Source organism: Botrytis deweyae (genome assembly GCF_014898535.1).
Source record: "Botrytis deweyae strain B1 chromosome Unknown BDEW_061, whole genome shotgun sequence".
NCBI classification, from domain to species: Eukaryota; Fungi; Ascomycota; class Leotiomycetes; order Helotiales; family Sclerotiniaceae; genus Botrytis; species Botrytis deweyae.
In genome coordinates, this window is record NW_024066268.1 from 1 (window position 1) to 139,951 (window position 139,951).

General features: G+C 38.4%; 34 protein-coding genes across 34 annotated transcripts in view; 17 read left to right on the top strand and 17 right to left on the bottom strand.

Annotated features, from left to right (window-relative positions):
* Window positions 1-3,830: 3,830 nt before the first annotated feature.
* On the bottom strand, window positions 3,831-5,259 carry EAE98_012203 (uncharacterized protein; the record flags this gene model as incomplete). The annotated part of the gene is made up of 6 exons (XM_038959828.1): window positions 3,831-4,181; window positions 4,251-4,442; window positions 4,538-4,618; window positions 4,670-4,820; window positions 4,874-5,124; window positions 5,179-5,259. The coding sequence occupies 6 exons, from the start codon at window positions 5,257-5,259 to the stop codon at window positions 3,831-3,833; spliced, it is 1,107 nt and encodes a 368-aa protein (XP_038803768.1).
* A 1,305-nt stretch (window positions 5,260-6,564) lies between these two features.
* Window positions 6,565-8,068, top strand: EAE98_012204 (uncharacterized protein). Its single transcript, XM_038959829.1, has 4 exons — window positions 6,565-7,172; window positions 7,226-7,284; window positions 7,335-7,453; window positions 7,597-8,068. Exons 1-4 carry the CDS (start codon window positions 7,022-7,024, stop codon window positions 7,889-7,891), a joined length of 624 nt encoding a protein of 207 aa, XP_038803769.1. The 5' UTR covers window positions 6,565-7,021; the 3' UTR covers window positions 7,892-8,068.
* Window positions 8,069-8,471: 403 nt separating this feature from the next.
* Window positions 8,472-9,551, bottom strand: EAE98_012205 (uncharacterized protein; the record flags this gene model as incomplete). Its single annotated transcript, XM_038959830.1, has 1 exon — window positions 8,472-9,551. One exon carries the CDS (start codon window positions 9,549-9,551, stop codon window positions 8,472-8,474), a length of 1,080 nt encoding a protein of 359 aa, XP_038803770.1.
* A 959-nt stretch (window positions 9,552-10,510) lies between these two features.
* EAE98_012206 (uncharacterized protein) lies at window positions 10,511-12,165 on the bottom strand (the record flags this gene model as incomplete). Its single annotated transcript, XM_038959831.1, has 6 exons — window positions 10,511-10,861; window positions 10,922-11,345; window positions 11,400-11,529; window positions 11,579-11,762; window positions 11,835-11,958; window positions 12,086-12,165. The coding sequence occupies 6 exons, from the start codon at window positions 12,163-12,165 to the stop codon at window positions 10,511-10,513; spliced, it is 1,293 nt and encodes a 430-aa protein (XP_038803771.1).
* Window positions 12,166-12,511: 346 nt separating this feature from the next.
* EAE98_012207 (uncharacterized protein) lies at window positions 12,512-13,420 on the bottom strand (the record flags this gene model as incomplete). The annotated part of the gene is made up of 2 exons (XM_038959832.1): window positions 12,512-12,737; window positions 12,792-13,420. 2 exons carry the CDS (start codon window positions 13,418-13,420, stop codon window positions 12,512-12,514), a joined length of 855 nt encoding a protein of 284 aa, XP_038803772.1.
* A 551-nt stretch (window positions 13,421-13,971) lies between these two features.
* Window positions 13,972-15,944, top strand: EAE98_012208 (uncharacterized protein; the record flags this gene model as incomplete). Its single annotated transcript, XM_038959833.1, has 3 exons — window positions 13,972-14,530; window positions 14,589-15,814; window positions 15,867-15,944. 3 exons carry the CDS (start codon window positions 13,972-13,974, stop codon window positions 15,942-15,944), a joined length of 1,863 nt encoding a protein of 620 aa, XP_038803773.1.
* Window positions 15,945-16,383: 439 nt separating this feature from the next.
* EAE98_012209 (uncharacterized protein) lies at window positions 16,384-18,415 on the bottom strand. The gene is made up of 4 exons (XM_038959834.1): window positions 18,199-18,415; window positions 18,045-18,147; window positions 17,938-17,991; window positions 16,384-17,889 (listed from the first exon to the last, which is right to left on the bottom strand). Exons 1-4 carry the CDS (start codon window positions 18,260-18,262, stop codon window positions 16,905-16,907), a joined length of 1,206 nt encoding a protein of 401 aa, XP_038803774.1. The 5' UTR covers window positions 18,263-18,415; the 3' UTR covers window positions 16,384-16,904.
* A 1,136-nt stretch (window positions 18,416-19,551) lies between these two features.
* EAE98_012210 (uncharacterized protein) lies at window positions 19,552-21,324 on the top strand (the record flags this gene model as incomplete). Its single annotated transcript, XM_038959835.1, has 2 exons — window positions 19,552-20,397; window positions 20,562-21,324. Exons 1-2 carry the CDS (start codon window positions 19,802-19,804, stop codon window positions 21,322-21,324), a joined length of 1,359 nt encoding a protein of 452 aa, XP_038803775.1. The 5' UTR covers window positions 19,552-19,801.
* A 60-nt stretch (window positions 21,325-21,384) lies between these two features.
* On the top strand, window positions 21,385-21,963 carry EAE98_012211 (uncharacterized protein; the record flags this gene model as incomplete). Its single annotated transcript, XM_038959836.1, has 1 exon — window positions 21,385-21,963. One exon carries the CDS (start codon window positions 21,385-21,387, stop codon window positions 21,961-21,963), a length of 579 nt encoding a protein of 192 aa, XP_038803776.1.
* Window positions 21,964-23,444: 1,481 nt separating this feature from the next.
* EAE98_012212 (uncharacterized protein) lies at window positions 23,445-24,606 on the top strand (the record flags this gene model as incomplete). The annotated part of the gene is made up of 2 exons (XM_038959837.1): window positions 23,445-24,151; window positions 24,201-24,606. The coding sequence occupies 2 exons, from the start codon at window positions 23,445-23,447 to the stop codon at window positions 24,604-24,606; spliced, it is 1,113 nt and encodes a 370-aa protein (XP_038803777.1).
* Window positions 24,607-25,571: 965 nt separating this feature from the next.
* EAE98_012213 (uncharacterized protein) lies at window positions 25,572-30,550 on the bottom strand (the record flags this gene model as incomplete). The annotated part of the gene is made up of 11 exons (XM_038959838.1): window positions 25,572-26,635; window positions 26,695-27,786; window positions 27,832-28,156; window positions 28,286-28,741; window positions 28,795-28,835; window positions 28,971-29,077; window positions 29,124-29,188; window positions 29,239-29,410; window positions 29,462-29,553; window positions 29,603-29,778; window positions 29,833-30,550. The coding sequence occupies 11 exons, from the start codon at window positions 30,548-30,550 to the stop codon at window positions 25,572-25,574; spliced, it is 4,308 nt and encodes a 1,435-aa protein (XP_038803778.1).
* A 952-nt stretch (window positions 30,551-31,502) lies between these two features.
* On the top strand, window positions 31,503-36,091 carry EAE98_012214 (uncharacterized protein; the record flags this gene model as incomplete). The annotated part of the gene is made up of 11 exons (XM_038959839.1): window positions 31,503-31,704; window positions 31,756-31,873; window positions 31,928-32,029; window positions 32,093-32,646; window positions 32,726-32,785; window positions 32,835-34,076; window positions 34,148-34,486; window positions 34,550-35,143; window positions 35,206-35,501; window positions 35,559-35,663; window positions 35,714-36,091. 11 exons carry the CDS (start codon window positions 31,503-31,505, stop codon window positions 36,089-36,091), a joined length of 3,990 nt encoding a protein of 1,329 aa, XP_038803779.1.
* A 1,838-nt stretch (window positions 36,092-37,929) lies between these two features.
* Window positions 37,930-39,317, bottom strand: EAE98_012215 (uncharacterized protein; the record flags this gene model as incomplete). The annotated part of the gene is made up of 5 exons (XM_038959840.1): window positions 37,930-37,998; window positions 38,063-38,577; window positions 38,640-38,754; window positions 38,827-39,090; window positions 39,147-39,317. The coding sequence occupies 5 exons, from the start codon at window positions 39,315-39,317 to the stop codon at window positions 37,930-37,932; spliced, it is 1,134 nt and encodes a 377-aa protein (XP_038803780.1).
* Window positions 39,318-40,248: 931 nt separating this feature from the next.
* On the bottom strand, window positions 40,249-41,744 carry EAE98_012216 (uncharacterized protein; the record flags this gene model as incomplete). The annotated part of the gene is made up of 5 exons (XM_038959841.1): window positions 40,249-40,356; window positions 40,418-40,887; window positions 40,936-41,050; window positions 41,115-41,473; window positions 41,663-41,744. 5 exons carry the CDS (start codon window positions 41,742-41,744, stop codon window positions 40,249-40,251), a joined length of 1,134 nt encoding a protein of 377 aa, XP_038803781.1.
* A 680-nt stretch (window positions 41,745-42,424) lies between these two features.
* Window positions 42,425-47,692, top strand: EAE98_012217 (uncharacterized protein; the record flags this gene model as incomplete). The annotated part of the gene is made up of 15 exons (XM_038959842.1): window positions 42,425-42,524; window positions 42,591-43,166; window positions 43,218-43,415; window positions 43,473-43,925; window positions 43,975-44,098; window positions 44,147-44,303; window positions 44,354-44,417; window positions 44,470-44,746; window positions 44,801-44,889; window positions 44,944-45,041; window positions 45,094-45,990; window positions 46,047-46,440; window positions 46,487-46,525; window positions 46,577-46,936; window positions 46,989-47,692. 15 exons carry the CDS (start codon window positions 42,425-42,427, stop codon window positions 47,690-47,692), a joined length of 4,530 nt encoding a protein of 1,509 aa, XP_038803782.1.
* A 905-nt stretch (window positions 47,693-48,597) lies between these two features.
* On the top strand, window positions 48,598-53,143 carry EAE98_012218 (uncharacterized protein; the record flags this gene model as incomplete). The annotated part of the gene is made up of 3 exons (XM_038959843.1): window positions 48,598-49,008; window positions 49,108-51,050; window positions 51,169-53,143. The coding sequence occupies 3 exons, from the start codon at window positions 48,598-48,600 to the stop codon at window positions 53,141-53,143; spliced, it is 4,329 nt and encodes a 1,442-aa protein (XP_038803783.1).
* On the bottom strand, window positions 52,820-56,154 carry EAE98_012219 (uncharacterized protein). Its single transcript, XM_038959844.1, has 2 exons — window positions 54,766-56,154; window positions 52,820-54,718 (listed from the first exon to the last, which is right to left on the bottom strand). Exons 1-2 carry the CDS (start codon window positions 55,126-55,128, stop codon window positions 53,657-53,659), a joined length of 1,425 nt encoding a protein of 474 aa, XP_038803784.1. The 5' UTR covers window positions 55,129-56,154; the 3' UTR covers window positions 52,820-53,656.
* Window positions 56,155-56,412: 258 nt separating this feature from the next.
* Window positions 56,413-57,709, top strand: EAE98_012220 (uncharacterized protein; the record flags this gene model as incomplete). Its single annotated transcript, XM_038959845.1, has 4 exons — window positions 56,413-56,481; window positions 56,577-56,694; window positions 56,799-57,589; window positions 57,662-57,709. 4 exons carry the CDS (start codon window positions 56,413-56,415, stop codon window positions 57,707-57,709), a joined length of 1,026 nt encoding a protein of 341 aa, XP_038803785.1.
* Window positions 57,710-59,411: 1,702 nt separating this feature from the next.
* EAE98_012221 (uncharacterized protein) lies at window positions 59,412-60,827 on the bottom strand (the record flags this gene model as incomplete). Its single annotated transcript, XM_038959846.1, has 2 exons — window positions 59,412-60,369; window positions 60,424-60,827. 2 exons carry the CDS (start codon window positions 60,825-60,827, stop codon window positions 59,412-59,414), a joined length of 1,362 nt encoding a protein of 453 aa, XP_038803786.1.
* A 609-nt stretch (window positions 60,828-61,436) lies between these two features.
* Window positions 61,437-63,192, bottom strand: EAE98_012222 (uncharacterized protein; the record flags this gene model as incomplete). The annotated part of the gene is made up of 4 exons (XM_038959847.1): window positions 61,437-62,036; window positions 62,086-62,425; window positions 62,475-62,916; window positions 62,976-63,192. The coding sequence occupies 4 exons, from the start codon at window positions 63,190-63,192 to the stop codon at window positions 61,437-61,439; spliced, it is 1,599 nt and encodes a 532-aa protein (XP_038803787.1).
* A 1,096-nt stretch (window positions 63,193-64,288) lies between these two features.
* EAE98_012223 (uncharacterized protein) lies at window positions 64,289-65,716 on the top strand (the record flags this gene model as incomplete). Its single annotated transcript, XM_038959848.1, has 4 exons — window positions 64,289-64,465; window positions 64,625-65,000; window positions 65,058-65,175; window positions 65,257-65,716. The coding sequence occupies 4 exons, from the start codon at window positions 64,289-64,291 to the stop codon at window positions 65,714-65,716; spliced, it is 1,131 nt and encodes a 376-aa protein (XP_038803788.1).
* A 3,663-nt stretch (window positions 65,717-69,379) lies between these two features.
* Window positions 69,380-70,617, top strand: EAE98_012224 (uncharacterized protein; the record flags this gene model as incomplete). The annotated part of the gene is made up of 3 exons (XM_038959849.1): window positions 69,380-69,675; window positions 69,786-69,862; window positions 69,938-70,617. 3 exons carry the CDS (start codon window positions 69,380-69,382, stop codon window positions 70,615-70,617), a joined length of 1,053 nt encoding a protein of 350 aa, XP_038803789.1.
* Window positions 70,618-70,867: 250 nt separating this feature from the next.
* Window positions 70,868-73,646, top strand: EAE98_012225 (uncharacterized protein). The gene is made up of 7 exons (XM_038959850.1): window positions 70,868-71,562; window positions 71,628-71,761; window positions 71,877-72,000; window positions 72,050-72,256; window positions 72,320-72,673; window positions 72,758-73,122; window positions 73,191-73,646. Exons 1-7 carry the CDS (start codon window positions 71,372-71,374, stop codon window positions 73,535-73,537), a joined length of 1,722 nt encoding a protein of 573 aa, XP_038803790.1. The 5' UTR covers window positions 70,868-71,371; the 3' UTR covers window positions 73,538-73,646.
* A 3,280-nt stretch (window positions 73,647-76,926) lies between these two features.
* On the bottom strand, window positions 76,927-80,096 carry EAE98_012226 (uncharacterized protein; the record flags this gene model as incomplete). The annotated part of the gene is made up of 5 exons (XM_038959851.1): window positions 76,927-77,085; window positions 77,165-78,525; window positions 78,576-79,077; window positions 79,125-79,646; window positions 79,701-80,096. 5 exons carry the CDS (start codon window positions 80,094-80,096, stop codon window positions 76,927-76,929), a joined length of 2,940 nt encoding a protein of 979 aa, XP_038803791.1.
* Window positions 80,097-106,325: 26,229 nt separating this feature from the next.
* EAE98_012227 (uncharacterized protein) lies at window positions 106,326-107,624 on the top strand. The gene is made up of 3 exons (XM_038959852.1): window positions 106,326-106,813; window positions 106,863-107,337; window positions 107,391-107,624. Exons 1-3 carry the CDS (start codon window positions 106,404-106,406, stop codon window positions 107,421-107,423), a joined length of 918 nt encoding a protein of 305 aa, XP_038803792.1. The 5' UTR covers window positions 106,326-106,403; the 3' UTR covers window positions 107,424-107,624.
* A 304-nt stretch (window positions 107,625-107,928) lies between these two features.
* Window positions 107,929-111,513, bottom strand: EAE98_012228 (uncharacterized protein; the record flags this gene model as incomplete). Its single annotated transcript, XM_038959853.1, has 5 exons — window positions 107,929-108,917; window positions 109,028-110,450; window positions 110,685-110,718; window positions 110,771-111,138; window positions 111,199-111,513. 5 exons carry the CDS (start codon window positions 111,511-111,513, stop codon window positions 107,929-107,931), a joined length of 3,129 nt encoding a protein of 1,042 aa, XP_038803793.1.
* Window positions 111,514-113,900: 2,387 nt separating this feature from the next.
* Window positions 113,901-116,159, bottom strand: EAE98_012229 (uncharacterized protein; the record flags this gene model as incomplete). Its single annotated transcript, XM_038959854.1, has 7 exons — window positions 113,901-114,062; window positions 114,141-114,334; window positions 114,496-115,124; window positions 115,180-115,312; window positions 115,375-115,479; window positions 115,538-115,957; window positions 115,997-116,159. The coding sequence occupies 7 exons, from the start codon at window positions 116,157-116,159 to the stop codon at window positions 113,964-113,966; spliced, it is 1,743 nt and encodes a 580-aa protein (XP_038803794.1). The 3' UTR covers window positions 113,901-113,963.
* A 558-nt stretch (window positions 116,160-116,717) lies between these two features.
* EAE98_012230 (uncharacterized protein) lies at window positions 116,718-118,590 on the top strand (the record flags this gene model as incomplete). The annotated part of the gene is made up of 2 exons (XM_038959855.1): window positions 116,718-116,930; window positions 116,986-118,590. 2 exons carry the CDS (start codon window positions 116,718-116,720, stop codon window positions 118,588-118,590), a joined length of 1,818 nt encoding a protein of 605 aa, XP_038803795.1.
* A 516-nt stretch (window positions 118,591-119,106) lies between these two features.
* EAE98_012231 (uncharacterized protein) lies at window positions 119,107-120,587 on the top strand (the record flags this gene model as incomplete). Its single annotated transcript, XM_038959856.1, has 3 exons — window positions 119,107-119,221; window positions 119,340-119,835; window positions 119,945-120,587. 3 exons carry the CDS (start codon window positions 119,107-119,109, stop codon window positions 120,585-120,587), a joined length of 1,254 nt encoding a protein of 417 aa, XP_038803796.1.
* Window positions 120,588-121,010: 423 nt separating this feature from the next.
* EAE98_012232 (uncharacterized protein) lies at window positions 121,011-124,565 on the bottom strand (the record flags this gene model as incomplete). Its single annotated transcript, XM_038959857.1, has 2 exons — window positions 121,011-124,090; window positions 124,148-124,565. 2 exons carry the CDS (start codon window positions 124,563-124,565, stop codon window positions 121,011-121,013), a joined length of 3,498 nt encoding a protein of 1,165 aa, XP_038803797.1.
* A 750-nt stretch (window positions 124,566-125,315) lies between these two features.
* Window positions 125,316-128,010, bottom strand: EAE98_012233 (uncharacterized protein; the record flags this gene model as incomplete). The annotated part of the gene is made up of 2 exons (XM_038959858.1): window positions 125,316-127,891; window positions 127,941-128,010. 2 exons carry the CDS (start codon window positions 128,008-128,010, stop codon window positions 125,316-125,318), a joined length of 2,646 nt encoding a protein of 881 aa, XP_038803798.1.
* Window positions 128,011-130,139: 2,129 nt separating this feature from the next.
* EAE98_012234 (uncharacterized protein) lies at window positions 130,140-133,542 on the top strand (the record flags this gene model as incomplete). The annotated part of the gene is made up of 4 exons (XM_038959859.1): window positions 130,140-130,258; window positions 130,310-130,440; window positions 131,185-131,544; window positions 131,600-133,542. 4 exons carry the CDS (start codon window positions 130,140-130,142, stop codon window positions 133,540-133,542), a joined length of 2,553 nt encoding a protein of 850 aa, XP_038803799.1.
* Window positions 133,543-136,241: 2,699 nt separating this feature from the next.
* On the top strand, window positions 136,242-137,020 carry EAE98_012235 (uncharacterized protein; the record flags this gene model as incomplete). Its single annotated transcript, XM_038959860.1, has 3 exons — window positions 136,242-136,263; window positions 136,329-136,559; window positions 136,800-137,020. The coding sequence occupies 3 exons, from the start codon at window positions 136,242-136,244 to the stop codon at window positions 137,018-137,020; spliced, it is 474 nt and encodes a 157-aa protein (XP_038803800.1).
* A 410-nt stretch (window positions 137,021-137,430) lies between these two features.
* The window catches only part of EAE98_012236 (uncharacterized protein), a gene marked incomplete at both ends in the record, with an annotated part of 2,636 nt that continues 115 nt past the window's right edge, over window positions 137,431-139,951 (bottom strand). Inside the window, 2 exons of the mRNA XM_038959861.1 lie at window positions 137,431-139,674; window positions 139,727-139,897. Of these exons, the coding sequence (XP_038803801.1) occupies window positions 137,431-139,674; window positions 139,727-139,897 (2,415 nt within the window). The remainder of the gene's footprint in view (window positions 139,675-139,726; window positions 139,898-139,951) is intronic.

The following is a 139,951-nucleotide window of genomic DNA, read 5'->3' on the forward strand; positions in this document are numbered from 1 at the left end:
AAACAATTTATTTTATTAAAAATAGAAAAGATTATATTTCTTTTTATATTATTAATAAAACGCTTCTTATTATATTAATTATTATAATTAAAAATAAAATATAATCTATTTTAAAATAACTTAAAATTAAATATAATAAAGTACTTATTTCCAAAAAATGTATTAGTATGAGAATTATCAAAACTCAAATAATAATAATATACTATTTTTAATTTTATAAAAATGATTAATAATGCTTTAATCTTAGTTTTATATAAAATTATTTTTATTTATATTATTCTCTTTTTTTTATATGAAATCAAAATGTAATTAAATATTAAGATATAATTATTTTGTATCTAGAATTTTATTTCTAACTTTATTATTTCTTTTAAATAGATCAAAATATCAATCTGTTTAAATAAATACTTATTCTAATATTCAAAAATACATTCCTTATTTAAAAAGTTATTCTAATAATTTTTTTCAAAAAAATATAAATACTTTGTTTATTAATATTACATTAAATGAAACTCTACTTTATTTTATAATATATGTTTAATTAATAAACTCATTTTATCCTATAATTTATTGAATTATATCTCTATTATTATTAAAAATAGAAATACTAATTAATAATAAAAATCTAAAACCAAAAGCTAATATTTAAAAATGAATCTTTTTAGTATTATATATCCTTTATTATAGGTTTCATACTTCTTTTTAAAATATTTAATAAATCTAATAAAGAATATTAATAAAGAAATTATAGCTATTAGATTTAAAAATTAATAATCTCATTTTTCTTTTAATAAGATCTTAATCTTTTTAAATAATTTTAAATGAATTATTCAAAAAAAAGAACCTCATTGAAAATAAATATATAATATATAATATATCAAAACGAAAAGTAAATAATTATTCGTATAAGTTTGGTTGGTGATGTATTAATGATCTAATATTTATATAATAATATATCTAATTTCTTTTACTAGATTTTTTATATTTGTTAAAATATTATATAAATTTTTGATATTAGGATTTACTAATTCTTTAAATATGTGAATATTAAAAGAAATAAGATTATTAATAAATTTATTAATCTTAAAACCTCTAAATCTATTTCAATATTTATTATTACCTAATAGAGTGAAAATTGTTGTTAAAAAGCTCTATAATTGAATAAAACGATTTTAATAATTTTTTTTAAATATGTATAATAGATAAAACATTATTTATAAAATACAATTTCCTTCAGAATTAGATTTACTAAGAATAATATTATATTATATTCTAATTATGTATATAGAATATAGAGATTTAATATAATATTGTAAAAAGTTCTAGTATTAAAATACTAATTTAGAATATTTCTATAACTATCAAAAGATTTTTAAATATCTAATACGAGCTTGCGTAGCTTTTTTATAAAAATCAAAATCAAAATAATGATAATAATAATACTAACAATAATACTAATAATAATACTAACAATAATACTGATAATAATACTAATAATAATAATAATACTAATAATAATACTAATAATAATACTAATAATAATACTAACAATAATACTGATAATAATACTAATAATAATTTTACTCATAATTTTACTCATAATTTTACTCATAATTTTACTCATAATTTTACTCATAATTTTACTCATAATTTTACTCATAATTTTACTTATAATTTTACTCATAATTTTACTCATAATTTTACTCATAATTTTACTCATAATTTTACTTACAATTTTACTCATAATTTTACTCTTATATAATATAATATATATAGGGGCTAGTACTCAAGCCCTTGATTACTCACTATACTCGAGTTCAACTTTATATATTAAGTCTATAAATTAAATTCATATTAGCTTTCGATTAGATTTCTTAGATTCCTTAGATTTTTTAGATTTTTCAGATTTTTAAGATTTTTTAGATTTTTTAGATTTTTTAGATTTTTAGATTTTTTAGATTTTTTAGATTTTTTAGATTTTTAGATTTTTTAGATTTTTTAGATTTTTTAGATTTTTTAGATTTCTTAAATTTTTTAAATTTCTTAAATTTTTTATATTTAAAAATATTTTTAATATTCTTATGTAAATTAAAAACAAAAAATTAATAAAATTATTTTATTATTATTATTATTAAAAATAAATCTTAAACTTATATTTATTTAATAAAAATTAATAATAATATTAAGATTTTTTAAAAACCTTTTATTATTATAAAATCTTAAATTTCTTTTTTTTTAAAAAAATTAAAATTTTCTAAAATTTTAGAAAGTTTTAGATTTTTTTAAATATCTTTTTTAAAAAATTTACATTCTTTAAAATTTTAAATGTTTCTTAAAAATTTTAAATTTTTCAAATATTCTATTTTTTTATATTTCTCAAATCTTTTTCAAATTTTTTTTAAATCTTTCTTAGATTTTTCTTAGATTTTTTTTTAGATTTTTTTTACATTTTTCTTCAATTTTTTTTAGATTTTTTTTAGATTTTATTTTAGATTTTATTTCAGATTTTATTATTATTTTATTATATTTTCAAACTTTGATTTTTTAATAAATAATAAATCAACAAATGAAAGCCTCTATTATTTGATTATATCTCTATTTCATTTCTTAAGAACCTTTAACTATCTAAATAATCTTCAAAAGCTATACAACATAATTTTAATTGAACTAAAAATAAGCTTTTTATTATATATAGATACATATGTATGTGTTTAATTAAACATTCCTATTTTCATATTTACTGATTTATTAGTAACTACTTTTAACTTTATATCTCAATGGTCTCAATTATAGAAATTTTCTAGAGATAATAATCAAAATTCATAAAATAGATTTATTAATATATATTCCATTCAATATTAGTAATTTATTTTATTAATTATACTATTAATATTTATTTCATCAAGATTGATTCATGATAATAGTTATTTGTAAAAGTTCATTAATGTTTATAATAGAAACAAAATAATAGAAATCGTTCTATTAGAGATAATATTTATAAAGATTTTTAACACTTTAATGATTACTAATATAATAGTATTATGTATAATTACGAAAACCGTTCACACAATAGCAAAAACAATTGATTTAAAAAGTATAGATAAAGATCCTTTATAGATAGAAGTTTACATTTATTGATTGAACTCAAAGTAGACGATTGAATTGATTGATAGAGTGTTCCTTCCCTTGGTATCTAGCTGCGAGAGCCTCTTATGGATACTTTGCTAATTACTTCGAGAGTCTTATCAGACACCTTTCTTTGATTTGTCCTCATACCAATTGTTCATCTTTCTTCTAAGATTTCTCAACTGGAGGTTTGAGCATCTCTGGATTTGATTTTTACCTTGGCCGTAGCAGCATATGTCTTGTGAAAACTTCAATTCTAGGCCTGTCTCATCGACGCGGGGATAGTTGATGAGCTACCCGGAACCAGTAATTTAATTGAGCTTTGTTGAACGGATTCCTGCATTAGGTTTGTGGGCACAGTTGCTGTCAATCTGCAAGGTCCATGAATTGCGCGCTGTTTGACATCTATTATCACGCATTCATGGAATTCATAGCTGTCATCATTATGATGACAAATTAACGAAGACCTCAGAAATTGCTTCGAGGCAAGCTAAGTATTCAAAGAAAAAATGGCTGGGTATAGTTTTAGAGAGTTTCATTAACAATGTGTACATTTCAATTTGCTAAGGAATGTGTTGCCATCAATATGTTATAGATATAGCTTTAAGGTTGTACAACACGCTTTCGAAATCCAAAAATGTATTTGGGATAGGTCGAGCAAATCAAAAGTTCTCGTAATGGTTCAAATGTTCAGAATTCTGTTGTCAGTGAGCAGCTTGAGAGCCCCATTTCTGCTCCAGCTCAAGCAATGACTTCACTGAGCCAACAATGGATTCTTCCAAATTTTTGAAGTTCCAATCTTGGCCTTTGACCTGTCGAATTATCTCTAAACTCCTGGCGTTGTTCAATTGGGTGGGGCGCAGGCCTTTTGGGAAAACTTCCTTTTCATCACCGCCTTTCGGTAACCTTCCTTCCAGTTCCGGGAAATTCTTCCGAATAACATTCACAACCAACTGGGGCGAGAGAGGACCCGAGGAGATAATGTGACGTTTATTAGCCATACGAGGGGAGGTGAGTGCGATGACATGTAAAAGAGCCACATCGCGAACATCAACCTTTGCATTTATTAGTTTGATGAACAGCAAGAGGAAGCAGTATGTATAGCCGAGGAAGAAAGAACTTACAAAATCCCAAAAGCCAAACATGGCATCACCAACGGTCTCATGGGTGCCATTAATGAAAGCATAGCAAGCGAACTCGTTCGTTTCGTTGACATTTTTCGGACTGGGGACAGGCTGGAGTATGGGGCCGAGGACTACATCAGGATTGATCACAACAAGTTCAAAAGCCGGTTTCTTTTCTTTCATGAAGCACCACTGCCATAAAACGTGTTAGCAACGTTAAAGAAGGATCACCGAGTCAATGTGAAAATGTGTGTTCTAGCCTGGCGGTGGAAAGGGGGCTTGCTTACAGCCGCTAGTTCGGCATTTTTTTTGCCAACATTGTATCCGATGAGAGGGCTTTGAGACGATACTGCATCATTCTCAGTCGCCTGAAAGTAATATTAGCCACGATGCTATATTGTGAGAGCAAGAAATCTGACAGGGTTCCAATCATCTTCGGTATAAGGTCTCCCTTCAGGAGCATTCAAATCTTCGAATGAATCAAGAACGGACACAGCACTACCAAGTAAAACAAAACGCTTCACCTGCTTGCCTCCTAGTTCGTGAGCAGCTTTGAGAATTTCGGTAGTGCTTTCGTGAATGTTAGAGATTGACCATAAGAGTGTGCAGGCTTGTTTAATTACCCGTGAACAGCCGGGTCGATCAGGTCTTTCTTCACGTCCTTCACAGCAAATGTTACTGGAGACGCGGTATGAATGATGTAATCAAAGCCGCCTTTTTTAGCTTGATCTTTGAGAACATGGTCAAAAGCTCCAGGTGTTGTGATTTCAGGCACAAATACAAACTTGACCTTTCCCACCCATTCTGGATGAAGTTCGAGAATTTGATTGGCTTTCGTAGGGGACCGGACACTGGCAACAGGTTTGTACCCATTCTGTGAACTCCGTTAGATACCCTTCGAATTACATAATAACAAATGGAAGCATACCTCAATCAGAAGGGAAAGGATGTGAGAAGCTATGAAGCCACTGCCTCCAGTCAAGAAGACGGATTTTCCTTCAGTAGACATGATGTATATTGTAGTTCGATTTGATGTTTAGAAGTTTGAGAACTGAAACGGAGGGATGAGGACAAGATATACTTTAATCATGCAGAGCTGATAGCCTTTACCTTTCTTAAGTTTAATGTTGCTTTGTCACAAAATTGAGCATTGGGATGTTTACTAATCGCGTTTTGCAGAAATGTCCATCTCCAGGAATGTCGATGTAAGCTTTGCACATAGGGAGGCTTTGTCACCTATCCAATGATCAATACTACTACCCCAGCTTGGTAGTATCGACCACCTGAAAACGACAGATAAATGCTGGAACCGGAAATGATAGCAAATCAAATCGCCGAAAAAGCCAATCATAACGATTGAGGCGTCATAATAATACATGGATGATAATGCATCAAGATACCAAGGACACGAATGACAAGGAGCTATGGATCACTCATCATTTCGCCGATAAGAATTTTGAAAATTTCACCATGTCTCGAGAATTGATCGCTTATCATTGAAGCCGAATATATGTACACCTCACAACTTGTGAAATAGCTCCTCATGTTGATGATTTATTCACGAGGTAGTTGACGGAAAAACATCATGTAGTTGCCTTGCATTCCAGCTTGCATCAGCAGTCATCTGGTCGATTGGTTCTGCAAAGTATAGATTGTAGAATTTGAATGACCTTCAGACATTGGAATCCCTTCTGATGTTGAAATATGTTTAGACATTGAAATGTATTCCAATATCAGATAAGTTTCAATATGATTCTATTGAAATAATGGCTTTGTAAATCTACAATAAAATCATAAGTATTTTGATGGAAACCGAAGTTTGATACCGATAGCCATGTCAAGTGAACTCTTGCATCTTCTCTCCCTTCTACAGAAGGAATATTTTGCATTGTGAGGCGAAAGAGAGCTGTATGTTATTTCAACTCCTTCTTTCATTCTCTCTTATATCTTGACTGAACTACAAGGTCATCCCTTGAATCTTCATCACATCTTGGCACGAATACTTGTTTGAAGGGCTCGCCGTCGTCGCTTTACTTGACTTCCTGCCCACTTGCAAATCAATAAACGATGGGATGAGTCAGGTCTATATCATTTTCACGACGGCATTCGTGGGTTTCACTAGAAACAACACAAGAGTCTGACATGATGAAACACCTTGGAGAAATAAGAAATCAGTTCGCATTTGCGATATTGACTTCTCCCACGTCGCAAGAAGATGAAGATCTGGATTCGAAGATGTGGTTCTATGCATTGAACCACTCCATAGAAATAAATAACACTAAAACAGAAAAGGCAAAGTAACCAGCAATCTGTACGTACTCAGGGACTGGAACCATGGGAACGATGGATCTTATGGAGCTTTCTAGATTGAATCCACATCATCGTCTGCACGAAATAATATATCTTCATTGAGATCCTCTCGAGATCCTTCAGTCCTTCGATGTGATTGCCCAAGTTTCACACTGCCGCGACTTTGAATCCTCCTTGACCGCCGTTCTCACCTCGCACGGAAACTTCCAACACTCAACCCCCGCTTTCCCTTTGCCCCACCAATTCCACCCAACACCCAAACATCCGACTCCATCTATTCGATTCATGCCACGAGTTTCATAGAAAGGGTTCCTCTTAAAGCTCTCACATATCTGTTCTTCTCCTGAAAGCTCTCATTCACAATTTCTCATTATCAATCTTTCTCAATTTTTGAACATCTCCGATTTGCATCTCTACACTCGTCTTCTCCAATCAATCAAATCACATAAACTCATTCAAAAATGGCAACCGTTAAGACAATTCCCCCTGGACAAACCTTCATCGATACTCTCGATAAATCATTCGTCGATGTCCCCGTCAACAAGGAGAAGGACAATGCGATTGCAACCACAGAGTTTCTTCAAGCTGCCGAATCCCTCACCACTCTTTTCGGTATGGGCCCCTTCCTGTCTCTCCTTGAGAAGTAACGAGTTAATGAATTGTAGATGTTATGGGATCTGTAGCATTCAACCCAGTCAAGAATGATATGGCTGGTAACATCAAGGTACGATTGGCTCCTGCCGATTGAATACAAATATGCTAACAATTTGGCAGAAAATCCGCGAGAGACAACTTGCTGCACCAGCAGAGTCAGAGACTCTTCAAGAATTGGTCGTCAATGAGCTCAAGACAAAGAAGCACACCGCTACTGAAGGTTTAGTTTGGTTGGTTCGGTATGTCATTTTCATACAATTCTATAAACTATTCTTGCCATCATTATCTGCCGACGTGATGGCATACATTGGCACAATGCTCCCAACCCCTCTATCCATTCTTGCAAACTTAGAAATTCGAAGCTAACAGCCCGCCCCCACAGTGGTCTAGACTTCACCTGCATTGCTCTCTCACAAAACCTTGCCGCCCCCGCGGACGAACTCTCCGTATCCTTCCGTGCTGCCTACGGCGAGACACTAAAACCCCACCACTCCTTCATGGTGAAGCCCATATTCAGCGCCGCCATGTCTGCCTGCCCATACAGAAAAGATTTCTACGTTAAGCTTGGAGATGACAACTCCAAGGTTGAGGCTGCTTTAAGAGTGTGGTTGAGTGCATTGGAGAACCTGATCGCCATCTTGAAGGGATTTTTGGACAGAAAGGAGGCTAAGTGGTAGATTTGGGGGGAGACACTAGAGATGGGAAGGCCATCAATTCTGGCATGAGTGAGCGAGCAAGCGATTAATTTTGAACGACTTGATATGATGAAGCGTTATGTTTTGGGAGAATAGCAAATCAACAGGAGCAGAATATGAACTACGTATGCATGATGATAAAAAAGTAAAATGTAACCCAGCAAGCTTTTATTTCCTAGGTGAATGCTAATCGGCATTGACTTTACTAATCCCTATACTGTCAACACATGCCATTTCCCGATTATTGCGTATAAGCCTGGCACATCTTCAAATGACCTGTAAGTCCTATCGACCCTTTACCTGTCCTATTTGCAAACTTCGAAGTTTCGTCGCCATTCCACACTTCCAAGGTGATGACTAATTATTTTGAACACTGGTCCAGTATCCTGCCACGATATTGATGTTTCTTATGATCAAACAACATTTGAGGAATATCGAGGTGCAAGACACTTGGTCGGCCGAAAAACCACCAAGCATTGTACGCTCGTTACTCTCCATCATAAGATCGAGGTATTTTGCTGAAGCAAAAGCTTGACCATTGAGCTTGATCCACCAACCCTCCCTATCTCCCTCTTCCGAGTATTCTTCTGCGTGCAGCTCTCAGTAATTGTATAGCTCCTACATAGGAGTAAACGAAGTCTTGTTTCAGACCCACGTAGAACCTATCTCTCTTAACTTTGCACATCGTTAATTCCGGCCTCCTATTATCCTCCCCTTGTTCTTCTTGAATGTCTTCCTCATCATCGTCCACCTCAGTGACGGTAACGCTCGCCGCTAGGTTTGTTGTTGAACTCGCTCCAGTATTACTGTCAATGCCGAAATCCTTTTCAAAATATACGCCAATCTCATCACTTCCTTCCACGTCATCTAAACCTACAGTAACTAGCTCCGTCGCATGTCCTGGCCTTAAACTCGCCCTTAATCTTCTTCTGGCACTATTTCTACTGTCAACCGCAATACTCAAATTCTCTAAATCTGGGAATAATTCTCGGATCCTATGTTGTGGTGTGGGTAGGTCGCTCGCAACCACTGCCACAAATCGCATGTGTAAACTATCCAATGCTACATTCTTCCATTTTTTCATCGGCGCTATTGATTTTGGTGTTTCGTCAAGCAAAAACCACCTCACATCGAGAAATATTGATGCCACACAATTGAGGAATAGGGTATCAATGGCAGGGTTGAAGTAAAACGGTGTGATCCCAGCAACAGCCTCGCGGGGCTCCGTCACCGGCGGTGGATCGTATGCCATTAGACAGTAATGTTTTAAAGCCACTTCTCTTGATTCATGACTTGCATGCAAAAGTGTAGGAATTCGTCGCCTGTTTGATCGAAGTTTGGTTTTGAAGTTATAAGGTGAGCTGGTCGGACAGCTGGGGTATAATTCGTGAACGAGAGGATCGGGTAATGCATATTCCCAAACAATTAGTCGTAGTTCAGTGGGTAGATCAGGGAAGTGGGTGAATCGTTGAGTGAATTTTGCTGTAATAACGCTAGATAATTGACTTAACGCCCTCTTTTTCATTTTGGGAGGAGAGATGAAAGAGATTGAGGGGTGGTTGGGCGATGTATTGTCGCCATCGTCTGCTCTTGCTGAATGCGAAATGCTATTCTTGAATCTCGTGGTTATCGTGGTTGTCATGATTGTGGATTCAGGCCTGGTCTAGAAGCGTAGATCCAATATGAGCAGACGTTTGTAATACAGTCAAGAGTAGACTATCGTACAGATATCGAGGAATGATGTAATTTTAAGGCTGAAATCAATGCCTCGGACGTCACCGTTTTAAGTGGTAATGTGATGGCGACTTTTCCAAGTATAAAGAACTGACCGATGAATGGGTGGGTGTAGTGAATCAGAAGAAAGGTGATAGATGAATGAATATCTATCAATCAATACTACAACAACATCGATTGGTATTCGGGAGAATCAAGTAACAGAAAAACATCGCAAGACTAATAAAAAGACAACAAACATGAGATTGAATTAAAACGAGTACTGCGCACAGAAGTGAAAGAAATGCTTTTTCCAGAAATTTGCTATCATCGATAATGATTTGGGTGGTTTGGAGAAGAGAGAAGGAAGCGGGGGAAAGGGAAAATAAGTGCACGCACGCTACGAGTATGGTAAGGTTACATACACAAATACAGTACGTACTAGTCTACTAGTCTACTAAATCACTACTGACTAATAATCCCAACGCTCAGCCTTGTCGTGTTTTTGAAATGTTTCAAATTAATAAAATCACAAGTTTCTTTGGCAACTACTTCATTTATGCTGATGGCCCGTTTCGTCTGTAAAACCTATGGAGTAGAACTACCAATTCAACCCTCTTCAACCCTCTTCAACCCTCTTCAACCCTCTTCAACCCTCTTCAACCCTCTTCATCCCATTTCACTTCACAAATGAAGAAACAATTGATCATATCCATATGTTTGCGCCCTGCTTGCCGAATCGAGCCCTCGCAAGATCAACGTTTATGGAATCCTTCTATCTAGATTGAGTCATTTTGTATCTGGCCTTGTATCTTTTGTATCTCGTCACAGTTATCGTGTAGCTCCCCGGATCGGCAAAAAGCGACCGGGAGGTCCAATACGCTGACATCACATGTCTTGTAACTTTCTTTTTATCATGCCACAGAAGCTTTCAAATAAAACACTGTCATGACCTTTCAACCATCGAATAACAACTTTCGTTCCGGGAGATTCTTCTTCGTGGTCCCCAAATGATATTTTAAACCCAAAAGCCATATCTTCAGGCAAACCTTTCGAGGTAATACTTGACTTCTCATCATTAGGTCCACTTAGATGCCGGCGTGTCGCTCGAGACCAAACGGCTTTGTCGCAGAAGCCTGTACCAATGAATGTCGCTGACTCCCAGTTCCATAGCGTAATGATTTTTGATAGCATATCGTGTAGCTGTGTAGCGATGACAGCTTTGTCGGGTATGCTAACCTAGGGACCACTTAATACTCAAAATACTGTAGTGCATGAATATTGACCAACTGGACCTACCCTAATCGTCTGCTCTGCTGGGAATGGCAGTAGACTCTTCTGTAAACTTTTACAACCACGAGATACTGCAATACACGGTCTTCTGTCATTGAAGCTCCATGCTACTGCCCACCTTCTGGTCCTACTGCCCTGTATGAATTCTGTCACGGCATAGTTGTCGATTTTGTGCATTTTCAGCTGCTCAATGACTTTCGATACACTTGAGAACTTTCCCAACATCGAAGTATACCATTGAACCCCATTTCGTAATTGCAAGGATTCAACTATCATCCGTGAGACAAAAGATACTTCACCGCCTTCACAGACCATTTCCGTTGCGGAACCGGTGCAAGCTGTAAATGGAGGTCGTTGTTTAAGAGATGCTGAAGAAACTAGGTCTTCTGTTGAAGTATAGAATGGTGGATTGCAAAGTGTAAAGTCTAAGCTTGGAGTCATCAACAAAACCTCCTTTTGGTCTAAGGGGATAACAAATAAGTACCTGTGACAACCTATCTCATCAAGAGGAATCAAAGGACCTTTTGATTTGGTCTGGATGAGCTGAATGCGGGTTTGCAGTTCATTACTTTGGACATTAGTTCTAGCAAAAGCAATACTCCTTTCATCGATATCTAAATATAATCAATGATTGTCCTTGATCGAGAAACGCAGGGGACAGACCTGTTCCAGTAAATCTCCATGAAGCCCGTTGAGCACAACCCAAAAGCGGATATATACAACTTGCTCCAGTACCAATATCAAGCCCATGAACTTGTCGATTAGAGTTGTAAGAGTCGGTATAGATATCACTTGATGTATCAATAAGTTCTTGCAACCAAAGGATGTAGTTCAACCTATTAGGTACCTTGATCCATTCAGCTTCAAGCAACAAATATCACATATAATTGAATACAGTTGGAGCTTAGACTAGACTTACCGGTGGGCAGAGTCGGTCGTCTGGAAGTGTCAAATTTAGACCAAAGTCCCGTTTCAATAGCGATTTTGTGAGCTGCTGGACCGATTTTGGATCGCTAAAATCCAATTGGCCATTTGACTTCAAACTGAGACATGTTCAGCAAGTGCAGAAGAAGTATAGAACAAATCGCAGGCACGATAGTAAACTGTATAAATGATCTCTCGTCGGTGAAGTCAAGAACGTGGAAAACATTCCCCTGGTTAAGAACCTACAGTTTACCGAAATCTGGGTCTTCATTTCCTAGAGCCACAAAGTCGATCTCCTCCTTGTAGATATTTGCAGCTGCCGACATCTTCGAACTTGATCAATGAAATTCGACGAATCAGAAACCTAGGTAATGACTATAGAGAAATCATCGAGGTCGTGTTTGTAATTTGATACCAGGGGTTTTCAGATGGCCAAATCTGGAGATCTAACGAAGAGAGAGGTGAATACTTGTGTTGATTAATAAGCACAAAAAGGCGGGGCACAAGAGAGAGTTCAAGGAGGGGTAGCTTTTGGGAATAACTTCGCGTGGTTTACGAGTAGGTAACATTTAAATTCTGACATGATGAGCTATGATATTTCATAAATCTAGCTAAGCAGTGTCGAAAACCATTATTCCAGAAGTATCATTAATCGTAATTTCTCATAAATCATCACAAGTTCTTATCATCGCTAGACTTCTGCTTCTTTGCAGCAGGTCCTTCATCCTCGATTGGCTCCTTAGTTGGAACTTCTGGAAGCTCAACCTTGCTCGCTTCTGAACCATCCTTGGCTGAACCAGTGCCCTTTGCTAACACAGCTCCATTCTCAGCAGATTCAACTTCGTCGACTTCCTCCCAATCATCGTCGGCGTTAGATTCGGTCGTCGGGAAGATACGTCTGTAAATCTAATGTTAACCCCAATCAATAATCAAAAAAACTGAAGGAACTTACGGAATCCATTCGTTGTAAGCAGCAACATCCTTGGGAACGAAGGTGCAAAAAATAATCTTCTCCATCTTCGAACCCTTCTTACTTTCAAGGAATCTTCTGACAGTCATAAGTGCGACGGGAGCAGCTTCATCACTGGGATAACCATAAACTCCGGTGCTCAAGGCGCTGAACGCGATAGTCTTGCATCCATTCTCGACCGCTAAATCCAGACTCGTACTGTAGCATCCTTCGAGATTTTGTTCAGAGACTTCAGGCTTATAGCTATTGTAGACCGGCCCGACAGCGTGGATGACTTTCTTACAAGGAAGTTCATAGGCATCGGTGATCTTTGCTGACCCAGTCCTACAACCGTTCAGAGTTCGACATTCTCTCAACAAATCGGGTCCAGCAGCGCGATGAATAGCTCCGTCAACACCTCCTCCACCCAGCAAAGAGTTGTTGGCGGCATTAACAATTGCGTCGACTTCGAGATGGGTGATATCACCACGAATCAAGCCGATGCGATCATTGAAGAATTGATTTGGAGTTGGAGGGACTTCGTCTGCATCAGTTTCTTTGTAGGGGGTCAACTTCTTCAAGTGATAGAGAAGTGATACAGTCGGTATCTCGGTAGCTGATATAATAGACATGATTGTTTTGCTCCTAATCATCTACAAGATGTTGTAGATGTAAGATTTAGTTTGGAGAAAAAAGGTCCGTTGAAAAGGAAGAAAGAGAGTAATGCGGTTAATGAAGTCAAGGCTACCAAACAATTAAATATTACATTGTACGATAGATATACCTACTACCTACCTAGGTATATACTAGGTAGGTCTAGCAGATACTACGTAACACAAGGCTACAGCTATTAGGTAGCTATTAAACTTTTGAGTGTGCACGGACTCCCGTATTGTGCTCCAGCCACTGGCAGGGCAGCTAAGTAGCTGAGCCACTAAGCCACTAAGCCACTCTCGTCTTGCTGTTCGTATCCCTGTAAAGATATCGGGATGTCGGTGCTTTCAGCCCTCTGCTTCAAAACGATTTTGACTCATGGTTGAACCCCTCCATATCAGCTTAACCAACAAAACAATCAGTGCAAAATCTTAACCACCTCTGAAGCTCCTGGACCTCGAGAAATTCTCAAAGAACCGAGAGCATTCAACTATACCAGAATCTAAACGGTTTGATCTTATCGTTCAATATGGCGGACGCAATTACCGAAGGAACGGCCAAGCTCCAGCTTGATGAGGAGACTGGTGAGATGGTCTCGAAGGCCGAACTTAAGAAAAGATTGGCAAAACGCGCGAAGAAAGCAGCACAAGCAAAAGCAAAATCAGCAGCACCACCCAAGGAAGCTTCTGCAACTAAACCTAAGAAGCCAGAAGAGACCAAAGCAGCAGAGCCATCAAATGTATTCGCCCAAGGATTTCTCTCAGAAGTGTACAAGGAGCGTCCTGTCAAACCAGTCTTTACTCGATTTCCACCTGAACCTAATGGATACTTGCATATCGGTCATGCAAAAGCTATTGCTGTCAATTTCGGATTCGCTAAGTATCATGGTGGCCAGTGTTATCTGAGATTTGATGACACCAATCCCGAAGCAGAGGAAGAGAAATATTTCACAGCGATAAAGGAAATGGTTTCGTGGTTGGGTTTCACACCTTACAAGATTACACATTCCAGCGATAATTTCGATAAACTTTACGAGAAAGCAGAGGAACTTGTCAACTTAGGGGGGGCTTATGTTTGCCATTGCGGTGGTAAGAACTACTTTGCGTATACTTTTGGCACTGGCAAATACTAATGGATTTGATTTAGACGCTGAAATCAAAGCTCAGAGAGGAGGTGAGGCACGGGGTCCGAGATTTAGATGCGAGCATGCGGACCAATCGATTGAAGAAAATTTGAGAAAGTTCAGAGCCATGCGAGATGGCGAATACAAACCTAGAGAGGCATTCTTGCGCATGAAGCAGAACATTGAAGACGGAAACCCTCAAATGTGGGACTTGGCAGCATACCGAGTCTTGGATGCCAAACATCATCTAACAGGAGATAAATGGAAGATTTATCCAACGTACGACTTCACCCATTGTCTTTGCGATAGTTTTGAGAACATCACACACTCGCTTTGCACGACCGAGTTCATTCTATCAAGAGTATCGTACGAATGGTTGAATAGTACACTGAAAGTATACGAACCCATGCAGAGAGAATATGGTCGCCTAAGCATTACGGGCACTGTGCTTTCCAAGCGAAAGCTCAAGAAACTTGTGGATGATAACTATGTGAGAGGATGGGATGATCCAAGACTATATACATTGATTGGAATCAAAAGACGCGGTGTCCCTCCTGGAGCCATCCTTGAGTTCATTAACGAACTAGGAGTAACCACTGCTCCTACCAATATTCAACTCGCTCGTTTCGATCAGACTGTTCGTAAATACTTGGAACTCACAGTCCCCAGACTTATGTTGGTTTTGGATCCTGTACCTGTCATCATCGAGGATGCTGAAGAGCTGGAACTCGACATCCCATTTTCACCCAAAGTACCTGCAATGGGCAGCCACAAGGTCACGTTGACTAAAACTGTTTACATTGAGAGAAGTGATTTCAGAGAAGTTGACAGCAAAGATTACTTCCGTCTCGCCCCTGGAAAATCCGTCGGTCTATTACATATTCCATACCCAGTCAAGGCAGTCTCATTCTCTAAAGATGGAGACAAGGTCACAGAGATTCGAGCCGTCTACGATAAAGAGGGCAAGAAGCCAAAGACTTATATTCATTGGGTTGCAGAAGGTTCAAAGAATGTCGAAGTTAGAATCTTCAATAGTCTCTTCAAGAGCGAAAAGCCAGATGATGCTGAAGGTGGCTTCTTGAATGACATCAACCCTGATAGCGAAGAAGTTTGGCCTAATGCTGTTATTGAGTCTGGATTTGATGAGGTACGAAAACGAGCTCCATGGCCAGAAGCTGCTGGAGAATCGGAGCTCGGAAAGGGAGGTCCCGAATCTGTCAGGTTCCAGGCAATGCGTGTAGCATATATGGTGAGTCATTTCCTGGATCTTTATACTTTTAAACTGTTCTAATTATCTCTAGGCAATGGATTCGGATTCAACGGATGATAAGATTATATTGAATCGTATTGTCAGTTTGAAGGAGGATGCTGGAAAGTAGGGAATTAGGGGCCATCACGCGAGGATACAAAAGAGCTTATCAATTGAGAGGTGCATGGGATACCATAAGTGAAAGATAGTTGCAGAGAAAGTTACTTGTCATTAAGAATATACTAGCATTGAGAGACGGGCAACAATTGAAGGGATTATCGAGTGAAAAGAGAATCATGAAGAATCCAAGAGATTCACTTCAATATTCCTTCATCTCAGTGATCAGTTCTCTCTAGCCAAAAAGTTTTGTTGCACATTTGGAAAACAGAATGATCGAGAGACAATTGGTTGATTGATTTTCATCAATTCAGAGGACTTGCAACGTTTGCCACAGTACACTTCACAATTGCTACCAGAAGATGAGAGAATACTCCGATCACTTAATTTTTCTTTTCAAATATGGTATATAATAAGCATATACTGTACAATGTAAAAAGCTATGTGCGATGTGGCTTGGAAATAGCAAGAAATTCAAAAGTACTTGCCCAGAAAACATCCATAGATCCCGTCACTTCTTTCCCACCAACATGGTGCTACCCCACATCAAAGTATAAACATTTCATATATGTTCTATCGTTATAGATTCATATTATCCTTACACACCATCCTCTGTGGTTCGGGGTGCCTCTCTCGCAAAAGTTGCCTCCTTCATAAAAGGACTTCTCTTTCTAATCTCCTCCCCCTTGACCAATAACAACACCGGAGCTAGACTTAACACTAATGCTACGAATCCTAGTAAAGAGCTTCCCCATTGGAACCCTAAGTTTGTGTAAAGTGCTGGACTTGCTAGTGGTAAGAAAGCCCCGAACGTATTTCTCCCCAATGACGCTGCCGAGAGCGCGGATGCGTTGTATTTTTCGTAGGAATCGGTCAGATAATTTACTACAGCTAGGTAGATGGAATATATTCCAAAGCCGACACAACCAATACCGAGCGTGGGGACAATCCAGTGAAGAGAAGGATAGGAGGATCAACCGTACCAGAAGAGACCTGCTGTAAATAAAAGAGAACCGGGAATGGAGGAATAGAGACGGGCTTCTGGGATGGGTGTTCCTGTCTTGGAACGTTTTGCGGATTGCAGATATAGGTGGTCTTGAATCGGATTTACGAAAGTGGCAATAATGGCACCAACGCTAAGAGAGAGTTGAATGAGGGAGGTCTGAAAGGTGTTATAGTTGCAATTTGTGGAGAAGGTTTGAGTGACGGAGGATTGAAAGAGGAATAGTAGACCCCACGCGAATGATACCCAAAGAGTTTGCGAAAATACAACCCATTCAGTACAAAGCATCTTGATGGGACGCTTGAAGGAGACCTTAAGCCGAGTAGCTACAGATGGCATATCAATCTCAGCTTCCGCATAACGTGGCTCTTCGTCTGGATTGTTTTTGCGCCATTTCTTAGCTTCTCTGGCTAGAATTATATCCCCTCGAGTTTCCACCAAGAGGAACCAGAAAACAGGAAGAAGTCCGCCGGTAATAATGAGCAGAACCCAGTATATCCATCGAAAAGAGAGATATGTGGAAGTGATAGCACCGCCAACAAAGGGACCGAGCGCAATTCCGATGACACTCGTCGTTCCAAATAAGGACAGTGGCAAGCTTCGTTGTTGGGGACCTTTCCAGACGTCTGAAATAGTACCACCGACAATATTGATAGCCACTGAAGAAGCTCCTCCTCCAAAAAATCGACACACTACCATAGTTTCGAAATTTTGTGCTACTCCACATGGTATCAAGAAGATTAGGAACACGATATATGCACCAAAGTATCCAGGCATACGACCTGAAGTTTCCGTCAACGGTACAAATAATAAGGGAACTATTGCAGCCCCAATATTCCAGGAAGTTGTAGCGAAGAATAAGTAGGGAAAGCCGGAGTTGCTGACGTTGAATAGAGCACTCATCTCATCGTTTCCCGCACCGTATGCACCCGCTGGGAGGCCGAAAAGAATGGACCTGCACAGAGCCCGTTAGAGGAGGCATCAATTATCAATGGTTACTCACACAATAAGGACAGCTACAGTTAGCCTCCATTTGAGTAATTTAGACCAATTGAATCTGTCCTATTTAGTATCTTTCTTTGCGGTGCATTTGCAGGGTGGCCCATTTACGGATTTCTTGGATCATTCTCGCCGTCCCAGTCATAAAGCAAAGTCCCATCTGTATTTCGTTCCTCCTGACGACTTTTTTCTATAGTTAATCTAGTGCTGTCATCTATATCTTGTTGTCAACATAAGAAGTAGCAAGGAACTCTGAGAGACCCACTGCTTCTCCCATCCTCATAAGGTGTACTTGCGTGGCCGTAGGTACCAGTTTGAGTATCAGCCATTGCGTTCGTAGGAGTTAGAATTTTAGCGGATTTTCATTCAGTTTCTTCTTGGTAGTTGTAGGAAGTGCTTGATGTTCTCAAAACATCAATCAATATGTCATTCAATACATAAGTCATTGCGAACCGATGGGTATGGGAAATTTCTTATATTTATCAAATGGAGATCTGAAGCTTCGAATGCCAGCATTGTGGCTATCTTTGCCAATGTCTTAATTACACTTTCTTACGTGCTACACGTAGGATTGTGGCCAATCTGGTTCTCCATGGTGATCAATGGCAGTTAAAGTTTTATACGATGACAGCTACCCCGCTTTGCGCAGCTCTTCTACTAAGCTGTGATGTCATTTTAGAGTTTGACGAAATCACGAGTCGGGTTAAGATCGGAATCGCCCTTTCCTTTTCCAGCAGAGTATCTTGATCGAACACGGATGTAGTTACAAATATTCCAGATTGACATCAAAGTTTGTTCCCGCACTGGGATAATCCTAGATTCGTCATTTGATCGTATAACGGGAGAGCTGAGCTCATCCGAATTTCCCCTGAATCTGTTCCCATTCACTTTTAGTAAGCGAAAATGTTGAAGCAACCCAGAGATATCGGTGAACACTCGAGTACGTTATCTCAATAAAAGTATCTTAAAACTGCTGGAGCTCCCTTTCAATCAAGCTAGTTCTATTTTCTTGGTTCATATGACTACTACTACTATATGACAATGAGTGCGGTCCCTTCAAGTAAAGTCAACGGTGTACAAGAAGCTGGAAGGGAAAGGGCCACTGATCCGGCAGAAGTGGTATAATCGCTCGAATTTACCGTCATTTGCTGTCTGACACCAATGAGAACGGAGTTTCGAATTAGAAGAACAACTATATAATGACATTTTCTGTTTTTCCGAATGCCTGGCCCAGAATATCTATGGTCAGATAAAGTTCCGAATTTAAAAGAGCCAAATACAGATTTGAGTACAAAAAAAAAAGGAAGCAGATTCTGAAACGGGTATATTGTCAAGATGAATCATTGAAGGGGAGCATGCATGGCAATATCCATTTGTCTGATAACTAGGCGATGGGCTACAGCAATGAAAAGAAGAGATCACTCGAGTTTGAAAGATGCTGAAGAATATGAATCAAAACGATGCCAAATTAAACTGGATTGTATACGAACTAAATTGAGGCTTGAATAATGTTGATATTTGAATTATCAAGTAATCACGTGAGCACACAGAATCGTTTCTTACGGATTTGCTACTTCTAGAAGCAGGACATAAGCTGATCTATGAATAGCGGGATGTATTTCAGCTTTTCTAACTCCGAAACATAATTTTGTCTTGTATTATAATAGGCTGCAGAAAATGTAACACCAAACACTTACCTGTAAGTTATTATTGGCTCCCACCAAACGCCACGCTGAAAATCGATGCCAAACATGACATACCGCTCTCGGAGACGAAGTTACTAAGTGCTACCTCAATTTCGACTGCCAATTAAATAAATACCTAGAGCATCGCGAACTCGAAGTTAGAATTATCACAAACTACTCATCATGACGCTGTATACACCTCTGGACTCAGATCTGTGCCAGATTCGGCGTCTGATCCTTCAACCAGCTGCCAACTTCGATGATCCTCTCTACAGTCATCTCGATATCGTTTCTCTGGAGTCGAAACCAGATTTTGAAGCTCTTTCATATGTTTGGGGCTCAACCACACCAGCCAAAACCATCAACCTCGGTGACCGCCTGGTTGCCATTGGCCCAAATCTCGACAATGCTTTGCGAAACCTCCGTCTTCTTGCCGCACCTCGTATTCTCTGGGTTGATGCTTTATGTATAAATCAGGATGATCTTGATGAACGTGCATCACAGGTTGCACTTATGAGACGAGTCTATTCCGACGCAACCACTGTGTTGATATGGCTCGGACCGGAGGCAGAGGGCAGCGAACAAGCAATGCGGAGTGTTGAAAGATTTGACAAAGCATATTGGCAAACTTATGATTTTCAAGCCCAATTTATGGAGATCTTGTTTCGACCCTGGTTTACACGGATTTGGACGGTGCAGGAGTTCGTCATGGCAAAGCATAGCGTCGTGGATGGAAGAATGAAAAATCCTCTATTTGGATGCGGAAATGTTTGGGTTGAGTGAGTCAATAGCAATTCATTATCCCCAAAACATCAAATGAGAGTCTGAATGTTTATGAAGATTTGTAATATGGAGCACTTGTTTGACAAATTTGCCACAGACTTCTAGATCTCTGAGAAAGTCATGAGTACTAGCTGAGCGACTGCTGATATATTTATTCTAGATGGTTGCCATTCATAACAGCATGGGCACATTTCTCAGACGATAGGAACATCATTGAAGATAAATACAAGAGAGCGTATCGCGACGCGGTGGTAGAGACTTTTCGACTTGAATGGATTCGGACTGCTAATACAAGACCAGTGGGCACAGAACAGACTTCTCTAGAAGGTGTAATCACAGGGCTGAGGAGTGCTTTTGGCGAAAACTTTCTGCAGGATTTACCGTACTGTACCGTACTAGAGATAGCCGAAGATATCAATCTCGATCCAGTAGTATGGAGAGCCAGATACACGGTCATGAGACATTTTCAATATGATTCTGTCGAAGCGAAAGCATTTTGGAGAAGAATGGAGCATATGAAACGCGTTCCAATTACCTATCACGGATTTCTCATGCACTCTCGTGGCTCTATCCACATACGAAAAGAATCTCTCAGCCTTGAAACTGTCTTGAAAGGTACAATGAACTTGCGCTCTACCGATCCGCGCGACAAGATATATGGTATCCTAGGCTTGCTCAGCGAGGAGGCCAGAGCCGCAATTCCCATTGACTACCACAAGCAGCCAGAATGGACATTTGTACCGACGATGACTTACATCATCCAGCACGAGCCAGAGGGACTAGCATTGCTTGGTCTTCTTTGGCGAACACGCCATTTCAAAACCCCCCTTCCCTCATGGGTCCCAGACTTCACCATCTCGGCTGATTTTAACGACGAACACAATCCAGTTTTTCTGCGTGGGAGTTGTGCAAACCACGATTAGGAATGGCCCGAAGATGTCAGAGCTACTGTTTCCTCGGACAGAACTACGCTTTGCGCCCACATGGCCTATTTTGGTCGCGTCACTCATATTGTTTCTTTCATTGATGGAGACCGTGATTACTATATCTCACGATTCAAGGAGATTGAGACCCTTCTAACTGTCCAAGCACCTAGAAGTGAGCCTCTTTGGCGCACACTTATTGGTATTCGCAATACCGATCATAAATTAATAGTAACGTACCCCAGAACCTTTGAAGTATTGATGGGGCGTACTCCGGAGCAGGATGGTGAGGCACAGAAGATGTTTCAAGATGCAATTTTGCCTATTGTTCGGAGGCGCAAGTTCTTTGTCACAGATAAAGGTTTTGCAGGTGTAGCTACACCGATGATTCGGGATGGCGATACAATTGCCATTATAGCGGGAATGGGTAGGGCGACAGTACTCAGAGACACTGATTTTAAGGAATTAGAAACTGAGAGGAGGTTAGACGAAGGGAAGGAATCTAAGCGGATCACGGGTTTTGCATATGTGGGATGCCATGACAGAGATGGATTTGAGTCTCTAGCTAAGGAGAGAATGGGAGATCTGGGAAGACATAGTTGCATTGCGAGTGATCTAGAGCAGTGTCATATTATCTAAAGTCGAGTCCGAGTCGAGCTCCTGATTAAAGAATGGGTATTGAAGCAACAATGCTTAGAACAGATAAGAGATATTCAAGTATCAGTATCCGGTTCAAATATAGACAATTATGTGATATCATGCCGAAAGACTTCAAGAGATCTCGTCTTTTGTTTACTTCCGGGTGATATGTTGAATGATCGATCCTCCCACACGGCTGGCTCGGCCAGGTCTTTGCGCTGGCCACGATATTCAGTACATCAGCGAGCCTTTTGATGAAGAAGTCTCGCGATGAGATATTGTTTGCATGAGAAGTAGTATTCGCCGGGTTGAATAGTACCTTGAATGTGATTTCAGAGCTAAAGTCACATATATACACATATCCTAATTGTGTAATGTTCTTAATGGGGGAACGCGATCGGACGATGAACATATTAAAAAACATAGAGATAAATTATGTTTTGAGATCAAAATATGAATATACATATACATAATCGTACTCATTAACCTCAAGATCACTTTAATTTAGCCCTTGACGTTTTATGGTTGGGATTCAACAAGCGCAAGCAATGTGTGCAAGAAGAGCTGCGTGACATGATTTTTTTCAACCTAACCTTACCCCACTAAAAAATTGTTCGCTTCATTCACTTTATACTCGATTTAATAACTCGTTTCCAAAAAAAGAAGCGAATTTCTATACCTCATTAATTTTATCCAAATAAAAAAATTCAATTTCAATTACTTCTAATTAAATCAATATATCTTCAGATTCAATAAACTCTTTAGAATAATTAATATTTCAATTGAAAAAAATTAATATACTAATTTTTAATTAATTCAAAATAATAATTGTTAAATTGAAAATAGATAAATCAAAAACTCGATCTTGAAATTAAAAATTAATGTATTTCCAAATTATTTTCAATTATTTTCGAATTTTCGCCCCAAAATTTTCAATTTAATTAATAATGATTGGAAATAATCAAAAATTATATAAATCATACAATTCATTATTCTTTATTATTTAATTAAATTTTCAATTGAATTAGATTATAATTAATAAAGATATTATAGATTGAAATTGGAAAATCTAATATTTAAATGTTTTTGATAAAGTACTGAAATTTAAGGTTTTGGAAACACGTTATTAAATTGAGTATAGAGTATTATGCGTCCTTGGAAGCTGGTGTATAGTATAAAGAATAACAGTGAATCAAAACACCAGCCACCATTTGTTAGTACTGGATTTCTGAAGTTGACTAATTTTTTAGTATCCTAAATACCTAGCTGGGTAATTCATATCAATCACTTTTTCAACAACTTCTTTGCGTCTCTGTCAATTTTGGCCAAACCGCCATTTCATTTCCCACTCGAAACCTCCATCTCAGTCTAAACTCAAGCAAAAGGTTAGCTCATACACGTTAGTGGAGAAACAAACAAGTCTCTAACTTCACTACATAGAATTTTGGAAAGTTTGAAGCTCACGCACGCTCGCTTTCATCATGATTTTACCAACAGAACGGGATAGACAGCTGTGGCAAAAAGCGATTCAGACTCCGGAGCAAATCACGGAAGAGGAAAGACGCAATATCCTTGGACTTGTTGATCCCACAACTCAGATTTCGAACTGTCTTGAGATTACTGGAATGTCTCCCGATGAATTTGAGAAGAAGGTCCTTCAGAATCCAGAGTCTTTGACGATGGATGAATGTCGATTGATTCAATATGGATATCATATTTGGGATAATTCGGAGGCTCTGGCCGCAAGCAAAATGACCTGGCCACTTGAAGATCAATTGGCTAATATCGATGCTGAAGTTGCAGTTTTGACGCCACATGAAGACGCTATTCTGACAGCTGCGTGTCTTCGGGCTAGCTCTTTGGGGAAGCTGCGGAACGACGCTATGAAAGCTTCAATACAAAAAGCCGCAGACGATGGTGGGAAGCCATGCGCATGGGTAGAGAGATTGATTGACCGATCAGTGCCTCTTACTGCTATCGATTTACAGCCTTCTTGGGGATTTGTGGTCTTTAGAGATGCAAGAACTAATTGTAGTAAGGAAGCTTGGGAAAATTTTCTCAAAAGCTTTGAAAATGCATTGAGTGCCGGTATTTCATTGCTAGTAGGTGGCGAGCAGATAAGACAGACGAGTAAATTGATTTGGCAAGATCAATTCGTTGTTGAAAATGATAGTGAAAGTATTTACAGGTATGAATTCAGGAACCAAAACTTGACCCCTTTTGTTAACAAATTATAGAGCTTTTCAAGACGTGGTTAAAGCGAGGACCGAATCCGATCAGCAAATTCTACAAAACACATTCCTTCTCGTCACGCCAGAGGTAATCGCTTCATTCAACGGTAGCTCAAATACTCCATGGATATGGGCATACGACACGACTTTTGATCCTACAGTTTCATTTGAAACAGATACAAGCACAGTATTTAATGGCAGATTAAAAGTTGCAGCTACTTCAGCATTCACCTGGTTTTATGCTGCGCGCAAGGAAGAAATTTATTGCATGAAGCGATTTTGGGAATATGCACAGAAAAAACCCGACCAGATCTGGGACGTTGCGACTGAGATGGGAAGATACCATGGCCCTTTGGTTCTATTGAAGAAAGGCACTCACTGGCCATTCAACACCTATGAGTTTCGCAGTTGATAGTTGATGGGAGGGGTCATATGGTGTAAAGCGGTTCTAATAAATGTTACTTTCTTCAAATCTCCGGGAACTTATCATAATACCGCCAATTCAATTTCTCTGAAAGAAATATAAAATATTTCAACCAAATGCTTGTCGTGTTGCAAGTGACTTTACTTGGCCCAAAGCAACAATACACTCCACAATTTAAAGTTCGGACTTGGATATGCTGTTAGGCATCATATTAGACGTTAGAATCCAGGACATCTATCTACTTGAACTAATTGCAAATGATGAAGTTGAAAATCGAGAGAAACCAAAACTTTGAAGATTCACAGGGAAGTAACCGGTCCTGGATTATTAACACTAGAAATGTATATATTGTTGAGTTCTTCGATCTGCTAGATATTCTGAAAGTGAAATCAGTCATTTAATGAATCTAATGATATACAATATAATGGCACATATATATATACGACTAAATAGTTTAAATTTGCAGCACGCTTTGACCTCGCTTCATAGCTAAACAAAAACCACTTAAACGTGATAATAGGTGTTCACGGGTTTCAATTATAAAGAACTGATCACTAAGATTATTGGGAGTAGTTTTGGAGTAATTTCATCACAGAATATCCTCACATGGATCACGCGAAATTCGAACAACTGTTACATAGTCGAAACCCATTGGACTTCTAAGTTAGGACTGAAATATCGCGAGGGAGATAAGGTTTATTAGAGCTGTTAGCCACAAAGTAAGTATTGTTTGTAGATATGCATGTGATGAGGAGCTCTGAGTGGAAGAGGTACTTTGGATTTAATGCTTTATTACATTGCGTCAGCTTCCGGTGATAAAGTTAATATCGACACGCAGATTTCTGAAGGGGTTCCCAATATGAATCACTATGAATCTGGAAAAATGACACGAACTTGCCAGCGATTTTATTCTCATTCCAAATCACAAGCTTTTGCTCTACTGTTATCTAGCTCTACATTGAAGTCGTCGCATCGCTAGAACTTAAAGTGACTGTAACATTTTGAATTTGGGAGCTCGTTGGTGCAGAACTCTCCACGGTGGTCTGAACTGCACTTTGAGCTGCAGACCAAGAAGCTAACCAAGAAACAGAGGCTGCAGCAGAGGCCTCAGCGTATGCCGCTGCATCCATAGTGTCAGATTCTATTGGTGTCGTATCCCAGGCCCATATAGGAGATATACAATATGTAATGTTGGCCATAATACCATAGCTGCAGTTTTGACTTGGTAATGAAGGGTTGATTTGCATCAGTAGTCCCGCGGTGAGACCGAAGAAGATACTGAGAATCGGGCAATCGTCACCAGGGGCTGCTGTGTACCATACGCCGCAATTGAGGGTAGTTCCATTGGCGATAGTAGAATTCACAGGGGGATCTTGACGGGAAGTAGAGTACGGATCGTTGTTAAATGGATTGGTGTTGTGCCCGCTGGTTACTGTTGATGGATTATAAGTTCCACCTGGTGGCGAAAGACAGAGAATGGTACCGTATACTGTGGAGCTCTGCTGGAGTCCAGTACAATCAAAAGTTATCCAGGGATTGAAGCCGCGGAGACCAAATGGTCCAAGATTATAGGTAGATTCCAGAGATCCGCATGTATCGTTGGGCTGGAGGGCGTATGTGCGTTGACATTGTATGGGAAGACATAAATTCGTTGCAGGGATGATATTGGCGCAATTTGTGATGGCTGCATTTCCAATGAAAAGAGACGCAGAGGATACATTATGAGCTAGTGAGATTGTGTCGCATGTGTCTCCAGCGCTTGTTGTATAGTAATTTCCCGATACGCAAGGAGAAGCCTGAGATGGTGTTTCCTCGATCAGGGGAGGCAAGATATCTGTTGAAGATCCTAAGCTGCAAGCTTCGGCAACATAAGCTAGGATTGATGAATATGTTCCGGCGTAAGCTGAATATTGAGATGACTGCATTATTTTGAGGCGCTGTGTGTAGCATGTTGAGCACATTTCATCCCGAGGCATTTCAGAAACATCGGAAACCAGCGTGAAGTCTAGAATCAAGTCTGTGGCAATTTGTTATTGTCGATAAAAAGTGGTAAATGGGGGTCAGAGTGACTCTTACCATTGCAATAATGTCCACTCGCGGGATCTTTCAAGCAAGTCTCGTTGTAACCTTGCCAAATAAATCCACCTAGCATCGCTGGAGGGGCACCTGTAATATTGTAGCCCGCACATGAAGAACTAACTGTGTTGAAGTAGAAAGCAAGAGAGGAACCACATCCAGGATCACAAACAGAGTCAGTGAGCGTATCATTCTCTAAAGAGCCGGCCCATTGCGGTGTTGTGTAAGTAGCTAAGAGACTGTTACAGTGGATGCTAGCTGTCAAAGCTGTAACGCAAATATTAGGAAGTTCCAAAGCAGAAACAAAGTCTTCTTTGTAGAGTTGAAACCCGGTGAAGGTTCGAATCCCGATAGTTTGATCTGCCCCCTCAAGCCAAGCTAGTAGTGAAGCTACGGTGCCACCTTGATTGGGCAAGGAGAACGTGGCCACTCCATTGACTGGACTGACCATTTCAGTTGAGCCCTTTGTGACTAGATTGTAAACCCAGATCTCTGTACTCTGCTCTACACTAAAGATTCGGTCTTGGCAACTTTCGGTAGCAAGACAGGTTTGTTCATATTGCTGAAACCAACTGTACAAGCCCGCACCCAAGACATAAATACTGACAGAGTCAATTATTCTAATAGCCCATGACACTGCACAGCTCAGAGAATCTGGCTTGCAGTCACTAAACGTTGGGTCATTGGCGAAGAGACCCAGACCTGAAGTAAAAGGATTTGGTGCAGCGGGGGCGACTTGAAAATATGGTGATTCTGTTTGAATTACACCCATCAATATGTCCTTTGCCCCGGAAACCTGATATTGATATAAAATGTTATGTTCAGCTGCAGTGCCGTATAGCCAGGTTGGTCCTTGACTTTCGATTAAAAGTCCACGACCTGAATAGACATCGATCAGATCCTGGGTAACGACATCCATATCGTGATCTGCAACCCACATCCACGAGTTCTCGATATACCCAGATGACTTTGGTGTCATATGAAACAGAAGTGATGCCGCCACGCATTGAGAATTGATCTCTCCTGATAGCTTTGGACAATCTGCTAGTTGGAGATCACTGCCAATTGCACCGCCAACGCGAATGTGAGTATCTGGAGAAGTTAGTATAAAAATGATAACATAGTAGACACACGTACCCCACATGCCCACAGATCCCTGGATAATCTCATGAAAATTCCATTCAACCAATATCGCACCGGCAGTTGGACCGGAAACGGTGAACATCATGTCTTGAATTTCTATGACACCTATATCTCCGGAATTTCCTACTTGTACAGCAACTCTTGGATTATTGATGTCTTGAAACTTGTCTCCTGTGGCCATTATTTGACTCCAAGCCTGCCCAACAATTCTCGACCCGACTGGTATATGCACTGTGTCGAAGATCTTGTACACTCCGAAAGGTATGAAAACTATCGAGGACATGTTGGCCGCTAAGGCAAAAATAGAGTTTAAGGCAGCCTAGGAAGAAGAACGTCAGTCATATTCATGGGAATATTGGGGCAAATAAACCTCGTATTAACCACAAATATGTGACTAGAGGAGCGTAAAAGTCGCCCGCCCGAAAGAATTGAAAAATCGAACACGTACTGTATCGTCTGTTTGTCCATCTCCTACTGCCCCATAAGTTGTCACATCGATAATTTGACTGAAACCTATATTAGTATAGACTGGTCTGCGCCTTGTGAAGAACTTTGGCGATGGGGTGGTTTGATTTCCACTTTGGTCAACCAATGATGCCGACCGAGACATCTGTGATATCTTCTGAGCACTAGCAAAATTCTCAACACCAGAAGCATTGGTCATCATACCAAATCCCCAAGAATCAATGGTAGTGACGTCGGAGCTGCCAGCTAGTAATGTGTGGGCATTTTGATTGTTTGTGACGACCTTTGAGACATTGTTAAGATAGGCATTCTCTATCAACAATGAGGTTGAATTCGTGGAAAAGAGAGAGGTCTCGATTCCAATTGGTGTGTTCTCAATGACAAGATCTAGTAAGGTCAAAGATCCAACATTTTTGGATGTTCCTAGAGAGCCTCCAGCCTATTTGATCACTCAATAAAATATTCAGAATGGTAACGGATAAGTAAACATACCTCTCCAACGATATTAATTCCCGTTCCACAGTTTTTGATATCTTATAAATCCTGAGATTAGCATAAATTCTCAGTCAAGAGATCAGGAGCTGTCATAGTTGATAATGATGACTATTTTAGTTTGGTACTCTGTGGGGTAACAGATAAGCGAGCCAAATCAGGGGATCAAAACTTACTTATTCCTTGCATGGTCCAGGCCCAGTCCCATGAGATCTGTAAAGCAGTCTTGCAGCCATCAAAAGCCAGATTTCGCGATGTAAATTGTTGGTTACCAAAGTATGCACTGAATTGGTCAGATAATTGTAAATACTGTGCAGTTGATCACTTACCCGAACATGCCACCGACAAATGTTAAATCAGATAGCCAGCCTCCAGAACCATTTTCCATATATATCTGTGGGATCTTGTTAATCTTATTGGCTAAACAGGAATGAATTATCTTACTCCTTGCTGAGTCGAACCCTCCTCCGATGACATGACAAAATGAATGTTTTCCAGTGATGTTCCCTGGGCAACCTGCCAATGTATAGCGCAGACCTGAGCATTCAGTTGAGTACGAGTTATATCCATTATGAAGTTCTTGATACTTCTGAAGAAGTTATTTGTATTTAGATACCTTGGAGCTAGGTCAGTAGAGTTTTCAGAGACGTTAGAAACGCTAACTTACCAGCCTTCCGTAGTTCCAATGTAGACGTCAGACGTAATAACACCAAGTCCAACAAAACTTGATGCAGCAATAATCATTGGCAGGTCGGTAGGCTAAAGATGATTAGCAATTAATTTCACTTATAAGAAAACATCACCTTACATCTCCCAGTATCTCGGTGTTGTAGTATTGAATAATTGGAGAGCTGACAAGATAAACGCCAGGTGGAAAGAAAACAGTGGCAGGATAAATTGTGCTAGACCCACAATCGATACCGCATCTTCCACCATATGATATTGCTGCATTGATAGCTTCGGTATCGTCTGTCAAACCATCACCTATGAAATTAATTAGTGAAATGAGGCAGCATAAAGCCCAAGACTTTCACATACCTGCAGCACCATAATCCATAACATTTCTCCAAACTTGATAGCCCGTCGGGGCAAATGGACTTTGGCCATTTTGCTCGATGCTTCTCATCCAGAAAGTTGAGCTTTCTCGTTTGATATTTGTGTGTTTTGCAGGTTTCTGTGCATTGTAGAGTGAGGGAAGTCTGCTCGGGGCCCATCCGTGTAAGCCATCAGGATACGCTAATGCCTGAGCCATGACGTTTGTATCATTAGTTCCAGATGTTGACATCAAGCTGGTTGGTAACTGCGGTATAGATGCTTGTTGTGGATTCAATTCCGCCATGACACGAGCAGCTGTCACAAGTTCCTTGGGGAGAGTGTATGCATAGCTTCCCTTTGGAGAATCCGCAGTCTTGTGATCACTTGATGAACTTTCGTCCAAATTCCGACTGTTGTTTGAAAATTTGTTATCCTTTCCGTAAGATAGTGGTGGTGCTTTTTCACGACTGCCCAGAATTTCAGATGCATTTCTGAATTCGTACCTATTTCTTTGAGGATTTTGTAGTCTAAGTCGATTTGCAAGCACAATGGCCTTCATACCCTCGAATAGGGTGGTTTCTGCATTAGCTAGACCTGCAAGTTCATCGATGCTGTCATCGCGATTAACAATTCTCAGGTGATGTCTCTCATGATGAGAATGAGAGAGTGGTTCATTCCGAGACAATGCTGTTGCTGAATAGACGCCAATTATGTTGATCATAATGAGTATGAGGAGACTCATAAAGAAAATGCTTTGCATGTTAAATCCTTTAGTTATCATTAATGCCATTATGTGGATGTCTGGAGGCAGTAAATTGAATGAAAAAAAGGGTTGTAAAACGAGCAGAAAAAGAGAGCGTTCACCAAGGTTATGGGGTTAAAATCTTTATCTAAAAGCTGGAGAGATAATGAATCAACAAAGATATGATCAAATGTGCAGATTTTCAGTTACCCTAGTAACTAACTCTCCCAGTAGCTTGAAGTCAATCAAAGTGTCGAAATTTATTTCAAGATGATTCCAGAGTTTCACCGCTATTGTATAGCTATCAAAAGCAATTTACACCTCTCCAGGTACACAAATATACTATATTAAGATTAGAGATGTCCCAAACATTGGCCAATATGTGTTCGTCTGATATACTGTCGCAGAATAATGGACAGCCATAGGACTAAGACCTCCAAGTACCTACCTACCTAGTGAAAATTTGCACTACCGAGATTGCTCGCATATTGGAAATTGTGAAATTAGAATGAAGCTTGGACAAAATTTGCACCTCGAGTATGTTTTTATCAGAAAGTGAATCAACATGAATCAGATTTTACACATGCTCATATCACTTGAAGTTCCTCTCATAGTCACTTCTGGCTTCTCTGGATACCTTTCATCAACACTAACTAAAACCTTGCACAAACTTCTATTGATGGCCTTTTGACCTAGAACGATAGATGCACAAAAGATATATACTGTTTCTCCAATTGTTCAGATATTTTTGTCCAGCTTTCAAAAATCCTCAAAATTTGGGCCTTTATCGATATTTATGCAGAGAGACTGCCAGTGGCCTGTACCTTCTCTCAGTGCGGTGCTCAGTATGGAGTTACCTCTTATCCAAGTCAATCGAAAGAAATGGCAATTGATCATTATTGCACTCTTGGCGCTGTTAATTTCGACAGCAATGGCGCAAGAATGCAGTGCTACAAGTCTCTGTGCTACTGGATGTTGTAGCGAGTTCGGTTTTTGTGGTACTGGCGATGATCATTGTGGAAAAGATTGCTTGTCTACATGCGACTATAAGCTTGGCTGTGATGTTAACAATCCTTGCCCTTCTGGGAAGGGATGTTGTTCAAAATTTGGATTTTGTGGTCTTGGTCCAAACTGTAAGTCAAGTTTTGATTCTCATCTGTTTGCTTTACTGATGTTTTCAATAGATTGTGCTCCTGAGGTCTGTGTGGCGAATTGTGATCGAAAGTCCGAATGCGATCCTGGCTATGGTGCTTTTGGGTATTCTGAAATCGAAAAATGCCCATTAAATGTCTGCTGTAGCAAGTAAGATCTTTAGCTTGAGGTGTATTGTATTTTCAGCTCGCTAACATGTTGTAGATGGGGATTTTGCGGACTCACGGAAGAGTTTTGCGGCAACAAAACCATTACACGTCCATCATGCAGCTCTTCTGGCTCCACTACTCGGCGTACTGTCGGCTAGTATGTATTAAATCATTTCAGTCCTCAAACTGTAAAAAGCGAACTTGTCTAACGTATATATAGTTACGAGGGATGGGCAAATCGAAAAGTCTGTCAACCGTTTCCACCAGACATGATACCAGTTGGGACTTACACACACATCAACTTTGCATTTGCATCCATTGACCCTATTACGTTCAGTATCGTTCCTGGAGACCCTAGCGACGTTGAACTATATGAGCAGGTCACGATGCACAAGCTGCTGCAGCCTGACCTGCAAGTGTTCATAGTTATTGGAGGATGGACTTTTAACGACGCTGGGTTGACAGCCACCACGTTCAGTGATCTAGCAGCATCTTTGGAAAATCAAAAGAAGTTTTTTACATCTTTGACATCTTTCATGTCAACATACAACTTTGATGGGGTGGAAATCGACTGGGAGTACCCCGTAGCGGATGATAGGAATGGAAGACCTGCGGATTTTCACAACTTTCCCTCTTTCATCGCAAATCTAAAAAGCCACCTCACTCCTATGGGTAGGGGCGGTGTTTCGATTACATTACCTGCATCATATTGGTATCTGCAATATTTTGACCTTGAAAAGCTACAGAAGAGTGTAGACTTCTTCAACATCATGAGTACGTACCATTTTTGCGCTGATAACTACATGACTACATGACCACAGGCTTGATCTAAAGTGCTGACATTGAGTTAAAGCCTACGATATGCATGGACTATGGGATAAGAAGAGTAAATGGGCTGGAAATTTTCTCAACGGTAAGATTTCAAATATTCTGTGCATTCATCAACTTACGCAGCAAAATAGCACACACAAACCTCACAGAAATTACCACTGCCCTCGACTTGCTTTGGAGAAATCATATCAACCCCAGTAAGGTCAATTTCGGGCTTGCTTTTTATGCAAGATCATTTGCAATGCTAGATCCGACTTGCTCTGCACCAGGCTGTCGTTTCTCATCTGGTGGAAATGCAGGCCGATGCACCAATTCGATCGGAACACTTTCAAATGCGGAAATCGCAGACCGGATTAAAGAGAATGGGTTGACACCAATACACTACGTTGATGCGGCCGTCAAAATAATTACATGGGATGATCAATGGGTGGCATATGATGATGCAGAAACCTATCAACAAAAACTAGATTTTGCACGAAGCCAATGTCTCGGCGGAATCATGGTTTGGGCATTGAGTCAAGATTCTGCGGATCTCAATTCCTCCAAAGCCATTTTTATAGCCACGAATAGTAGCTCACGTACTTCTTACTCGCTTAAATCAGTTGCGAGCACAGCTGAAGATGCGGATCAGCCATCAACAACTTTAATAACAAATGTGCCATATCGACAGTGCCGATGGTCAGATTGCGGATCTGGATGCGAATCCCTTGGCGACAATTTCCTTCCCATTAAACGCGCGATTGGCGAGGGAGATGGCAAATTCGGGCACCCAGAAGGCGAAGACATACAAGACTCGAGTTACTGTGGCTCAGCATCCTTACTCCGTAAATTCTGCTGCCCCACAGAACTGTCCATGCCTACATGTGCACATTTTTTTTTCAACAACGGGAAATGTAATGCTGATAATACCAACAGCTGTACCGATATGGATAAAGGTTATGTTGAGGTTGGCAGCATTAACAGCTTCTGCAACACTCGAAAGAAAGGTGGCTACGAGCAGATTTGCTGCACAACTGATACACCGTCTATGAAACTGTATAGTCAAAGTATATGGAATGGAAAGCCTGGACAGTGTGATACCAAATCAAGAGGTCCTTTAGATTTTAACGGTTGTCCTACCGACAACTATAATGTCAGGGTTGCAGATTCAATTAAAGGAAGTGGTGGTACTTACTGTGGACTTGAACCAGTTCCGTTCAGATTGCAAGATGCACCTTTGATATATCAAAGTCGTGTTTATTGTAGTAATACTGGGACTGGAAACGGTAGCTGGGGCGAATGCAACGTTTATAAAAATCATGGCCCAACACCACCAGGGCGATCTCGTGGATGGTGTCAATCTGGTTGCCCTATCGGCCAGATTAGAGTGGCAAGTTAGTCAAAATATGCTTTCCCTTGAATTTTCCCATTGATTTGGATACATGCTGATAGCTTCGTTTTCTAGTGGAAGATCCGTCCCCATGTCAGGATAATGGAGGAGCCATAGTGACGTGTTGTGAGGGGGACTACTCTTATGAAAAATCACAGGTAGTGATCAGTGAGCTACTGAAGAAATATCAAGACGCAGCAAAGGATTTCGTAGAATCCTATCAGGAAGAATGTTCTGCATTCCTTGCTTCAAATGCAAATGGAGATGGCTTGAACCTTGGATCCTCTGCGTTTAACCTTGATTCAAGAAGCAAAAAAGGTTTCAGCTCAGTGGAGACAATGGTTTTACTCCTTTACACACTCCTCAATGATCCTATAGATGGGAATACTATGCTTAGGGCCGAACGTGAACTCTGTAAGTTACATCCATTTATTCTGACGATTCAAAGCCATGCAAATTAATGCTCACATATCTTAGGGGAACTCACCATGCAATCCTTAGGGCTGCAAAATCTTGGTCTCACACCACTCAGAAATTTTCTCCTCGCCGATAGAGGATTCAGACGAATTTCCAAACTCCTACAAGCCGAGCAGGTCCCATGCAACGCAGAAAAGATCAACGACGTGATTGGTGCTGCCTCGAACAATGGTAGCGGATTGTTGACTGAAGAATGTGCTATTTTCACTATTCCATGCTTAGACCCAGATTTCTTCTACACCGATCCAAACTCAAAGTACGATTACGTTGCTTCTCAAGCAAGCGGGAATCCGATAGATTCCTGTGAGCCTAGTAGGAAAAACCCTAATTTCTCAGGAAATGATGAAACACTCCATCAATTAGGGAAACGAGATGGGGCTCCAAGAGAGTATTCCATAAATCTTGGGACTGATGCGCGTGGAAATCCGCGGATAATTTTCATCTGGTCCTTTTCATATCCAAGTGGCCAGAACGGTCAGACTTTCGTCGAAATCACTCGCAATATAGACAGATATAGCTTAAACAATCCTGAAGATTGCACTGACGCATCTTATGCCCCAACTGCTGACCCTGAAGACACACCAGCTTGGGTTGGTAAGTTAAAATACACTCCTTGCTTATCGTCATGAAGAAAAAACTGACAGATTTAATTTTAGTTGAGCATATTTTTGAATTGCAAACACCATCTAGATTGCTAGAATTTATGGTCCATGGAATCTTACCTCAAGTTGTCACCGGAGGCGTCACCGTACCTGAATATAGGACCCAGAGAACCCTCATGGATCCCGATATATTGGAAAAATATTTCCAAAAACCATATCAAACTTGGGATAGGGTAACTGAGGGCTTAAAGGGTCGACCTGATGCGAATCTCATGCACTGCTTGGGGGCAAAAGATAACACGAAGAATATCCGTTTGATGGATGCTGCTGGAAATGCAATAAAATCAAGGGTAATTTTAAACTCTCAGTTCTTTATAATCGCGCTGACAAATATGAATGAGTTCTAGTTATGGAGTCTAAAATCCCCCATTGCTGATGCAACATGGGAAGAGAAGGGATATGACATCGCAACCCAAAAAAACGGTAACGCTGCGCTCTCGGCTATTCGTGATGTATTAAATCTGTTCCTCGATGCAGAAACACTAAACTAATATTTTTTCAGGTGCTTGCAGTCATGAGCTATTTCAGACAACCAGCAATTGATAAGAGTATCCGTTCTATAGTTACTGATATGCACGACGCGTTTCTTGAATTTCAGGACGCATTGAACACTAGTCTAGCCCCTCAATATTTGGAGATTGTAACCCTCTGGGATGAAGGAGTTCAACAATGGGCCATGCGTATGAATCAATTTACTCGGGACTGGCTTCGCATCAAGATATCAAAGCTGCGAAGCTTGTGGGAATCCTTTACTACTACAAGTAGTCCCACAGACCCCTTGAGAGCATATGCGCGGCGGATGCTTAGAACCTTGAATGAATTGGAATTGCAAGTAGATCTACCAACCGCACAGGTGGATCTTACCGCTTTCGCACCTTAGCGGATTGCCTGTAATTAAATTAGGATTACCATCAACGGCAAGATGCAATGCATGAGTACAATATAACATTCATCTTCTTTGGGCCTTCTTTTGTGTCTATATCTGTCGCAATGACGTGACTTTTGAACCTAGTACCGCGAATTATAGATTGCTCGAGATCTCCTGTCACAACTGTGAAACTGATCCCATCAAGATTGAACGGCCATTGGATCAATGGTCAGTGTTATTGGGGCTTGAACAAGAACCAGATTTATTTTAATCTAGCATCTTGCTAAAAATAGCTACCAGAGATTACGATACATGATCTAAACAAGTGTGAGATATCGAGGCACTGGTTTAATTGATTTATGGGGCAGGAGTAAACGGAAATATCATGAATGAAAAATAAAGTCTTCACCAGCACACTCGCCTTTGAAATTTTTCTTAAATGGTCGAGGATTATGTGGTTTACATATATGACACAGAGCACATTACCTGAAATTGGAAGATGCCTGATACAATATGTAGCCTAGCGAGGCTGTGAATCGAGGAGATGAGGTGTCATGTATATTTCTAAGTGACCTATTAACATTGCAAGAGCTCATGTATCAGATGTAAATCGGTCGTCAATCTGTAACCCGAGCGTCTGAGCTGGTGTCGATATTGGTTCTTCCACTTGAAATATTATCCGACCAATAAATCGACCATTTTTATGAATGAAGAGCAAGGCTTATGCCACAGAACCAAATTAGCGAGCCCCACAGTCGTATTGTCGAGAAAGAATATGTTTCGAAGCAAGGTTGAAAAAGTAGCAGATAAAGTGGAATTAGTACAAACGAACGAACTCGCGATCAGAAACTCGCTATTATTTCAAGAATTCAGGTGTGCCAGAAGACAGAAATCTACAAAAGGACGCGAACAAAAAAACTAATTAGAGAAACCTGAGCAGGATCTTCATGGTGAATAAGTCTTCATCGATCTAGAGAAGAATCTGGACTCAAATCATGCATCAGCCTGTAAGGGATGATGGAATCTCAAAAAATCACGACGTCTAAAATAAATTTATCAGCCCGGAGAAGACTTTTCTCCGAACATTACATATCTACGAAGAGATACATATTATCGAATAATACGCTGCGTTTTTTGGACGAGATCAAACGAATTTTAGAAATCATACCACTAAGCCGCATAAACAACTGTTGCCTAGATTATCTAATAATCCGTCGTGCAGCAACTAGCACTGCAATGAACGCCACGCATGACTCACTCTAGGCAGCCCCGGAAGGGTGGTCCATTCTAAATGGTGCAGGTGCATTACAAGACCTTTTGTACCACCACCAAATGCGTGCCGAGCCATGATCTGCTGGTAACCGTACAGTGTGCGCTTATTGATAGGCCTTTAAAAACCTCGCTTAACCGAGCAGTTTCAAGCGCCTTGCAATTACAGATCACCACGAGACGTATAGGCAAAGATGTGTAAGCGGGCCACTGGCGACCAAGAGTGTTCAAATGTGAGTTGGAAATCGACTACTCAGTGTTCGAGATGTTCAGAAGTGAATTGAAAGTGAAAAGTAAATGCCCACAGCCGAAATAGACATTAAAAGAATTTTGAGCATGACTGTGAAGTTGAAGAATAGTGGTATTTGCCAAATAAAACTGATTCGGAAACGAGGAATAAAAGAGATTCAAGCAGGAACTTCAACGATCTTCGCGTTTAAATATGGACAAATCAGCCAGTAAATGAATCATTACCTTATGAAAGTCTACCGATACAGATTATGATGCTCCAAGCCATCAGGCATCTAAGAAATATCTTCAATAGATCGAGCATGCCAGTCATCCAAGTCAACAAATCCTTCTCATCTTCTAACTCCTCTGTTTAAAACATAACGGGTACCGCCAAGATATTTTGTCTTGAATTCTGAGTACTAAACAGATGATCAGTCAGTAAAAATTTCCATTCTCCCAAAGACTACAAGTAGCGTGACCCACCTCCAGTTTCCAATCCCAGCGAAACCAATTTCTTTTTCCATCCTCCTCCCGACCATTTGCGGGATCATCAGGCTGGTAAAATTCCTTGAACAAGTGCAGACCATCTTGTTTTGGTTGCCAATCCTGCTTGCTAGCCCAGTACATGTACCCGTTCCCATTGAAAGGCTGGGATTCGGCGAAAGTACATCCAGTTTGTTTCCTCTGATATTCGAGTCTCCACGCGTGGAGTTTCCCTTCTTGTATCTTGATCTTCTCACTCGTATGTTGGATAACTTGTACCAAGTCTATGCCCGCTTCGTCACAGAGGCGGATTACCTCGCACGGCCATCCGATCTCGTAACCTAGCTCTTCCCATTCTTTCAAAAATCTGAAGATAAGCAGCAAGATGACGGGGATATTCTTCACCGTAGAATTCGCAGCGAAAAGATTGTGCTCGGAAAGCATTTCGAGAGATGTTAGAAGCATAGTCCCAAACTCGTTAACTATAGCTTCGATACGAGAGCTGTCGTCGCACACTGACGATTTATTAGTTATACCAAGGCGCAAAGGATAGCTGGGGATAGAGATTAAAGCATACTAGCCCAATTAATCAACTCTCCAAAAGTCAAGAAGGACGCAAGCCCTTCAATATATGCCCATTTGTTGTATGGACTAACGGTTTTCTGGAAAATATCCCGATCAAAATCCCTCATCTACAAGAAAGGCTAACATCAGATTTTGCTTAATGAACTATTGCGGAAGGGCTGATGGGAGTTCTCATATACCATATTCAGCATAATTTCAGAAATGCCGCTTCCAGACCAGTCATCATCATCAACTTGTTCTCGTTTTTGTTGTTCTTTGAGCAGGTGCTCTGCGAGTTTAATTCCATTCTTAGAAACAAGGAATCCAGAAGTGGAAACCATGCCACCACTTGTGGAGGCTAGTTGTGCTCTTTGATTTCCAGTGCTAGGTTCAGAGTCGAGTCGAAATTTCGTTGTCCGGCCTTGGCTCCAACTAAGGGTATGATAATTCGGTTTCTTGGATAACTGGAAAGGGTACTTTTTGTTAGTCACAAACTTCCACCGAATGAGAAGAAACTTACCGTTTCAGGATTTGAGTACTTGAAGTCTCTCATCTGAAGATTGCTGAATGGCTTTGAAGCTGGTAGTTCCGTGAGAGACAACTTGTTGTCTGCATTTCTAGAACTGCCAGTTGTGACATCGGTATCTGAGTCACTGGATATGTCGATCACGATCTTATCTTTGGGAGGCATCTGAATTTTTAGTGTTGTAGTTTTGAAGTGGAAGTTCTTGATCATCCAGAGAAAAACAAGCTTATCTACATCTCTGACACTAGCAACCAGTGTTGCCTGGTAAAAAGAAAGGCCACTTCTCACCCATATTAAGTGTAGTATTTTGAACACTGCCAGCCAATGGCCAACCAAACTATTTGAATATGCAAGGGTATCGTAGAATTCTAATTGCCTGCGAAGAAGGTAAGTTGAAGAAAGACCCCATTCGCTCGCGGCTTTGGCCGTATGCAGGCCATCAAGCATTGCCTAGGCTATTTCCTGACGAGGTTCTCATCGATGCGTTATTTCCTGAAAATCCGTTCGACTTAGAAATTCCTTAACATCCATGGATGTTTTCTTTTTCAACTAGCCGGCGAAATGCCCAATCCTGACCGATTTGTAATCCATGCCGATATGCATGATGAATTGACTTCAATAGACAATTACCTATGTGAGAGATCACGGGAAAGATAGAAACTGTGTCCACAACTTGGCTTGTAGTATGAAATATAGGCGCCATATCGATCTTAGATGGTGAAAATCTTGAAATTACTTGCCCAAACGTCCATAACTACCCTCTCTTTGACTACGAGTCGGTGGCTAATCATTTTATCTCTTATATTTGAACATTTGAGTGTGCTCTTGGTAGTCCACGATAGGGGCCTCACAGAGAGCTGTGAATAGCTCTCCATCCCTTACATCGTCTTCAACTCTCATGACACTTATCTAATTTTACTTTGCCGCCTTCCGTCTCTTTTCTCCTCACCAAGATCCTCACCATGATCTCCGCCTCAATTTTTCTTCTTCATCTCTTCTTTTAATCTTTTCAATCTTCAAGACATGAGACTAATTCTTTGGCCCAATATAGTCTAAAATCTTGGATACACTAATCGCATTTGTGACTCGTAAAATACTAAGCAAGAGGATGAAACCTAGGGTTATGGAATGTTAGTTGAGACTTGGGCACCTTCGACAAATCGTATTTGTTCCCGCCTTTGAGATTGGCTTTTGCGAATTGATACTGTAACATTGTATCAGCATCGACGATGACGAGTAAGGGAAGGAGTAAACATTGCAATTACCTCTGTTTTCCAATCCCATCTATACCAATTTTTCGTGGGGAAAATCCATCGTGAGTCAGGTTCTTTTTCTTTCATATCATCCTCAGGACGCCAATCACTCTTTTCGGCCCAAAACTTATACCCGTCTCCATCTTCTGCCCCTTCGAAATTTTCTTTCTTTTCCTTGTATTCCTCTCTCCAAGCCGTTAACTTTTCCTCATCTATATCTACTTGTTTTCTGATAGACTTGCTGAGATCTATCCCTGCTTGGTCGCATAATCGAACGACCTCACATTGCCAACTTGAGCCATCGAAAAGATCTGTGGTATATGAATCGAGGAATTCGAGAATGATGAGGCAAATGATAGGAATGTTCTTGATCTCTGAATCCGCACTGAAAAGTTTGTGCTCTGAGAGCATTTCAAATGAAGTGAGTACCATAATTCCGATCATACCGACTTCTTCTCTTAGTCCATCAGGATTATCCTGCACTAAAAATATTGTCAGTTTGTTGATAAAGAGGACATAATACTGCGTACTCAACCATTCTGCAGGGTCTCCAGCTTTGAAGAAAACTGCTAGTGCTTCAACATAAGCCCATTTCTTGTATGGACTGATAGTCTTCTTGTAGATATCACGATTGAAATCTTTAAGCTATATAGACACCGGGGTCAGCGTTGAGCCACTATCAGTTCTTGACATCAACGCGGAGACTCACAAAATTTTGTATGGCCTCAGAACTTCCATAGCCATTGAAGTCGTTGTAAATATGTGTATCATAATGATCTTGGTTTCTCTTGTCACGTTCTTTGTCCAGTTTCTGGGCAAGCTCTACACCATCTTGGGATAGCGGGAATCCCATATCAGATACCCTACTACACCATTCTTCGCCAAGCGTCTCTCCTGGGTTTGGGAGATCTAAATCTTTACCCCTCCCCTTGTCGTTTTGATCCTTCTTGCCATTTCCATCATTCTTGGCAGCATCTTCATCTTCGTCTTCGTCTTCATCTTTATCGTCATCTTCATCTTCATCGTCCTCTTCATCGTCATCGTCATCTTCATCTTCATCGTCGTAATCTGTGGACTTCCAATCAAGAACGATGTAAGAGGGTTTTTTAGACAGTTAGAAGGATAATTCATGTCAGATTGAGTTCAGGGTCTTGGGTTTTAGTGCCGCGTTGCAAGATATTATCTGCTAAGAAATCATAGGGAGTCTCACAGTATTTGCGTTGGAAAACTTTATATCTCCACCCGCGATATCCGTACTTGAGGTAGGGGTGGCGTTGGCAGCTGCTTTGGCAACCTTCGAGGAACTGTTGCTGCTAGCTGCTTTCCTCTTTGGTGGCATGCTGGATGATCGAGTTTATGGTTGACACTGGGAGAGATTTGGATTCTTAAACAAGGTGAAACGACTAGGTATGTCTCTCAGTGATCGAGAATTGTTAACGATCTTTTCTCACAGTACCTCGAATATCAACGCGTTTGATATCGCGTGCTCAGCTGATTCTTTAGTTGCAAGATAAAGCCGATGGAGGCGGGATTATATGAGGAGGTGTCCGAGAACTACTAAATGCGTGAAGCCGAGGTAGTAAAGGACTGCAGAACAAACGCGGCGCAAGGGATGAAGTCGTGTTTGTTTGTATCACGTGATTACGCAATCAATAATCCTTGTTAGTTTCTTCCGCTTGCCCCTCATCTGACGCGTTCACGTCACGTCGCGTAAACCTTATCATGACAAAGTCTCAACAGAACAAACTCACAAGACTTGGACTGCGATTGGGACTCATACTCAATTTAATTCTTTCTCAATTATACTCCTCATCAAACTCAGAATTGAACTCATCTTCACTCACTCCTAGATTTTATTGCTTACGGATCGGTTTCCACGTTGGTATGAAAGGTTAAGCGCAATCTCGCATCGATTGATCCATCCTCATCGACCTAACCCCAGCTACCCCCGCAACGTAAGACAAGACATTGTCAAAAGTTCATTGAACCACACTACCCCGCCATCAAAAACTTCTCACAATGGAGGAGCATGGGCTCGCGTTACATCACGCGTTCCATGAAAAAGCTTTGGCAGTGGCACCTAAAGCTGGCAGAGAACCGGGCGAATTTTGGGCAGCTGGTATGTTGCTACTGATATCGCTTTTTGTTGAATGTCTAAGTTGCTGATTGATCCCTTTGTACTCAGTACTTGAGCCTGATAAGAATGTCTCACATTTGGATTCGGAAAATTTGCATTGGTTCAAGGTTAAAGGCAAACACACTGTTGCGAAAGTCCAAAAAGCATTTCACAAGAAATGCGGGCTTATGGTTTTACTTCATCAAGGTCATCACATCGTGTCGTTGACAAGTCAGATGCAACAAATCAACCATTTTAATGATGATGTTATCATTTTTTGGAGTACAAAAGCTGCCTCGGGAGACAATGTCTCTGACACCAGACGAAAGCCATTACAATCCATCGATGATGCAACACAAAATCGCATGCACTCTGCATCTGAAACACCGACAAAGTTCAAGCCCGACCCTGAACCGACGCTGGCTACGGTGAAGACAGAATCAGCTGTCTCAAGTATCTCTCCAAGCCCCTTCAACACGCCTGTCATCTCCCGCTCGATGCCTGAAGTTGGACAGTTTCCAACCCCTAGACCTTTAGGATCAGGATCAACTCAACTAAGTATTCCTACGCCAGAACTTATCTCTGGTTATAAATTATTCGCTGACGCTCATCGTAAAAACTACTGGGAATCTAAAGGTACACCTGGTAGGTTATAGTCTGATAAAATCTGTATATTTCTAAGCTAATCGAGAACAGCTTCAATCGAGGCTGCTCTGAAGAAGTCATGGGTTGTTCTACCGCCCGCGTCGCGCCAATTCTGGGAATCGAAAGTTCCGAAAAATGCCAGCAGTACACCCTCACCGGGTAGTTCTTCTGCGTCGAATCATCTCCTAGGTTTCGAGTCCTTTGCTGAAATACATCGTGGGAACTACACAAGCTCAAGCGCAACACCTGGTAACTTCTGCTCTGAATTTAAATGTCCCATACCAGCTTATACTAACTACAAAGTAGCTGAAATCGACTCCTCCTTGCGCAGGACCTGGGATAAAATGCCAACTCAAACCCGTGAGTACTATTCAACAAAGGATGCCCAAAAGTCGAATCTTCCTATATCAAATCATGGCCCTCCCTCGCCTGAACATGCCGTTGATACCAAACCCCTTCCAAAAAGTCCCAGTCTCTCAGCCAATGGCCCTCGAGCCTCCATAACCGAAGATCAAACCTCGATGGACCCCGCAGACTATGACTTGGCGGCCGAAGGTGAAAATGGAAGCCCAGAGCCAGAACCACAAACTGTCGAACTCGCAAAGCTTAGACTTCAGAAGCTCATGGATGATAGTTCACCAGAAGTTTTGGAAGAAGAGGTGAAGAAAACAAACGATTTCCTCAATGGTTTAAAGAAGCACCTTCAAGTACCGGAAGCTCAGGGAAACCAAGACACTAGCCATTGGCTGCAACAAATCGGTAAGTGGTGCCAGTATATAGCTTTCTTCCATCCTAATCATGTTCGCAGAAACTTTACAAGCTCAAGTTGTTGATACACCAACAATTATCGGCGTCGTTGGAAACACGGGTGCAGGCAAGAGTAGTATAATCAATGCTATGCTTGATGAAGAACGCCTAGTGCCTACCAATTGGTATGTTTCCTGTTCTGTTGAGGAACTGAGATGCTCATAAATCTCTAGTATGCGCGCTTGTACCGCCGTTGTTACAGAAATGTCATGGAACTCTATTGATGACCCGAACAAAAAATATCGAGCAGAGATTGAGTTCATCCAAGAATCTGACTGGGAGAAAGACCTTGAACTTTCTCTGAATGAGTTGATTGATGTTTCTGGCAATGTAAGGAATGGATTGAATGTAACTAAATGATATCCCTAACTTCTTCTCAGGTTTCACGAGATTGTTCGAATGCAGAAACCGAAGCTGGAATTGCATATGCTAAGATCAAGGCGGGTAAGTAAAAATAACCCATCCTATATAATTTGCTTTCTAAACTGTACATTAGTCTACCCGAACAAAACCCATGAAATGCTAGCAAAATCCACCGTTGAAGAGCTTCTAGCCGAATTCGATGTTCGCAAAGTTCTCGGAACTACCAAGACCATTGAGAAGTCGTCTCCAGAATTCTTCTACAAGGAACTTCAACGTTACGTTGATAGCAAAGAAAAGTCTACCAAAGAGAAAGGCAAAACTAGCGAGAAGAAGAAAGAGAAGACGACTATGGAATTTTGGCCCTTGATCAAAGTTGTGAGAATCTTTGTAAAAGCCGATGCTCTCTCTACGTGAGTACCTGAACCTTGATTGTGCGTTCTTTCAGAAAGCTTATTGATTATTAGCGGAGCTGTTATTGTCGACTTGCCTGGTGTTCACGACTCAAACGCAGCTCGCGCCGCTGTGGCAGCTGGCTACATGAAACAATGTACCGGTATTACTACAATTTCTTTGCTTCCTTTGTAACTATTGTCTAATAAGATAACAGGTCTATGGGTTTGTGCGCCTATTAATCGTGCAGTTGACGATAAAGCTGCGAAGTCTCTCTTAGGAGAATCATTTAAACGCCAACTCAAGTATGATGGGGTAAGCGAATATGACAGACATGCCTGACTCGCAGTTGCTAATCAACAAGTAGCAATTCTCGAGGATTACGTTTATATGCTCCAAGACTGATGATATCTCTGTTCTTGAAGCGTCAGATTCTTTGGGTCTTGAAGACGTTATGACAGAAGATTACGCAAAGATTGACCAAATTGACAAGGAAGTTGATAAACTTAACGCAAAAATTGCAGAATTAAAAGAGAGCATGGCCGTGTATAATGACATCTATCACGATGCAGACGAGAGCTTAGATATTTGGGATGATCTGAGACGAGATTTAGATGCGGGTAAGACCGTTTACGCTCCCAAAGCCGAGCTTGAGAAATCTCCCAAGCGAAAGCGATCTTCTTCACCAAAGAAGTCGCGTAAGAAGTCGAAGAAATCCGAATCCGAAGATGATGACGATGATTTCATTGATGATGATGAGGATGACGACCGGGAAGTACAAGATGAAGTTTCTGATAATGAGACCGAGGTTGAGGAAGAAGACCCCGACAGAGGCGAACCTTTAACAGTCGAAGATATTGAACAAAAGATTGACGAGCTCAAGGACACCAAAAAGAAAGCCCGTAAAGAAAAGGTTGCGATTGAACTTGCAATCAAAGATGTCAAAAATCAATCGAAAGGGTTCGATGCGGAAAGAAAAGAAATTGACACCAGAATGAGAGCCATCTGTATTGATGGTCGCAACAATTATTCAAAGACCGCTATTCAGCAAGACTTTGCGACTGGTATCAAGGAACTCGACATGGAAAATGCTGAAGAGGAAGATGCCGAAAATTTCAACCCGGATGAGGACATCAGAGATTATGACGCCGTGGCTCGCAGTCTTCCAGTATTTTGCGTTAGTAGCAGAGCCTATCAACAGTTGAATGGAAGATTGAAAAAGGACGCCAGAATACCGGGCTTCCGTAATGTCCAGGAAACCGAGGTATTTTGACTTGGTAACCCTCAATTCCATGAACAGCTGATAATTGATTCTTTTAGATCCCACAACTTCAAGCGCACTGCAAGAAACTCACCGAAGCTGGTCGAAGTGCTGCTTGCCGTAGATTTCTGAATTCTCTTCTTCAGCTCGTGTTGTCCTTGTCTTTATGGTCCAACAATGATGGAACCAATATTAACCTCTCAGATTCGCAAAAGGCCACCGAGGCGCGCTGGCTTCAAAAAAACGTTAAGGATTTAGAGGAAAGCCTCGATAAGGCCGTGGGAAAGTGTATTTTGGAAATGAAAGACGCCCTGACCGAGAATATTTTCGAAAAGTTCAGCGAAGTAATACCTTTGGCTGCGGACCAAGCCCCTGGAATTGTTGCGAAATGGGGCTCCCCTGTCAACAAAATAGATCGTGCAGCTGGCGGTTTGCATTTCCAGACATACAAGGGTAATTTCTCTTCAGACGAATACTATTACCACGCTAACGATACTAGCTGTTACTCGTAGAGATGGTGTTTATGGAAACAAGAGTGGTAAGACCCTATCTTATGGTTTTCAAAATAATGCAAAACTAACGGCCCAAGGTACATATGATTTTAATAGCGACTTGACAGAGCCAATCATGAAATATCTGGCAAGCCATTGGGAGAAGAATTTTTCCCGTCGACTTCCCTCTGTATTGCGTAGTTTCACTACAAACGCCAATCTGATCCTGAAGAAGTTTCATCAGGCAGTTGAGAGTAGAAGCCGCAGAAATGGTTCTGGAATTGCTGGCTTGTCCATGCTGTCTCAACAACTCCGAACTTACGAAGCAACTTTCTCGATCTTAACCACGGAAATGGTCGAAGCTATTAACAATCTTCAACGTGATGCCAATCGAGAATTTGTGCCTGTAATTGCTAGGAACTTGGCACCTTCTTATCAATACTGTGCTAGTGAAAGAGGTATGTTAAAATCTTGCTTTCCCATTAATTTTGGTGCTAATGTCATTTCAAGGAGCTGGCATGTATATGCGCATGAAAGACCATATGCGCGATTCTATTGATCAAAAACGCAACTCTATGTTCAAAGAAAGTTGCGATGAAGTCAAAAGGAGTCTCGATAAGATGTGTAGACGAGTTGAGGAGAGTATGAACAACAAGACCGACGAAGTTTATTTGCTTATGCGCAGAGATTACTTGCAGGTCCTCAATGGTGCTCAAGTTGGTGGTGAAGTAATGCCAAAATGGGAACGTCATATGAGATTGCAAGTTGCTCGTGCATTGGAGACCTACGAAAAAGATGAAGCGGAGAAAGTTCTCAGCAGCGTTAAGGATGAAGAGTCTGAAGAGACTGGATCTCTGAAAGAAGATGAGGTCATGAAGGATGTCAAAGCTGAAGAATTGAGTGGTGAAAAGGACGATGGACTTACCGAAGGCAGTGCAGCTCAGGATGACGAACTCAACGTTGGTGCCGAAAGAGATGATGCTGCAGAGGAAATTGCTGTCAAGAATGAGCGTCCCGCGGATACAGAGACTAGCAATGACGAGGAGTCTGGAACGCATCAAGAAGCTCCTGAGATGGAATCTTCTAAAATGGATGTTGATGCTCCAGCTGCCGAAATTTCTTCTGCTATTCTTCCTCCTGCCGAAGTTACCCCAACAGAAGCTGTCTTTACCGAAGCTACTTCGACCGAAACTTCTGTGCTTCCTTCCGCTTAGACACCTATATGTTTAGCCTTGCTGCTCATAAGCCACTATCTACATTTTATTTTTGTAAGATTTTCGTTTCATTCTCTTTCTGCTAGGGTGGCGTTTACGGATATGACAAAATTTTCATAATAATGGTGTTCCACGACGCGCGGACGGTCTTTGATTTTTGCTTCTTGCTATGGCTTTGTTTAGGAGTATCTGGGCAAAAAAACTAGCGAATGATAGGATGCGATGACTGGGATTTAGCCCAACTAAGATGGGTTTAAAAACAAATGTTGGGGATTGTTACTTCAAAGGGTCGTTATGATGGGTATTTGCCTAAAATTATCTAGGTATGATGATGTCTGCTGGTTATAAGCTAGTGTATGAGGTAAAAATCAATATTTGCAAGTTCTGATAGCTGTGATGTGTTTCAGTGATCCATTATGAAGACCAAAAAGGAACAGTCCATCGTATATGCTTACACTGAGCTCAAGTCGCCTTGGGGATTTGACAGCAAGGTGAGCGTACGGGTGCCTCTATTACTCCGCATTCGCATATTTGGATTGATGGCAACCGTACAAGTTCTGTAATCATATGACAGATCTTTCATGATGTTCTTATACTGACATCACACTCTAGGAATCGTTTGTTAAGAAGATCTCTGGATTACGAAGGAGCGAAGGTATGATTTCTTCCAGGTTTTCATCACTACTTGAGCGACAACTAGGGTAAGAACGAACGGCGAAAAGAGGTAGATTTCTCATGTTGATACTGCAAAGCACAAACCTGTTCATTATCAATGTCATTCACATAATCATTACGCTCGTTCAATATCCACGAGCATTTGTTTACTTTGCATACCTAGAAAGCTACTTTATTATCACTGTCGTTATCAAAAAACATTATAGCAAAGATTAGAATATTCATTCAATATGGTTTTTCGACCCGACCCAGCCCTATCAACCGTTCGTGCTTTATTGGCGGAACCCAAATTATCAGAGATCATTATCCATCTTACATTCGCCTCCTCGTCCATTTCGAGAGAAATTCATGCTCTAAGGAAGACAATAAGCCATAACAAGCTCTCTAATGTCAAAATCCAGCAATCTATATCCAACAATCTTAAGATAGTGCTAAGAAAACACAAACTTCATCCTTGGAAATTCATCAATATTGAGCTAAATTTTGAAGGGGCAGAATATATACCATTAATTGACGAAACACTGAAGGATATTTTGAGAGATTTTGCCTGTAGTTTGGGGCATTTCGAAGGTTGTCCTGTTTCGGTGGGTACGTCTCGGTTCCTACCAGATAGTGGCTCTTATGTTCGTGGATTGGTGAATGTAAGTGTTTTTTTGTCCAGATTTTGTCTCAGCTGAAGTCAAATTTGATGAAATGATCCATTACTTAGCTTAGGATACTCACTGATACCGTATCGATAGCACGATGAACTACTCCACTACATTCCTCGCCCTCGGATATTCAATGGATATTCGACTCGACAATTACAACGTAGGGAAACTTCAAATGCCAATTCAACTCCCTGTAGCAAAGCTGATGCAAAAATTGCGCAATACACTTCAATCGGACTTCGACTAAGTGGTATTAAGCTACGTGGAGATTGTCATGAACCCTCAACATCTGCGCAAGAATCCAGTTCGGATTCGACATCAAAGGATGGCTCTGGGGAAGAGCCTCATGTGAAAACAGCCCTCTCCGAACTATCCGAAGAGCTCAATAAGCAATCTCAACAACAAACGCAGCAACCACTGATACCTCAAAGCATCGGAGCTACTACTAAAGGACAGCCAAAAACTGATGTTCAAACGATGCAGTATCACCAAATGAAGAAGATGCAGATGCTGGCCAATGCTAAGCATTTCAACTACCAAATACCTACACACATGACAACCACTATGAAAGATGAGCCTATAGAAGCCACTAACTCCTCTAATGATTCAGATGAAGGGGGAGTTTCTATATATATAAAAACAACCCCGAATTGCTTTGAGGTGGTGAAAGACTGGGTAGAACAAGTTGAAATGGAACGACAAGATACCAAGAAAAAGTCGTGTTTCCACCCTTTGCAAAATGAAAACTCTGGTACAATTCTTGAATGGCCATGGGTTCAAACCGAGCTACATGGAGCTTTGCAACAGCTTGCTGTGGCGGAAACCCCTACCCTAGAAGTTGACTCTGGGCCGGACAGTGAAGAAGCAACTTCTTTCATTTCAGAAAGCATTCCATCCCAAGTAACCTCAGAACAATTAGCTTCAACCGGCTTTGGAAGCGTAACAAGTTTCGAGACTCCTTGTAATACTCCACTCGCAGCAGATGTCAAAGAATCAACTTCACCTATTTCAGAATGCCTTCCTCATCTTCGTGGAGGAGATGCTTCAAACAGAAACAACTTTAAACAGTACTTCAAGCGGATCACCGAGAGAATTTCCTATCACAACTTTCAGCATGATATAGATCTTGGTTATGGTGGTTCTAACTTTGCTGCGGAACCATTTCCTGAGTATGATCCAACAATAGACTTGAGGATTGATACAAGACGCGGCATTCGAGGTAATGATTCTGTTGAATCTATCGCCAAGCCCAATCCTGAAATTTTCACTGAAGGCAATCAGCCTTATAGCTCAAGCGTTGAATCTAAATCAAAATGCCATTACGACTTCACGAAAAATCTCAACAGCAGCAGTGATTCTACACATTCGTACACTGGCCTTGAAGTGAATGATATGCGACTTAGGGGAGGGATCATAAATACGGCTGGGAGTCTTTCTATTGATAGTCCATCAAAATCGTCAAAGGCTACCCATAAACGCGATAAGTTACGTGTTATGGTTACAATTCCTCTGAGATCTATCAAAGAGAAGTTCTTTTGCGAGAGATACAAGAAACAACCCCGGAAGAAAGAGGTTGAAGATAGTGATGAGTACGAAGGCAGCGAAAGAATTAGCGATGAATCCAAGAGGCGATTAGAAACTACGGAAGGCGAGGAAGAAAGGGAATCTTCGGAAGACAAATTTGAACAATATGAGCGGTACCCTGCACTTGCCGGAGCGAGCGAAGGTTCACACTTGAGCAATGTATACCAGTATCCACGGCTGGAAATCAACACCGAAGTCGAACTTGCGGCAAATGTAAGAGGGTTGGAAACGGATTCACCGGAGCATCACTCCAGCAGTCGTGCCAAAGAACCGGAACCGACAGATATCCATGAGTTGGGATTTAAAGCTAAAATTCAAAAGAAAGAGAACAGACTCGGTGTAAAGAAAAACTATCGGCTGATAACTAATTTTATTCTGGGAGCTTGTACAAAGTTTGCCAAGGGAATAACTCAAAGGAGAAGGAATTTGGCAAGAACTGCTCAAAGCAAGTTATTTCGTGATTCATCGCTTAAATCCACGCCCTACAATGATGTACTTGACGAATAAAACTCAGCTACGAGGAGGGAGTGGGAATGAGAATGAGACCAGATTTTTTACAAGAAACAGGTTGAGGTTTGCGCGATTGTTAAGAAACCGTTCAGAAAGTGAAGGGGCAATAATAGGACCTGATCTACCAGCGACGGAAAATGACATGCCTGGCACAGAAGATAGACTGCAAAGACATCATCGAGATGACAGTGGTGTTTCGGGGATGGGGGATGGGCAAAATCGAGATAAAGATGAATCTGTAGAAAATGAAACTCCTCGACAAGTTGTCAACCTTTCAGAACAGGGAGCTGAAACTGTTGAAACGGTTAGAGAGGTTGATTCGGATACTTCGGAGGAAAGAGAAAATGCAGCACAGGTTGAAAATGTTGAGCATGTTGAAGATACTGAGTCTCCGAAGCCTTCAGAGCCTGACCGGGCTTCAAGACAACGACCCGAAAGCCAACAAGAAGAAAATGAGACGGAAAATGAGACACAGCGGCGTTTTAGAAACGAGCTTTTAGATATCTTATGGAAGTTTCTTTCTCTCAAGGAGGAAATCTGGTTCAAGCGCAATGCTATCATACATGGCGCCCCTAGTTCTAAGCACAACTTCGAAACACAGCTTACCGACGATGAGGTAGATGACATCCGCCAATATGTACAGAACAGTTGCGAAATGGTAGATCTGAGCAACGAACCGCGGGATGCCGTTACCTTTCCCAACTTAGTTACACGCGCAAACAATCACTTATTAAGGGCACGTCGTGTGCGGGAAATCTTTGACAATTGGTATACAAGAGAAGGCCAACAACACAGACAAGATGGTTCTTCCTCTAACGCGCGCGAAGCATCTTCAGACACTGGCAAGGCCGGTCCGGTTACGGCAAAGGGTGCGGGAGTCTTGGATGATTGGCCTTGTGCAGCAGCCCCAAGTGAGAATTTCAGGCGTGATAGAAATGCTAGCGAGGCGGGTGCAGATATCTCAAGAAATTCTTCTGATACTCAATTATTTCGTAGACGGTCTTCACTAATCTTAGCTCCGCTTCCGGATCTGTTCCCAGCGGCTGACCCCGGTCAAGCATTTCGGGGTGAAACACGTGGGGAATCTTCGAGGAGCGGCGCTGGTGGAAAGGGGGGTAGTATCTCTGAGAAGATAGACGTGTTGAGGGTCAAAAACAACATTGCTTCCAAAGGTTCTCAACACGAATCCAGTATCAGCACCACTGGTGGTAACGAAGCTACGCAAGGCGGCATGCCCAACTGTCGAGAGCAAAACGAGGATCATGTATACCAGGAGCCCATTCCTGCAGAAATGATGCAGAGACTTGGAGATTTGGGAGCGTCGCGTGTTGAAGCTGTTAATCTTCTCAACGCTACTGCTGGGAATGTTGATCGTGCGGCTGAAGTGCTGCAAGATGAAAATCCTCTCGGACAGGAAGATATGAGGAATATGCTTGTGGATCCGGAGAATGATCTGCATCAGGTGGTGGTGGTAACGGGTGTTCCGCCCCGGAGAGCCTTTTTAGCTTTGCTTGTTAGTGAGAGTGATGTTGGTGGGGCGATTGATCTTTTAACGGGTGAGGCGATTGGTGCGACGATGAATGATGAGACGCCAATTGATGAGGTTATTAGCGAAGAGGATAGTGGGAATGGATCGAGTGGTAATGAGATGAAGAAAGATGGAGAAGGAGAGGAGCGTGAGAAGAGTAGTAGTGAGGAGTCGGATGTGGAGGTTGCGGAAACAAGCGAGGGATGCGAGCCTCTTGCTAGCGAGACAGAAGATAATGAGGGGGGAGTTGAGTCTAGGGAGGGCAATAGTGCAGGAACGAATGTTGATGCTGCTGAATCGGATGAGGAATACCAGCCCCTTATTGGCAAGACGGATAACAATGATGAGGATAATGTACATGGAGAACATAACATGGATAATGATGGTCATGCTGACACAGATGACAATGATAATAACGGGGCAGGCGAGGCTTCCACTATTGAGCTGGAGACGGTATTTACTTCTCGTAAAGGAAAAGAAAGAGCAGAGGGGTACGATCTCTAAAACGGGCAGATTTTCCCAGGGGCTGGGCTGGGCTTGGCGAATAACTGTATGTCTTTATTTCTTGTTCTTTGAGAAAAGATCAGCGGATTGTATATAACTAGCGGGGGTTTGAGGATGATTGGAACAGTTCAAGCGTATAATAGACATTTTTTTAACGGTCGATTGTGGGCATGAAAGATGATTGATTATGTTCCAATTTTATAAAGAAATGGCAGGATCGCCAACTTCACAGGTGTTCGTGTAGTAAGGCAGTCTCATCGCTTTTATTACATATACCTCACATCAACTTTGAAGCTCTGTCTACACCTTAGTGGACGGTGGAGAAGCAGAGGAGTTGGAGTGGTAAAGGTGGAAGCGCTAGCTTTTGATTCCTCCTCGATTGGTAAATTTGAGGTTTAGGAAAGCGAGCTTCACTTTTGAAACAAGCGATATATCACAACTGTAGAAAAGCAGTCAAAATGAATACGGGGCCAGCCTACTGTATGGCCGACAGCACTATATCACAAAATTTCTTCACTCTCCCTCAGCTCTTCTCCTCACTTGCGCAAAATCACTCAACACCTTATTCAATCCCTCTCTGCGCATGCAGTTCTCAAATTTCCAACTTCCCGCCAAAGCATCCAATTCATTTTCATCCAGCCCTCTAAAAAGCTCCGCAAACTCATCCGAAAAACTTTTCACTGCGTATGTTTGTACTACTCCTCTCAAAATCTGTCTTTGAATGCCCCATGTTGTCGGATATTCTTCTTTGGCCTTTGGAGCATTTTCTTCGATCCACTTTACGAGCGGATCTAATGCTTTATCTAACGATTCGGAAGCAGGGGGCCCCCATAGATCGAGCTGGAGAGCGCGTTTCTTTTCAACGAAGGAGGATATGAGGGAGTTATATGGGGAGGAGGGAGATGTGGTTACCATGCCTTGGAGTCCGAGATCTTTGTAGAGCCAGATACTCCAGGGGATTTGGTATTTATCGTAGATTTGTAGTTGGGCGCCCAGGAGAGAGTAGCGCTGGGCGTTTATTTCCGAGGCGTTGGGCTCGAGAGATGGGTCGGCGTAGACGGGACCGAATTCGCCGTTCCAGCTGGGAACGGAGTGGGTATGCATGAATTTGCATTTACGTAGGAAACTCGATTCGAGTTGCTCGATTTGGGCGGGGGAATTGGTGAAGGGGGTGCCGGTCGGGAAACCCATGGATGAGTAGTCGTGTAGTGAGTAGGCGCAGTTGGGAAGGATGGTGGTGAAGTGTTTCCATTCCATGGCGAAGGTATTTCCGTCTAGCCAGAGAATGTGGTTGGGGTCTATTTGGCGAATTTCGGATTCGAAACGGGTGTAGAATTCTGGGAGACGATGATGTTGGGGATCGCAGGGCTCGTTGATGGGGTTATAACCTGCTACCCATGGGTTATCGCGGTAGCGGGCGGCGATTTGCGACCACAACCATATTGTACGATCTTGATGATCTTTATGGTCCCAGAAAGAGGCATAGTTTGATGGATTATCGGAATGCCATTCTGGGTTTTGCGAGCCAGGGACAGTATGCATGTCGAGGATTGTATAGATTTTATGTTTGGCGCACTATTTGTGTTAATATATGTAGACATAGAGGTTCGAGATATACTTACAAGATCAACAACACGATCCAGATGTTTGAACCCACTTTCTTTCAAAACTCTAGGATTCATGTCATCTTCGAAATGACGATAATTGAATGGCAAACGTAGACAATTCAAACCCAGGCTAGCAAAAAATTTGGCATCTTCTTCCATGAAGAAATACTCTAGGAATTTATCAAAGAAGAACTCGTATTTCTCCTTGCCCAGGACTTTTAACATGGCAGCTCGATGCTGATGTTCTTGGGCTGGAAAACCGGTGATGAAGTTCTCCATGTTCATCCATCCTCCTAGACCCGCCCCACGAAGGATGACTGATTTACCAGAGTTGTCGACGATTTGGTCGCCTTTGACGCGAAGGATGCCGTTAGACATGTTGTAAATGGGAGAGAAGCAGCTTGGTAACTTGTACGACTATAATAAGAGTGCCAACAAAAAGTTCCCTACTGCAAGAACTTTCAGTCATAAGAATAAAGAGAAAGTTCGCACGTCTCGAAGCTCAAATTTATATGGTTATACGTTTTATGTAATTGAAGACAAGATCTTTGCATTTAGGCTGATATTCAAAGTTGTAGATATTGCTATTCCTGTATAACCCCACCTATGTTCCCCCACGTTTCTTCCATTTTATCCGAACCAAGAGTAGAATTAGATCAACGACACAACGTTTCAAGCGTGCCAATCAGACCACTAGATCTTGAAATTGAAGCACTTGCTCAAAGTAAAGAATTGTTGCTGGGTCAAGTGGTGAGGTGGGATATATATTTCGGGTGAGCGGTTGTAGGCTCGGGTATACATGGAATTCGGAAGGACTTCAGGACGCAATAGATTAATATCTAAAGCTTGCCGAGAGATTCCCTGGCTCGCCTGGATTGTGTTTGAGCACCTGGGTATTGTAATCTAGATGAAACCTGAACTTTCGTGATGATACCATGTCATCCACCTTGGAGATTTGGTCTGATTATAGAGAAAGTAAGCTCATTCCCAACTATGGGAAGTATGTGACTCTGTAGAAGACAGAGGATGTGATGAGTTTGTAAGTTAGAAGGCCAAGCCTCTTGACCTAGCCACTCTCAATGAATGAATGCTTTTCGAGTAGCAAAACATCATTAACCTGCACACAAAGATAAAACTATGCTCTGAATCCAGGTCCAACACAACGCACCTGTGCGTATAATATCAGAACGCATATGTAATCATGTTGAAAATAGTCTGCCTCCACGGCAGTGGCCCCCGGAGGGCCAGCGGAGCGTCATCTCAATCGATTGATGATGACGACAAGCTCTCAAGCTCTCAAAGTCTCATAGCTCTCTACTCTGTATATCCAAAGACATTGCTTCCTTGTACACATTCTCTTGCGATTCTCCGAAAATAACCCAACATCTTTCAAATGCCGACCTCGGTCCACTATCCACACGTGACACATCAAAATCATGCGGCCTTTCCTATCTAGGTTTAGTTTCAACGATCGGGAACCAGCCGGAAACCTTGGTCAACACAAACAACAGCTTGTATGAAATAACCTATTACCGGCACACGAAAAGATTCCTCTCCACCGAAAGTCTTTTTTGTCCCTCATCAAATATTTAATCCACACCAACATTCTTTCTTCCTTTCTCCTTTCCCACCCCCTCATCAAATAATAATATATTTCACATCATGTTCGCCGCAAGAAGAGCATTGACTGGAGCAGTCCAAACCAGAGCTTTCTCTGCTTCTGCTAGAGATGTAAGATCATGTTTTCTCGTCTGATGTTTTTGGTTGAACTCATTGGTTTGGCTTCGTCATTTTGTGAATCCCAACTAATTTTATATACAATACAGCTCTCCAAGGTTACCGTCCTCGGTGCTGCTGGAGGAATTGGACAACCATTGTCCCTTCTCCTCAAGTTGAACCCCCGCGTCACTGATTTGGCTTTGTACGATATCCGTGGAGGTCCAGGTTCGTCGAAATTTCTTGAATATATATTGTCAAGGAGATAAAGTCAAGAAGAAGGGAATTTGGATGTACGGTTACGCTAACAGGATGTTCAATTGGATAAATAGGTGTCGCAGCTGATATTTCCCACATCAACACCAAGTCCAAGGTTACCGGATATGAGCCAACACCATCTGGTCTCGCCTCTGCTCTCAAAGATGCCGAAATCGTCTTGATCCCAGCTGGTGTTCCACGTAAACCTGGTATGACTCGTGATGATCTCTTCAACACCAACGCATCCATTGTTCGCGATCTCGCAAAGGCTGCTGCTGAGTCTGCACCAAACGCCAACATCCTCGTTATCTCCAACCCAGTTAACTCTACTGTCCCAATTGTTGCCGAGATCTTCAAGGCCAAGGGAGTTTACAACCCAAAGAGACTTTTCGGTGTTACCACTTTGGATGTTGTTAGAGCTAGCAGATTCGTTAGTGAGATCAAGAAGTCCGACCCAGCCGATGAAAACATTGTCGTTGTTGGTGGACACTCTGGTGTTACCATTGTTCCTCTTTTCTCTCAATCTTCCCACCCAGATCTCGTCGGTAACGAGAACCTTCTCAAGCGTGTTCAATTCGGTGGTGATGAAGTTGTTCAAGCTAAGGACGGTGCTGGATCCGCTACCCTCTCCATGGCTATGGCTGGTGCCCGTATGGCCGAATCTTTGTTGAAGGCTTCCCAAGGAGAGACTGGTGTTGTTGAGCCAACTTTCGTTGACAGCCCATTGTACAAGGATCAAGGTGTTGATTTCTTCGCCAGCAAGGTTGAGTTGGGACCAGATGGTGTTCAAAAGATCTTGGAAGTCGGAAAGGTTGACGCTGCTGAGGAGAAGTTGTTGGAGGCATGCTTGGCCGATTTGAAGAAGGTTCGTTTTCCTATGATATTGAGGTTTATCTCTATTCAATTTAGATTTAATACTAACACATCTTTCTCACAGAACATCGCAAAGGGTGTTGAATTTGTCGCCAAGAACCCAGGAAACTAAACTCAAAAAATCTCTCTCAAAATCCCTATGATCAAATAGTCCGAAAATACCCACCTTTCAACAGACCTCAATTCCTGAAATGAATTTTACAATGAATCTTTGAGATCCTCAATTCCAATGCAATACTAGCGCTTTATTTTCGCATGTATGTATACATCTGATGAAATGAAGGAATATAGATAAGATTTCAATTTTTTTGATGAATTCGATGGAGATATGTTTGGTCATGATTCTAGCTATTTGATTTCAGGCAATGTATTATGCAAGCGATGTAAAATTATAATGAAATGACTCCTCTATTATTGATATGTTTGTTGGTTTTTGTATTTGGATGTGAGTTTCTGATCAAAAGAGAGTATGCTATTATGTTCTCTACGATCTCGATCCATTCCATTCCATCCCGTCCATCCACCCGTTCCGAATCCCGCCTTAACCGACTTCTTCTCTTCCACTGCTTCCCTCCCCTCCATCCACCCATTCTCCATTCTCCATTCTCCACTGTCCATCCATACCATACCTTTTAGCATCATGGTGGGTGGGTAGGTGGGGTCAAAAGGGGGGGAAGACCACGGGAAAGAGGGGGCGAGGGAAATTGATTGTGGATGTTTTTGGTGGGGTTGGTTACTGAGCTGAGCTGAGCTGAGTCTAGATGAGGGAGTGAGTGAGTGAGTGAGTGAGTGAGGTGGAGGGAGGGATGGAGGGGAGCGAATGAAGATTGAAGATTGAAAATTGAAGAAGGAAGGAAGCACAATGGCTGCGACTGATGAACGATATGGATTTTAAGATAAGATTTAGAAATTGGTAATTCGAATTGGAATAGGAATGGGAGTGGGTATTGGAGTGGGATTTGGAATGAAATGAGTTTCCTAGATCGAGGAGGATGATAAATTGAAAAGATAGATAGATAGATATATATGATTAGTTATTCAGATGGTTTATATACATATATTATTTATATCTTTATATATACTATAAGTTTATTTACTTCATACTTTATATATAGTTAGATAGAATTAGTTAGTTATCTCTACCTAGGTATACAAGCGAAAAAAACAGACGAAAATTGATCTTTTTAAACCTATCGTCAAATGATACAAATTGGTCTCGATAGATATCGAAGTCTGAAAAGGATGTATGGGTTATTCGGAGAACAATGCTACTTGACAATCACTAGAAGATATTTTATACCTTCGAAATACGATTAACGAATATTAGAAGGAAAGATCTAAAAAAACCAAGCCTACAAAGACGAAAATTACAAGTGCATAGCTTATTCGGAAAAACCAGAGGAGCGGCGAGGTTACTAAAGGATTGGATGAAGATACTGATATAGGAAAGTGATGCGATTTGACCTTCGTGCCTTGCATAGAAGCTCGGCCTAAAGAAGAGGGGATATACTCTCACGAAATCAATGTATAAACGTTCCCCATGGTGTATGCGAAGAACAAATAATATTAAATATTCGACGATATATTAGTTTGTTGTGCTTACCTTCCGACACCGCATTCCCGCTAGCACATACTTGTATTTAGATTCCCAGATCCTTATAATCCTCTTGCATCTTTGCGAATAACTTATTAAATATAAGTTCTATTACCGCAGTATTGTAGTTCCCTGGCATTAAGCCACATTATTGTATTCCCAATATCCTAATTTCAGAATTCTACCATCATCAAAGCTTTCAAGAGCTCGCTATAACATATCATATCATAGCCTTACACTTTAAAGACTTCGACCCGCCTGTCCAGATAGGTCGTTCTGAATTGGCCTTCCGCATACGTCTCCTCACTTCCTCGAAGGAAAGGGGTGAGATATCAGCAATTTCGCCCAGGTTCTCGACTTCCGCACAATCAGGCATCTTGAATCTAAGCGCTTGTGACTTCCTGGTCTTTTCTGCAGCAAACTCCTTACACACCTTGGACCATTCCTCAAAACAATGTTTTGATTGTGGAAGAGCGCCTAAAATGATCATAAACTCATGTGGCATATTCTCATATTCAATCCATTGCACATCAACTCCACATCGTGCTGCCTGACTAGCTACAACTCTGTTACCATCGATACCTCGCTCACGAGAACCCAGTGCAAACCACATTGGTGGAGCTCCAGTCCAGTCGCGCACCGCAGCAGGAGATACGAGTTCGTGATCTAGCGTTGCAGCAAAGCAGTAAAGATGTTCTCGTGGTGGATTTGAAGGCCAAATCTTATCGGTAGGATGACCTTGTAAAAGTGCAGGTTGCAGAATACCGAGTATATCATCCGCGTTCGGGTCTCGCCATGAAGGCATGACATCGCATGGATCAGCCCATCCACTGCACATTGCTAAGCCGGCGGGCAGTGGTAAAGCTATTTCGCGTCCATGAAATAAGAGTGTTTTCTTCCAAGGATTATTTCCGTACTCGAGAAGGAATTTGGTTAATGCCAGACAAAGATTTGCACCGGCACTGTTGCCAGCGAGAACGATACGATTTGCTGGAACAGCAGAATGTGTTGATCCTGGTGGTGGATACAAAAGGCTTACATATCCAGTCAAGATGTCAAGAAGAGGACCAGGAAATGTGCTCTGGGGGGTAAGTCGGTAGGCAAAGGATGCGACTCGCGCTTTGGTTAATCGAGCAAGACGACTGGTGGCGGAACGATATTCGGCAGGGCAGCTGAAGCTGTTGAAGAGAACATGTGAGTATATAAACTGTATTGAGTTTCGAATTACTAACTATAGACCCCCTCCATGTACAAACAGAATCGTAAAATCATTCTCGCATTCATTCTCCAGCGCCTTCAATTTGTCCACTTCGGGTATATCAGGCTCTGCAGCTTTGGCATCCGCACCAGCACGATTTCCAACAAATTCAAGGCGAACATCAAGTAGAGGAGTTTCGATGGCAGGAGTGATATTGTGATAAGGCTCCTTAAGATGTTCGCAGATATGATATAGGGCATCGCGCAAGTCGTTTTCGGGAGGAGAGGGGAAGACGGCTCGACTGATCCAAACCGCTCTCCTTGCTGGAGGATCGCGTGAACTTGCCTTCTGCATCTGAGACAATGGGATCCATGGTAAAGAGCGGTATTTCTTACAGGTAGCATCGACAATCTTGCATTGTTCTTCGATGGTTGTCATGATGTGATGTTGACTTGGTGGGGTGACGTGGAATGTTTTGTGATTTGATTCTGAATTTAAAGAGTGGTAGAAGAAAACGACTGATAGAGCAAACGAGTACGGTATAGATAGTACAGTATGGATACAGAACCTTTTGGTAAGACTTACATACGGTTATTCATATTCACTGCATGTGCCGAGATGACCAAAGACATCTGGAAGCTTGTGCAAACAGTTGCATACCGAGGTTGTAGGTGGCACAACAGCCAAGGATGATATTGTAGTGGTGTTACATTAACAACGAGAATTCAATTCGAAGATATAAAATATACCTACGAGTATCATCTTGTGCCTGATGAGGTAGCGGGGGTTTTACACTACTTTAAAAAGCGGGGTTCACCGGGTGGTTCCAAGGTTAGTGCAACCACTCTAGCCACTTTTAAGCCACACCCTTTTAGCCACACACACCAATTCCGTGGACCTCGCATCTTATTATCACCTGACGCCAACGAACGCCATTGTTCATTCTTCTCTTTTACATGAAAATACTCTACCACCAGATACAGATACTCCAAGTCAATCTTGATTTCGCCTTCCTCTCGCCGCCTCCTTCTTTTCCTGTGCCTCCCTCTACATGTAAGCTTCGGAAATCTCTATCAATATTTGAATACCACGGATCATTACGCGACAGGCCGCCCTTTTCATCGATCTTTTCTCTTTAAAATTCTCCTTTGGAGAATCTTCAGCACTATCTGACAGAAGGGCACATCTTCCTGCCTCGGCGATCTTTAAAAGTTTTTCAGCTGCGTCCATACCTGCTCTACACCCGTCTTCATGAAAACCATGACCCATCCACGCCCCAGCGAAACTAACTGTCGAAACACCATTGATCAGATGCATACCCTTCAAAGCAAGCACACTGTTCGATGTGAATAGTGGGTGATAGTAAACGAATGATGCTCTTACACCTCGAGGTGTGTGAATTGGGTTCATGCTCACCAAAGCCCGCCCTGGACTACCAGATTCACCAGGCATGGGGATTCCTTGCAACCTGTTCATATCGAACGTGATTGAAATTTTTTCGATTCTTTCATCTCTGATCTTCTTTACCATCGAGAGTTCTTTTGAAAAAAGTCTCATTTTTTCAGTTACTCTTTTCAACGGTTTATAAGATGAGCTTTTCATAAGAACATTCCAGGATGCGTATGCAGTTTCTCGACGAGGCATTAACTAGACTTTGAATCAAATAATGTTCATTTCAGAAGTATCTGGATCTTACTGTCTCATCAGAATGAAGATAACAAATGTTTCTGGTGGTCTTGAAATGCCTCAGAATTTCCTTCTCGTTTGGAGTCGCGCCGTCGCCAAGGATCTGCAGTGCCTGATTTGCATGAACAGCCAGAACGACCTGGTCGAAAATTTTAGTAGACCCGTCCTTTGTAAGCAGAGTGACTTTATCATTCATATCGCGCTTTATGCTTGTAACTGGCATTTCCAAGTGAATATGTTGATTAGGCTTCAAAGTTTTTAAAAATGCGTCAATATAGGTTTTGGAACCATTCTTAAAAGCACGCCAGCGACATGTTTTGGAAATGGTATCGAGAAGTTCATGCTCGTCCCTATAAAATTTCAGTGTTTGAATAGAGCATTTCTCTTGGAATCGCTTACATGAAGCGAATGAATGTGGTCGCTGGGAAGTCCCTCTCAAATTCGCTTGGGTCAATACATCTTGGGGCAGCGCCCATCGGTATCAAGTAGTACTTTTTGAATTGTTCAGAGTACGATTTGCGATCAAGATATTGGCCGATGGACTCGAGGTTTTGGCTGTGTGTGCATTTTGCGTCGTGCTTTTGACGCAGGCAAGTTACTTTCATACATTGTTGGGCAACTGATTGTTCGTGAAATATATCCGTCGCACAGTAGTGGAATCGAATTATGTCGAATATAAGTCGCCAAAACCAAAGACTGAAGATATTATAAAAACTACCGAGGAAGCCCATGAATGAGACACTTGTCCATTCGAATGAACCCCCATCGGCAGATACTCCGAACGACATGTCAGTTGGCACTGTTTCAACATTCAGCGCCTTCAAGAAAGCATTAAACTTTGCTGGGAAATTGTTAGCCTCACACAACATGAATATATGCAGCACCTCATGATCAACTCACGATAGAATCCCTCATGCATCACAACAAATCCAGTATCTACTGACGCCGAATACCCATTTCCTTCGAATTTGGATGAATTGGCATGCCCTCCTAGTCTGGAATCGGCATCATATAGATGAACGTCCCAATCTGTATCTCTCAATTTCCACATGCAGGACATGCCAGAGATGCCACCGCCAACTATAGCTATTCTCTTCTTCCCAGAGTGCTCCGTCATTGTACCAGAAATTCAGATTTAAGTTCAAGTTCAAAAAAGGATTTGCCACTCAAAGGCAACGTGAAGACAGCGTGTGACATTTGTTCACTTCATTAATTTGAAAGAAGAGAAAAAACATGAACGAGAGATTTCTTCACAGAAGAACAAACGAATTCATGATGGAAGAGAGAGAAAGTTAAAATTATAATCACCGAACCAACATTCACCGATTTGCTCCTTGGACATCGCCCAGCAATAGAGATTCTTCACTATTGTGGCACATTATATATTGGCAGAATCCTATTCGATCAAATAAGAATTATGATTGGATCAGATCATTTATGAAGTACAAAACCTATTATTCTGAATATCGATTTGTTTCTTGAATACTATTAACTAATACGCATTCTTCATTAATATAATATATAACAAATTCTTATATTGACAAATACCCTATTCAGTCAGATACGAATGATCATCCTCGGACATCACCAATAGATATTCTTCACTACTGCAGCATATAACCGATTCTTACTTCGATGTATCTGAATGTAAGCTGACTCCACAATAATTCTGTATGCACGTTGAAGTTTCTATCACTTTTCTTATTCAAATCCCTACCATAGGCCAATTTACTGCTTACAGTGTACGACATGGATTCTTACTACATCAATGTCCGGTAGTGTCACCCGCCTTGTATCATCATCCCCATTAACTTCCGGCAGTGAGATCCACCTTGTACCATCAGGTATGCCACATCTACGAGATTCAACCCTACTCTCCGACCTTACAACCCATACAATCCCCCGCTTCCTTCAGAACACCAATACCTTTCACAACGGGCTGACATGTATGATGGGTGTAGTATTCAGCAAGGAAACTACCCCTTTCTATTAATGCATGAACTAACAATATGTCGTCAGCTCAAGGCTTGAGAAATACAATGTCGCTCAGCTCTTATCCCAGCCTGCCCGCAAACAAGCCCATTTTACAACGCCTCTCTCAGCCCTGTCATATTCTTTCTCTTTTTTTCTCTAGTCTTTGGGCTGACTTGACTTCGCAATCTGACAAGATATCTCTTTTCCAACTACCGTCCTTACTAAAATTTAACCTCACAATGTCGGAACTCAAATTCGACCCCAGCATCCCCAACGAGAGCCGCAGTGGTGAATTGTATGCGGTGATTATCGTCGTCACGATACTCTTGATCATAACGACGACGGCAAGAGTAATCACGAAATGGAAGCATGGATTGAAATATACTTGGGATGACTATTTGATTGTTCTTGGGACAGTAAATAACCCCGACCCAAACCCACTTCCTCACACCACCAAAATGATATTGATGTACAATAAATTGTCCTCCATTACTTTCATTGTTCATCCCAACACCAAACAATATAGATATGAAACAGTACGGATGTACAAGCAACTAACATTTCAATCCTCACAGCTCCTCAATCTCGTAGGCAACGCCTTCGACCTTGTAGCCATAAAGTCTGGTTTCGGTCGTCACGAACAATATCTTCACCCCCTCGCCCTCATTACCTGCGCAAAATACTCTCAACTCGCCGTTTGTATCGCCGGTCTGGCTATCTGCGCTATCAAATGCAGTGTTTGTTTCTTTCTACTCAATATCATCAAAGACACACATCGTCGATTTACAATAAGTATCTATATCTTACTAGCCTTTACAGTGGTATCTAGTTTTATAAGTCTGTTGCTTTGGGGACTTCAAGCTACTCCGATCGAAAAGCTTTGGGATCCGAGAGTCAAGGGAACGAAGGTTTCAGGGAAGAGGTTTTTGGCTGTGGTTTATATTTTCTATGGTATGCTTCCTTCCTACCTTGACAATGAGGAAGTAACTAACTAACTGATGGGAATAGCGTTCGGTGTGTTTACGGATGTTGTCTATTCGTTATCACCCATCTATTTCCTCTGGAACATCAAGATCGATCTCCAAAGAAAACTCACCATCCTCGCTCTTACAGGCTCGGGTCTCCTGTAACTTTCCCCCTCTTCTCATCCCCCCCACTTTCATCACCTTCTCTCCATTTCTCCTCAGTAAATGCTGACAAACCAAAGTCTAACAATAGTAGCTTTTCTTAATATTCACTACGCGCCCGCTTTCCTTGCTCCAGACGCTACATGGGCTCTCGTTAATGAATTCATCTGTGATATCATTGAACGCAATATGTCAGGTGTTATTGTTAATTTACCAGCGCTGTGGCATTTGGTGCATAGGAATAAACCGGTGGTGTCGAGTTTTGAGGGGTCGGTGGGGTATTATGGGAGGAGTGGTGGGTTGGGTAATAGTGGGATTGGTAGCGGACTAGGTATGGGAATTGGGGGGAAGAGGGAAAGGGAAATGCTTGGGAGTATGGATGAGGAGAGAGAGATAATTTGGAAGAATGCGGATGGTGAGAGGGTGGTGGTGAAGGAGGATAGGAGGTTTGGGAATGGGAATGGGAATGGGGACGGGGAGAGTGGGAATAGTGTTCCTCTTAGAACGAGGACCGATATACCTATTAGGGAGGGGGTGTAAGGATGGGATAGGATTTGTTTGGGTTTGGGTTTGGGTTTGGGTTTGAGGTTAAGTGGATTGTTTGCTCGGCGGGATATGGATTACGTATTGGGAATAGGAAGTAAGGAAGCTTAAATAGTAGGCCTGGAACGGAAAATTTGGTTTATTGGTGTACTATGGGATAGGAATACGGTTTTCGTAGGACCGCAAAGGAAATCTGGAAATTGATGAAAAGTAAAAGTATCTGCGCAAAATAGCTTCTTTGGATTGTGGTTTGGTGGAGAAATATTCTCTCGTCCCATCTTTAGCCATTTATATGTTTTTGTTGCATATCTTCACATGGGCAGCTTTGATTTTTACAATGTATATGTGACAATGATGGTTGTTGTATTTGGGATGGGATGGAAATAGTGAGGTCTGGGCATTAGAAAGCTGCAAGAATGTAATTTAATCCGCAAAGAAATTAGAAGATCATACAGTACATGTTTCTTCTATCTAACCCCATAAGCTCCAAGCCCCCATCCCCCACCCCCTCCCACAACAAAAACCCCTATCACAAGTAAACCGACAAATTTTAATAATCCCTCGTCACCATCCGCAAATATCTTCGCAAGCAGAAACGTTAATTCAGCTTTTCTATATTCCTTCTGCTCTCTTTCTGAGAGATGGGAGGATACAAATAAGGATAAGAAACTCTCTCCTTCCCATTCTTCTTTTTTCTCTTCCCTTTCCTCATCTTTCCCTATCGATGTATGAGGAGTAGATATTCCCGAAGTTTGAGAAATGGGATAGTTAGGATTGGGATACCATCCTTTTCCTTTATCTACTTTTTTTCTCAAGTGTTTGTTAACACCCTCTAGACTCCACCATTTTTCCTTTCTGTTCCTCTCACCCTTTTCACCACACGCAAATTTATTCAGAACCCCATAAACCCTCTTCCCATCTTTCGACTTTATCAATCGATTCTCTTCTCGTTCTGGAAATAGACTTTCTTTGAGAGCGAGTTGGAGAGATGGGTAAAATAGGAGGGTGGAATAAAAGGAGGGCGTTAGGATATGAAGATCTAGGGTTTGAGGAGGAGTGGATGGAGAAGAGGTGGGGAATTGGGAAGGGGGAGGGCAATGGATGGGGAGGATGTGTGTGGAGAGTTGAGTGGTGAGGGATGTGTAGTGGAGTGTGAGAGAGGGGAAAGATGGGGAGGGGTTGGTGTTGTGGGGTGAAAGGTTGGGAGGGGAGATGATGTGGAGGAGGTAATGGTGGAAGGTTTTGGCGAAGATACTGGGATGTTGTTAGTGGGGAGAGGAAAAGGGGGAAGGGGGAATTGATGGGGACAAACATTTCCGAAGAAGTAGCATGACGAGCAACATTTGAAGAGCGTGGCTCGGGTCGGTACCAAATACTTAGATTTTTTTGATAGGCTAGTTTTATTGCTTGGTGCAGGATACGTGGATCTACATATTCAAATTATTGTTCGAATTCCGAGTATGCGGGTAGGAAGGGAAGTGGGAGGGAGTGAATAATGGAGAGAGAGGATGGGCGGATAGCGGGAAGAAAGATGAAACACAAAAAGAAGATAAACGTACAAGTACACCAACCCACCCACCACCATCTACACATAAACCCCCAAAAGGAGAAGAAGGATTGTTTTGAAGGATCGAGGGGTATTCCAGTTGAGTGAAGATGAGCAAAGAGCTTTGGATGGTTAGAGGAGGAAGATAGCGTTACTTTTATGTCGATTGAGTGTGGATTAAGTGACGCGTTTTTGAAGATTTGGTTGGGTGTTTGAGAGGGGTGAAAAGAGGGAGAATGTGATTCTACGGTATAGGTACCGCGTCGAGATGAGAAGGGGGAGACGTGCATATCTTTTTTGAAGATGTGTTTGAGTAACTCGGTCTGTGGTTGAGGAGAATCGGCATTCGAGCCATGGGAGGAGGGGGTGGAGGAGGAATAGGATGTATGGGGAAGAAAATACATAATTCGCTCATCAAAAGTGTTATTCACTTCGGCAACCATAGCTTTCAACACCATTAACGAATCGTACAAGTACCAAAAAGAAGACGGATTGAACATATGGCCTAGAATTCTCGGTGTGGTAACCAAATACACAAACGGATAATCGTTTGGATTTTTGCCCTATCGTTACATATACATCAGACTTCATTCGCTCTCTCTCTCTCTCTCTCTCTCTCTCTTTCAAAAGCAAAAAATGGAAGTTTAGAGCGGAAGTACCTCGGATTCCAACCACAGATCGAATTTCCTTCTGAGACCAATATCGTTGTGTCCTCGCTGTAGATGATCTCGAGATTCTACGCTCAACCATCCTCTTTTGCGAATTCCGCAAATGTCGACGGATAATATCCAATGTGGTTGGGGTGTATATAGCATGGGTGTGCCGAGGAGAAGAAAACTGTAGCTGAAGGAGTGGTGGACGGGGGTAAGACGGGTGTGGGATATGAGGGCGGGGAATATGAGGGGTTTTTGGAGGAGTGAATTTGGGTTTTGGGGGGATGAAATTGCGTATGCAGAAGTGGCTTTTGGAAGCTGGGGAATGAGGTAGGTGAATATGAAGAGGAGGAAGACGAGGGAGAATAGCGAAATTGCAAAGAGGGAAATGAGTTCCATGATAGCCGTTTCGGTGTAAAGGTTTTTGGTGAAGTGGAGTGAAGTGAAGTGGAGGAAAGAAGATAAAAAGTATAAGTTGAGGTTCTGTGGCTTCCAAACAAAATCTCTTCTTGAGAGTAAGATTTAGATTCCAACAAAAATCTATAGAAAGCTCATGTGTATAATACTTTCTTCTTCTACAATGAATTTCTAATGCTACATCCACTTCTTAGCCTTGCTAGAGTGTATAAACATGTCCCTCAATCCCCAAAATGTATCTATATATCCATGTGAGATCTTGCTTCTTTCATCTTTTCCTCGCAATAGACGAAAACTCTTTCTCGTCTAAATCCTATCACGTGCCGAAAACATAACGTCGTAAGTCTAATACTCGCTGACTGCATACATACATACATACTTGCATCAACTTCCTGTACGTCCCGAATTCCCCGCCTCTTCCTCGTAATTCGCAATCCCCCCTGCAAGAAGCCGCACCATGCATGGCCCGTAGCTGTGCCGCAAAAACCAGCTTGTTTGACAGAAAGAAGTACCACTACGGCGTTCTGATTATTTGTGAGACGCTACTTCGCCTGATGAAAGCCCAAGCCTACCAATAGGAAGAACTTTCAAGAAGGGTAACACGCTGTAACACCTCGCATCAAAGAACCCCCAAAGTGATTCTTCCTGTCTTACTGCATATATTTTGAAACACACCGTTTACGCAGCCGCCGGCTTTCGGGCGTAAGTTGGGGTAGAACTCCTTAAGCCCACCAACTCAATCTGTCGGTGATGATGTTTTTCTTTCTGGTTCCCTCGACGCCCCTAAAGCACCTAAAGCATGCATGTACTTTTGCCCCTTACAATGCCAAATTCCTACCAATAACTCTCATCCTGCGCCCATTCCAACCCAAAAATACCATTACCAATAAACCTAAAGCTAAAGCTCACCTAACCTATTAAATTTTGGGAGGACTGCGCCACAAATCTCTTTCCTTATTTGACCTACTTGTAATTGAGTTTGCTTTCAGCTGGGCATCAACATTGAAACATAATCATTACACAATCTAGCAACGAGAAAGAAAGATGGCATCTCAAAAGCTTTTCGATTCGTATCCTGCTTTTCCAAATCATGTTCCGATTGCAGACGTGGAGAAGATCTCTTTGGCCAAATTGACGGCTGGAGACCCAACGGAGGTTTCGCGTATGTTTAGCGCATGCACGGAACTGGGATTCTTATTGCTCGATTTGAAGAACGATGAGGTAGGAATGAGTTTGCAGAAAGATGTTGATGTCATGTTGGGTCTTGCGAAGGAGGTTTTTGATCTGCCTTACGAGGAGAAAACTGTGTACAATCAAGTTCCTCCTCAAAAGCTTGTTGGGTGCGTTCCTCATTTCTTCCAGCTCTTTTCTTGAAGCCTCCTAGATGAAAAGATTACGAGGTGAATATGGGGTAGATTCGATGTGCATATGTGCTAAAGTGTGGAAATAGTTACAAGGCAGCAGGTGTGATGAAGACGGAAACGGGACAACCTGATCAATGCGAATTCTTTAGTATCAGTCGAGATGGTGCGTATACCTACAGTGCAAGCTTTTCATACCTCGAATATATGGTAGATGCTAACAGTGCATCTTGTAATACAGAAATGCTAGGCACCGAGCCCATGGGCGAAAACCCACGAGTCATCCACGAAAACCGCACCCACATAATCTCGTATCTCAACCACATAAACAGCATCGCACAGATTCTACTTGCGTCTATCGACTCGCAGCTCGGTCTACCTGATGGCACATTGTCATCCCTGCAGAAAATCAATATGCCATCCGGTACAGTAATTCGTATGATTCGATATGCTTCACAAGATCCCTCCGCTCGTCGCACCGCTCTACTTCCCCACACAGACTACGGTTCCATCACTCTACTCACCAGCATTCTGGGGGGTCTCCAAATCCTCCCTCGCGACAGCGACGAACACGACTGGCGCTACATCAAGCCGGAACCCGGCTGTCTAATCGTAAACTTGGGCGACGCAATGGTCGAATGGACGGGCGGAGTCTTACGCTCGAATCTTCATCGCGTAACGTATGCACCTGGCGCCCAAGCAGAATGTACAAGACATAGTATAGCGTATTTAGTTAGACCCGAACGTGATGTATCGATGAAGAGAATTGTGGGCGGAAGAATTCCTGAGGTAAGACATGATGAAGAGGAATTGGATATTACGGCTATGGAGTGGGAAATGAAAAAGGCAATGGCGTTAAAGGCTGGGGCTGATATTGCTAAGACTCGGGGCGGAAGGCCTATGAAACCTTTGTCTGTGTAATGCAAAACGGTCGCTATTTAGGCGTGTAAGACTCAAAGGAAAATCTCTGCTTTAGTAAGTCAGCATAGTTACATGAATATATTCTAAACAACAAGTCTTTTTTCATGTGCTTGTATTTGCATCAGGCAAACAATAAAAGAAATGATAATGTAAAGAGATTTTAATTCAAATGGGCGATCTCGACCAAAAATGCCACTTAACCTTATGTTGATCTTCGGCTAATCATTGCAGCTACAATACCAGGCTCCTTCGGTTGATGCAAGTCACCAGCGCATGAGTGAGGCACATAATGTTCTTATGAACAAGATGCATGCATAATATTACACAACAAGGAGCTCGTGTCAGCAGGTACCATGAATGGAAGCCTGATTTTACCTTTGCGATATAGATTTTGAGCCTCATAAATGAGCTGATTCGATCATCGTTCGTTTTTGGACGATATCACCTTGGTGGAACTCAAATGGGCAATAGAATGTATGATAAGGCGTATAAAGATACTATGGAGGATTCAACAGGACAAGACAGTGGGAATGGATTACAGCACCGCCGTTCATATGCAGATATGATGTCTTGGCTGGGTTGTTAAATAGGGCGCCTTGCCAGAGTTGGTGAAGCGACGATGGTGTAGGTATCCACAAAGGGGCGTAGTATGTGTATATATTCCATTTGCTTTCCCGTGACCAGCATACTGGCATCTTTTTGAAGTATCGTACTTCGACATCTACATACAAACGAAACGTTAAACTTCCTTATAATGTCGCAGGGTGAGCAAATCAAAGATTCAGACCATGTCGCTGTCGCTACCAGCGACAAACAAGCCTCATCTGACGCCCTGGAATCTTCAGATGTAGAGAAGAAAGCTTCCTTCACAACTCCAGATGGCATCGTTGAAGATACGTCTTTTGTATACATGACAGGATGGAGACTCCACTTGATGCGACTATGGTAAGTCAACTTATACAATGGGAGTTTGAGAACGATGAATGCTAATGTGGGCGACCCGACTGTAGTTGTGCAATCTCCATGTTTCTCGTTAATATGGAAGTCTCCATCATTGGCACATCCCTAATATCTATCACCAATGATCTGCGAGGTTTCAGCCAAATGGGCTGGGTTGTAACGGGCTATCTTATTACCTATACCGGTATTTTCATCTTCCTTCCTTTCTTTCCATGATCCCACTTGCAAATTCCTCGTTTTCAATATCGACGAGACGCAGTGATCCAAACGCAAACGTACTAACGGTGCAAACAAAAAAGGCTTACTCATAATCTGGGCCAAGATTAGCGACATCTACGGGCGCAAGCCCGCGATGATAATCTCCATGCTTATATTTACCGTCTTCTCCGGCGGATGTGGCGCTGCTCACACCATGATGCAATTGTAAGCTAGCCGCCGGCCACCTTTCCATGCCAGGTCTGACAAAGTATAGGATTGTATGCCGAGTATTCCAGGGTGTGGGAGCCGCTGGTGCGGTATCGTTAGCGCTAGTAGCCGCGTATGAAATGGTTCCGAAAGATAAATATCCGTCGCAAGCGGCTCTTATAGGGTCTGCAATTGCATTGGGGAGTCTAGTGGGGCCGTTGATTGGGGGAGGCGTCAGTGAACATTCGACTTGGAGATGGGTGTTTTTGATCAAGTGGGTACCTTTCTTTCCCAAATGCATCCTACAACACAGAAAATTAACTGACAAATCCATTAGTGTTCCTGTCGGTGTGGTATGCGCGGCTCTACTTTATATCTCTGTTCCTTCCAATTTTCCCTACCATGGTCGTCCTGTCCTTCCTCATCCTATCACAAATTCTCTCTCTCGTCTCGATATTTCGGGGGCATCTCTTCTCCTGGGCGCCACCGTCTTACTCGTAACAGTCCTTCTTGAAGCCGGTATAGAATTTGCCTGGAAATCCGGTACTGCGATTGCATTAATAATCTTATCTGGAATAATGTTCGTCGCATTCATGCTGAACGAAAAGGTAATGAGTAAGGAAAAAAGAACTCAGGAACCTGTATTTCCTTTCAGATTTTTATCGAATCGGCCTTGGATGGGGACCTTGCTGTACGTTATTTCCGTCTCTCTACCTCACCCTTCAGTAATCCAGAGACCCAAAAGTAGAAAGAAAAACGCTAACGAAAGCCACAGAATGTCATTCCTCTCCGGAGTCCCCTACAACATAATCGTAATCGACATACCCCAACGCTTCCAAGCCATCGATTCCATCTCGCCCTTCACATCCGGACTCCGACTCATCCCCTTCAATTTCTCCATCTCCCTCTCCTCCATTCTCGTCAACATCATTGCCAAACAACGTGTACCGCCCATCATCCTTCTCTTCATTGGTTCCATCATTCAACTTGTCGGCATGTCGCTCTTCTCCACCCTTCCCGAGAACGGTACGCTACCGAACACCATTTATGGGTGGGAAGTACTGACCGGTTTTGGTATGGGTTGGGTCATGGGCATTTGTTTGTTGTTGCCACCAGCGGTGGTCGAAGGTAGAGATCTGGGTACGTCATTACATCTTCCTCCCTTTCTCCCTTCACTCTTCTTCCATAACCTAATATGTGAAAATTAGCTATAAGCGGCGGATCTCTTCTCCAATTTCGCGTTCTAGGCGGCGTCCTCGGTCTCGCCATCTCCACGGCCATAATGAATAACCATCTCACCTCTCATCTCACCCCCTTACTCGGCGCCGAGCAACTCTCTTTACTACTACAATCTACACGCGAAATTGAAAACTTGTCGGAAGAGTTGAGGATAGAGACAGTGAAAGCGTTTGCATATGGATATAATATTCAGATGAAAGTTAATGTTGCGTTTTCGGTGGTGCAGGTTTTGATTGTGGGGGTGATATGGACGAGAAATGGAAAAGGTTGGAGGGGGCAGATTGAGGTGGTTGAGAAACAGATCCTGAAGGAATAATGTTGTTCTAACTCCTATATACCTGATATTAACGATTTATCTGATATCAACTCTAAATTAGGGTTTTCAGGGGTTTAATCATAATCAATTACATTTTTAGAATCTATAAAAAGTTTCCAACAAATAGCGTTTTTACTTTTGTAACGGAAATGATATTATATACTACGTGTATAGACTAAGTCGGGTACCCTACTTTCGGGCCACCCCCCTTTTGGGCCACTTTTTATACCTAAAATACACTAAAAATGGAATTTATAACTTTCTTATTTATGGATAGAATTTAATGAAAATTTGTACATATATAATTTAGATCGATTTAAGCTTAGTCTGAAATTTTCAGATTTTTAGGATTTTTTTGTATTGAGATCTAGAGCTTCAAAATATCGATTTTCAAATTTATATGAGAATCACATACAAATTAAAACTTTTTATAAAATCTTTAATAACTTTTTAACAACATTAATTAAAAGAAAACTATATATATTTTTGAGATATTTAAGCTTGAATCTATATAGAAATTCAAAAAAAAATTCAAAAAAATTAACAGATATAGAGATATAGTATACGGTGAGTTTAGAGTAGTATAAATAATCCCTGTCATTTTGAGGGTACCCTTATAAATATTTATTCATAAGAAATTTTTTATTTTTTCTGAATCTCTTATATTGAATATATTATAAATTTATAGTAAAATTTTATAGTTTATTTTTAGCAATTTTTATTAGAAAGTTATTAAAGATTTAATAAAAAACTTAAATTTGTATGTTATTCCCATACAAATTTAAAAATCGATATTTTGAAGCTCTAACTCTCAATACAGAAAAATCCTAAAAATCTAAAATTTTTAGAATAAGTTTAAATCGATCTAAATTATATATGTACAAATTTTCATTGAATCATATTGAATATTGATAGAGATATTAATAAGCCTAAAAAGTGATTTTTGGTGTAAAAGGGTGGCCCAAAAGGGGGGTGGCCCGAAAGTAGGGTACCCGACTTATATAATAATTAGAGATATTAAGATATAAAATATCTAACTCCGGAGCGAATTAATAAGAATAGGATCGATTATAGGATTAATCTTTGCTTTTATAATCGAAACCCGAAGATTACTTAATATATAATTCTATTTCTTTTTTATAAGAAAAGAGGAGTTTTATATACAATTTTATATATATCTCTATTATATTATTATGATTTAATTATTCTATTTTATTGTAATATGCTATCCTTCTATAAAATAACTTTTTTACTAGTATACTTTCTTATAAAGTTTTATTTTTAGAAATCTGTCTAATATTAATCAATATCTCGTTTAATCTTAATACTAGTTTATTAAAAATAATTTTTTAAGGGGTTTAAAGAAAATAAGATTAATTAGTATATCTTTTATCTAAATCGAACTTGATTTGTATTTGATATAAAAAAATTCGATTTTCTTAAGATTGTAAAACTAATCTTATATTGAAATTAAGACTATACTACTTAAAGATATCGGTTATACAAGTTATATAAACTACGCTACTAATATACTCAATTTAATAATATATTTTTAAAATCTTAAATTCTTTTATTAAAAACATTTAAATATTATATTTTCTAATTTCAATCTATAATAACTTTATCGAATAAAATCTCATTTAATTAAAAGTTCAATTAAATAATAATAAATGATTGATTATACTATTGATATAAATTTTAGATAATTCAAGCTCTTTTTAATTAAATTGAACATTTCAAAACGAAAATTCAAAAATAAAAGAAAATAGCTTAGAAATATGTTAATTTTCAGCCTTAAATATTCTATCTACCTCTAACTCTATAACTATTACTTTAGATTATTTATAAAATTAATATACTAATTCTTTTAATTGAAATATCAATTATTCTAGAAAGTTTTTTCAATTTAAAGATATGTTAATAAATCCAGAAAAAATTGAAGTTGAATCTCATTTTAATAAAATTGATAAGGTATAAAATTTAGCTTTTTTTTTTTTTTTTTTTTTGAAAACGAGTTATTAAATCGAGTATATGTACGAGTAGTCTATACGCTGTAGTCTATATCCGTAGGAGAAAAAACAGGCCGGAATTGACCACTGCTCTCTACGCGTTGTTTTGGCGGGGGTGTACATACCATTCCGCAACGGTCAGTTCCGGCCTGTTTGTTCTCCTACGAATAGCCACCCTACACAAAATGCAAAACACAAATAAATTCATTTTCATTTTGCAATTAATTAATCAATCAATCAATCAATCACTCTTTACTCCCCCCCTCCCTCTCTCCTTCCTTCCTCTCTCCTTCCTTCTTTCCTGTCTATCTATCTATCTATCTATCCCCCATCCCCACCCATCCTATTCCCTCCCATCACTTCCTCCCAAAACTCCATCTCCTCACCCAAGCCACTCACCCACGCACCCACCAACCAAAAACCCCTCCCCCTCCCCCTCCCCCCAAAAAAAACCAAAAAAAACACAAAAAACTGGAGATGCCCGGGATCGAACCGGGGACCTTTCACAAACACACACAATATAAGCCAACTCACAATACATCACAGCAAGAAAACCATGAGGACACGAGAAGAAAATGCGAAGCGAACATAATACCACTATACTACATCCCCTGATGTATATTATATTGTTGGAGTGGTGGTGGGGGTTTGGAGGCATATATATCATGTGTGTGATGTGCGTGATGTGATATATTTGATGGGGTGAGGTGGGACTTGGTGGGACTTGGTGGAATTTGGATGGGGAGGTGGGTATGATGAATATGATGAATATGTTGGTAAGTACCTCCATACATGGATGGATAAGACTCAGAATATTTATGGAAGAAAAAAAGATAAATATAAACGTTAAATGCATTGCGATTTGTAATTGGCTAAGCCATAGGACTGCTATGCTATGCTACGCTATGTATGTAAGTATGTGTGAAAAAAATCTCGCTCATGACACATTTCATCTCATCCCATCCCTTCATATCCCTCCTAACCTAAACTATCCAATATCCTCATCCCCATTTGATCATAAAATATGGAATGCTCGTTACCATGTGTAAGCTTCCACATGCATCATTTTCCTATACTCATCCCAAATCCCCTTCCGTACTCTCCATTGTTTCTCCACCCGCACACCTCAATTGTTGATAACCGGAAATCCCCTCCAAAAAAAAAAAATGAAATCAATCCATGAAAAGCACACCAGAGTAGGAACATTCTCAATACCCAAGATTATCAGCACCCCCAACATTTCCCAACCAACCCCTCACCCCATAATTAAAGTAAAAGAGACCATTGAAAATTTCCTTTTATTTATGCCCAAAGAAATCCCGTTGCCTTTCCCCAACCCTCTCTCCTCCTAACCATTGCCAGGAATAGAGATAGAAAAATTTAAAAGTATCCTCTCATAGCATCCTCAAATCCCGTTCCTCCTTTCAAGTCCCTATCGAAAGCATTCGAGACATCCAAGACGCGTTTGATATGTTCCATCGAAAGAGGTTCTTTATTATTGACAGCGAGAGCTTGAGCTGTACGGACTGTATTTTTGATCTAGAAAGTTGTTAGTTATATTCTCGACCCAAGTTTTGAAAAAGGTGATGGAAAGAAACGTAAAAAATGATAAACATACCTGTCGTCCATTCAAATTATTCCTTGCCAACGCATTATAATCTTCCTCCGTGAAAGGCATTGTATCAATACCTTCCAAGACCCTAACTCTTTCAATAAACATCTTGAAAACACTCTTCTTTGCTTTCGGACTCAAATCACCATATCTTAATGCGATGTGAATTCTCGATTGAAATGCATCATCAAATGTTTCAACACGATTTGTAGTCAAGAAAAGAATACCTTGGAAATATTCCAAAAGTCTCAAGAAGATTGAAACCAAAGCATTACGGTGAATATCTTGAATGGTTCTCTTTTCCAAGAAAACATCAGCTTCATCAAGAAGAAGAACTGCACCCCATGCATGAGCAATGTCGAGAATTTTCTGAAGTTCTGCTTCCAAAGTACGTGGATCGGTACCGAGTTCTCCGGCTGAAACCATATAGAGAGGACATTTGAGGAGTTCCGAGATACCTTCTGCGGTGAGAGTTTTACCTGTGCCAGGTGGACCATGAAGAACGGCTACAAGTCCTTTACCTTTACCTTGAATCACATCGTCGATACTTTCGGCTGGGTGGTATTTGTGGGATTCGACCAAAGCTTTGACAATGGCTTTGGTGTTGTCTTCCAAGACAAGGGAATCATAAGCACCTTCGTTCCAAACAATATCTTTGATTCCTGAAACTGTGAATTCGAGCCAAAGCTTTTCAGCAAAGGCAAATCCGAGAACAACAGGAGAAGAAATTAAGTATTCCTCATCTGTAAAGACGGGAGGAGCTTTCTTGTCTTCTTCTACCTGTCCTTTTTCATCCTTGTTATCTTTGTTGTCCTTGTCGTCCTTGTCGACAACTGTACTTGGAACTTCATCCAGTTTTTCAACAACGACTTCATTGCCGTCCTCATCGACAGGAACCTGAACTAGACGAGGCCTCTCCTTTTCATCAAGAACAACCTTGAGCTTCGTTTTTGGTTCATCACTATCATCTCTCTTCTCTAGAGCATGATCTCCTTGATCATCAGCAGAACTTTCATCATCGCAGCAGCCACAGTCGTCGTCCTCACTATCTGAATCGCCGAGAAGATCCGGGTCATTAGGTTTGACGGTGCTGACGTTGTAATTGGGTAAAATTCGACGATGAATGGCGGGATCGACCATAACTCTACCATCAATATTTACTTTGATAATAGCCTTACGCTTTTTGTAATATGCCATTCCCTTGTGACTTTTATAATGAACACCTTGTAGTGCCACAAACTTCTTACCTCTCTCGATAAGTTCGGTACGAAGTTTGGCTTCATTCTTGTGATATTTCAAAGGATAGCAATTAAGACTTGTGATCTTTCTTGCACCCTTGAAAGCCGGAACATCACAATCCATGGTACCTATAATGATGTTAGTAGACTGATTTTGTGAAACATAAGATGTAACATACCCATTCCCCACGTCTTTCCATCATACTCCAAATATTTACCCTCAATATTATACCAAGTTCCCCTCATGAAACTGACAACCTTTTCGGCCAACTCGATTTTGAAAGCTCTTGGCTCATCTGCTGTTCCATAAGTTGTGGTGTAAGCCAAAGTATTTGGTTTATACAAGGCCCAGAGTAAATCAAATGTAATAATTCCATTCTCCAACATGGGATAAAGAGCCTTTTTAGTAGAAGCATAATCCTTGTCGAGATATTTCAAAAGAACTTTGAGATGTTTTCTCTTGGTCTCATTTCTCTTCTTGATCTTCTTTTTACCTTTCTTTTCAGTAACCTTCTTATGTTTCAATTTTTTGCAAGATTTGCGAAGGTCCTCAAGGTAGAGGAAGAGAAGATTAGGGTCGATGCATGGGGTCTCTTCGACAAAACTAACACCTTTAACACCATCCATAGCTTCAGTCAGAGCTTCTTTCAAAAGTTTGCTCTTGATATCGACGACAGTAGCCTTGAGAAGATTAGCAGACAATCTAACAATGAATCTCAAAGACATACCTTATACTTTCCCTCCCAATCAAATGTTCTGCGAACATTGAAAAGATATTGATCATATTCCGAACTCTCTTCGTCCTCGGCCGTGTCGGTAAGCTTGTAATTATGGATTGTGCTATCCCATAATTGATCCACTCTCTTGAATTCCAACTTACTTCCCCTCTTCTTCTTGCCCTTGTCCTTCTTACTCTTTACAGCTTCCTTCCTCCCATCCATCAAGAGCTTTCTACGCAAAGCTTGGCGTCTTGCATCAGGATGAAGAGGATTTGCTGGTGGGGGTGGAGGTGGTAAATTCCATATTGTGGCAGGTGGTAATTGTGTACCAGGGTGAGAGATCTGAGCTCTTTGGCTTGCTTGGATTTGCATCGCTTGAAGCTGCATCACTTGCGCTAGAATTTGAGCATTTGTAGCTTCGGCGACTTCTTCGGCATCATCATCGGCATCGGCATCACCAGAATCATTTTCGGCTTCTTCATCTTCATGTTCAGAATCCGAATCGGAAGTTGAATCGGAGTCAGAAGTATCCTAGAAAGTTGTTAGCATTTAGTGGATTCGAAAATAGATTAGACTGATACCCACATCTTTCTTCGCTCTCTTCTTCGCTTTAGCCTTACGCTTCGCCTTTAACTTTTGTTTAGCCTTGGATTTTGCCTTTCTCTTCTTCTTTTCCTTTTCAGACTCGGTCTCTGAATCGGAATCACTGGAAGAAGAGGAAGAGGAATCTGAATCGGAGGATTCATCGTCTTCGCTCTCCGACTCCGTCTCCACCAGTTCTTTCTTTTTCTTTCCCTTGGACTTGCAATTCTTATCTGCCTTATCTTTCTTGGATGTCTTGGCTTTACCGTGCTTATCCGTAGTTTGTCGCGGTTTAGCTTCAATTTGCGTAATTGATGAACCTTCTCCAACAACCACTGTTGTAGGCTCTTCCCTCTCCGTTGCTTGATCACTACCTTTGCTTGAACTTGGAGTATCCATCTTATTTAGCCAACGCTTGTGCTTTCCTGCCTTTAATAAGGTAGCCGTTGTGAAGGAAAGAATTTTGAAAGGGTTGGAATTATTGTGCAATTAGGAATAATGTGGTTGTGCGGTTGACTGCGTAATGTGAAATTGTAAGGTGGCAGGTCGTATGTTTGGAGATGGGCTGTCGAATGTTCGAATTCAATTAACCTTGGAATGACCTGAGCTGATCCCTCTCGAATTAGCTTGATTTTTCAAATGGACTCAGAATGGGCGCATGTTGCAAATTCACTAATTGTGGCAAAGGATCTTTTGACGTATATGATGACTATTACCAAAGTAGGTACTTTCAGACGGTGGTAGTAGCCGTATGTTGGAGAAATGAAGTGTAACTCTTGCCCGGCTACCAATCACCAGATGGATTGTTTGCTGACGGGTAGATTGATCATCAGACACTTACCTCGTGGATTATTACTTTGTTTCAGCTGCAGGTCGCCTTGATATCCGTGAATTGGTGATGGGAAGGTTGGAGGTCAAGTCAAATGATGAATTCTCAATCAATGGCAATAGCAAAGTGGTGACGGGAAGTGTAAAGGGAACATGTAAGTAAATAGAATGTAGAATTGGGATTTGAATGGATGGATTGGTGGATGTCGTGAGGGGAGGATTGATTGCAATCGATGCGAATCAGCGGGTATACGAGTACTTGCTCGAGTCGGGAATTCCTTTGCTTCAAATAGAAGACGAGTCCAGCTGGCATGGGGAAGTGAATCCTTTTCATAAATAGTCTGTCGGTAGGTAGGTAGTCATTAGGTAGCAGGTGTGACGGTCATGCATGTAATACTTCTGGGTAATAAGTGTACGAAATAGAAATCGTAAATTGGGTGGTCAAATGCAACGAGTGGCAGTTCAAGCGTTCAAATGGTGCATCCATCACCGACAGACCTGAGCAGAGGAGAGTTTTTTGCTTTATTTGCCATTTGAAGCTTGTCGTCGTTGTGACTAAGGGATGGCTAGTGCAATTGAGGTAATATTGGAATGTTACCTGTCTGGGTAGTATTATAATTGAGGGGGATGGATGGTTATTGAATTGATGTGATGTGTATCTCGAAATGTGATTTTATTGATTCTCATTGGGTGATGGTTGATGTTTGTGAATAAAGGAAGGCTGCTTCCCTGCATTTGAGGCTAATCGATAGTGAGAGTGAGGAGTGAAGCGATAAAGATCTTCCTATCAATGGCAGCAACAGCAATAGCAACAGCAATAGCAATAGCAACAGCAATAGCAACAGCAATAAGCTTCAAAACGAGGCTGAGCGTCGGCAGACAATATAATATGGACGAGAATGACAGAGTCACCAGAAAGCTTCATGACATTTAAATGCAAAAGAAAGAAGGAAAAGAAGAAAACATCCATCTTTGATTGGTTCTCTTCATGTCCTCCTCTTATCTCTACATGATTTACTCCCTCTTCTCTTGTAATGTACAATATACAATGTCTTAGCGCATGTCATATCGTGAAAACCATCAATTGCTTCAATACTACTACTCCTACTACTACTCCTACTACTCCTCCTACTACTCCTCCTACTCAATACACTACCGACGGCTCTTGTGAAGGGAGTCAAATGATGACTGGGAATTGATTGCCAAGAATTCCAGCCATCAATACCATGCTGGTACTGATATTGGTACTGACATTGATACTGGATCCGATCAACCAACACTAAAAGCAAAAGAGGAGTATCCTACGTAAATTTGATTGTTGGTAAAGCATTCAAAAGTTTGAAATACATGCTAGCCTCGGTCAGCATCAAGAGGCAAGAGGCAATATAGTACAGTGCATTCAGCTCGGCAAGGGCATTCGAGAGTTTCTTCTCATTTGCCTCCAACAGATCCATTGTTTCCTTTCTTGACTCATTCCTACCAACGACTCGTATACGTACAGAGATTTTCCAACGGCGACAGGCAAACAATAACCAGCCTTTTCGACGAGGCGATGGTTACCTTGTAGGCAGAAGAGGGGATTCGAATCATTCTTGAGGCTGATGACATCAACCCGGATTGCTCCATGAAATGGATTGGCTGGTCAGGTGGCTTAGATTAATCAATTGTAATGACAACTCGGCGTGCTGACAAGAGATGATAATAATAATATAATTATTATTATGGACATGTATATAATATATATGTATGATATATTTGTGTGTATATATAAGGTTAAATATAGAATTCAATATTTGACCTTGAATATACGATATATATAATATATAATTCCTACACCATACACCATGTACTATCCATGAGTACACAATCTACTTCGTAAGGTTAGGTTATTACTAGCTGGGATCCGGGTATTGAGCCTCATATTATCTTTTTTTATTTTTCGGTCATCACCAACCATAATTATATATCATATATCTACACCCATACCTCCCACCTGCATCTGCATACATAAATGACTAGCCAACTACAAGGTACTTGACACTCACTTGCATATCCAAAATTCCTATCTTTTGGTACTTGGTAACGAGCCATCATCAAGTACCAACTCAAAAGCAACTCCACTCTTCACTCTCCACTTACTCTCCATGTACTTCAAATGCACGATGCACTCTAAATGCAAGAGAAGTGGCCATCTATCTAGTAGGTGGTGGTAGTATCTTCCTCCCTTCAAACCTCACTCGCTCACTACTGCTGCTTGCACGCACTATCAAAACACAACATCCAATTATTTGTTGATACAGTATCGTGAAAATTCGCATGCGACCTTTTCTTCATCAATCTTTTCTTGTCTAGAACTTCATTCTTTCATCATTCATCCATCATTCATCCAATCATCATATAAACAACCCTTGGTGCGCTGAGTACAGCATCCTCGATTTCCAAAAGTCGGAAGAAAGGAAAGAAATAATACACAGCACGCAGTAGTTTGGCACTTCTGCAGTCTGACAACCACTACATCTCATACAGTTCCTACCATACATATATCTTCATATGCAGAATGAATCAATGAGTGGCTACCAGTCTTCATGCAAATGCAGCACCACGTACTATCCTTCCCACCATGTCACTTTGGTCACCATCCATCAATCTTCGATAATTCATTCCAAACTTTCTTTCTCTTTACCCAAACCATACAACACAACATCTCATATGCTTCATCCATCTCCTTTGGGTCATGATAGTTCATTTTCCCCACCACCAGCAGCAGAAATTGGAATCCCCGTCAACCCGGATCCCAAAAATTCCAAGAGCTGCAAGACATCATGGATGCATTCCATAGATTAAGGGGATCGACTACTGTATTGCCTTTGAATCTTTCCCCTCGCCTAACATCATCGCATAATCTATCACATTTTGGACTCCTCCGAAAATCCTTTGGTCATTACATCTCGTACGATTTTATTTGCATCGAGAACCATTGATTGAATGTTTCTCAACATATCGGACATTCATGATTTTCTCAAGGAATTCTATCTCCGAAAATTACCCCGACAAGCCATCTCTTTTCCCCTATCATATGACTCTTTGGACTTTTGTATGGTGTATGAGAAATTACCGAGTTACACTACATCGTGCCCCAGCTGTACTAGGATTGAGTTGTGTTTTGTTTGCGAAGTACAATACCTTTATTTGCCTCTCAATTGTTCTGATTTTTCATCATGGCACATATACATTATCATTCCGCATTCTTCTACGTATCTTCTTGCATATAATAATGTTCTGTTGAGTAATAGAATGCTGTACATTGTAGAGATTGTGCAGATATCTTCAAGATCATCATAAGATAATTATGTTGATAATTCTCGATCTCACAACATCAGAACAAACATTTTGATCTCTTTCACAATATCACAACATCCGAGTACATCATCAATATCTTCGATTTAGTATCGTCAGATCAAACATTCATGATGCATGATCTAAATCTTTCATCTATCTGATCACACCCCGATGATGTGTTTGATCTTTCTCCTGTGATATCTCAAGAAATCTTGATAATATCGTCTCAATTCAACACAACATTTCATCTTTCATCGATCTTGGATACCCATCACATTGTGCACAATTTATGGAACCACGATTGCAATCAAGATCTCATCACAGTCACTATTACATCATTCTGATCTGCATTATCTCATCTCAATCATCAATCTCGATATTGTAGTAAGTTTCATCAACCTCAATATCGTAACGAGTCTGTTCCCACGTCCATTCCGATCATTTTCTTGAATTGAATGAAAGGAACCCATTTCTGCTGTTTTACAACTTCATTTCTATTAATCTGTATTGTCTAAACACACATTCATTGGTCTATAGCAATAGCATCAAGAATCTAAGAGTTACATCTCTCCCTATCTTCCACCGAGATCTTCACTACACACCCATCTATCTATTTCTTGAATCGTCACCATATTCATTCTTCACACCGCATTGCCCCATGACTTCATCTCCATTATCTCCATACCACAAGATCTCATTCATCGATGTACACTCTATCTTATATCTCATGTCAACGATAAATTGTATGGTTGTTAGTAGGAACTAGTATACTCACTACATTATCTTTTTGTAACCGCGTGCGAATTGACGTGAGGTCGAGATGTCGAAGCTTGTGATGTTAGGTTATGGATGTTTGTCTTATTTTCGAATCGCAATCTAATCTCAAGATCTATTTTAGTTGGCTATTTAAGCAATTCCTCAAATGGTTTAAAATACTTGTATCTTACTAAAGATATCAAACAAATATATTAGATTTGCCGTTATAATCTTTAGTGTATTCCAAAACCACCAAAGAAGAGTTTTTCTTACTTTATAAGAGAAACTAAAGATTTATTTTTTTTCATTTTTTTCATTTAAATCATAAATTTTCTATTTCAAAACATGGAACTAGTATGCTTAGAATCATATCTCTTTTCTGTAAATCTAATTTTTTTTTGTAAGATCTTCGAATACCTAGGTACTTTATTTACAAAGTTAAGTGTAATTATAATTATAACTACTAAGGTAGGTACGTACTTATTTATCTCTCTTAATCTTATCCGATCGAACGCTTCTTATGTATTTATATATTCATATATATAAATTTATATCTTGAATTCAATAGACGAGTTAACGAGATAGTTTCTAAGTTTATTATAATCTATCTAGCTATAATCTATTAGCTACCAGCTATTATCTATTATTCACTTATTAAATATCAACGACTTTCCTTCTTGTTTATATCGAATATAATATCGAATATAATATCGAATATAATATCGAATAACATATTATAAGAGGATTATAAGAGGATTATAAGAGGATTATAAGAGGATTATAAGAGGATTATAAGAGGATTATAAGAGGATTATAAGAGAATTATAAGAGAATTATAAGAGGATTATAAAAGAATTATAAAAGAATTATAAAAGAATTATAAAAGAATTATAAAAGGATTATAAAAGGGTTATAAAAGAATTATTATAACGCTTTACCTTAAAAGAACTACAAAAGCAGGGTACAATTTATCCTTAGAATCTATAATTATAAAATCAGAAGCAAAGTACTCATTGAGTATATCTATATATCAACTACATATATATAATCGTACACATACACACATACACACATAAACAATCACAACTACAATTAAGTACTGATTTATAACACTACTTTTCTTTCTAAAAAAGCTTACCTTTAAGCTTTATAATTACCTATTTTAATCATCAAATCAGTAATCGCAAAATGATATTGTTATTGTTTAATTATAATAATATAATAAACAAATATATATATAAGTTTTTATTTTTTATAATAAAAAAACATATATAAAATAGAGGAAACCGTTTTATAATCTAATAATCAATCAAATTCTTTGAAGTATATAGATTAATCAAATTCTTTTTCTTTTTTAAATCTTTTTTTAATTAATCAATTCTCTTATATCTTTTAATTAATATACCTTTGATTCCAAAAAGAAGATATAGTAGTAAGAGTAAGCTATTATTAATATAGATTCAGTAATAGGAGAATATATATATAATAATAAATTGTTTATAGTTTTTTTTATATTTATTTTATTAATTTGTTTTTCTATTTAATTTACAAAAAAAAAAGTAATTATTTCTTCTATTATACAAAATAAACAATCTACCAAAAAAAAGAAATCTAAAAAGAAAGAGTTTTATTATAAAAGTAATCGTAATTCTGATAAGAAATATAAATAAGATTTTTTATTTATTTATCTTTAGTATATAGTCAGTTTGTTTAATAAATATAATTATAATTATTAAGAATAATAATTTCAAAAATAAAATCAATCTTTAATTTACTCATTAAATATATCCATTCCATTATATTCTCAAATAAAATTCGAAAAAAAATATAATTCTTTAATTGATTGTATTAATAATTATAAAAGAAAATTTATTAACAAATTAGTTATAATAATATATTATTTTAATAATATCGAAAATAATAGATACAAAATTATCAAAAAGAAAATTATGGAGATCTTGTGTTAAGATTAAGTTAGTTGTAAATTCGATATATTTTATTACAAAAGCATTAGTTTTATTAATATCAATAAACTAAGATCTTTAAGTAAAAGGTTATTAAAAAAGACAATATTACAATAAGAATAATATATTCAGAAAAATGATTGAATTTGTATGAACTGTATATATAATTATATCTCCAATAAGGGGAATAGTATATACTACCAAGTTCCTGGCTAATCGTTTGGTTAAGCTTACTACCTACTTTATCTTATCAATAAATATAAATATAAATATTTACCCTCCAAAAAAACTCGCAAAATGTTTCTTTAATATTAAGCAACTATTACTAAATATAGTAATATAGTAAAGATAAATTATAATTTTACTAGTTTTTAACAAAATTAATTCTTTTTTAATAACTTAATTTATAGAAAGAATTAAGGAATTATATTTCGAAAAAAATACTTTTTATTACCCTTACTCGAAAGGATATAGAGCATTATATAATCAAAGTTATTATATAGAAAAACAAATTGAAATAATAATATCAATTTATTATAATACAAATAAAAACAAAGCTTTTAATAACTTATAAACAATTGTAAATAACTAAGCATAAGCTTAATCTTATTATTATATATACTACAATTAAAAATCGTCTTATCTTTTAACTTGTAATTATTCTGTATATACTTATTATTACTATTAATTAGAAATTTAACTAATATTTCGATTTAAACTATTCAATCTTTACTTCTATACCTTATCCAATCATAACCGTTAATACCCACAAAAGCTTTTTCTTTAGCTTACTTTAAAACTATTAAAATAAAATAAAAACTTTTTTTATTTTATTATTTTAATAATTCAATCTTTATTCGATTGCTTTTCTATTATTTATAAAATTATAATTTCTTTATTATTTTGATATATAAAAGAAATTCTTTTGATCTTTCTTATTTATATATTGATTATTATCTATAAAATCATAATTATCCTTTCCACTTTTATAAAAGCAAATTTATTTGAATAAGTATATAGAAAATCCTAATAAAGAGGGATTTTACAAATAGAAATCGCAAAAGAAATATAGAACAATTTTAAGATTGGAGGTGGGGTACCAAATAAAATCATTATTAGTATTTAGTTATAATATTCTATATTTAAATTATTAATATATTTTCTTAATAACTAAAACATACTTCACTTTTCATTTAATATTACTGGTAATATTTATTAGGAGTGGTGGTTTAATAGTTTATTCAGGAAATGAATTATTTATTATTTTATCGAATTTGCTAAATAGAAATATAAGATAAACTTTTATAATAAATAATAAATTTAATCAAAAGAAATCTCCAATTTAATTAATAATTTTAAATCTATTTTGAATTAAATAATCTAGTTTTTTCGAAGATCATTATATCAGAAAATCCCTTATACTAAATTATATATAGTCTTTTATATCAAAATCGATTAAATAATAATACAAATTAATTAATTAGAATATCTTTTCTTATATATACAAAATATTCTCTTTTACTCGATCGAGTATTAATTTATTATATTTAATATACTTTTTAGTATTAGTTATATTCAAATCATCAATAAATATAATAAAATTAAATTTCCAATCCTAGGAATTGCAGAATAAGTGGTTATATAGAGTTTTATATAGAAATTGGTTATCTAATGATTTATAAGAAAGTATAAGCTAAATATAATCTATTATTAATAGGAATTTAGATCAATTATCTTAATAATAATTTATAAAAGAATATAAGTATTATTGGAGATATTGATTATAAATCTCAATCTAATTATCAATTTATAGATAATGAGTGGTAAATAACTTGACTTACATTTCTAAGATATTATTGAATTCTTATTAGAAGATTAATATAAATTGAAAACTGTAATCAAAAATTATAGACTCTAGGACATTATAATATCTATATATATAATATAAATACAAATAGATCTAATCTCTTAAATCAATTGATTTATAATAAAATATCGAAATAGTCTATTTGGTTAGTTGGTTGATAATGATAAATATATTATTATAATTATATTTATTTTTATTGAAACTGTAGTAATTTATAATAATATGTTGTTATACTCTTATAGAAATAGGAAGTGGGTGAAGTAGATTGGGGATGTAATCTTTAGGAATAGAACTGTACTTGTATTTGTAATAGTTCCGTATGTATTGGTTGATGATAAGAATTATATTCTTTTAATAATATTGCTTGATTAAAAAAAAATAGATTTTCTTTATATTAGAATGTATAATAAAAATTAAGTTATAAATTTTATAAATTAAATAAATTTGTAAGTTATTAATATTCGGAATATATAGATAATTATTGTAAAATAATAGTTTTTTTTATAAAAGTAAAATACTTATATAATTTGATTATATAATTATATAAAGCTTTTAAGCTCAAATAGAATTTATTTGTTTTAATAATATAATTGATTATATCAAAAAGTGGGAATATTATATTTATATTGAGGTTTATAATAATATCTAATTCTTATTAAAGAGATTTATATATAATTTTAGTATCTACCTAATTATTTTTTATAAGCTATTATAATTGATTTTTTTTCTTAATACTATTTTACTGATTTAGTTTATTAGTATAATAGGTAAGTATATTTGCGAATAGATTATTCTTTTTAGTATAATATATAATAATAAAGTTATAATTAATAAATAATTTTACCCAGCACGCTTATTAAGTATTTAGCTATTTAATAAATATAAAATATTTAAAAGCTTTATAATTGGTATATACCTTAATCTGATATAAGGATTTGGTAAATTCGGTTTTTTAATAACCTAGGGATTTAATAATTATAAGTATTTTTTTATTGTGAATTTTGTAATTTAGTTTAGTGGTAATTATTGTTTTTGAAAAATAGATAATTAATAACCATTTATTGCTATACTTTTAAGAAAATATACTAGCGATTATATTGTTAAATATATTGATTTTTAATATATAGAATAATATATAATTATAATATTATAAAAAAAAAGTAGAAATAAATTTATTTTTGAATATATTGAATATATTTTAATAGATTTTGTTAAAATAGAATTTAATATTTGTTTTTGTAAATTTATAAAGAGATTTTATTATTATATTATAATTTTTAATAAATTGGTAATAAAAGTTATAAAAACCTAAAAACAATTAAATACCTTTTATAGTAATAAAATAAGTCTAAGTAGTAATTATTTCGATTTTCTTTAGATTGATTTATATTTTATTAATAAAAATAATAAAATCTAAGTATTTAATATATTTGATATTAAATTCATACTTTTTGAGATTTATTTATAATTTAGTGAATTCAAATTATTCGAGAATATATTTAATATATTCTTTATATTCGTTTTTGTTTTCAGAATATATTAATATATTATTGAAATAGTATCACGCTAAAAGTGATATCACCGATAGCATTAAGCTAATTGGGTTTATATAGATATATTTCTTCCGTAACACACCCCCGAGATTGCTGACTAGCTGGGTATAGGCAGTAATCTCTGTACTAGCCTCAATTAAGTCATATATGCGCAAATCTCTTTCTATCTCTATGTGATGCCAAATCTAGGTTCTCTTGATTAGATACAACTAGTATTAGGTTCTCTTGAATACATCTAATAGGCTGAGCGGAGATAGTAGGGTAACAGAGCAGGGTCCTCACAATAGCTCTAATAGGCCAAGATCAGATGACTAATATAGGTCTGTTGAAATACTCTCTTATAAGTGGGCCCACAAACCCTACAAGAGAATACGGTCAAGTAAAGAATTATACCACTGCGCTATAAACGCATACCGGGCTCATAACTATCACGCTAAAAGTGATATCACCAATAGCATTAAGCTAATTGGGTTTATATAGACATATTTCTTCCGTAACAAATAGATAATATAAAAGTTATCTAAATAATCGAATAGAATATTATTTATATATTATTAATAAATTGTAGAGTTATTTATTAGTTCAAAAGATAAAACTTTGTATTTATAGGAACCATATCGAATATAGAAGGTAATATATTCTTTGAAAGTAGGATTTATATATATACAATAAAATACTTATCGAATATCTAATTTGATATATACTTTTATATTAACAAGTTATACGAGTATCTTATTAATAAAAAACAAAAAGTATCTATTTTTATATATTAAAGAATTTAATAATTTAAAATCTATACAAAATCTTAAGTTTCTATTTAGTTTTCTTATAAAGAAAATCGATATTGTAAATAGTATTTAATTAAATTTTATAAATCTCTTAGCAAAATTTTCAATAATATATTTCTTAATAATTTTAAGTTATTGAAATAATACTTTATATGATAAATTATATTTAAAAGCTTTTTTATTTTCTCCTTTAAAAATAATCTTATAATTATATGATTGGGAGGGAGGTAGAATGTTGAATTTATATTTAGAGAATACTCAATAATATTGCTGATAAACCTCAGGAATTGGGGGTTTCATTTTAATATCTATAATGATATAATTAAGAATAGTAATAATTTTTAGTTTGAAATTGTTTAAAGAAACAATTATAATTATAATTCGATAATGATTGTTCTAATTAGATTTACAATTTGAAATAATATTATCGATCTTTTTATAGATAACTATAAAGATCTTATAATTCTTACTTCTTTTGTAGATAAACTAGAATTGAGTTGATTTGAGTATATATATATTGTATATATTGGAAATATATAGTAAAAGAGATTCATAAACGGATTGAATATAGACTTGATCAAAAACAGATTTCTTTCCCAGATTGATTGAAACCTACTATCCATTGTCAATATAGTGATACATCTCTTCCAATCAGATGTTCTAATTGTTAGTATCTTTCTGCTTTAAGCGATTGATTTTAGATTGTTATAAGCTATTCCTAGTTAGAAATATATTTTTTGATAAAAAAATAGTAAAAGAATATTCGAAAGACTATTTAAAATATTATTTAAAATAATCGATTTTAATTTGAATCTCTATCTGTTAGAGTAGATAATAGCAATGAATCAACTAGGTGTAATGTAGCACAAAGACTTTTCATTAATCCTTCTAAACTATGAAAATTCTATAATTTATAATTATATACAGGTTAGTATTGGCCCGAAGTAGCCCTGCAAAGGCTACTTATATATCCTCACCAGCTCTTACATGGATTAACTATAACAAAGCTCTCTATATTGCATATTACATCCCGAGACGTATATATTTATTTTCCAAACTCGGCTTGTGTAACACAAAAAAATAGAACGTCGAGTGATTATGTTCGTGTTGTATACTAAAAGGAAGTAAGAATACTATAAAGCTATAAACAATCAATAAACAATATTTCAATATATTCATTATTCTCATTAACAAATTATCAAGAGCTTTATAAATTCCCTCCAATTTCCTGAATTCGTTTTCTTTTTTAGTAGATTATTCTTTATTACCTTTTTACTAGTTCTTATTTTATTATAGCTGTTCCTCAATTTATCAATCCCTAAGCGATTATGGTTCGGTTTATAGTAAGTCCTGTTAATTTGATTATTTTTATATATTTTTATTGCTCCAAGTGTATTATATTCTTTATTTTCGAAGATTTCTGTTATTATAATAAGAGTCTTCATATTAAGTATAATTATTATTGTATCTGGAAAAAGGTTTGCTAGTCAATACCTTTTCGATATATTCTCAATATCAATTTGTTATATCAAATCCAAGCTTTTTGATAAGCTATTTCTGTTGGTAATCAAAAGGAAGAGAACACCGAAACTGTGATAATATATTGAAATAAATATTATATCAAAAATGTAAAAACCTTTTTGTAAAAAGAGAATAAACAAAGTGGTACTAAAAAGCCAAAGTTATTCGAGATATTATCTCTGCTTGCTATAAAGAAATTGAATTGAATAAGCAATCTTATGGAGCATCTTGTAGATTTTTATTGAGCTATTATTGGTTATTCTTTGTTTTTTTATAATAATATTTAGCTGACTTTTTTGGATTCTAGAATAATTTGCTTATATTAAATATTGTTGTTTTAGGCTCTGTTATAAGACTGGTAGTTGTAATAGATTCAGATAATAAAAGCAATTTTATGGCTTTGGTTATTCATCCTTATACTATCAATACCCCCGCCCCGCTTCCTACTCTTCCAGGAGGTAAGGCTTCGGGTATTGTGAATATACTAGTTGATTTGGAAAACTGTATTCCCTTTTATATTAATATTTAATCATTGTTTTGTTTCTATTTCTGTATTTGTTTCTTTATACCTAAAAAGGATTGTTTTAGATATCTTAATGAGTCTTTTTCTGATTTTAGTAATAACAAAAAGAATGACCCTTTTTTTTATTAGGTTATTAATGCCCTTTAATATTCTGATATTCCTTATATTTCTAAAGGTAATATTAGTATTATTACTTCTCAGGTAAAGAAGTGTGCTGTTAGAGATTCGATAGCTTTTGTTTGTCGATTTGTTATCAGAAGTTCAGCTATTCAAGCTATCCTTCCTCCTTGTAAAACTTTTTGTATAGTTTTGAAACAAAAGGTAATATCGATTACTACTGGTTCCCTTTTTGATTCTTAATATCGGGATATTAGTGTTCTGCTAAAAGCTAAGGCTTTTTGTATAAGTTGTTCTATCTATACTGGAAAGTCTGATATTATTACAAGTTCTCCTAAAAGTATTCAATCTTACAAATATTTACAAGTTGCTGATAATCTGTTAACAAAGATTCGAAAATCTAATAAGGTTTTTGTAAAAATAAAGGAGAAAGAAAGTGTAGATAAGGATAAAGTGGATATATCTTTAGTAGATAAGGGTAAACAAAATAATAGCGATATAGGTAATGCTATCTTTAAGGTTTTCCTTTTTATATTAAATCTTTTTGATATGTAGAATAAAAGAATTAATTTTTGTTATAAAACCCTCTCAATATACTAATATAATAATGTTTTTATAATAATATCCTTATATTAATTAAAGATATATTCTTATTAAAGATGAGGTTTTATAAAAGAAATGATAATAATTTTATTAGCCGAGTATCAATAAAGATTCAGATAATATTAACCCTGATATTTATAAATTAAAGTCTAAAGTATTCCAGAAATATTAGAATAAATTGGTATATTTAGTAATAGTATATAGTATACTAATAAATAAAGAATTATATTCTTATTTTTATCAGGGTAGAAAAAAGTGAAAAGAGAAATATTATAAACAACTTTATATTACTAGTAATTTGCTTATAAATACACAGCAAAATCCTATTGTCTTGTAGCTTTTTTTCTTTTTTTTTTTAAACTGTATATTAATAATTCTTTTTTTTTATTATATTCTTCCAGTACTTCTTTCATATTATCAAAATCACAAAAGACTTCCTACATATCTTCCACTAGTTAGTAGTCTTTTTATTGGATTAGATATTAAATACTTTTACCTCTTTTTCTATATACTATAATCTTCTTCACTTTGTATTCCAAATAATCATCTATCTCCTCTAATAATAATAGGTCAACAGTACCCTGTTGTTTATATTATAATTCCAATAGGAAAATATAAAAAACATTATAAATCTTATAAATAGATAATAACTTGAATTTATATACTTAATCACTAGTTTTTATACCTATTATTTGAAAAGAATCTATAAATCTATCCAAAAACTTCTTTTTAAATCGAAATTGTTTAATATTTCGGATACTTAGTATCACTTTGTCTCCGATATTATATCGCTAAATTATTATACTATCTGTATTCTTTGATTTTCGATTTATAACTACTTATCATAATTCTCTCAATTTTTCCCTTTCTTCATTGAGAAAAGCAATTCGCTTATATACTACTAATACTCTCCCTATAATATCAACATCCTCACTGATATAATAAAATATTAATAAGAATCCGTATATCGCTTGAAATGGGCTTATATTTATTGTATTATACCATATAGTATTATAAATAAATTCTACAAGTGATAATAATGAAGATTAATCGTTTTATTAATAATTAGAATAATAACTAATATAGTAAATCAGATTCTAATTCTATCGCTCCATTTACCCATTAATCTGAAAATGAAACACAATAAACAACTTGCATCATATTTACAAATAAAAAAGAAAACTACTCCAAAACTTGCTTGCAAACTATAATCCCCTATCTAACATAATACCTTCTAATACCCCAAAATCCTTAAATACACTCTACATCAATATTTAAACAAGTTCTAATAAAATAATTGTTTTATTAACAAATATATATCAAGTAAGCTTTATAAATCTATTAACAATTACTAAAATCACATCATATATATATTTATCTAATTTCAATAAGAATAGATTTATAATAAAATCTATAATTATTTTTTTCTAAGATTTATAAAAAATAGAAAGAATCTATAACTCGCTATAAAGCTTATACCTTTTAACAACAATATACTAATATATTATATATATTTTAATATATGTTTTTACATCCTTCCTCATTAAAAACCAGAAGTATTTAGATCTCAAGATTTCTAAAGTTTTAGAGACACCCCAATATCCACCTATAAAATCATTATAATAGGCTTCCAAAATCTCTATTTTCAAAACAAAATCTGGCGATATATAGACATTTCCATTATATCTAAAAAGCCTATCAACACCTACCTGCCAAGGTAAAGCAATTCTAGCAGAATATAATCTTTAATTCAAATACTTTTTATTCTTTATAAAATCATTATCCACTTAGAGATATAATAAAGTATTTCTCATCATCTCTAATATTAACTCGAATACTATTTTGTCTCCTATTAAAATACAAGCTATCCAATATAATATCAACTGTTTACAACCAGTTTCAATCAATAAATACTTGAATTCACGAAATGATAGGTTATACCCTTCCCTTTATAAGAGGCCTATAATATTATATAAAAACTCTATTTTCTTGATAAGGAAACTTTAAAATAGATTTATAATTATTAATCTATTCTTTAATTTATTTTGAAGAATCAAAAGCATATTATTTATACTATTTATATTGATAGTGTAATTAAAATAATGCAATAACTTATTTACAAAATTCAATCTTCCAGCTTTATATACTATCTCGAAATTATATATAATCAAAACCTTCACCTACCTTGTTTGTTGATTATTCAGATTTTTTTTTGTTATAAAATGCTAAAGATTGTTGTAATCCGATTTAACCATAATAATATATCGATTTCCTATTATATAATAATATTATTATATAAAAGTAGTATATATTGCTAGTAATTCTTAATTATAAATGAAATATTGTTATTCTACTAAACTCAGTTTTCTCGAATAGAATATAATAGGGTGCTACTATTGGATTAATACCTTTTTAGTTTCTTTCAAAAAAAGCTATAATAATATATAATTTAAAGTAAAGATCGATATATCGATTTTGATTATTATATAAAATAAGAAATCGAAATACCAAAAAATAGATACCGATATAAAGACTTTTTTTAATACTTCAAATACCTTTTATATTTTATCAATTCATTTGAATTTAACTACTATTTCTCCTTTCTTCATTCTCTTTAATAATATAATTATATTATAAACTATTATTGAATAGATTCTAATAAACTATTAGTAAAAGTTTATAAAATCAAAAAACATTTGTATATCTTTAAAACTATTAGATATTAGCTATTTCATTATAATCTGAATACAGCCTGGTTTTATAATAATATCTGCAGATAAAACAATATATCTCAGAAATTCCACTTTATTAATATAAAAAATGTATTTCTTTAGCTTTATGTAAAGCTTATATTCAATAAGTTACATAAAGATTTTTCGGATATTTGTTATATATATAGCTTTATCTCTTAAATAGATTAGAATATTATTAAAATATATTATATAGATACTATTCATTAAATTAGATAAGGCTTGATTAATATATATCTGAAATATTGTAAAGATATTAATAAAACCGAAAGGCATTACCCTATACTTGTATTAATCATATCATATACAAAATACAGTTTTTTATTCATTTCCTACTTTTATACAGATTCAATAATAAATATCCCATAAATCTAGCTTAATAAATATAATATTTTATTGAAATCAATCTAGAAATTTATTAATAAAAAATAGAGGGATTCGATTCTTTTTAATAATCTGATTAAATTCTTGATAATCAATATATAATCGATAATCTCCCCCCTTTTTTGGAATAAATATGATAAGTATTTCTATTAAACTGATAAACCTTCTTATCCATTCTTTTCTTTAATATTTATCTAAATACTCTTATAATATTATTAACTTTTTCTTTAATAAAAAATAAATCGGATTTTAAGAAGAGATCGAATCGGATTTGAGATTAATATAATATTTTATTAAATAATATTCAGATAAAAAGCTATTTTTGTTTTTTAAAAAAACCTTTTTGTATTTCTAGAATTCTTCTGATATTTTATATAAGGTTAATATGAATATTAAATAGTCTCCTTTTATTTTTGATTGTAAGATTATTTTATTTAAAAAGATTGTAAAGACTATTTTGTTTTCCTTTATTTTCTAATAAAATTCTTTTATAAAAATAATCTCGAGATTACTCAAGATAAAGCGATATCAAAGTAATATCGATTTCCAATCGATATCAGGATTGATTGTTTGTAATTATAAAAGATCTAGAATAATATTTATTTATAGTAAATCCAATATTACTGATATAAAACTATAAATATAAATTCTCTTTTTCCTTTTTTCATTTTTTATTTTGATAAGAAATTCATAATTCCTATACAATACAATTGTAATACTATTTACTAACACAAAAAGAATACTTTTTTTGGTAAGGATTTAATCTCATTTAATATACTTACTTTATTATATAATATTAGCTTGTATTCCCAAATCGATAAAACATCAAAATACTATCAGCTTACTATTATTATTAAAGATCACTGTGATTATAAAGATTATCCACTTTTCTTTATATAAACCCAGTATCAATAAGATATTCATTATAATTACTAGGTCTAAGCGTTTCCTATATAAATAGCCTTAGGGAGATTATTTTGACACTCATTTTCTTTATACTTTCCCTTACAATATTTATACACAAAGTTGTTCTAATAATTCAAAGTAATATATTCTTTCTATTAGTATTTATAATATATAGTAATCCGTATATACTTTATATATAATATATTAATAGAATATCTTGATATCTTGAAGAATTTCTTTTGAAAAGATTGATTTGATTTTTGGATCTTTATTTTAATAATTAGAATTAAATTGTTTTCTAAATAAAAACATTTAAATGGATTTCGATATTGAAAAAGTAATTAGTTATATTTGCAGAATCGATATAAATCCCTTATATTTCTTCCTCAGAATAATTTCTTTATATTTTCTAATCTATAAGCTTATTTTATAAACTTATTACATAACTCAAATTGTTATAAGGATTCCGATATTTTTCTAATTATATTAAATAATAGATTTGCTAAAAATCTCTCAACCCAAACACTCTCCGTCTTCTACTTGATATCCTTTTCAAAGCCTTTTAGATAGGTTACAAATATATTTATAGTTTCTTCTTCTTTTTGTTTTATATATACAATCTTTTGAATTACTTATCATTATTTAATTCCTTTGTCTATAATAACATTATATATACTCTCTGAAGTTTTTTCAATTTATCTCTTTATAATTTGACTCGTTTATATACCAATACCAAATCGCTAAAAACTGTTATTCAAAATATTAAATAATATATTCTATTTTCTTAATATTAATAAGAAAATAATATCTATTATTGCTTCAAAATATGATTTCTATTTAAAAGAAAAAGTTTTTAACTTTCTCAATATTCTTTTCTTTATATTATTTCAATCTCTACAATTTCGATAATTTTCCTCAATCAAAATTGATACCCTAATAGATTGTATTCAATATAATTGCAAATCAATTATACTCAACCAGAATAATTATATATAAAATACAATCTATAGCTATCCTATAAACTTCTCTTATAGCTATTATTTCTTCTTTTATTTCTTTAAATTGTTAGACCAACAATACATCCTCGTTATCATTAGGGGGATACAATTGGATCGAATAGGCATTGCTGCTAATACTCTGCAGAAATTGATTGATAATTTTATTGGATTAATTTTGAATTGCATTACAGATATCCCGTTTTCCCCTTAGGATAAGTATTCTTCTTGTTGAAATCATAATAATACCAATAATTACTCGACTAAGAAATAATTGATAGATTATTCTATATAGAAAAATAAAAAGAATTGTTAGAATAAATAATAACAATAAATCAACTAAATATAATATAGCACAAAGACTTTTCATTAATCCTTCTAAATTATAAAAATTCTACAATTTATAATTATATACAGATTGGCATCGGCCCGAAATAGCCCCACAGGGGCTACTCACGTGCCCTCGCCAGCCCTTACACGGATTGACCGTGACACTATCAATTATTTATAATTTAGAATTATATTATATAAATCCAAATTGGTAATAAGAAATAATAAATAGAACTATTATCAAATATTAATTATAAAATTAAGAAAAATTAAATAAATAATAATTTTGTTTTTTATATTATTATAACTTTTAACTTTAATTAGTAATTTAAATAATTTAAAATAAAATTTAAATATAGAAAATAATAATAAAAGAAATATTCTATTAATAAAAGTATAACCATTCACTCCAGAATCTATAAACATTTAAATATAATATAAATATTTATTTCTTAAAAATATATATAATAGATTTATAAAGTTATTTCCCATTAGTTTTATTAAATCGAGAAATCTTATATCCCAAACTATACTTAAAAAAGAATTTCTATCTAAACATTTTAATTTAAATACTGATTTTTAATAATATAAACAAATTTGATAACTTCTATTTACATATCTGAATTAATATTCTTTTCAACATTCTTTTCTACATTATAGAATTCTTTATTTTCTTTAATCTCTTAGATTTCAGTTATAATACTTATATTACCTATATATAAAGTAAAATTACAATTTATTTTTGGTACAGGAATAGGCATATTATAATTAAAGTTGTTTTCTGAAAATAGAATACTATTAAACTTAAAGGTTCCTATATAATTAATAAAAATACAAAAAGGATATAAAATCTGAATAAATAGATTTAGATTATCTAATAAACAGAAAGTAATTCTAAGAGAAATCAATAAAAAAATCTTGCTAGATAACTTTTTAAAAAGAATTTCTTTAATTATTTTATTATAATTATATTCCTAAAATGTAATTTTGAATTTATCAATTTTAATAAGCTTATTGACTAGATTTTTTATAATATAATATTGTTAAATATAGAAATTAATAATTTATTAAAAAAAATTGAAAATCTTTTTTTTTAGATTGTAAAAAAGAGTTATCGGATTAATAATTTCTATTTATATAGTTAATAGCCTAAACTTGTAATATTATATTAGAAAATTTCTGTATTATATATTATTAGATATAATCTAATATTTGTACTTAATATAGGTATAATCAGCTTTAACTAGGTTTTTGTAAATAGCTACAAGCTAGTTGATCAATTATTGACCTATCAAATGGGGGATTTGTATATACAACAAAAATATATATTCTTATACTTTTCTTTTAATTTATTCTATTATATAGAATTATTATTATAATTCTGAAGTAAGCAAGTTTTTATAAAGTTTAAATTATTTTATAATTAATAGTTGTTAGAGATTTATTTTTGGTTTTATATTATTTTTGAATTTAAATAAGAAATTAATAGATTTTGGAATATATGAATATTCTATTATAATAGTGGGGAAGCGAGAAAGAGATATTTGTTGAATTTATAGATTGATTAATAAAGTAATCAGAATTAAGGAAAATTTATTATTAATATTCAAAAAAGATTACCACAAAGATTAATTTTGTAAATAGGATTTTTTCTTATTCTTCTTTTTTCTAATAATAAAAAATACTCTTTTAATAAAGATAATTAGAATATTAGAAATTCGGATTCTATAATCCTTTGAGAAATTTATATAATATTATTATTAAAATTGAAAAGGTTGAAATAGATAAATAGTATTAAAATTATATTATAGTAATTCTTCTTTAAACTTTGTTATTTTATTTTATAAAATTTTATAATCTGTAAAAATCAGTACTCATTCTTTTTAAAATAAACAAATATATATTGATATACTATCCTTAAAAGTTAATTCCTCAATTGAAGAATTGTTTCCCAGCTATTTACTTTTTCTATATTTACTAATATTTATATTAAAACTAAAGGGACTATATTTATTACTTTATTGAAATTGATTATTATTAGTTGAAAAAGCTTGGTTAATTATAAAAAAAGAGTAATAAAGTTCTTTTGAAATAAATAGATTGGATATAATAATGGTACTTATAACTTAATATATTTAGAGAAAATATTTTTATTAAATTTTAATTAGAATAGATCTTCTTTTTATAAATAATATTGATATATAATTTATTTAAGAAGGTATTATGGTTATAAAATATTATTTGAATGGCTATTAGATGATTATATAATTATATAAGAATTGTAGATAATATAATGTTTTGTCTTAAAAAAACTATAAAAATAGAATACAATTTATTCTTAAAATCTACAATTATAGAATTGGAAGTAAAGTACTTATCAAATATATCTATATATCAATTATATATATATATAATTATATATATGTATATATATACATATGAGCGATTGTAACTGCGATTAAGTGCCGATCCGTAACAATTATGAAAGAATTATAAAAGGATTATAAAAGAATTATAAAAGGATTATAAAAGGATTATAAAAGAATTATAAAAGGATTATAAAAGGATTATAAAAGAATCATAAAAGAATTATTAAAAAAGTATTACTATATAGCCTCGAAATATAGTAAAGTATAGTATAGGTATATCGAGTAATCTAGTATATATACGAGATTGAGAATACGAATATATCTTTGTGACTTCTAAAATATTTTCTGTTTTTTTATTATTATTAAATATATTAATTTGATTAGGGTAATCTCGTAGAGAAAATTAATTTCTCTTTTTTATTTCTCTTTTTTATTTCTCTTTTTTATTTCTCTTTTTTATTTCTCTTTTTTATTTCTCTTTTTTATTTCTCTTTTTTATTTCTCTTTTTTATTTCTCTTTTTTATTTCTCTTTTTTATTTCTCTTTTTTATTTCTCTTTTTTATTTCTCTTTTTTATTTCTCTTTTTTATTTCTCTTTTAATTAATAGATTGATTTTATAGATTGATTTTGTAGATTGATTTATAGATTGATTTATAGATTGATTTATAGATAGATTTATAGATTGATTTATAGATTAATTCGATATCCTTTCCTTTATACCCCTTTAATTATCTTTTATCTCCTGTCTCTCACCTTTCATTTCCCATTTATCTTCTTTTTTCACTTTTGATATTTCCTATCCGTCTTAACAGAAATCTACCCCATCTCATCCCCCCCTCCTCATATCATTCATCCTAATACACTCAATCCTATCAATCAATCCTATCACTAGAGCTAGATTCGTATTCATATTCCCCAACCCAGCTCTCTCTCTATCTTTATAATCAATCAAGAATATAAAAAAAAAGATTTATTCAAAAGAATAACCAAATTAGAAAAAAATCTAAAAAAGATTAATACAGTACTAGGGCACAGCTGTTTGCCGAACACCGAAATCATACTAAAACTCATATAAATTATCTATATCTTTTTCAATAATAGTATAGATTTTATTTAATAAATTTTATATAATTCTATTTGTTTTTAATTGAAATTTGATAAAAATTAGATAGTTTTTTTTAAGATTTTTATTTATTATAAAATCTATATAGAAAGTTAGTATGATTTAAAAATATTAAAATTTACTAGTAAAATAAGCGAAAATTAAGAACTTTTCTTTTGATTTAAATTCAATCTTATAAATAATAATATTCTTATATTTTAAAATCAAAAGAATTATAAATTCTGAATATTTTATTATATAATAAAACTATATTTAAAATTCTAATCAATTTTAATGATTTTGAATATTTTATTTTTATTTATATAAATAGAGCAAAATGATTATTTTTGGTGTGATTTTTGAAACTGATGAATAGCTGTACACGGTTATTATAAAAGCGAAAAGATAGATTAGTATAAAAAAAGTATAGTATAAGGTCGTTTTTTCTTAAATATAGAATAAGAAAGTAAATATAATATAGATATTTATTAAATATCATATATTAAATTGCTTATATAATTAATTTCGTTGTTAATTAGAGTCAGCTTCTCTAAATAGACTGAATATTAGTCTATTTCCTCTTATATTTCAATATCTATATACTAGCTCATAATCTTTAATAATTTCTATATATATATATATTCTCTCGTAATATTCGAATTTTCAAGATGAAGTGAGAATATTAGATATGGTTTTCTTTTTTCGTAGTTCTATTTTTATAGTAATTAATCTATTTGAATATTTAGATACTTTCATTTTTTATTTTCTTTTTTGTTTGTGATTTTTGAATAGAGAGAGAGAGAGAGGAGAAGAGAGAGAGGATTATTCTTTTTATCTTATCTTATTTTGTTTTATTTCTTAAGGAGTAGAAAACTTATCTCGTTACTTGAACAATTCATTTTTCAATTTCTTTATTTCATTTCATTTTATCTCTTTATATATTATATATAGTAATAACTATTCTATATTTTTCTTATAACTTTTAAATAAATAGAGATAAGACTATTCTTTTTATTTTATTTTATTTCTTAAGAAATAAAAGATTTTTTTATCTATATGAAATTTAAATGATTAGAACTTATAGAGTATTAGTAGATAATATATCATCTTGTATATATATAGCTAGTAGAATATTCATATTATATATAGAAATAACTATTCTACATTTCCAGGAGACAAAATTCTTCCACGCGTTCCGACTTTCTAAACTAATAAGTAGTAGTAGATTTTAAAATATATCAATGCATCACATCATCTATATTCGAGTCGTATGAATCAAAATCCCTTTTTGACTTACTTTGAATTTCCGTAAAGAACAGAGTTAAAACCCAAGACTATAAACTTATAGACATAAATAGAGTCTAACAGGTCGTCTCTTTTGAACTCTAAATTATCCGCTATATAATACATAACCACAAAATTCGCGGCATGCGAAAGCGTCGACCGCTGCGGTTTTGTATATACAGGTTTATTTCTCAGATCGAAATCGGAATGTCTTTTAATCGGGAGAGAGGCATGTATGGTGTATATATACTCCCTGGGAGATCGGGAGATGAAACATCTTCCATACAGTATTGAAGCGATTGTGCGTCTCGTCATCTGCTATTTCTTTGGTCGCTAGTTGTTCTCCTACTGGATCTTCTGGAAGCTGGATTTGTGTCTCGGCTGTTTTGGTTTCTGGATGTGTATGTAGGTATGGAAAGTGACTTCAAAGTCCTCAAAAACTTGGACTGAGATATAGATACTCCCTACGATAGTAGAGAGCTTTATAGGAACTCGTGGTCTATTTGTAGGAAATGGAATATTACTAGAAAAACTTTACTAATGAGGATCCCGACTGTACAGCTTGAGCAGCAAATTTGTTAACATTCTGAGTATAAAGGTAAATCAAGGATGGAATATCTGGTTTATCTAATAACTTGAGGTTCGAGTGAGCCATCAATCTACTTTCCTATTATCCCCCCTTAGAGTATTCAACAGTTTGAACTATAGTTCAATAATATAAGGTTTTGAATATCTAAAAGCAATTAGAAACTTGAAAATCGTTCAGTAATCTAATCAAATATAATATCCCAAATAATTTGAATATTCTGATTGATTTAGAGATTTGAAAATCTTTTTCGTTGGACTACAGTCCGGATTATTGAACACTCTATTCCCCTCTTCGTTGTCAATGGAATCAAGACGGAAGGGAAATATTCGCCACTACTAGGTTATAACAAAAGATATCTCCATACCAAGAAAAAAAAATGTATTGATTTGAATCATCTTCAAAGATAGATCAAATTCCCATTCCCATCATACCCTCCCCATCCCTCATGCTCCCCCAAAAAGCAAAAAGATTGCAATCCTCTAATCCCAGCTTCAAACTAGGTATGGAAGAGAAGAATGTTCTATACATGAGAACCTTCTAATAGGAATCGAACCAATATCTCCGGAATCAAAATCCGACGTGCTAACCATTACACCATAGAAGGATTGCGTGTTTGACGTAATGGAATGGTTTATTTGCATCTATATTGTTGTAGTGGGCGACGCATTGAAGAGATTTTCTGCGGAGTGGGGCGGGGTGGAGGGCGAAAGGACCTTCTTTGAGGGGCGCAAATGAATGGCTTGTACCCGCGACTAAGAACAAAACAGGGATGATGGTCATTGCAGGAGTTGAATCGGAACCCTCAGTCGTAATCGAATATTCGACGTTGGCACTACCATGAAGAAAATGTTGTACATAATTTTTGCGCCCGCCACAATTGTAACGAAAAATGATCGATAAACCAAACTATGGTTTTGTAAGGTATGTCCGAAATACTCTTTAAGAAACGCATCATCATTTTTCAAACGAATCCTCTTCATAAAATTTTCGTCGAAAACTTCCAAAGTCTTCAAGAATATATACTACTCAGGTAGTCTGGGTAGGGATATTCAATGTACAGACTGACAGGCTCGATGGAACTTGAGTCTCAAAGTCTCAAAGAAACACCATATATATATATTCATATATTGAATCCAGGATTCCAAAGCATTTTAAAACTTTTGGTTGAATACAGAAATTGAAAGCTTCCAATTGTCGGAGTTCACTGGAGACTATTGAAAGCTTTTGATTGTCGGATTGTGTGTTAAAATATTGAGAGCTTTCAATCATCGGGTTGCATGTCAAACTATTGATATGTACCTTCTGATTGCCGGACTCTATCCTGAACTATTGGAAGCTTTTGATTGCTGAATTGTATTTCAAACTATTGAAATCCCTGTTGAGTATGGCCCTCCAGCACCACAATTATCTTCCTCGAAGCTATCTCGGTAGTCTATCAAGCGTCGAAAATCCGTACATCTCAAGCGCAGCAGGAAATGCTTGGATAGGGATACGTATAGAGGAAGTTGGAACCATCATATCCGGTAAATGATACTAGAAGAGCGATGGGAGAACCCATGAAGTGCGTGCGAGTGCGAGAGGCTCAAAGTACATGCTGTAAGAGAATAATGCTGTACTTGTCATAGCGATCAAACAGAAAGAGCAATATTTCCCTTGAAAGCCATACATTGATGTAGGAAGTTTGGTTCCGCTGGCACAGTTTCTGAAAGTGTGTCAACTTGCCCTGCGACTAACAGCGTGTAGTTGAGAGTTTCTGAATGGTATTTGACATTGATTGAAGGGGTTTTAATTATTGTGTAAAGCCTTCAACCCTTCGAGAATCGAGTTTTCATTTTGGTTGAAAGTAATATGGTAATGAATTGATATGGAATTTGGGGAATGTCAAGAGACGGAGTAAGGTTGCCGGTGTGATGGATATATCGTAGGGACAGATGTAGAGACAAACCGAGGAAATGACACAATCCCGCCTTATCACCGAAATGTGGGGTAAGCTTATAGCTATCAAACCCCCACCCCTCCACCTCCATTCATACTATTAATCATCCATCTCCCCTCTCTTTTGCCTTATCTCTGACTCTTTTCTAACTGTCCTTTTCTCAATTGATCTATAGATATATCTTCTGCAATTCTTCTACGTATGCCAACTCTCCCAAGACCATACTTAGTCCTACCAACTCTTAAATCCTTCTTCAAACATCCATCTCGTTATCAATCTCCTCTTCCACAACTTTACAAACGAACCATGTCCTCCGCAATGTCCAAACGTCTCGAGGGTAAAACCATTGTTATAACTGGTGCCTCATCTGGAATTGGCAGAAGTACCGCTTTAGAATTTGCGAGAACTTCTCCTAAAGATTTGAGATTGATCTTGACAGCTAGACGAATTGATGTTTTGGAAGAAGTAAAGAAGGATATCGAGAAGGAATGTGGTGAGGGGGTTAAAGTTTTAGCTGTGAAATTGGATGTTAGTAAACCTGAGGAGGTAAAAGGATTTGTTGGTGGATTACCGGAAGAATGGAGGGAGATCGATGTTTTGGTCAATAATGCGTAAGTGTTTCTTAACTTTGAGGGAAGGGAAACTAACTCTTTAATTCAGTGGTCTAGTCAAAGGTGTAGCACAAGCTCCATCTATCGCCGAAGAAGATATCAACATCATGTTCGCAACAAACGTAACTGGTCTTATCAACATGACTCAAGCTGTCCTCCCAATTTTCAAAGCGAGACCAGATGGTGGAAAGGGCGATATTATAAACATTGGCAGTATTGCAGGAAGAGAACCATACCAAGGAGGAAGTATCTATTGTGCCACTAAAGCAGCCATTAGAAGTTTTGGAGATTCGCTGAGAAGAGAATTGATCGCTACAAGAATAAGAGTCATTGAAATCGATCCTGGACAAGTCGAGACCGAATTCAGCGTCGTTCGATTTTATGGCGATAAAAAGAAGGCAGATGCTGTCTATGCTGGATGTGAACCATTGACTCCGGATGACATCGCTGAAGTTATTGTTTTTGCAGCCGGAAGAAGAGAGAATGTCGTTCTTGCCGATACTTTAATTTTCCCCAATCATCAGGTATGTTTTAATTCTTTTGGTGCGAATACAGGAACTAATAGAGGTATTGGCAGGCTGCTGCCACAGTAATGCATAAGAAGTCATAAACTGATCATCCATAGGCTGGTGCTGGAGGTGCAATGTATAAGAAGAGCTAAGGCATTCTGTTTGTGCATAGAAAATGTATACCCTACGATAGAAGCGAGAATGAGTTTTACAATGCATAAAATAGATATCATATTCTTTTATTCCAAAATTCAAAAGCCTGTACTCCTGTTCTGGAAACCAAATGAAGCTTGTGTCATCAAAGGTTTCTCCGTCGCCTTTTAATTTTAGTTCATTACTTTCATTGTCTGGTCAAGTAAAGAGTTCTTATCTATCTATTCACTGCTCTATAAAGATTATACATTGTCTACAAGTATTATATTCAGTCTATAAATGTGGAATCAGAGTATTCTTAATCTTAGTCTTGATCTTGGATGGCTTCACATTAGGAACGTCTCGCTCAACTGTGGTATTTTCTTAAGTATTAAGTTTGGATTTTCATCATAACTACAAACATAATCATTGGAGATAAATACCCTCTTATAAAACCAGAAAATACTCATACATTCATTCAATCCAACCATGTACCCACTTCTCAACCCAGTCTCCCTCAATACCTTTCAACCTACGCAAGTTCCCACTTGCCTGTACTGTTTTCTTATTCTCCAAGATACTCGTACCTCTTCCCTTTGCTAATCCTTCATAAAAGGACAATAGCTTGATAGCCGGGTTCTTTTCCAACATTTCTTCAAAATCAATCTTTGAATGTAAATCCTCGGCGTCTTTTCGAACACGCTCAATCCATTTCGCAAAAGGTACAGGAGTAATTTTGTTTTCTTGCCCTACTGTAGCGGTATTAATAATGTTAGGTAATAATGACTTCCACGGAACGAGAACAGGATTGACGGGATGATAAACTTTGGCACCGTGGTTGTGATCGTTTCTCTGGAACAATACAAGTTCCACAAGTATAGCAGCGATGAGATCAATAGGCACCCAGTCAACTTCGCTACGGTCGGTTGAATCAAGTGATTCGGGTATAATACCAAGATGTATAGAGCTAAGCACGAGACTTGGAAACCACTCATGTTTGTTCCAGATTCCGGTAGTGGAGACCGGACCTGCGATTTGTCCTACGCGAGCTATGCTAATGGATACATGGGGAAATCTATCTGCGGCATAGGCAAGGAGGTTTTCGGCGATGAATTTTGATTCCGAGTAGCCCATTGGAAGAGATGCTGATGTATCTGTGATTACGCTTTCGGGGACATCTCCTGAAAAATTACCGACGGAGCTAAGGGATGAGAGAAACATTAGAGAAGGTGTTTGAGATGCGGTAGCTGCAAATTCAAGCAAATTGATGACGGTTTTGATGTTGGGATGGAAAGACGATAGTGGAATGTTGAAATTTACAGGCCATGCATTGTGGATTATATGTGTTGCGGAGGCTTTGACCTTTTCGAATATTTCGGGCTCGAGACCTAATCGTTCATCTGAGAGATTGGCTTGGAGAAATGTGACGCGATTTGAAGGAAATTCGGTAGGAAGGCCGTGAGCTTTACTTCGTTTGATTTGTGGTTGTTCCCCGGCAGTCCTATTGAGACAAAAACGTGCGAAACGGCGCTTGATGAGAGAAGAGTTTGTAATATGTATGATCCTAGTGTACCGGTGGAGCCTGTGAGGACAACAATCCTTTCTTCTGATGAAGTGCCATCTGCTTCTTTTACCCCGTTCAAGTGCGTCTGGTTATCTGGGGGAGCGATCTCATCTAAGATAGCCTTATATTCAACCAAGCTATCATGAATACCTTGCTCTCTAGACTTACTATCCGAAGACTTCTCCGCTTCGTGGAGCGAAGAAAGCTGGATTATCGCCTCGGCAAGAGATTTAACCGAAGGATTGGTATACAGTGTAGTAATTTCCAATTCCGGGATCGCAAAAGTGTTTTTCAATATTCTGGTCAATCGAAGGGTTTGTAAAGAATCCAACATTCCTCGAATGAATAAGTCGTCTTCATCCTGAAATGTGATGCTTCCTATAAGCTGGGAAATATTATCGTGGATGAATCGACTTATGGAGATACTGTCATTCGTATCTATTTTAAGCTTTTCAATTTCGGGTGCTGAAAGGTTTAGTGAAGTTGAGCTCGACATTTTATCCGCGTCGGCATAAAGATTGTCGATTTCTTTCGAGTACAAATCAAGTGTTGGTTGTCTCTGAACCATCCCCTTCCCTGATCTTCCCATAGGTTTATCCGGACTAGTGAAGAAGACATGAGATTTAGCAACTTTGGCATGGCGAGGACATTCCTGATTTGCTTGCTGAATAGTCGGCCATATACGTTCGATTGCCTTTGCTCGTTCCACAGTAGAAAGTGCTTGGGGAGATATCAATTCAATCAACAACGCGGTTTGGAATCGGTGCGCACCAATGACAAGCGCAGCTCGTACTTCAGGATGATGTGATATTTGTTGTTCCATACTGACAGGATTCGTTTTTTCGCCAGTTAGAAGGACGATAATATCATCGCTTCGTCCGGAATATAACCACAGATCTGGAATTGAAGGATGTGGAGCATATAGATCGTGGGTTTCCCATTGATTCAGTGATGGAAACACGGAGAAAATAGGTTGTACTTTCTCAGAATCCGTATTGCGAATGAGAACCGCTTCATAACGGTTTTCGGAATGTGATCTTAGTTCAATCCCAGCGTTGGGATGGAAATGGAAATATTTCCAATCTTCAGATGGCCATTTATCGCTTGGGAAGACGGCCGGGTACGCACCGCTTTCTGTAGATCCTATAATCATGGATAGTTTGAGTCGCTTGGAGATCTTGTCTCCTGTGGCTTGTGAGACGTCGCCACCGCCGTAGAGAAGTACGTCGATATTTTTGACGAGGAAGTCTAGCATTTCGGGGTTTTTACCAACTTCTTCGACGAATGGTGGAGCGAGAAGAACGCTATCTGCTTTCACGTGCTTGAGTGCTTCGAGTACGATTTGTGTCGAGAGGGGCACGCCGGATAGGGGGTAGATGAGAGGTGTCTGGTTGAATACTGCATTTAAGAGTGTCATGAATATTCCGCCTGCCTGTAATTGATAAATCAGCTCTCAAAATTGTTATCAACGCAAAAGAGCTGTTCATTTTATAGTCTATAGTCTGCAGTCTGTACTCTTCCTCTTGATGAGGGCAAGCCCCCAAGCCCCCATGGCTCGCTGCCGCTCGAATACCCCCCAGCACATGTTTACCTTTGGTATCTATCTGTCTCCTTGTATCGATCCCTTTCATTGCTAAGCAAACAATCAACGAAACAAGCAACTCACATGAAAAGGCGGTAATGTATTCAAAAGTCTCGTCCTGCAAAAACAACAATCAGATCACTCTCAACCACACAATAGAAGATACTTACGAAGTCCACAACGCAGTTTGATTCGTATAACCATCCGGAGGAGCAATCGCAAGCCAATCACTCCAACTAGCTACCCACTCATGGTTCCACACTATAGGCTTCGGAAACCCCGTGGTTCCAGAAGTATGTAGAACGACCAATGGTTCTTTTCGTGCTTGTTCGAATGTTTTGTTAAAGGGATAGTGAGGGTAAATGTTATCGAGCAATTCGTCCACATCTGGACACTCGATTGCTCGGGCGCCGGTGGCTTCGATGATTGAGTGTGTCATGGGGAGAACGGGGTTAACTGTGATGAGGACTTTACACTCCAGAATCTTGAAGAGATTCGCATGGGCTAGTATACTGTTTCGCGGGGAACTGAAGAACATCTATCCTCACTACTGTTAGAGAAGTCCCATGACCAAAGCTGTAAGTTGTATATAACATGCCTTATACCCCGCTTTCACAGCAGCCAACATCAGCGCATTGTACCGGAAATCGTTCGGACCAATATAAGCTAAAGTAGGAAAGTTTTCCGCAGGACCAAGAGTATCGTGCAGCCAATGAGCGAGACCATTGATTGCATTTGCAAAGTTAGCATAGCTGATCTTGCGGTATCCACACTCGTAGCTGGTGGCGGATCGTGGGACTTCGGCGTAGATGGTACCGGGTCGAACTTTTGCTAAACCGTCGACAATGTTATTGAGGAGTTGCTTGCGACGGATAGGTTTTAAGCTGGTTTCTTCGAATAGAATGGATGCCATGTTCTTAGGTTTGTGGAGCCGAGGAACAAAATAAGATAGGAAAAGACTTGTGAATAGGAGTCGGTGATATTTAAGATGGGGGATCAGAGGACATGTAAGTGACAGTGTTTGAAGACTGATCAGTAGAAAGAGATGAAAGTTCCTCTCTGAAGAAACATGTAAGAATCAAGGAACAAGTATACACTAATAATACAGCAAAGTCATGTATACCCAGGAGAGCCTGACGCGAGATGTTTGTGCCGTCAAACCATGACCCATCTTGCTACATATGTATGTTATAAATTCGATGCTATAATGCTTGATTATACGGATATGATCTTCTATTTACAAGGAGATATGTATATGTGTGTGTATGCACTTGAATTTCGGGGCGAGCCAGCTCGTTAGTGTTTCGGAGCGCCTAATACTTTCTATTATTTTATATTATTTTATATTATTATTCTTATTATTCTTATTATTCTTATTATTCTTATTATTCTTATTATTCTTATTATTCTTATTATTCTTATTATTCTTATTATTCTTATTATTCTTATTATTCTTATTATTTAATAAAAATCATAGAAATAATAGAGATTCTCTTTTATTATTTTTTCTAGATTCTAATTTATATTATTAAAATAATTAGATAATTTAGATTAATTAAATAATAATAATGATAATAATAAGAATAATAAGAATAATAAGAATAATAATAATAATAATAATAATAATAATAATAATAATAATAATAATAATAAGTTCTTAGTAAGTCTTTAATATTAAAGAATTAAAGATAAAGTTTATTCTTTGTTTTTTAAATTCTTTGTTTTTTAAACTCTTTATTTTCTAATTCTTTATATAATTAATTTCATAATAAAAAATATTATATAACTACTATATAATTATATACAATCTGAATTTCTAAGTATGAAAAATATAATTAATATACGCTATATAAAAATTCCATAAAATCTAACGTATAAGTTTCTTTTGCTATACTCCGAAATACACTTTTAACAATATTAACTTTTCAAATCTTACTGCGATAAAGAATCTGATATCCTCCAACAATAATCATTTTATGAGGATATACAGAGGTGGTTCTTCTTCTAGTCCAACAGTTGTACTCCGTGAATACGGGTGGTTAGTATATCTAGCAGACCTAAGATATCACTTCTGTAGTGATGAGGCACAAGATGGTTTATTAATGTCAGTAACCCTATCCGCATAATGGGGCTATGCGGCACCAACAGTCGGATGTATAAGACCACGTCATGTGCGAGGAAAGAACTGTTGGCCGCGAAAATCAAGACTCTGTGCTACGTATAGTAATACTCGATAGGTAATGCGAAATAAGTCGCATACCAACATCCGAAGACATAATCTTGACTTTTCAACATCGCAATGTGGGATTTACTAGATTTATTATTAATTACCCCTCAATTAATACATGCTATTAATCTAAATTGAATACGCAACCTACAAACTCCCCATCTCCAGACCTCCAAAACGAAATTAATTCCGTCATCTTCGCATCCAAAATGAAGGGGGGCAATCCCACCTCTACGTAAGCAAAAAAAACAGGCGGGAATTGATCATCATTCGAAAGACCTTCAACAACTAAGATTTCTTTTTAACCCTAATATTAGATAATAAAAACACTTGATTTCAATATAAAGAAGACTCAAATTTTCGTTTGCTTTTTTCAAATTTCAATATTTAATTTGAAATGAATTTATAATCTATTAAAAAAATACCTTTGAAAGAGTACTCAATTTCCGCCTGTTTTTTCGCTTACGTAGAGCCCACCCCATGACTCAGAAGCGAAAAATTGCCTGACTCGCATTCGCTTACCATAAGGTCACGCCCCACCACGAAAAAAAAACTCTTCAAAAATTCTACCCGCCCCACTCTGTCAGTAATATAAACGCAAAAATGAGTGGGAACTTTAACAATTCAAGCAATCCTTCTATGGTGTAATGGTTAGCACGTCGGATTTTGATTCCGGAGATATTGGTTCGATTCCTATTAGAAGGTTCTCAATGAACATTCTATCCTTCCATACCCAGTTTGAACCTGGGATCACAGGGTTGCGTTTACTTTTTGCTTTCCTGAGATATACAGGAAATTCATCTTAGACACATATAGCTTTGGTCTCACGGCGACAGCTCACTTTTTTTTCCTTGTCTAGATGTTTTTGTTCCTGATATTGAATATTGCTCAAGACTTTCGATTTTCGATTTTTTCGTTTACTTGGCCATTGGCCTCATTGAGCAACCGTAGCAGTCCAACAATATCAGGGTTTGAATATCTAAAAGCAATTAGAAATTTGAAAATAGTTGTATATTATAATCAAATTCAATATCTCAAATAATCTGAATATTCTATTTGATTTGGGGATTTGATAATCTTCATTGTTGGACTACAGTCCGAAATATTGAACGCCCTGATTTGCATATACATTTTCTTTACAAATCTTCTTCCTGGCCTTCATCATCGTCTAGTTTCTTGCCATCAACATCAATCTTCATAAAGATTGTAGACAAACCGGCCAGAAAATAACATATCTATCGTTATCTTTTATCAGTACATTCATTCTACAAGTTGTGTTTATTTGCAAATTTAAGAAGTAAAAGAGTACTCACAGCAGCAACAAAAAAAGGTAACGCATGCCAAAAAGATGGTAGGCGTAAGGTTGCCGCAAATATGTGTTGCATGGAAGGATCATTGATAGCATGACCGAGATTTTCGAGCACGGCTATCGAGGCGTAGAGGGTAGCGAGGGAGGAGGCGGGAATAAAATGGGATATTAGGGAAAGGGTTGAGACTCGGGATCCGACTGAGAGGAGTTGTTAGAACTTATCTGTGGTTTTGGAGAGTAATTTGGATGCTGAAATTAGAGAAGTGGAAGAGAAGAGTACGTACAGCCTGTGGCGAAGATAGAAACACCTATTTCAAGTTAGACATTATAATCCATCTCCAAGGAAGGAGGTATCATACCAACTGGAATCCACCCACTCGTCGGTGCTAACCCAATAGCAAGAGAACCCATCAAAAGAAAACATACACTAATCCTCATCAGTGCCAAATCAATTTTCTCAGATCTCACATGATATCTCGCTTTTATCCAAATAGTTATCCTCGGGATCAGGAAAAGGAATAGGAAGATATTGATAATAGCTGTTTCAGTGTAGAACATTGCTCCTTGAGATATCTTGGTATTGAAACAGACTGACGAATATTGGATCAAGATATTGAGAGTTGTGTATCTGAGGGTTCCGACTAGGAAGACTGGGATGCAGAGGAGAACGTTGGGTTGTATCATGGCGTGGCGGATGGTAGCGAGAATGATAGTCTTGGGGATAGTTGTAAGATGTCTTGATTGTAGTCGTGTTGGGGATGAAGGTGAGGATATTGAAGGTGAGGATATTGAAGGTGAGGATGGTTCCGGTGGCGACGACGATTGACTAAATGGTACCAGCCACAACAAAAGTAATCCTAGGGTTACAGATCCCATTGCCATACTACAGGCAATCCAAGGAGAAATGTCTATCGTGACAGAAGCTACATATGACCCAATGAGCTCTGCAATATAGAATGCCGAGAAGATATAGTAAAATGCATAGCTCCTATTACAAACAGCAGTTAGTCTGAAATATTCACCCAACTATACATACTGTTCACCTTTTATCTTCCGGTATCAGGGAAGAAGCCATCGCCCACATAAATGCTGCACTTGAGTATAAACCTCCTCCACATAAAAGGAACAGTGAAGACAACCATACCCAACGCAAATCGAAGATCTTTGGGTATGCACCTTATGAGATGCAGAGATTAGCAACATTTGAAGGCAACAAAGCAAAGTAGCAGAATACATACAAACAACAAATATTTCCACCAAAGATAATCCAACTCCAATTAAAGATAGCGCCATGATCTTTCTCCTTCCATATCGATCTCCCAAGTTGCCAATCGGAATCGCTACTAGTAAAACTATATACCTATCAGCATTTACCCTCTTTTAAAGAAACGAAAAATATACCAGGCACCGTATCTCCAAAACTTTTCCATCCCCTAATCGTCGCTAACGGACCCTGAATCTCGGGTATTTTACACATTTCTGAAATAATTTCCGGATTATTTAATCTTAAGCTTGGCTTTGGAAAATTGTAATAAGAGTGACAGAGGGAAGATTCGAAGAGGGAGATGAGGGGGGCTACGAGGACCATTTCGCAGAAGGCGATGAGGAAGTGGAGGGTCATGAAGTAGAGGATGAGGGTTGGGAGGGAGGGAGAGGTGGGGGGAGGAGGAGGGTCATGGGGATGATGGTGGGTGGAGATAAGGGGGGAAGTCTCATTAGGTGGAACAGTGGATGGGGGGGTTTGTTTTGGAGAGAGGGGGGAAGAGGGCGGCATCGCTTGTATGATATGTTGTGTTATGTGAATTGTGATACGTGAGAAGACTGTAGGGAGATAGGAATGGAAATGTGTGGCTGATTAACTTCGTTTGCGCCACAATGTGGTTCTCGTTGTGGCGTTGAGTGTATCATACTGTAGGTAACCAGGTGCCACATTGTAGACGTCCGAAACTGGCTTCCGATACTCATAACTTGTGAGTAATCCAGGTGATTCTGCTAAGTTACGGGATAATCGTTCAGTATCCATGGAGTTTAAAAAGCACTTGAGTTCGCAAGGGAGATGTGGTATTATCCATGTATTCAAGGATAACCGATAGCTCACCGGGAAGTTAGCACAAATACTGGTTCACATCCATCCACTAACATTAGCCAACATCACCAACGTTGGCTAGAAAGACAGTCATTACAAATACTCTTCATAAAAGCAGAAAGATAAGAAGCGATGCCATTTGAATTGTACATATCATTACGTTGAAGCTCGCCCCGATCACTACGATTTTGAGAACGTCGAAAGTGTTGAAATCATATCGCAGGTATATATCTGTACTATCTCGGCCATCATTGAACACAGAAACAGGCTCTAGATTGTACAGTTCTCCTAACATGATCAGTACATATCATCTCCAACTGTTTGATCACTACGTCCCACTATTCTGCATGAAAGTGTAAGCAAAACCTACCTACTTATATACTCCCTTGTAACTCTCCATGTATCTTTCCACCAAGTTCTTCCTCTCCAGAAGCTCAAACTACATTACTTCATTTCCTTTCCCACGCAACGTCCATCTAAGCATTAAAAAAGAAAATGGATACCTCAAAGATTTACGACTTCATTATCGTAGGAGGCGGTACATCAGGTCTCGTAGTCGCCACTCGACTATCCGAAAATCCTGAAATCCAAGTTCTCGTTCTCGAGGCTGGCGGAAATCATTTGGAAAATCCACAGATAAACATTCCAGCACTTTGGCCCTCTTTGCTCGGTACAGAACTCGATTGGGCATTTAAAACTATTCCCCAGGTAATTTCCACCACGTCTTCCTTGAATCATTCAATGCTGATTGTTTGTGATAAAGAGTGAACTTGGAAATCGCACTATAGGCCTTCCTGGTGGTCGTCTCCTCGGTGGATCAAGTGCCATCAATGCGCAAGCTTTTATCGCTGCATCTAAAGTTGGACTTGACGCCTGGAAAGAGCTTGGGAATGAAGGATGGGATTGGGATTCCATGGAACCTTACTACAAAAAGTGTCATACTGTAGAAATCCCAAGCGACAAGTTGAGAAAGGAGTTGGGCTTAAATCACCTCACATCTTCAAACAACCCGGGGTCTGACGGTCCTATTCAAACGTCGTATCCTCCAAAAATGGATGCTGTCAGAAAAGCATGGGTTGATACCTTCAATGCTTTGAAGTATGAAATGTCTGAAAATGCATTTTCAGGATCTTCAATTGGTGGGTTTGTGAATAATTCGACAGTTAATGGCGTTACAAAGGAGCGGAGCTATTCAGCAAATGCTTACTTCAAACCCGTGCAAAGTCGATCCAATCTCCATCTCGTTACTGATGCTCTAGTTGAGAAAATCATTCTTGACAAGGAATCTGGGGAAAGCATTGCCAAAGGTGTTAAAGTCACTATCAAAGGCGTCGAACATATCTTTCAAGCCGGGAGGGAGGTCATAGTTGCAGCCGGCGCTTTGAATTCCCCAAAGATCTTAGAACTCTCGGGAATTGGTGATTCTGAACTTCTTCGCTCGCTCGGAATCGATGTATATGTCGACAATTCTAACGTGGGAGAAAATTTCCAAGACCATACATCAAGCGGAATGAGTTTCGAGGTAGTTGATGAAATACAGACACTAGATCCTCTGAACCACCAAGAACCAGAAGCCATAGCAGCTGCTATGTCCGCATATCAAACTGACAAAACTGGACCGTTTGCTGGTGCGGCAATATCGTCTTTTGCTTACATGCCTGTTCCAGACTTCCAGACACCCAAAGGCAAAGCCGAGTTGGATAATTTGCTGCTTACCTGCAGACCCGAGAAAGAGAGTGTAACGTTTGAATTTGCACGATCTGTTCTTTCTAGTGCAGACAAGAGTTCCGCTTGCTATTTCGTGTATGCAGCCCATGGAAACTTTGGATCTGACGCAAGCTCTGCAAAGAACGTCACCATTAGCCACGAGACTTGCAACTTTCTTACAATTGCTTGTGAACTTGGATATCCGCTTTCACGAGGCAGTGTTCATATTCAATCTTCGTCGGCATTGGATAATCCTATCATTGATCCCAAATATTTCAGCAATCCTATTGATCTTGATATCCATGCTAGATTCATACGATACATCCATAACATTGCTGTGACTGAGCCGATGGCTTCAATTCTCAAACCCGGCGGACATATCAGTCCAAGCTTTGCCGCATTTGGTACAGACTTGGAAGATGCCAAAGGATATGTCAGAAAAACTATGATTTCCGCGTGGCATCCTTGTGGCACTTGTGCGATGTTACCTTTGGAAGATGGTGGTGTTTTGAACCAAAAGCTGGTGGTTTATGGCACCAAAAACATCAGGGTTGTCGATGCAAGTATGATACCTTTGATTCCGAGAGGAAATCTACAATCTACTGTCTATGCTGTAGCTGAAAGAGCAGCTGATTTGATCAAGTTGGATCATAATATCTAGAAATGCTTTAGCTGTCTTGATTGTTCATTCAATAATATCCTGCGACTTGATAACCTTGGAATATTATACTTTTAGACCTAATGGCTAGCCATTTACCTTTTAAATCCGAGAACATCTTCGCACCGTGAATATAACATGTCGCTCCGGAACCTTTCGTACGGTGATAATGTGGTTCTATTCCAAGCAAGCCTACTTTAAATAGACCTTAAAAGAAGCCTTTGTAACTCTTAATGTAACCATGCTGGCAACATCACAACATTATCGAGTGAGACAACAAGAATTAATAGTAGGGTTAAGTCCATTCTTTCGTAATATCAAAAATCATTTTTCTTATATTGTAAGAAAAGTCCTCTTGATTTCCAAATTACATATAAAGAAGCTCCCACCCAATGACGTAGCTCGCGTAAGTGGGGTCTTTCTAATCGCGTCCCCCTCATCTCCTCACAATTCCACTCGACAACATCAAATACGCGTTCTCAGCCCGCGTATTCTAGCCTCCCGGGATAAAATCCAAAAATGTCTCTCCCTCGCGTATCCCTCTCTTCATTTCTATCCTCCGCCAAAGCTGCCCTAAACGGCGCATTGAAAGGCGGGGGAAAAGTTAATTTTGTCGTGGGTAATGAATCGGCTGGTATGTACCATTTGATCCCTTCTTGTAATACTCCGGGGAAAGATGTTAGCGGAAGCAGCTCGATACAATTGGTGACTAGCATAAGATCGTCCACATAACTAACACACACAGTAACTAGATCTCGATTCCCTCTGTAGCGCCATACTCCTAGCCTATCTACGTACATACTCCCCTCTCAACCATAGCAAATCCCTCTACATCCCTCTGTCGAATCTGCCCCGTGCGGATTTAGGATTGAGGCCGGAATTACATCCAATTCTGAAGAAAGCAAGAGTCAATGTGGGAGAATTGATTAGTCTGGATGATTTGAGAGAACACGGCTCAAAGTCGTCGCAGTTGACAATATTGAAACCAGATGATACGAGATGGATATTGGTAGATCATAATGCGTTACAGGGGGAATTAGGTAGAATATATGAGGGGAGAGTCAGAGGGTGTATAGATCATCATGATGAAGAGGGGAAGGTTCCCACAAAGGAAATCTGTGAGAAGGAGGGGGAAATGAGGATTGTAGAGAAGAGTGGAAGTTGTGCGAGTTTGGTCGTTGCATGGGCGCGAGGTGGCTGGGCAGAGATGAGGAGAGGAGATGGAGTAGGCGGAGAAAGAGATATCAGGTAAGTTTGCGCTCTACAATATCCAGTTCTATCTTGATAATCGACATATCTCATACCGTTCTCGCTCTCACCCACAATCTTACTTGATCAAACTAACCCCGATTTACAGTCAATGGGACGGTGAACTAGCATATCTAGCACTAGGCCCAATCCTAATAGACACAAACAATCTCCAATCCGCCGACAAAACCTGCGAAAGCGACCGAGCCGCTGTCCAATTCCTCGAAGACCTAATCGCAAAAGATCCCAATACATCAAAATCACCCTGGAACCGAGACGAATATTTCTCCACAATGACTGCCGCGAAAGAAGACATCGGAGATATGGAATTACGAGATATATTACGAAAAGATTACAAAGAATGGCACGAAGGAGGACTGAACCTGGGTATAAGTGCCGTAGTTCAGGATTTCGACTTTCTCCTCGCGAAAGCGGGGAGTAGGGATAAGTTGCTTGAGGTACTTGGTGAGTGGGCAAAGGAAAGAACTTTGGATATTTGTGCGGTGATGACAACGAGCAATAAGGATGGAGTGTTTAGGAGGGAGCTTTTGGTATGGGGGTTGGGGAATAGAGGGGTAGAATGTTTGAGGAAGTTCAAGGGGGAAGGAGAGAAAAGATTTGGGTTAAAGATTTGGGGTCAAGGCATACTAAATGTCGATGAGGAGAAGGAGATTAGACATTGTTGGTGGCAAGAGAGGATTGAGCATAGTAGAAAGCAGGTTGCTCCTCTATTGAGACAATCGATGCTTTGATATCGAGCGGGTGACTTTATAGGTTCATGATTTGTTCTAGCCTGGGTGAACAGTGAATTGCATAGATTTAGAAGCGAGCACCATTGCCTACAGAATATCAACCCTACGTTGCAGATATATAGATATTAACATAGATTGCCGGAAGCGTTCCCGAGGAAATAGTTTCCACCATAAAGCATTAACAGGAACAATTTTATACCAACCACTGTATCACATAAGACGGCAAGATTGAATGTTGAAAAGGTATTGAGACAATTAAACTAGGCGCTGGATGTCTATCTATCATTAAAAGCGTCTTTGAGAATCATAAAAGTCGGTTCAAAACAGCTCGAGCTCATCTCAGAGAAACACACGCCAGAAAAGAAGCAAAAGATAATCACCAATCGCTAGAAAAAAACGCTGCCCCCAAAGAATCTCTTTTACCTAAATCGCGCGACCCTTCCCCTTCCCATTTCCTGCAAACCCCAATCCTGGGAAGGCCTCAGCCTCAGCTTCTTGTTTACTACGTTCCTCCGCTAGACTGAGTTGCAAAGCAAACTCAAGATCGTCTGACAACCGAGCATTCTTATCCATAGAATGTAACCCTTCATAACTGAATCTATTCTTGGATACCTGACTAGTCGATGGCGAAGTGGACTCTGACCGTCTTGTCTTTTTCTGTTTGTAAGTGAAATTGACATCATAATCACCAACACTTGGCGAATGCCCATTGTCACCAATTGCCTGACCTTCCATCAGAGAAAGACGTATAGCCTCCTCAAGATCATGGTCATAGTTAGGTTGAGGCTCTATAGCTGAAGTGGGTACTGTGGAATGACTTCTCGTGCTAGCTTCAGGCGTAATAGTTCCGAAACTATTCTCACCTTTGGTAGGAGAATTCTCGCCAGTGTCTGCAAAATATCCAGCTTCACTTATGCGGCGTTCTTCGTCATCTATAAGAGCTTGAGCAGACACCATTTCCGCATATTGTAAAGCTTCTTCTTCACTAAGGCCACCAAACCCAACACCAAATCGACCAGCGAGTCTCGCTGCCTCTTTAGCTTTTTCTTTCTTTTCTTGATCGAGTTCTTGTTGTTCTAATGCAATTTGACTCAACAAAGCTCCTCTACCAGTATTACTAAATCGATCAGTTGCTCCATTACTACCACGTTCGCCACGGCGAAGCCTTCGCTTTTTAGTTTGAAACTGATCTGCGGCAGAGGAGCTGTAGTGCCAATATCGAAGATGAGTACCAAGTGAAACCATACCACGCAGGATTGTTGGATCAGGATCGAGAACGACAGCACCAGCTGCGTAAAGATTGATGCCAACTCCATGAATTCTTGCCTCTGCTTGGATCAATCGACGTCGAGCACGCGAAGAAAAGCGAGAGTGGAGAGTGCGAACAGGTTGATTGGATGATGCAAGAGGATCCCACGCCTGTACGAGGCCATCATTACCACCATGAACAACAAACAATGCGGAAATTGCCAAACATGATATTTGAGGCGATTCTGTGACGATAGTACGGATTGGATGTAGCTCATTGACCACCTGAGGATTTGCAGATTGAGGACCTCGCATATTCCACAAAATGATTTGGCCTATCTTGGTACCAACAGCCAAATACCTTGCGCGATAACCGGGGATGCTAGTCGAGGACGTCTCATCAGACGGTGTCTCTGGAAAGGTAGTAAAATTTGTTTTCCCATTTACAGTATGTAATGGATCTTCGGCAATGGTGAGTAGGGCATATGTTGATAGGTCTATAGCAGAAGTGGTAATCTCAATGCCAGGATATGACTTCAGAGATAGCAAGGAACTCCGCCATTCTTCGTCCATGGGAGCCTCCGCATTCTCAGATGGCTGAGAAACATTTGTCATGGGTGATATTGGTGAATTTGGAGAAGTGAGCTCCTCTGATTTGATTTTTGATACATTTCCAAATATCGAGGGTATTTGGGTTGGCTCGGATGATACTGGTGGTGTTGCTGGAGCAGTTCTTGGCAATGTGAATCCGTCAAGTGACGATTGTTCGACTTTACATCTTGTGTATCGCTTTATTTCGGCTTGTTCTCCAGGATTGATCCCACAACCAATGACAAAAACACTCTCACCTGCTCCGTTACCATCATCACCACTAAAGTCAACTTCAAGTCTTCGACGCATATCCCAGCCATCACAAATAGTTCGAAAATGTGATGGACGATACCTCAGGAATTTTTCGATTTCACGAGTTTCTGCCTTGAGCTGTTGTTTAGAGAGATTCATAGAAGTGCAAGAAGATTTAGGAGAGTAGCTGCCGTGAATTTCAGCTTGTTGCCATGGATCATCGCGTGCTATACGGCGGGAAGCTTCCACCACCTGCCAGTATACTGTACGGCCAGCAATCCATGCTTCCCTACCCAGATCATCTTCATTTGAAGATGCATCAGATGGATGATGTGTAGGTACTTCTGTTAAGTAAAATACTTCGCCTAAAGCGTTGAGTGCAACAGCCCAAGTTCGACGTGATGTTTTGCGTGAGATGCTATAAGAATCATCCACGCTTATTGCAACTATGGGTACACCAGGGGAGGGAATCCATCGTGCCATCACCTGACCAGCCTTAGCTTTAGGGTTTTCAGTACCGAGACCATAAGCAGTGATCACGCCAAGTGTCGATCCAGTCATGATTCCAATAACACCATTGGTAACTTTGGGTACAGATGAAGACTTAGCGATCCAAATAGATGACATTGCCTCGGTGAGGGGAGGTATGTCTGGGATACCAAATTCTGCATCGGCCAAACTTGGTGGTGAATGTTCTAAAAAGCGACCACGCATTTCATTTGGTGCTCTGTAGTAAGCCGAACCTCCAGGAAACCCTTCTCCATATACCATTCCAAAAGGTTGACTGACATCCATAACATTTGGAAGACCAGCAGGACCATCTCCAAGACCAAATGGAACATCGCCTGGAAAGAGATCTGCGAATTGAGGCATTGGTTGAGGATCAGTCAAACCCCAAGGATCAATTCTTCCAAGTTTAGGATCACTGCTACCAGCAGACCCAGTTTCATCAGTACCATGAATAAAACGTGGATATTTCTTTCCTTGTCCAAATGTGCCATGAATGTGATTGATGGATGTGAATAATTCCGAGGTATATGTAGTCACAGCACTTGCATTTCCCATACCATTTGCTCGACTTGAGTTACTTTGTTCAACTCCTTGAGCAGGTTTTCCTCTTCCAAGACTTCGTAAGAGCCGTGTTCGAAGCACATATTCGCTCCTCCAACTTGCCAAACCTGTCAGTCGCGTAAAAAATCGTTGTTCGCGGAATTGTTCTCTTTCATCGTCATCTCCAATATGATCTGATCTAATGGGTGACGTCTCTGTAACATCTTGGCCTGGGAAATATCTCGAAAATGCAACGCGCCATGCATGAGGTGTAGTGACTAAATTGTAAAATCGACGCGATACAAGTGAGACTGCAGATAAAGACGACGCAGGCAAATGCGATAAAATATGAGTCAGAACCTCTGTAAAAGAAATTGTATTAGAAAATCAATTTATTTCGGGATCATGATTGAAAATACCATTTGGAAAATTCTCTAGTTGCGGACCTTCCTCGCCCGTACTACCTTTCTTCTTCACCACCTTAAATCCAGGCCCCTCAGGTTGTTTTTTGGGTGGACTAGGAGCAAGTGCGTTTTCATACTCGGCAATTCGTTGATAAGATGGTCTTGGGCGATTCTCGAGATTGGTGTCCAAGTTCAATCCACGCAGTGCCTCATCCACACCATTGAGTGGCGATCGCCATCCTGATCCTGCTCTTGACGAACTTGTTGAAGGGGTTGAGCTTGCCGTTGAGCCATCAAGTCCATTTCGAGGACTGACCAGCTCACTGGACTGGATTTGCGGAGAGTGAATGCCATGATTAGAGGTATTGGGTAAATCTGACGGGTTTTCGAAGGTAAGAATGCTGTTAAAATTATCGGGAGGCGATGGCTGCATAAAATTGAACGTGAAGGGGTGGGGTATAAGGGTTTGACTGAGCCAGTATATCCGGTCAGTCTATTATTGAGTTGAGTAGTCGACGGTGTCGTGATGTTTCGAACGTTTGTGTGAATGTTGTAGTTTCTTTTGCTTTTGGATTTGAATCTTACTGAACGGGGGGTTATGTATGTTTCTCGTTTCGGTATCTATCACATAAAATCGGAGTCATGCAATTTCCATGTGCAAGGTGACGTCCCTCAGCATCTTTACTATATATGCCTGAGGTTTTGATAAACACACCCCACCACGTGCCCACATCATCGACAGCCGAGACAGCCCCTCAGCCCTTGATTTCACAACCACCTTGAATCTGAACAATATAAATTATTTGGATTACCATCATCTGCATGAAAAGCTGTAGAATTCGGCTTTCGCTCTCAATCATGCTCCAGCTCTAACTTCTACTGAATTGAACACTGGAAGAACGTATGAACGCTATTTACGAATTGTTGTATGCGTTACATCCATCTGGTCTCAAATCTATACAAACCCTTACAAATTTCGACGTATGAGCATAATGAAGATTCTTTTGGGTATTTTGAAAGATTAATTTGGTATCATCATTATTGTAATATCACTAAGAAGTCTTCGTATATGACATAAGTACATTTCCAAGAAACGTATCTATCTACCCATCCCACCCAATTTTCCACCTGACTTTTTCATAACTCCTAAAACTCCATGTTGAAACATTATCTCATTTTTCAGTTAAGTCATCATCATAATGAGACCAAGAGTGATGCATCCGTATATTTCAAATGGAGCATTGATCCTCCCAGCGTCGCTCTCTTGATCTGTGGATGTCACCGCTCCAGATGTCGTCGTTGTAGAGGTAGACATGTATGTTGAGTCTTCGCCTGTAGTTTTGAACTTTGATCCTTTACTTGTACTTGTATAGATATCCTGCATCGAGGAAGATTCAGAGACACCTGTAAATGTGGTCTTTGAGAACTCAACGCCATTACTTCCAATTTCTATAGTTTGTTGATTGAAAGTATGGCTAGTAGGTGTTACTCCTGGTCCAAAAGTAAAGGTTGTTCCATCTATAACTGCTAGACTTGATCCAATTTGCGTGAATGTGACATCTGAAATTGTGACAGGATGTGTCGCAAGAATGAGAGGGTATGTTAAAGTTGTACCAGCAAGTATCAGGCCGCTCTGATCTGCAGATATACTTTCCCCACTGATCACTGTCTTGGTAGGAGTAGCACCAGGTCCAATATTGAACATAATGCTGGATACAATTACGATTGATGAACCTACTTCCATCACCGAGAGGCCGCCAACTATTCCAATTTGATTTCCTGATCTTGAGTTACCTCCTAAAGTCGTTTGTGCAAAGACCACTCCACTAGGGTAGATAACTATTGTTTGTCCATTGAATACATCAGTTTGAATGGCCAATCCTGATCCGTAAGTAAACGTTGAAGACCCAATATATGCCAACGAATTTCCAACACTTATGGGCTCACCACCGATAATCACATGGTTCGTAGGTTCAACAAGTAAAGGCGCCAGAGTCGTGTGCGCAAATTGGATTCCAGCAACACCAATCGTGATTGTCTGGGTGTTTATAACAGTCACTACTTGAGGAGCTCCTGAACCTATTGAATAGCTCTTACCATTCACGACAGCAACAGATTCTCCTAGTTTTACCGAAATATTATCTACTAGAGTTGAAATTGCTGATATTTCGATACTGACTCCTCCTGAATTGGCAGTCAGGCCTAGTGATGTCCCTGAAAAGAGAGTTGGATCTGGTTGTGGTTGCATACTCTTCGACCCTGGATCTCCTGAATTGGCAGTCAGGCCTGGTAATGTCCCTGAAGAATGAGTTGGATCTGGTTGTGGTTGCATACTCTTCGACCCTGGATCTGCTGAATTGGTAGTCGGAGTTGGCGATTTCCCCAGACTACCTACCCTGGAAGCTGAAGTTGGATTTGATTGCGATTGCATACTCGTTGCCCCTGGATTGGTGGATTGGATAGTTCTATATGAACTTGGTAATGTCAATGTTGTTCCTGGGCCTATTACTTGAGATGGATTAACCGTAAATGTATGTCCCTTCTGCTTAATGGTTAAAGGTGAATTTTGTCTTTTAATCGTATGTCCATTTATAATAACATTGTTCGGTGTCAAGATAACTGGGACTCCAAGGACTACCACTGAAGTTTTAGAAGACGAAGGTGATCCAATATCATCGTTAGATTCTGCATCAGGATTCTCTACACTGTTTGATTCGGGGCTTACTGCTTTACCCGAAGAGTCTGGTGTAGAAGTTGAGTTAAAAGTTGGTGTAGATGGCTTGCCAATTTTTGTTACTGGAATTCCCGGGAAATGTGGTGGAGTATAAGAGGCAAAAACAACCTGTGGATTCTTGCTTGTAACAACAACGGTTGTCGTCCTTATTTGTGAATAACTGGGAGACGCTAATGGCGACAGTGTTAGATATTCTCCTGTACTTGTTTCATTTGACTCTATCAGATTCGGGTCGGTATCATTGCCAAATGGAAATGATGGTAGCTCATATGCTGGTGATATCCCCGGTAGACAATAAGTTGGAGGTTTAAACTCTGGTATTGGGGTGTATGTTGCATTGCTAGCAAGTGTAATTGTTTTTGTGTTGGGTACCAGAATGAATTCATAATAGTCGTCGTCAGGGGAATCAAGAGCAATGCACGGATCCGTCTCGGGATCTAATTCAGGAGGTGTGACGGATGTGTTGAATATAGTATTGTTGAAAGTTCCCGTCTCACTGTGCCCGAAACTAGAAACCGTTTGGTGATGAAAAGATAATGTAGTCTTGTTTGGATTATTGATCAATTGTCTCGAGTTAGTGGGCGCAATGGGATAACCGAAGTTTGTGTTGAGTCCGAAAGTTGTTGAAGGAATGAGACTTTGAGACCGTAAAGTGGAATTAAGCGTTGATGTGAAGATAGAAGTCACGCTTATGACATTGCCTGGCCATTGAGATGTAGGATTGTTGACCGGAACTGTGTCGGATGTACCGCCACTGAGTATCCCAGACCATTGAGGCGTGTTAGTGACGGCAAGAGGATTGGTAGAGCTTTCATGTCTTGTAGTACCAATATTAGTCCAGGAAGTAGTAGGAGGGCTCAGCGTCGGCGACGGATAATTAGTTGTCTCGACGTCACTATAAATCGATGAAGATTCTGTTGATGATTCAAATAGTACACTTTTTGGATTGTAAATTGAAGATTGGTTAACTTGTGTAGTGTAAGACGTAGAAGTTATGCTAGAATTTGGAAAGTGTTGGAATTTTGCTTGCTTATATTAGTGATGTAGTCCTTGGGCAGATGGATTCAAGCGTACCTTGAGCAAAAACTTCAGAGCATTTAGTAAGGATGAAAGTCCATATGAAGATTGATTCATGACAAAGCATTGCTCCAGATCAACCCAGAAAATAGCTGATCTTGTCGATGCCTAATGCAATAGACAACAGTCAAAGCTTACCTGACTGTTCATGAGATTATAATACAAGAAAAAGAGCGTTTTCAGATCCAGCCCACGTAAGTGATAAGTAGAAGAAAGGCACAGTAAAACATTTCCAAAAACCAATGTACAGGGAAGAATGTCAAATTGCTGAATGTTCGAGAAGCTGGAATGAAGAATCATTCTTATTTGAACGGCTTCACCATTTTGCCAACATAATGATAAGGATAGAATAGGTAGTGCTTTGATCTTGACTCTAGTGCTGCTTGTACTAATGGATAGCAAGTGACTCGCCCACGGTATTTGAAGTATGAAAAAGGAGACGTGCCGGCCATGATGTTTTCAGGGTACAACTAGTAGCTTACAATGCTTTCATCAAACCCGCTACTATCTTTGAGCAAGCTATGCTTGAATAAATCCTGATATAGCATGCTAAGCATATATCATATCTCGTTTATGGAATGCAGCATGTTACCAAAGAATGTTGGTAGCATCACGGCTTTTTACAAAACAAGTTCGTATGATCGCCTCCTTCAAAAGCTTTGTTATTCTCTTTACAAAGTAGAGTTGTCGGATGTCGGATTTCGGATACAGGGAGATCGTCGAAATGCTAAAGTAGGCTCATGTCGTAAATGTAAGTACCTTTTAGTGCGAGTCCAATCCAGATATAGCTAAGCGACAAACTTTCCGCGAAATAAACTTTTACGCTTTGAACTGAAATGACGGAAAAGATATGAATCCTGAATTGACAAAATATTGAGAGCAGACAATTGATTGGGTAATCTCTCATACCCAAAAGAATTACTGGATGGTATATACATCTAGCACTTGCTACATTCAAGGCTGTAGGGGGTATCTACAATGTCGGTTATACTTGTGCTTTTGAACTACCACAAAGATAGTTTCCGTGGTTTCTTCAAAAGCTGGTAGCACAGATGAAATTTTTTTTAATGGCTCCAAGATAGTCTAGCAACTTCGCGAAGCCATAATATCATTGTGGCAAAATGCTAATCAAAAGCAAAGCCTATTGTGATCAAGTTCAACGCTATGAAGTTCTTTTATCTCTCCTTTTAGACTTTAGCGGATGGCAGTGGAAAGTCTAGCCAGTAATTTCATTCACTGTCGGTAAATATATGAATAAATTCTTTATTTAGGAACATTGCCTTGGAGAAGTACTGATATGGTATAATAATTCTGGTAAGGAAAAGCCAACAAGTCTTTCAAGAAATAGACATGTATATATCATATCCTTTCCCTAAAGTAAATTAGCCGATAGTTCTGCTTCAAGGCCCTGTTCCTGACCAACTGAACGTGCTGATTTGATCTAAATTTCGTCCACCACCCACTGACTTCTAAAATTGGGAAGAGACTCCACTATGTCTAACCTTCTTTTAACTTATCAGCCATGTCCCAATATTCCTCTTTCCCTTGCCCTCAACTCAATTGGCATTCTAAAAACCAGCAACAGTTCTACTGTTCCCAGGTTGAGAGTTCTTCTCGGCAGCTCGAGAGTGCCGTGATGGTTTTCGGCAAGACCCGAACCTTTAAAATTCATGGTTGATTTATCTCATATTATCGACAGATAGAATAATTGATAAGGAAATGTATAATAGTGAACTTTTGTTTAATGTAAATACTTCTCTTTTTCAATCGTATGCTTTCGCTTAGTCGATGCTAAGTGGCCCCTTTCCCTTGCCTAATATAGTTATTTTCTCATTTTCCTAGTCTGGTTCCCCCATACCAACTCTGAATTCTCTCTTTCCCTATAACAAAACAATTAGAGGCTAAATTAATCACAGCACCAATCCAATAATCATTCCAATAATCATTGAATGCTTCACTCATTGATTAATTACTCTTTATATCTTTTTTTTCTTAACATCTAATTGGCTGTTTGTCTTTCATACCTGCTCTTCAGCCCGAGGCTCAGCCTAGTAACCTTGCGCGTTTGTCCCATCAGACCTTTGTTGCAGTTGCCGGTTTATCTTTGCCATATATATATTCAATTTCTCCATTGCTTCAATTTGCTTGGCCTAGTTCGTGGGCTGTATTTTGTGTCCTCGATACAAAATCAAGACTATGATCTCTGTTATGGGAATTTGTGCTCTTTCACAATCACTTCTTCTCTTAATCCTAGTAAAATATGTTACTGGCGTGGATGCTGCTACAGCTTTGAGTCTGACGCCTTCTACTGAATGGTATAGTAAACAATATCCCATTTGTTTAAGTAGATGCTGATATAGTTAAAGGTATGGAGACGATGGATCTTGGTCTGCTGTGTCGATCAGATTGGGAACTCCCAAACAATGGGTCAATCTCTTTCCAAATACACTCAGTGCTGAAACCTGGGCGATAGGGCCATATGGCTGTCAAGATGGTGGTATGTTATTTTTCTTATATCATACTTGTTCTTGGGACATAGAGTCTTGAATCGATGTCAACTGGTAGTTTCTGCTTCATTGTTTCTCGGGAAACTTGACACATTCTTCTTTTTAGTGGCCAGATGAAAATTTTCGAATCACTGCCTTTAATCAGACTATTTTAATTTTTACCCATTTCATACCGAATCATAGTTGATGGAATGTCATTTTTTAAATCACATAATGAAGCAAACTTTATCTATTCAATATCAAGTGCTAATTGATGGATCATACTTCCATATCAAATAATTTAGTCTTATCTTTCATACTATGAGAACAAGTTTAACATATTATCCCTTCCATTGTGTGCCTCAACGATTGAAGAGTTTTCATGAATGAAATATCACGGTCGCAGAATCGCTGTTCGTATTTTTATTTGATCAGACATCTTCTTGAGGTTAGATCATAGTCTTTGGTCCAAGATTGTTAATTACGCTATTTAAGCTATTTTTCTCTTATAAACCTAACTTTATTATCTAAAAATCAAGTTACAGTTAACGATTAGGACCGTACATCAAGTGATAAGTCTCAGCAATTCATCATCGTGTCTCGATATTCTCAGTAGTCAGGGTTGTAATCTGAGGATATGGGACCTTTGATTGTGGATCAATGATTCCATATCGCGCATCTATAAAGTTTTGTCTGGTTTAGAAGTTCAAGCTGAAACGTTCTGTAACCCTTACATACTAATGATACCTTTAAAGATTCAATATGCTTGGACAGCCGAGGCTCAATCTTTAACGCAACCCAATCTTCCACATGGGAGCCTTTGTTGACACTAGAGTCTTCTCCTTATTGGCGTCTTGGTACGGGAAACTCGCTGCAATCGGCACCTTACGGAGAGTATGGACTCGACAATCTCGCATTTGGGCCAGACGGGCCAATCATTCCCAACGCGACAATCGCGATGATCAATGCTACAGAGTATTGGGTTGGGAGCTTTGGTTTGGGTGCTAGTACTGGAAATTTCAGTTATGTTACCCCAAATGTCACATATGCACAGCTAGAAACCCTGGGTGAGATATTAGGTGCGGGATATGGATACACTGCGGGGGCTATATATCGTAAGTATTTGATAGTTTTGAGGTTCCTTCAGTACAGTCAACTAACCCAGCTCAGAGCAAAAGGGGGAACCAATGTCTTTAACATTGGGCGGATATGACGAAAATCGATTCATACCTCACAACGTTTCGTTCACTCTTACCCAAGATTCACCTGTACCTCAAGTCTTCGTTGACAGTATTTCTGTAATATCCTCCAATGGATCAAATGCGCCTATACAACTTGCGTCATACGAGGAGAACATCAACGCATTGATTGATAGCTCGACTCCTTACCTATGGCTTCCGGAAACAGTTTGCAATCGTTTCGCGGAAGCTTTGGGACTAAGTTATAACGAGTCCTTGAATCTTTACACCTTTGATGAAAATCCCACTCAACATAACAACCTATCGGATTCATCTACATCGACAACTTTCACATTTAGATTCAAAGACAAACCCTCAGCCTCGGATTTTGTCGAGATACATTTACCATATGCAGCTTTTGATTTATCATTATCCTACCCATATATTCCCAATACCAAATATGGAACAGATGAAGCATCAAAATTCTACTTTCCATTGGCCAGATCAGCAAATAGTAGTCAATACACTATCGGTCGAGCATTTTTACAGGAGGCATACATCATCACCTCTTACGAGACCAATCAATTTTCACTTTACCAAGCCGTTCATGTATCCGATACGCTAAATAACAAGAGCATTGTTGCTATTCCAAGTGGAGATATTACTACTGGACAAGAAACTGGCACAGTGTCATCCAGTCAGAATGCTCGCTTAACCGAGGGGCAAATTGCTGGCATAGTTATTGGTGTAATTGGGACAATAGCAACTTTACTAGCTACCTTATACTTTTCCTATATCAAATACTATAAGCCAAAGAAACTTGCGCTTGCTCTTAAGAATTCTACTTCTGAGTCCGAAGCTGGTATTAATCTTCAACAACTTGATAGTCCTCCGCCAACGGGGACTTATCCTTCAGAAGCTCCTGGTGATACCAGTCATCCAATTGAGATAAACTCAGAAATTGCACAGCCAACAGAAGTTAGTGCCGAAGTCCCGCACCAACGTTTAGAACTTGTAGCTGTGATTCCAAAAGAACTCTCCGCAGAAACCGAAGTTGAGCTACCAGCAGAAGTCCCGGCAAATTTTTTCAGAGGGGGTATTACAGTCGACAATACTCCTACTGGTAGTCATACCGTCAGTCCTATATCTGCTTCACATTCTGGTTCACTACCATCAATGAATGCTCTCGCCATCAGTTCTGCAGAGCCATCTTTCGAGAAAGGATCCATTCTCGTAAGTCCTACTCGCTCTTCTATTGCAGCAGATCAAGCATCGCCCACATCCTCCGAGATACGACTGCGGCCCGAAGGATTTTCTCCTGTAGCCGCAATTCAGCACCGCATGAGTCCTCCTCCTACATACGCCCTTGCAAAACCTAACAACTACGATTTTGCTGGAGTTTTTCTTTCTGGCGACCAGCCACTAAGTCAATTCGCTTCTTCTACTAGCAGTGGTGCCCCAGGACCTAGTAATTATGTTTTTGCCGGAGCGATGCCTTCAGGTATTCAACCTCCAAATCCATTCGCTCCAACTACTATGAGCCGAGACGCACAAGTAAATGAGTGGCATCGCCGCGATGTGGAAAGACAAGAACACGAAGAAGAATTACATCGTCAAACATTAGCTCGCGAAGAAGAAATCCGCGAGAATCAATTCCAGGCACGTCGTCTGGCACATAGACAGGAACTTGAGAGAATGGAACGACTAGGAACCGATGTTTTCAAATATCGCAATGAGGACGTGGGGAGTGTTCAAACTCCTTTTAGAGATACCGCTCAACGTGATGAAAATGAAGCTCGCAATATACCTCCCACAATCCAGGACGAAGGTGCTATTCCCAGTGTATCAGCTCAAGGAGGTGCCCCAGAAGTTGCGCAAGTAACTCCTTTACGTCGATTCTCTTTTGAGAATGGAGATGATGACGATGTTGTTTGAATACGATTGATGTTCATTTCTTGACTACCCAGTTATCTTTGTTAATATGCTATTTCTCCTATTTGCGCCATTTTATTTGGAATTTTGGAATATGTGGTGGATCTTTTGTATATAAATGGAATTAGAATACCAGCGTGTTCAGAGGAAGGCAATTTATTTACTTGTGGGCTCAATATCGAACTTTGAGGAGGCATTTAATCAGTTGCTTACTGCACAAATTCCTCAAATTCGCATGTTGAGGCCTTTTCAAGGTGGTGTGTGGACCAAAAACGGTCATGTATAAACTATTGAGAATAAGACAAATGGACCGTCATAGAATGGGCCACAGGTGTATTTAAAGTAAACACTTGAGTGAACTTATGCCCAACTTCTCTTTGATGGACCATTGTTGTCGGGATATCGATCATGTGATCTGAAAGAGGGCACTGTATTGCACTAGCGTGTGTACTAGCGTGTGCACTAGCGCTAGCACTTCTACTATATTAGATACTTGCTTCCCATAGTTAATAATGATCAAGAACGAATACAACCACAATAGACTAAAGTACTATACACTTTATCAACCCCAAGTTGATACCAACAATTGTGTTAACTCTTATTGCATTATGTAGAGATGTTTTCATGAGATGGCCACGAGGATAGAGGTGGAGGAATAAGAGACCACGAACACCTGAAATTCATAGATATAGAGAATCTTCATCTGCAAATGATAAGATTCGGACCCAGAACTAGAACTATCTTCGATAATTCTTGGAAGAAATAGATGAATATGTTAACACCCTAATATGAATTTCTTTACAAACGCCTATGGATGATTGAAGAGAATCAACTTTGGTGATGTGAGCGTTTTGTGAAGTAAAGATGAAGGTACCAATCAAATGATAGTCTCAGGCCACTGTCTGAACAAGCTGGCTGTCTTCAATTTCGAGATATCGGTAAGACTCGTAAGAGTGTCTGGAAGTAAGGATAAGCTACTCAGGTGGATTTGATGAGAGCTTTGGTTCAAGTCGTTTGAAGAATATCGTGGAGCATCATCTACCTTTGCTTTTGCAACTTTGAGCAATATAATAAATATTCAATGCTTCTTCGCTGATACCGATTTGGCTTCATTCTGAGTGTCTGTACTCTATCCGTATAACAGGAGGTACCAGCCAGCTCAGCATATGAATACAATACCCATGTGAATTTGTTTTCAATATAAAGAGTGAGGAAGTTTCTTGACATTCAATGGAAAGAAAGGTGTGATGATTCAGACAGATAGATGTGCTGGATTGGGGATTTGATTTTTATGAATATATAGAGAGCTCTGCGTGGATCTCTTAAAGCAATTACCAGAACAAACTGAAATCAAGCTAGACAAACTACAGTATCCAGGTTTTCAATGTAGTAGTCAGGAGAACAGTACTTTGATGAGCGCGGCAACAACCCATCTTGGTTGGATGATCCAGGAACTTTGTATGTAAATGACAAGATCGAAGTACTTCCATGATGAATTCCCAGATTTCAAACCTCAACAATAATAGACGAAAACTTCGAGTTTCACAACCCCCCTCAATCTTCATCGCATTCTGGGTACAAGCGACTTCATTTTTATCTCCACATTCATACCTATTATGTTGTGACCTCCGATCAACAAACCCATCATTTACACAACCCACGCATCACACTTCACCAAAATAAGTCACAAGATTTGTCGATCCTTCACTTTCTTCCCACTTCATTGGTATTTCAATGACTGCTGCCAACCATATCACAGCCACTCTGTCCTTAGCACAACATTTCCCACTATACTAGGTGGCGAACGTTCATTCTTTCATGGGCCACAAACCCCCATCTCCCCACGGTCTGGGCGCAAAATAATATATGTCAAGAGACCAAGTGATCATGAGCTAAACAGCAATACGTTATTTATCTTCCTTGTAATATCTGAGCATAATAAACAACCAAGTCTATCCAAGATTTGCGTCCACAATCGCAAGACTTTTTTCTTTACACACCACAATCTTTTTGATCAATTCAGATAGAATTATACGTCATCAAATCCCCGCCCTCATATCCCTTCTCCGATTCGTCTAAGCGAGCTTGGGTTCTTCGAGTGCTTTGTCGTCCCCTCCAATGATTTCTCATTCCTCATGTTACACAAAGCCACTCTTCTCGCCAAGTGCATTGCCTTTACCATTTGTGTAAGACAAGTACACATCACCCAATCAGATGGATTAATTCTTCTGAATTGTATTCCTCTCGATCCATCTCTCACATTATTAGCCCACTCTTTCCACAACGCAGAAATGAACATGCGGGGAATTCTCCATCTTGCACTCTCGTCTGGCAAGCTACAAAGAGAACAAAGAATCGTGGCATGACAAATTTTTGTAATTATGATAGAGTTGACCTCTTATTCCTGCCGTCTCAACGGAGATGTGCGTCGTAGTCCGTCATACCTGGGATCTTTAAATAACAGAGGAGCAGCCGTCCTTCCTCTTGGCTTGATCTTGGTCTTTGTGTTCATGTAATCAATCAATATCAATTGGGAAGTCTTCAATTTCGAACAAACCAAACCTGTCGCAGTAATATATCTGCATTTTTACACTGAGAAACAAAATTTCTGCATCAAATTACATGAAGCTGCAGAAACGATAACCCAAAACGTCGACAAGACAGATTATCATCACACAAGCGAAATATCCATCAGAATAAATATGGCCTCACCACAAACACAAAGTTCGTTCTCATCCAACCTTCAAGTTCCAAATGATTCAACTAATACCGTTCTCCCATTTCTTCAGCTCACCACAGCCCATCTCCCACCTCACCCACTTCTCCAACCTCTCCTATGGGTCTCTCTCACGATGATCCCTTCGCCGCCCAACGCAAAGACCCCATGAACAACAACCCATTCGCTTCCAAAACCCAAGGCACAAGTCCCATGAACATCCCCACGCCCAGCTCTCCAAACGCAACAAACACACATTCCGGATCACCAAATCAAGATCGAAGATTAAGTTCTGATGAATGGGGTTCGTTGGTTTTCCCTCTCAGTCGTCGTTCATCACATCCCTCCTCATCACCATTGTTATTACCATCCCTTCCTTCCTCATCACCATCTCCTTTTACATTACCCCATTCATCATACCTTCCAACCCAAGCTCCACTCTCTTCATCTCTTATTTCCTCCCCCTTTAATTCCAATTCTCTTTCTCCTGTATCCTCCCGCCAAAATCGATAACAACACTAACACAACTCACCCAATCATCCAGACGCTTCAAAAACACCCCCTTCTCGTTTCCAAAAACGGAAAGGTTCAATCTACGCAACACCAAGTTCTCGCGATGGTCATGTGGATAAGCATATTGATCGTGATGCCGTTTTTCATGCAACACACGCGGAGAAAGGATACATGGGAATCTTCGGTCTTGGTGGGAGTCGCAACAAGGAGGGAGGATATCAGGGTGGAAGGAGAGCTAGCAAAAGCGAGTGATTGGATAGGATAGGACGAGACTGTGAAGTTGGAAAGAGAACAAGGGAATTTCATCCAAGAAGAAAAGAGATTTGACATATGAATACCTAAGTAGTGTTGATGAATTATGTAAAAATGAATCCGAAGGGAAATTTGTATGAGAGATATGAGGAAAATTTTGGAAAACACAATTTCCATCATTTAGCGAAGCAATCTTTAATATTTCCACCGCCTGTACCTATGATACCAATAACATACATATACATTTGCAGACAACAGTGTCTTGATCGTTTGTAAACCCGATTGAAAACGCCGTCCTATGCATTGAGAATCCTTGGGATCTCAAATTCCCACTATGTCCAAACTCCCTTTGATTGACGTTCCCGTATTTTAACCTCCCCCACCGATGAAACCCCATTCAAACTACTCCCTCAATCATCATCCATACCATCTAATTCGATAGCATCAGGATTTTCAGTAACAACTATTTCTGGTTGCTTGATATTTCCTCCTTGAGGACCTGTGCTTGCTGGCACGAATCCAACAGGAGCTCTTGCCTCGCGTTCTAATGCTGCCATTGCATCTGCAGCTTCTTCTCCATCCTCATCAGATTTCGCTTGACTTCGAGCAAGAGCTTGAGAAGCAATAAAATTGACATCAGTATTATATTGTGCTTGAACACTTCTCTTGATACGAAGCATCTCTTTGAACGTATCTTCGTTTCCGTGTTGAACCTCGAAAGATTCCCATTTTGACCAAAAGGTTGGACTTGTTCGAGGGTCGCAAAATTGAGATGCGTGTCCGTAAATTGCTCTTGCACGATCAATCTCACCCAATCGTTTCTCCATATCGGCGAATTTCAAACACATATCTCTGGCATCTTTATCTGGTAGTGCCGCAATAGCTCTTTCGTAAATTGGTCGTGTTGAAGGTAAACCGAAATTGGAGGCCGACTTGGTGATGTAAAAGTTGAACATATCTGCGCGATCCTCATCAGAGACAGCCCGAGTTGCTCTTTCGTAAATCCTCATGGCATGTCTCGCTAGACCCCGCTCCTCCTCGAGATTTCCATACATAAGATACAATACTTTGGCAAATCTAGGAGGACATCCTTCGACTGCCTGCTCGAATAAATCTCGAAGACGTTCGATACCAATTTTTCTATCAACTGCCTTGGTCAAGTATAAATTCCAGAGTTCGAATGCTACCGGATAGCTAAATAGATCCAATCCTCTCTCGTAAATTTTGAATGACTCTTCGAAATATTTGTTCTCCTCCAGTAAATTGGCGTAATTGACAACAGTTTGTGGTGTTGCAATTCGAAGTTCGAATGTTCGTTCGTATATCTTCTTGGTTTCTTCCAATGTGCTAACACTCTCCACCAAGTCTACATAGAAACTCCACAACTTCCAGCTCTTGTGAACTCTTTGTTGAGGTGAGAGAGTCTCGTCGAAATAATCAACATTGGATCGTTTCGGTGCCTGAACTGCCTTTGCCATAATCTTTACAGCTTCATCGAAGTTTTCGTTTCTTAATTCCATCTCCGCCCATTCAATCCAAGTATCAGCAAGTTCCGCCACAGATTTGAAAGGTACTTTCACTGCCTTTTCAAAGATAACACGAGCATTACGTAAATCCCCACCCTCTTCGTAGAACTTGGCGTAATTTGACCATAATTCGTGAAACTGTCCAACGGCTTTCTTCGGCTGAATAGCAGCAATTGCATCTGTGTATGCTTTAACCACTTCAACTTTGTTGTCCCCCCACAGAGAAATACGTTTCATCCATTCGGGTACATTGCTTGGATTTTGCCGCAATAATACGTCGTTCAGTAAGAATGGTCGACGATCCATAAGTTGCTCGAATCTCATCATTCGAATATCCAAATCAAAGTCTGCATTTTCGTCCACAATACCCTTCTCTGATCGAACTGCAGCCGCTTCCATTAGAACCCCAGTAATCGATTCCTCGAATTCGGCATAAGAATCGAATATCAGTGTGAAATCCCGAACGGTCATAACTGTAGTGATTCCCTCTTCAAATACATCTCTTGCCCGTTCAAAACTACCCCGAGTGATCCAGTATGTTGCTAAACCGGACCATAATTTTCCTCTCTGATCCGCAAATCTATCAATGCCACTTCGAATAATTTTTTCGACATCAATTCCGATTTCATCTCCAGTTTCAACTTCCTTGGCATGCTCCACAAGAAGATCTACCATCTCACTCCATAATTGATAATGGCCCTTTCCATGTTTACTCCGGAATTTTGGGTTATTAAGTATATCCATATATTTCTTGACGGCCTCAGTATAAAGTTTCATCTCAATTAAGAGTTCAATAAAATCTTCGGCATCCTCCGGATGGATCTGCATGTAACGTCGCCATATCTTAACAGCTGTAGAACCTGACGCGGAATTCGCAAAAGGACGGTAAAGGGCCCAAATTCTGTTATGTTGTGTAATGGGTAAAGCTCGAAGTGCTCGATCGAAAGTTCGGCGCGTGAGAGTAACGAGGGGTTGGAGTAGCAAAAATTGAAGGTACATCTCCCAGATTTTCGGCATCTTATTCAAAAGAATCAAGGCTCTTTCGTAAAGCGCGTTAACTTTGGCATATTCGGGGGCAAAAGCTGCAGGATTCAACTTTCCCAAATGCTTCATTCGTAATGTAAGGTACTATTTTTCGTCAGCGAATATTAAAGCGGGGTTTGCGCGCATAGATGTATACCATTTTCCATAACTTGTAAGATCTGGGTAATTGTAAACAAGCTCGTTCCAAAACGAAAGCTTGCTCGAGTTTTGTGCCATGCTGAAATTTGAACTCGATGTATGCCAACCAAGGCTTCGTACTGCCTGGATCGCGAAGGATATCCTGCTCATAGATGGTATCTTCTTCAGACTATCGATTGAATTAGTCAACGTGATCGTTTAATGAGATTGTATGGTATCTGAG

Bases quoted from the DNA above. Each gene is read 5' to 3' on its own strand.
- EAE98_012204 (XM_038959829.1), top strand. From the start codon at position 7,022: ATGGCAACCGTTAAGACAATTCCCCCTGGACAAACCTTCATCGATACT. The intron at 7,285-7,334 runs GTACGATTGGCT...ACAATTTGGCAG, and splicing joins ATATGGCTGGTAACATCAAG to AAAATCCGCGAGAGACAACT. The intron at 7,454-7,596 runs GTATGTCATTTT...CCGCCCCCACAG, and splicing joins GGTTTAGTTTGGTTGGTTCG to TGGTCTAGACTTCACCTGCA.
- EAE98_012209 (XM_038959834.1), bottom strand. From the start codon at position 18,262: ATGGCTGATACTCAAACTGGTACCTACGGCCACGCAAGTACACCTTAT. The intron at 17,992-18,044 runs GTAAATGGGCCA...TAAATAGGACAG, and splicing joins GAGAATGATCCAAGAAATCC to ATTCAATTGGTCTAAATTAC. The intron at 17,890-17,937 runs GTGAGTAACCAT...GGCTCTGTGCAG, and splicing joins ACTGTAGCTGTCCTTATTGT to GTCCATTCTTTTCGGCCTCC.
- EAE98_012219 (XM_038959844.1), bottom strand. From the start codon at position 55,128: ATGTCTAACGGCATCCTTCGCGTCAAAGGCGACCAAATCGTCGACAAC. The intron at 54,719-54,765 runs GTAAGTATATCT...TAACACAAATAG, and splicing joins TGGATCGTGTTGTTGATCTT to TGCGCCAAACATAAAATCTA.
- EAE98_012225 (XM_038959850.1), top strand. From the start codon at position 71,372: ATGTCGCAGGGTGAGCAAATCAAAGATTCAGACCATGTCGCTGTCGCT. The intron at 72,674-72,757 runs GTACGTTATTTC...CGAAAGCCACAG, and splicing joins CCTTGGATGGGGACCTTGCT to AATGTCATTCCTCTCCGGAG. The intron at 73,123-73,190 runs GTACGTCATTAC...TGTGAAAATTAG, and splicing joins GGTCGAAGGTAGAGATCTGG to CTATAAGCGGCGGATCTCTT.
- EAE98_012227 (XM_038959852.1), top strand. From the start codon at position 106,404: ATGCCAACTCTCCCAAGACCATACTTAGTCCTACCAACTCTTAAATCC. The intron at 106,814-106,862 runs GTAAGTGTTTCT...TCTTTAATTCAG, and splicing joins GATGTTTTGGTCAATAATGC to TGGTCTAGTCAAAGGTGTAG. The intron at 107,338-107,390 runs GTATGTTTTAAT...AGGTATTGGCAG, and splicing joins TAATTTTCCCCAATCATCAG to GCTGCTGCCACAGTAATGCA.